The sequence below is a fragment of the Micromesistius poutassou genome, assembly GCF_964030765.1.
Source record: "Micromesistius poutassou genome assembly, chromosome: 3".
Classification (NCBI taxonomy): domain Eukaryota; kingdom Metazoa; phylum Chordata; class Actinopteri; order Gadiformes; family Gadidae; genus Micromesistius; species Micromesistius poutassou.
The window spans coordinates 17,656,209-17,795,906 of NC_140273.1; the positions used below are offsets into that span (position 1 = coordinate 17,656,209).

General features: G+C 46.8%; 16 protein-coding genes across 20 annotated transcripts in view; 7 read left to right on the top strand and 9 right to left on the bottom strand.

The window, feature by feature from the left end:
• The window catches only part of sos1 (son of sevenless homolog 1), a gene marked incomplete at its 3' end in the record, with an annotated part of 15,257 nt that extends 9,451 nt beyond the window's left edge, over window positions 1-5,806 (top strand). The window contains 14 exon segments of the mRNA XM_084465997.1: window positions 1-200; window positions 439-637; window positions 759-862; window positions 1,051-1,294; window positions 1,503-1,622; window positions 1,766-1,928; window positions 2,146-2,263; window positions 2,802-2,974; window positions 3,604-3,720; window positions 3,971-4,247; window positions 4,404-4,525; window positions 5,015-5,129; window positions 5,132-5,212; window positions 5,766-5,806. The exon segment at window positions 1-200 is cut by the window's left edge and continues 462 nt beyond it. Of these exon segments, the coding sequence (XP_084322123.1) occupies window positions 1-200; window positions 439-637; window positions 759-862; window positions 1,051-1,294; window positions 1,503-1,622; window positions 1,766-1,928; window positions 2,146-2,263; window positions 2,802-2,974; window positions 3,604-3,720; window positions 3,971-4,247; window positions 4,404-4,525; window positions 5,015-5,129; window positions 5,132-5,212; window positions 5,766-5,806 (2,074 nt within the window).
• A 1,617-nt stretch (window positions 5,807-7,423) lies between these two features.
• Window positions 7,424-8,638, bottom strand: gemin6 (gem (nuclear organelle) associated protein 6). The gene is made up of 2 exons (XM_084465453.1): window positions 8,409-8,638; window positions 7,424-8,292 (listed from the first exon to the last, which is right to left on the bottom strand). The coding sequence occupies exons 1-2, from the start codon at window positions 8,543-8,545 to the stop codon at window positions 7,788-7,790; spliced, it is 642 nt and encodes a 213-aa protein (XP_084321579.1). The 5' UTR covers window positions 8,546-8,638; the 3' UTR covers window positions 7,424-7,787.
• Window positions 8,639-10,698: 2,060 nt separating this feature from the next.
• LOC311341091 (atlastin-2) lies at window positions 10,699-17,761 on the top strand (the record flags this gene model as incomplete). The annotated part of the gene is made up of 14 exons (XM_084465998.1): window positions 10,699-10,744; window positions 12,490-12,746; window positions 13,085-13,219; window positions 13,571-13,675; window positions 13,811-13,861; window positions 13,980-14,036; window positions 15,035-15,127; window positions 15,322-15,460; window positions 15,823-15,950; window positions 16,243-16,299; window positions 16,721-16,792; window positions 16,956-17,387; window positions 17,502-17,516; window positions 17,654-17,761. The coding sequence occupies 14 exons, from the start codon at window positions 10,699-10,701 to the stop codon at window positions 17,759-17,761; spliced, it is 1,695 nt and encodes a 564-aa protein (XP_084322124.1).
• An 876-nt stretch (window positions 17,762-18,637) lies between these two features.
• Window positions 18,638-23,165, bottom strand: eif4a3 (eukaryotic translation initiation factor 4A3). Its single transcript, XM_084465452.1, has 12 exons — window positions 22,887-23,165; window positions 22,354-22,426; window positions 22,173-22,239; window positions 21,879-21,941; window positions 21,601-21,733; window positions 21,434-21,514; window positions 21,211-21,352; window positions 20,617-20,755; window positions 20,394-20,509; window positions 20,072-20,179; window positions 19,208-19,335; window positions 18,638-18,763 (listed from the first exon to the last, which is right to left on the bottom strand). The coding sequence occupies exons 1-12, from the start codon at window positions 23,038-23,040 to the stop codon at window positions 18,747-18,749; spliced, it is 1,221 nt and encodes a 406-aa protein (XP_084321578.1). The 5' UTR covers window positions 23,041-23,165; the 3' UTR covers window positions 18,638-18,746.
• Window positions 23,166-24,096: 931 nt separating this feature from the next.
• Window positions 24,097-30,522, bottom strand: srfa (serum response factor a). Of its 3 annotated transcripts, none has more exons than XM_084465448.1 (8): window positions 29,755-30,522; window positions 28,837-29,106; window positions 27,964-28,189; window positions 26,076-26,237; window positions 25,460-25,561; window positions 25,147-25,311; window positions 24,477-24,547; window positions 24,097-24,347 (listed from the first exon to the last, which is right to left on the bottom strand). In XM_084465448.1, exons 1-8 carry the CDS (start codon window positions 30,145-30,147, stop codon window positions 24,255-24,257), a joined length of 1,482 nt encoding a protein of 493 aa, XP_084321574.1. In that variant the 5' UTR covers window positions 30,148-30,522; the 3' UTR covers window positions 24,097-24,254. The 3 variants fall into 3 exon arrangements, with proteins under 3 accessions (XP_084321574.1, XP_084321573.1, XP_084321575.1); XM_084465447.1 differs by having other exon boundaries at window positions 26,076-26,240; XM_084465449.1 differs by lacking the exon at window positions 26,076-26,237.
• Window positions 30,523-32,490: 1,968 nt separating this feature from the next.
• On the top strand, window positions 32,491-34,790 carry LOC311340597 (reticulon-3-like; the record flags this gene model as incomplete). The annotated part of the gene is made up of 8 exons (XM_084465455.1): window positions 32,491-32,566; window positions 33,279-33,429; window positions 33,649-33,705; window positions 33,900-34,038; window positions 34,176-34,245; window positions 34,343-34,389; window positions 34,600-34,658; window positions 34,742-34,790. 8 exons carry the CDS (start codon window positions 32,491-32,493, stop codon window positions 34,788-34,790), a joined length of 648 nt encoding a protein of 215 aa, XP_084321581.1.
• A 502-nt stretch (window positions 34,791-35,292) lies between these two features.
• On the top strand, window positions 35,293-38,251 carry LOC311340598 (protein EOLA1). Its single transcript, XM_084465456.1, has 2 exons — window positions 35,293-35,647; window positions 37,839-38,251. Exons 1-2 carry the CDS (start codon window positions 35,392-35,394, stop codon window positions 38,063-38,065), a joined length of 483 nt encoding a protein of 160 aa, XP_084321582.1. The 5' UTR covers window positions 35,293-35,391; the 3' UTR covers window positions 38,066-38,251.
• Window positions 38,252-39,140: 889 nt separating this feature from the next.
• Window positions 39,141-48,209, bottom strand: alg13 (ALG13 UDP-N-acetylglucosaminyltransferase subunit; the record flags this gene model as incomplete). Its single annotated transcript, XM_084465443.1, has 25 exons — window positions 39,141-39,421; window positions 39,583-39,699; window positions 40,092-40,215; window positions 40,299-40,339; window positions 40,746-40,865; window positions 41,184-41,289; window positions 41,388-41,456; window positions 41,651-41,706; window positions 41,834-41,869; window positions 42,088-42,247; window positions 42,588-42,729; window positions 42,809-42,916; window positions 43,145-43,403; window positions 43,527-43,606; window positions 43,799-43,899; window positions 44,145-44,209; window positions 44,395-44,512; window positions 45,182-45,251; window positions 45,454-45,619; window positions 45,702-45,783; window positions 45,854-45,926; window positions 46,284-46,330; window positions 47,016-47,066; window positions 47,235-47,318; window positions 48,090-48,209. The coding sequence occupies 25 exons, from the start codon at window positions 48,207-48,209 to the stop codon at window positions 39,141-39,143; spliced, it is 2,676 nt and encodes an 891-aa protein (XP_084321569.1).
• An 860-nt stretch (window positions 48,210-49,069) lies between these two features.
• On the top strand, window positions 49,070-58,862 carry aars2 (alanyl-tRNA synthetase 2, mitochondrial (putative)). Its single transcript, XM_084465442.1, has 22 exons — window positions 49,070-49,367; window positions 49,849-50,037; window positions 50,507-50,652; window positions 50,765-50,956; window positions 51,168-51,312; window positions 51,699-51,844; window positions 52,038-52,146; window positions 52,235-52,273; window positions 52,426-52,546; window positions 53,449-53,576; window positions 53,871-54,009; window positions 54,150-54,319; window positions 54,483-54,596; window positions 55,092-55,232; window positions 55,316-55,453; window positions 55,610-55,713; window positions 56,154-56,262; window positions 57,030-57,173; window positions 57,586-57,696; window positions 58,000-58,083; window positions 58,271-58,384; window positions 58,611-58,862. Exons 1-22 carry the CDS (start codon window positions 49,170-49,172, stop codon window positions 58,785-58,787), a joined length of 2,958 nt encoding a protein of 985 aa, XP_084321568.1. The 5' UTR covers window positions 49,070-49,169; the 3' UTR covers window positions 58,788-58,862.
• Window positions 58,863-59,243: 381 nt separating this feature from the next.
• On the bottom strand, window positions 59,244-70,883 carry LOC311340589 (calpain-2 catalytic subunit-like). The gene is made up of 21 exons (XM_084465446.1): window positions 70,589-70,883; window positions 69,763-69,832; window positions 69,131-69,252; window positions 68,326-68,459; window positions 67,706-67,874; window positions 66,687-66,770; window positions 66,519-66,604; window positions 65,723-65,797; window positions 65,025-65,185; window positions 64,308-64,477; window positions 64,149-64,160; window positions 63,117-63,328; window positions 62,968-63,004; window positions 62,608-62,673; window positions 62,460-62,517; window positions 61,890-61,954; window positions 61,503-61,571; window positions 60,466-60,544; window positions 60,217-60,333; window positions 59,559-59,617; window positions 59,244-59,372 (listed from the first exon to the last, which is right to left on the bottom strand). The coding sequence occupies exons 1-21, from the start codon at window positions 70,823-70,825 to the stop codon at window positions 59,349-59,351; spliced, it is 2,106 nt and encodes a 701-aa protein (XP_084321572.1). The 5' UTR covers window positions 70,826-70,883; the 3' UTR covers window positions 59,244-59,348.
• A 2,441-nt stretch (window positions 70,884-73,324) lies between these two features.
• Window positions 73,325-88,717, top strand: LOC311340588 (calpain-2 catalytic subunit-like). Its single transcript, XM_084465445.1, has 21 exons — window positions 73,325-73,597; window positions 74,993-75,062; window positions 76,107-76,225; window positions 76,359-76,492; window positions 76,830-76,998; window positions 77,445-77,528; window positions 77,798-77,883; window positions 78,032-78,097; window positions 79,547-79,707; window positions 80,085-80,254; window positions 82,297-82,308; window positions 82,499-82,710; window positions 83,543-83,579; window positions 83,808-83,873; window positions 84,046-84,103; window positions 84,198-84,262; window positions 84,766-84,834; window positions 87,473-87,551; window positions 87,720-87,836; window positions 87,927-87,985; window positions 88,490-88,717. Exons 1-21 carry the CDS (start codon window positions 73,361-73,363, stop codon window positions 88,511-88,513), a joined length of 2,094 nt encoding a protein of 697 aa, XP_084321571.1. The 5' UTR covers window positions 73,325-73,360; the 3' UTR covers window positions 88,514-88,717.
• A 7,712-nt stretch (window positions 88,718-96,429) lies between these two features.
• Window positions 96,430-97,251, bottom strand: mrps28 (mitochondrial ribosomal protein S28). The gene has a single exon (XM_084465454.1). The coding sequence runs from the start codon at window positions 97,158-97,160 to the stop codon at window positions 96,549-96,551; it is 612 nt and encodes a 203-aa protein (XP_084321580.1). The 5' UTR covers window positions 97,161-97,251; the 3' UTR covers window positions 96,430-96,548.
• A 349-nt stretch (window positions 97,252-97,600) lies between these two features.
• sde2 (SDE2 telomere maintenance homolog (S. pombe)) lies at window positions 97,601-100,567 on the top strand. 2 transcript variants are annotated; one of them, XM_084465450.1, is made up of 8 exons: window positions 97,601-97,721; window positions 98,096-98,213; window positions 98,338-98,449; window positions 98,555-98,724; window positions 99,068-99,173; window positions 99,592-99,675; window positions 99,819-100,161; window positions 100,244-100,567. In XM_084465450.1, exons 1-8 carry the CDS (start codon window positions 97,611-97,613, stop codon window positions 100,460-100,462), a joined length of 1,263 nt encoding a protein of 420 aa, XP_084321576.1. In that variant the 5' UTR covers window positions 97,601-97,610; the 3' UTR covers window positions 100,463-100,567. The 2 variants fall into 2 exon arrangements, with proteins under 2 accessions (XP_084321576.1, XP_084321577.1); XM_084465451.1 differs by having other exon boundaries at window positions 100,247-100,567.
• Window positions 100,568-100,712: 145 nt separating this feature from the next.
• Window positions 100,713-108,760, bottom strand: mtif2 (mitochondrial translational initiation factor 2). The gene is made up of 14 exons (XM_084465444.1): window positions 108,683-108,760; window positions 108,116-108,325; window positions 107,341-107,458; window positions 106,765-106,936; window positions 105,835-105,992; window positions 105,442-105,618; window positions 104,857-104,996; window positions 104,178-104,302; window positions 103,759-103,963; window positions 103,314-103,566; window positions 102,383-102,523; window positions 101,965-102,129; window positions 101,503-101,643; window positions 100,713-101,012 (listed from the first exon to the last, which is right to left on the bottom strand). The coding sequence occupies exons 2-14, from the start codon at window positions 108,269-108,271 to the stop codon at window positions 100,843-100,845; spliced, it is 2,121 nt and encodes a 706-aa protein (XP_084321570.1). The 5' UTR covers window positions 108,272-108,325; window positions 108,683-108,760; the 3' UTR covers window positions 100,713-100,842.
• Window positions 108,761-111,331: 2,571 nt separating this feature from the next.
• eml6 (EMAP like 6) lies at window positions 111,332-134,797 on the bottom strand (the record flags this gene model as incomplete). The annotated part of the gene is made up of 41 exons (XM_084465999.1): window positions 111,332-111,475; window positions 111,576-111,729; window positions 112,044-112,147; window positions 112,893-113,055; window positions 113,674-113,846; window positions 114,144-114,332; window positions 114,639-114,753; window positions 114,903-115,060; window positions 115,443-115,651; window positions 117,512-117,685; window positions 118,237-118,257; window positions 118,665-118,763; window positions 119,008-119,137; window positions 119,337-119,415; window positions 119,715-119,841; window positions 120,309-120,510; window positions 120,730-120,897; window positions 121,338-121,426; window positions 121,556-121,687; window positions 122,258-122,410; window positions 122,528-122,669; window positions 124,826-124,953; window positions 125,151-125,262; window positions 125,626-125,831; window positions 126,109-126,209; window positions 126,703-126,796; window positions 126,962-127,067; window positions 127,217-127,403; window positions 127,926-128,026; window positions 128,260-128,366; window positions 128,864-129,031; window positions 129,550-129,759; window positions 130,377-130,633; window positions 130,977-131,114; window positions 131,549-131,750; window positions 132,740-132,875; window positions 133,082-133,267; window positions 133,441-133,509; window positions 133,795-133,893; window positions 134,295-134,454; window positions 134,601-134,797. 41 exons carry the CDS (start codon window positions 134,795-134,797, stop codon window positions 111,332-111,334), a joined length of 5,889 nt encoding a protein of 1,962 aa, XP_084322125.1.
• A 2,473-nt stretch (window positions 134,798-137,270) lies between these two features.
• sptbn1 (spectrin, beta, non-erythrocytic 1) overlaps window positions 137,271-139,698 on the bottom strand; it is a 29,772-nt gene continuing 27,344 nt past the window's right edge. For both annotated transcript variants that reach the window (XM_084465440.1, XM_084465441.1), the window contains 6 exons: window positions 139,326-139,420; window positions 139,078-139,132; window positions 138,765-138,979; window positions 138,402-138,575; window positions 138,157-138,199; window positions 137,271-137,881 (listed from right to left, as the gene is read on the bottom strand). In XM_084465440.1, coding sequence (XP_084321566.1) covers window positions 137,666-137,881; window positions 138,157-138,199; window positions 138,402-138,575; window positions 138,765-138,979; window positions 139,078-139,132; window positions 139,326-139,420 — 798 coding nt within the window. In that variant the 3' untranslated portion in view covers window positions 137,271-137,665. The remainder of the gene's footprint in view (window positions 137,882-138,156; window positions 138,200-138,401; window positions 138,576-138,764; window positions 138,980-139,077; window positions 139,133-139,325; window positions 139,421-139,698) is intronic.

Below are 139,698 nucleotides of genomic sequence, written 5' to 3' on the forward strand. Positions count from 1 at the left end.
GCTGGACTCGGCCATGCTGCAGGAGGAGAAGGAGGAGCAGATGAGGCTGCCCCGGGCCGAGACCTATCGCTTCGCCGAGCCCGACTCGGAGGAGAACGTGGTGTTTGAGGAGAACGTCCAGTCCAAGTCCGGGATCCCCATCATCAAGGCTGGGACCGTCCTCAAACTCATCGAGAGGCTCACCTTCCACATGTATGCAGGTAAGAACCTACCATGTCTTATATACAGGTTAGAGCATACCATGTCTCATATAGAGGTTAAACATACCATGTCTTATAAACAGGTTACCATGTCTTATATACAGGTTAGAACCTACCATGTCTTATAAACAGGTTAGAACCTACCTACCCACCTAGGTCTCCAACACTAACCAGAAGGTGTCTTACCAGAAGGTCTCTAACCAGAAGGTCTCTAACCAGAAGTGTCTTCTCTTCTCAGATCCAAACTTCGTGAGAACCTTTCTGACCACCTACCGCTCCTTCTGCCGGCCCCAGCAGCTCCTCGGCCTGCTCATTGAAAGGTTTGAGATCCCGGAGCAGCGGCCAGCGGACGGGGATGAGTCCGGGAGCGGGGAGCCACTGCTCAGCGCGGAGCTCAAACGCTTCAGGAAGGAGTTTGTTCAGCCAGTCCAGCTCAGGTCAGTACCGCCCCCTGCTGCTCAGGTTACACCAAGCACTCCACACTGCTGGTAACCTACAGCACCACACTGTGTTCAAATGAACACACACGCACACACTGACGGTGTGTGTGGTTCTCAGGGTTCTGAACGTGTGTCGCCACTGGGTGGAACATCACTTCTACGACTTTGAGAGAGATGCTGAACTTCTCAGGAGACTGGAGGACTTCATCGCTTTGGTCAGAGGTACCAGACACCTGCCTGTCGTTACCTAAGCAACAGACACATGACGTAACCCTAGCAACAGCCACCTGTCATCACCCTTAACAACAGAGACCTGCCTTAACCCCTAGCAACAGACACCTGCCGTAACCCCTAGCAACAGACACTTGGGGTGTAGCCTATCACCAGGGTTGTGTGTTTGTGCTCTACAGGTAAGCCCATGAAGAAGTGGGTGGAGTCCATTAGTAAGATCATCCTGAGGAAGAAACAGGCCAGTGGTCCCAGCCTGAACCCCCCCCTGCAGAGCTCCGGCCCCAACATCACCTTCCAGAACTCCCCTCCACCTGTAGAGTGGCACATCTGCAGGCCGGGACAGAGTGAGCACTTTGACCTTCTGACCCTTCACCCCATCGAGATAGCCCGCCAACTCACCCTGCTGGAGTCAGAGCTGTTCAGGTAGCGCACGCACGCACACGCACACACGCACACACACACACACACACACACACACACACACACACACACACACACACACACACACACACACACACACACACACACACACACACACACACACACACACACACACACACACACACACACACACACACACACAGGGCGGTGCAGACGTAGTAGCTGAGCAGGGTGGGTGTTATCTGTGCAGGGCGGTGCAGCCTTCAGAGCTGGTGGGCAGCGTCTGGACCAAGGAAGACAAAGAGCTCAACTCTCCCAACCTGCTGACGATGATCAGACACACGACCAACCTCACACTGTGGTTTGAGAAGTAAGATACTACATATATACTTAATATGGAGGATCTAGATCTAGATCTATAGTGCATGTCCTCTGTGTCCAGGTGTCTGGTGGAGACACAGAGCACCTCGAGGATCTAGATCTAGATCTATAGTGCATGTCCTCTGTGTCCAGGTGTATGGTGGAGACAGAGAACCTGGAGGAGCGTGTGGCGGTGGTGGGGAGGATCATTGAGGTCCTGCAGGTGTTTCAGGAGCTCAACAACTTCAACGGCGTTCTGGAAATCGTCAGTGCTATGAACTCCTCTCCAGTGTACCGCCTTGACCACACCTTTGAGGTAACCCTCAACCCTTAAGGACCTGTGTCTGTACTGTCTAACCCCTACCTGCTCCTTAATGACCTGTGTCTGTACTGTCTAACCCCTACCTGCTCCTTGATGACCTGTGTCTGTACTGTCTAACCCCTACCTGCTCCTTAATGACCTGTGTCTGTACTGTCTAACCCCTACCTGCTCCTTGATGTGCCCTTTGACCTGCCCTTCCCTCCTCCTCCAGCTGATCTCTGGTCGTCAGCGGAGGATCCTGGAGGAAGCCCATGAGCTGAGCGAGGACCACTACAGGAAGTACCTGGCCAAGCTGCGCTCCATCAACCCGCCATGTGTCCCCTTCTTCGGTAGTTTCTATAGAAAGCTCTACATATAGATGGCTACAGTATATACTGTATATTTAGTATACAGTACATACTGTATATTTAGTATACAGTACACGTGAACACTCCAAAAATAAACAAGATAACACTTTTTGCCAGGATTCATTTGTTCTTATTAGCGGTTTATTTGTTTTCATCGTGTGACAAGACGACCGTCACACATTGAAAACAATATCCCGAGTTTGAGATCTCAATCATGGGATATTGCCCAATATCCCGTGATAGCAAACCAATCAAATTGCGCCATCTTAGGAGGTTCACGTGTAGCATATTCTAACTATATTTATATGTAGTTATACTTTATATAGCCATGTATATACTGTATATCTACATAGATACATACATCTCATGTAGATGAACCGTATCTCATGTAGATGTACAGTATATCTCGGAGATGAACAGTAGATGTGAATGAAGATGTACAGTATATCTCATGGAGATGAACAGTATATCTCATGGAGACGTACAGTATATCTCATGGATATATATTATGGGCTGGCAGGGATCTACCTGACTAATATCCTGAAGACGGAGGAGGGAAACCCGGACTTCCTGAGGAGAGCGGGGAAGGAGCTGATCAACTTCAGCAAGCGGCGGAAGGTGGCAGAGATCACCGGGGAGATCCAGCAGTACCAGAACCAGCCCTATTGCCTCAGGGGGGAGCCCGACATCCGGGTCAGTAACTTACACACAACTAGTAGGGCTGTAGTCAACCCAAGAAAATCCTGCTCGACTGATATTTGACATACTCTTCGACCGACGGGGCAAAGAAATCTGGACCAACCAATCACTGGCCAGTAGGTGTCAGCCCTAACAACTAGAGTCCCTGTAGAGTAGACTCACCACTAGTACAACAGGACCTCCAGGTGATGTCACCTGTAGAGTAGACTAACTCACCACTAGTACAACAGGACCTCCAGGTGATGTAACCTGTAGAGTAGACTAACTCACCACTAGTACAACAGGACCTCCAGGTGATGTCACCTGTAGAGTAGACTAACTCACAACTTATGAGTTAGGGGTTATGGTTGTTAGGGGTTATGTGGGTTGGGGTTATGAGTTAGGGTTAGTGAAGGTTATAGTTGGGCTTATGGTAAGGGGTATGGTTAGGTGGGTTCTGAGTTAGGTAGGTTATGAGATGTGGGTAGGGGGGGTTACGGTAAGGTTGGTTACGGTTCGGGTTATGATTGGCAGTTACGGTTAGGTTGGTTATTGGTAGGGTTATGAGTTCAGGCTATGGTTGGGTGAGTTAGGGTTATGAGTTAATGCTATGGTTAGGTGACTGAAACATCCTCTTTTCTCAGCGGTTCTTTGAGAACCTGAATCCGATGGAGGATCGGGCGGAGAAGGAGTTTGCCGACTATCTGTTCAACAAGTCTCTGGAAATAGAGCCACGCAACGTCAAGTCTCTGCCCCGCTTTGTAAGGATCAATACACATCAGTATCAATACACATGATCAGTATCAATACACATGATCATTATCAATACACATGATCAGTATCAATACACATGATTACCTATAGTATCAATACACATGATCAGTATCAATACACATGATCAGTATCAATACACATGATTACCTATAGTATCAATACACATTATGACCCATAGTGTTAAACCCACACCCTCCCCCAACCCTGACTCCTCCCCCTGCTGGGCTCCGCCCCCAGGCCCGGCGCTATAGCTGTCCTCTGAAGTCCCCGGGGGTCCGTCCGTCGGCCGTGCGTCCGGCTGCACCCCGCCACCCCACGCCGCTGCAGAACGAGCCCCGCAAGATCAGCTACAGCCGCATCCCCGACAGCGAGGCGGAGGGCGGAGCCTGCTCCACCCCCAACTCCCCCCGCACCCCCCTCACCCCCCCGCCCACCCCCTCCACCTGCAGCACCGCCGACACCACCTGCAGCGTCTTCGACCCGCCACTGGGACCGGGCAGCCCACTGCACTCCAGTGAGATAGACCTCGTCCTCCTCCACCTCTTGCTACTCCTCCTCTCCACTCCGTCTTCCTCCTCCACCATCTCCTCCTCCTCAGACCATCTCTTCCTCCTCCACCATCTCCTCCTCCTCCACCTCTAACATCCACTCCTTCTCCACCTCCTCCTAGGGTCCTCCTCCATCTCCTCCTTGATGGTCTTCAGCCGCTGGTCTGAGGACCTCCCCCTCCCACCGCCTGTCCCCCCCCGGCGCCGGCCAGACTCCGCCCCCACGGAGCCCGCCCCCTCGAAGGTCTGTTTCCTGTTTGGACCCAAAGTTAGCCAGACGCTGGCTCACCTGCAGAACATCTCCACCTAACTTGTCTGTCTGACCACCTGTCTGTCTGTCTGTCTAAACATCTGTCTGTCTGTCTGACCGCCTGTCTGCCTGTCCACCTGTCTGTCTGTCTGACCACCTGTCTCTCTGTCTGAACGCCAGTCTGACCATCTGTACGACCCCCTGTCTGTCTGTCTGACCGCCTGTCATCTGTTTAGTTTGTCTGTCTGACCACCTGTCGATCTGTCTGAAGACCTGTCTGTCTGACCACCTGTCTGTCTACCAAAGAATCTGGTTCTGTACCAGAATCTGTTGATGGAAAGACACCCTTGAGACGATGAGTACCTGTCTCTAACTCTATGTGTGTGTGTGTGTGTGTGTGTGTGTGTGTGTGTGTGTGTGTGTGTGTGTGTGTGTGTGTGTGTGTGTGTGTGTGTGTGTGTGTGTGTGTGTGTGTGTCTCCAGGTGATGTCCTCCCCCCCCGCCGTCCCCCCCCGCCAGCCAACCAGCTGTCAGCTCTACTCCCCCCTCCTCCCCCCCAGGGAGCCATTCACCTCACCCCTACACCTCCTCCCTCCCCCCCGGGCCACGCCCGCTGCCCCCAGACCTTCTTCCCCCCCTCCTCCTCCTCCCCACTCACTCCCCTCCCTCCCCCCTCCCCCTGTCCCTCCCTCTGCTCCCGGAAGCACCTCCCCTCTCCCCCCCTCCCCGAGGGAGAGCTCCTCCCCCTGGGCCCCCCCGTCCCCCCCCGGCTCACCGCCCCCGATGGAGGCGGGGCGCCCAAACTGCCCCCCAAAACCTACAAGAGGGAGGGCCAGGACACGCCCCTGAGCCCTCCTAGAGAGAGAGAGAGAGAGAGAGAGAGAGAGAGAGAGAGAGAGAGAGAGAGAGAGAGAGAGAGAGAGAGAGAGAGAGAGAGAGAGAGAGAGAGAGAGAGAGAGAGAGAGAGAGAGAGAGAGAGAGAGAGAGAGAGAGAGAGAGAGAGAGAGAGAGAGAGAGAGAGAGAGAGAGAGAGAGAGACTCTCTTTTACTGGCCAGGCTGGACTTGTGCCAACACTAACCACACAACTTAAGGACTGACCAATCACAGAACAGAACTGCTGGTCATATGACCTTAAACCCCGAGAACAACCGCCTTCTGGGTTGCCTGTCTGTGTGTGTGTGTGTGTGTCATGTCAGACTGAGGGGTTGTGTGTACCGGTGGCCTTCCACCCAGCCCCCAGTAGAACTGGGACCCGGGTCCGGATGTTTGAGTGATACTGAAAGGCTGGGCCAGTTGACACAGTACTAACCCACACACACATATACACTAATATACAAACACAAAAACATATACACTAATACACACACACACACACACACACACACACACACACAGGGATGGGAATCCTAACCGTTCCTAACAATCCTAACAGTTTACTGCATGGTAGCTGAGAGGCTATCAGAGAGGTTGGTTTACTGGCGGAGCTCCCGCACGTTGTCAGCTTTCACAACGACCGCCAGGAGCTAGGACCACAAAGAGTGGAATATAGAACAGCAGAGTGCTACCGAGGGGGTGCACTTGGCAAGAATCACACAAATCCATAGCAGCTTATGCAGTTTGACCATCATTTCTTTAAGTTAGAAAGATATTGTATATTCAACAGATATTTATACTCTGTATTAGCGATGTGGCTAAGAGAGCTAACATCGAGATGGTCGGTCTGAGTCCGTGATTCTAAAGCTGTACAGCTGCCCACGAGACTGTCTGCAGCAGCACTCTGTAGAGCCGTTTGGTCAACAGGCCGAGTACCAAGTACCCTGCTCTGCACGTAATGAGTTATGTTTCAAGATGTCCCCAATGCAGACAATATTAATATGGCTACAAATCAAAACAATAGAATTGTATATATTCCCATCCCTACACACACCCACACAAAGAGGTACTTGAGGAATTGATTGTTGAGTAATTGCTGATTGTTTCTGTCGAGCCAACTTGTAAAGATGTCTTTAAACAAGGGAATCAAGACTTTGGACCCAACTTATAAAGATGTCTTAAAACGAGGGAATAAAGACTTTGGACCCACCTTGTGAAGATGTCTTTAAACCAGGGAGTGAAGACTGGAGATCAGGCTTACACACTCAACTTTATACTCCAACTGGACACTTTTATTCCAAGGGATGTTTTACCTTAAGGGTGGCGTTTACTGTGAAGGGCATACTGCCCAAATGTAAATGAGGAGCACTCTGATGTTACAGCCGTGTACTTTTTGACACATGGACAAATACCTGCTGAGTACTGTAGATCTGCAAGGGACTTTCCCTTGGGATATAAATGATAACTGGCTCTACAGCAGTGGTTCACAAGGTCATCTATATGAGTTCACAGTCAGTGGTCTACCAGATGAACCATATCAGTGGTCTTCCAGGTCAACTATATCAGTTTGCGTCATAAGGTCAGCTATATTAGTATTTGTTTTTTTTTAAACCAGGACAGCTGTCAGTTGACCAGGTCCTCTTTAGCAGGTAGGTTGCATCAGTGAGCTACCTGGTCATCTGTAGCAGGTCCCCTATATATAGTTTACCAGGTCCCCTATATCAGTTCATCTCGTCATCTGTAGCATATCATCAGTCCTCTATATCAGTGATCTACCAACTAAACTATAACCGTAGTCACCTGTTCACTTTAGCAAGTCACCTTCATCAGTAGTTTACCAGGTCAGCTAAAGCAGGTCTGCTAATTTCTGTCAGAGGTCAAAGTACACCTGCTGGTTGTACGTCTGATTCTGCAGCCTCATGGCTGCTTTACTGGCCTCTTGTGTTGTGACTTTACAAAAGGTTATCAGCCATACACGGTGCAACCAAGATTTATGAAAATACTGCTGAAAGTAAACCTAAAACAGGATTTAATTATATTTTAAATACAAATAACCAAAGATATGGACTATAATGTTTAGTCAAGGGTAACCACATCCTATTGATAGGATGTTGATTAACTGTTCACTCTTCAAACTACTGAATGATCACAGCTGTGCAAAAGGATTATTGGACAAACAATAACAGAAAAATTAAACAAATTCAATGAATGCGCAGGCAGTATCATAGCAGTAAGTCACGTCCCAGATCACCATCACTTTCACTGATGTCAGTTAAGCAAAATACAACACAACCAAATCCATCAGTTAAACAATCCAAACTGTTGGTAGACAGACTAGTTTACCCGCTCCTTAACCAGCTAGATCAACTTTTCAGTATTAACTCAGAATCCAGCAGCCGGTTGGTCACATGACTGCTGTCCATCAGCAGCTAGTTGGTCACATGACTGCTGTCCATCAGCAGCCGGTTGATCACATGACTGCTGTCCATCAGCAGCCGGTTGGTCACATGACTGCTGTCCAGCTGGTGTGGGCATGCGGGCCAGGAGGCCCTGGATACGGGCCAGGACCATCTGGTTGCTGCTGAAGCAGTCCTGCTCCGCGTACGGCGGTCTCACCGTCAGAACGCCGGCTACCAGCAGATCCTCCCCGACCTCCTCCACCGGCACCCGGTTCTGCTGGAGCCAGCCTCTCAGCTCCTCCCTCCTCCTCTTCACCTCCTCCACGCCCCCACGCGTCTCCGGCTCCTCCGATCTGAACAGAGAGGAGAGCCGCATCGCCGTCTCCTCATCGGCCTCCCCCACCACCTCCACCTGCTCCACCGCATGCCCCATCACCACGGAGACGCTGCAGCCGCCCGCCGCCTCTCCCAGCTGAACCAGCACCACGCTGTCGGCGGAACACAGGTTACACACAAACACACACTTTCCCTCGACCATGATATTAAAGTTCAACTTTATTATCCACCAACTCGTGAATAATGAAGTTGGAGCAGGTGAGTTTACCTGGCGGTGACGGGATCCACCGTGTGTAGCCAGCCGCGGTGCTGCTGCTGGCCGTGAGCGGTCACTGTCACCTGCTTGTTGACGTAATGCTCCCAGTCCCGCGGCGCCCGCTGCCGCCACGCGCTCGTCGTGGACATGATGCCCTGTTAACTAGGGATGTGCGGTAGGAAGTGAGTTAATATACTGTAAATCGTAATCGAATAGGATGCGTTGGTGTTCAGCCACGTTTAAATAGCGTTGCTGGTGTTCCAGCAAAGTGAACCGTAGGAAACGCTTACGTTTTTAAATGGTTCCTCTTCCGCTTGAGATGTTGGTTGAATCAGAGTTGAATGTGCTGAACGGCTGCTGCCCCCTTGATATGAGGATTGCTTTTTATTATATTACTTGACATGATATAAACATTATATTGTATATTGGGTTATATATTATACAGCCATGGTTATATTATAAAGCCAGATCAAGAGACACAAGCTATGATTTATGTTTGGTCTCTTCTAAATTGTATATTATAATTTTGTATAAATAAAAAACTTTGAATATTGAATGTAATATTACCTGTATGTTTATTGTCCCACCACTACTTGATTGTATATCAAGTATAAAATATCATCCATCAATCATCTATGATTAAACACAGGCCGTCTCACCATTACAGTGATCAGAACATTCACCCCAGGGGGGTCCAGGGGGTCAGAGTGAGGAGGTGATGTGGGTCCAGGGGGGTCCAGGGGGTCAGAGTGAGGAGGTGATGTGGGTCCAGGGGGTCAGAGTGAGGAGGTGATGTGGGTCCAGGGGGTCAGAGTGAGGAGGTGATGTGGGTCCAGGGGGTCAGAGTGAGGAGGTGATGTGGGTCCAGGGGGTCAGAGTGAGGAGGTGATGTGGGTCCAGGGGTCCAGGGGTCCAGGGGTCCAGGGGGATCCAGGGTGAGTGAGGAGGGGACATTAATTAACAATTGATCAACAGTTAAGTTATCATTTACTAAAATCTTCTAGTAATAATTTACTAAAAGTGTTCATGTCAACTGATGTTCTTGTTAACAAAGGTATTCATGTAGACACTATTTAATAGGGTTAGGGTAAACCATAACCCTTTACCTTAATCATATGCTAATACTATATAATGATGCTTAGTACTGCATTAACTAACATATTTTAATTCTCTATTAATGTACTCTTATTTTAAAGTGTTTCCGGGATTAGTATAGGATACAGTACTGTATGATAGTGTTCTTTATATATTTTGGAGCCAATCACTGAATGAATTGGATCTGTAATGATGGTTCCAGCCTTGGCGATGGGGGCCTCTAGCGGTGAATATTGGAATACCACTTTACTTTCGGCAGATGATCTTCAGTATAGATAACGGTGTAAGCTTACAGTTTACTTTCCACATATCATATATTATCCTTTAGCAGCTGGACCCACCTGGGCCCTATAGTTTCTGTGTTTGGGTGGATGGGGGTGGTTAGTGGGTGGGTGTAGCTAGAATTGTCTGTGTGTGTGTGTGTGTGTGTGTGTGTGTGTGTGTGTGTGTGTGTGTGTGTGTGTGTGTGTGTGTGTGTGTGTGTGTGTGTGTGTAGGTAGGTAGTGTGTATATTCTATTCTATAGTCTAACGTCTTTCTCGTTTTTGTTTAACTTCCAGGATTCTTATGATTTATATAATATTTAGGCCTATGCGACAAATAATATGAATGATATCATCTTTAGGCCAACGTGATCAATAACATGAAAGATATAATAATTTGGGCCAAGTGATCAATAACATGTTCTTCTTGAAGCTCAGGAACAATATAGCCTACGTCTACAACTCAACTTAATAAATTGTAGGCCTACTAATACTAGCCTAATTCTAATTCTAATAATATTGCCGTTGTTAAACAAAGCATTTTAATTAACATTTCCTAAATTCAACATTTAGGATAGGCATATTCGGAGTTTGCACATATATCAGTGAACGGATATAACATTTGCTGAATACAGAGAATCGCCACTACATTAACTCAATAATGATAATGACGGTGATAATAATGAAAAAGATGATTATGAAACCTGACAGCGTGTAGTAAAAACACAGTATTAATTAGGTATGATAGTAAAAACAGATATAAAATAAATATGGTCCAAAATAATTAGGAGAACACGACGCTGTCACATTCAATACAATAATAACACAATAGTGTTCTCATAAGACCCATCATAACACAAGTAACACCTATCGATTGTAATCAAGCCCTCCTCAACCCGGGGAGGCAGGGGGCGCCGTGACGTCACGGCTGTTATGACGGTCAAGATGGCGCACGAGAGCAGGTTGAAGCGGAGGAGCATCTTTCTAAAAGGTTCACCTTTCGATTTTATTTTATTTATCTGATGATATACTGAAGTATGACCATGTACTCCATATTTTATAGGAGGTTTATACTGCTGTTATAATGTTGTATTACAGCGCACCAAACCCCTCCATCTCTACTCTAAACACCTTCGCTTTTTCACCATTCACATACTATCAAGGTTATTGATGATCTAGCATTGTGTGTTCTCTGTGTACTCTTTACTGGTCCTCCAAATGTTAGCGTTGAATCCATCGAGACGAGCATCACTTGCCGCTAGCCGTGCGTGTGGTTAGGGATGGGGGTCGCTAGCATTAGCCACTTCCCTTCACTAAAAATGAATAAAACACCCATTATACTGAAAACACACATTAAACTACAACACACATGAACGGGTATCACACATGAAACTACAACACACATCCAACTACAGCACTCAACTACAGTAACACACATTAAACTCCAACACTCATTAAATTATTCACATTTATATACAACATGCATTAAACTACAACACATATTAAACTACAACACATTCAACTACAGCACACATTCAACTACAACACACATTCAATTATTCACATTCAACTCGGAACGCATTAAAATACAACAGACATTAAACTACAACATACATTGAACTACAACATACAATCAACTACAACACACATGTCCAACAGCTGATGTTTAGTATTTCATTTCAGAATGAATGTTTAGAACCTTTCTAGGTATTCTGGACCTGAACGCATCTTGTTGAACCTAAAATGTCCCTGCTGGCAACAGACACTAGAGGAGGGAGAGAGAGAGAGAGAGAGAGAGAGAGAGAGAGAGAGAGAGAGAGAGAGAGAGAGAGAGAGAGAGAGAGAGAGAGAGAGAGAGAGAGAGAGAGAGAGAGAGAGAGAGAGAGAGAGAGAGAGAGAGAGAGAGAGAGAGAGAGAGAGAGAGAGAGAGAGAGAGAGAGAGAGAGAGAGAGAGAGAGAGAGAGAGAGAGAGAGAGAGAAAACAGCAGCATGATCTAGGGCTGACCCGTGTTTATGGTCAGAATCTCCTCCTGACTGTCGTTAAGTAGCAGTGCTAACTTGACAGGAACCCAGTAGTTCATTAGCATAGTTTCAGATAGGACTGTACCCAGTCGTTTAATGAGGTTATGATAATGAGGTTATGGTAATATGATGCAACGTTTGTATTCATGAGGTTGTATTAATGAGGTTATGACAAGGAGGTTATTTTCAAGAGGTTATGGTAATGAGATTGTATTTATGAGGTCATGATAAGGTTATGGCAATATGATAATGAGGTTGTATTATTTAGGTTATGACAATGAGCTTACGATTATTTGATGATGAGGTTGTATTAGCGATGCTATGATGACAAGGTTATGGCAATAGGATAATGAGGTTGTATTATTTAGGTTATGACAGTGAGGTTATGATTATATGATAATGAGGTTGTATTAACGATGCTATGATAACAAGGTTATGTAAGGTCGTAGTAATATGATCACATATTCAATATGTCATGATAATGTATTGTGATAATACGATAATGAGGTGTATTCATGAGGTTAGTGCAATGATGCTGTTGTAGTATGATAATGAGGTTGCATACAGGATGTTACGGTTGTATGATAATGAGGTTGTATTCATGAGGTTAAGATAATGAGGTTAGGTAATGATGTTATGGTAACGGTATAATGAGGCTGACGTAAGGAGGTTCAATGCTGAAGAGGAGTTCCAGAAGCCTGTGTTATCTCCCAGGTGACCGCGCTCTCTCCTCTGACATGAGACGGGAGGAGAAGGAGGTGCCAAAGGAGGTGGGTGCTGTGGGTCCGGTCCACATCGTGGTCGCCCATGAGGACGACCAGGGGTTCTCCCTCGACGAGGAGGCCCTGGAGAGACTGCTCCTGCGGGAGGAAGTGGTTGACCTCAACGTGGTGGTGGTGTCGGTGGCGGGAGCCTTCCGCAAGGGAAAGTCGTTCCTGCTCGACTTCCTGCTGCGCTACATGTACAACCAGGTGAGGGTCACCTGTACAACCAGGGGAAGTTAACCCATACATCCAGGTGAGGTTCACCCGTATAACCAGGTGAGGGTCACCTGGAAACCAGGTGAGGTTCACCTTTACAACCAGGTGAGGTTTACCTGTACAACCAGGTGAGGTTCACCTTTACAACCAGGTGAGGTTCACCCGGAAACCAGGTGAGACTGGGCTTCATCTATGATGCCTTAATGCATTGGCATTAAGGCATCATGGATTGGCTGCCGTGGTGGTGCTGGGAGTTGTCTCAGGGCTGACCTGCTGCTGTGGTGGTGGTGGTGGTGGGAGCTGTCTAAGGGTTGTCTGTGGTGTTGAAGTCCTCCAGCTCGTGGATGGGGGACGCAGAGGAGCCCCTGACCGGCTTCACGTGGCGGGGAGGCTGCGAGAGAGAGACCACCGGCATCCAGGCCTGGGGCCAGCTGTTCCTGGTGGACCAACCCGACGGTAGCAAGGTGGGCGAGGTTAGGGCTACGGTCAGCGTTAGTGTTAGGGCTAAGGTGGTAGTAAGTTAGGGTATGGGTGAGGGCTTAGGTGGCAGGAAGGTAGGGCTAAGGGTAGTAGTAAGGGTTAGGGGTGGTAGTATGGGTTATGGTTAGAGGTGGAAGTGAGGGTTGGGGTTAGTTAGGACCATCTTAGATCTTATATAACCTTAGGTAAGGTTAATTATAGTAGGAAGGGTTAGGGTTAGGAGTAGATGTGAGGGTTGGGGTTAGTGAGGAAATTTTTTCTTAGATCTAAGATAACCCCTAACCTAAGGTAAGGGTTAGGTTAAGGGTAGCTGTAAAGGGTCTTTGTTTGTGCAGGTTGCGGTGGTGCTGATGGACACCCAGGGGGCGTTTGACAGCCAGTCCACGGTTCGAGACTGTGCTACTCTGTTCGCCCTGAGCACCATGGTGAGCTCTATCCAGGTGGGTCCCCGGCCTCGCTCAGTCCATCAGGCCCCAGTGTGGTCTCGTCCACCTCAACACTACACTAGATTGTAATGAGAAGATTTAAGATAACATTCAGCCTCTCATTTGATTCCAAATATATTCTCCTGCTAGGTCTACAACCTTTCTCAGAACGTCCAAGAAGATGACCTACAACATCTCCAGGTATCCAACAATCTGCTCATCTCTATTGCCCAGTCACTCAGTCACTGGTTCACTCACTGATTCACTCACTCACCCCTTCACCAGGATGTAATTGTGTTCCTGGGTTCTTTCCTCTCAGCTCTTCACAGAATATGGGCGCCTCGCCATGGAGCAGACTAACGAGAAACCTTTTCAGGTAAAATCAAAGTTTAATTTTTTTTAAGTTTTACATTTAATATATAGTTTTAAGTTCAACCATGGAACAGACCTGAAGTGGATGTTAACAAATTGATGTTGGCAACAATCTGGCTACATTTGATCTTCTACTGACGTTGTTTTGTCACAACATTAGACATCAGAACCTGGAGTTGAACCATATTGCTGTGTGGCTGACGTTAAGATATGTTAACAGCCTGATATTAGGGTGTGTAACAGGCTGATATTAGGATGTGTGACAGGCTGACATTAGGATGTGTAACAGGCTGACATTAGGATGTGTAACAGGCTGACGTTAGGATGTGTGACAGGCTGACATTAGGATGTGTAACAGGCTGACATTAGGATGTGTGACAGGCTGCTGTTAGGATGTGTAACAGGCTGCTGTTAGGATGTGTGACAGGCTGACATTAGGATGTGTAACAGGTTGACATTAGGATGTGTGACAGGCTGCTGTTAGGATGTGTAACAGGCTGCTGTTAGGATGTGTGACAGGCTGACATTAGGATGTGTAACAGGCTGCTGTTAGGATGTGTAACAGGCTGACATTAGGATGTGTAACAGGCTGACATTAGGATGTGTGACAGGCTGCTGTTAGGATGTGTAACAGGCTGCTGTTAGGATGTGTGACAGGCTGACATTAGGATGTGTAACAGACTGCTGTTAGGATGTGTAACAGGCTGACATTAGGATGTGTAACAGGCTGCTGTTAGGATGTGTAACAGGCTGACATTAGGATGTGCAACAGGCTGACATTAGGATGTGTAACAGGCTGCTGTTAGGATGTGTAACAGGCTGACATTAGGATGTGTGACAGGCTGCTGTTAGGATGTGTAACAGGCTGACATTAGGATGTGTAACAGGCTGCTGTTAGGATGTGTAACAGGCTGACATTAGGATGTGTGACAGGCTGACATTAGGATGTGTGACAGGCTGCTGTTAGGATGTGTAACAGGCTGACATTAGGATGTGCAACAGAGGCTGATGTTTCTGGTCCGAGACTGGAGCTACCCCTACGAGCATCCCTACGGCCTGGAGGGCGGACACAGCTTCTTGGAGAAAAGACTTCAGGTACGGCTACAGCTGCTCCTCCTCACCTCCCACCCAGCTCCTCCAAGCCTTTCCATCTCCTCCACCCCTCCACTGTGTATTAACGTGTGTGTGTGTGTGTGTGTGTGTGTGTGTGTGTGTGTGTGTGTGTGTGTGTGTGTGTGTGTGTGTGTGTGTGTGTGTGTGTGTGTGTGTGTGTGTGTGTGTGTGTGTAGGTGACGCAGCAGCAACATGAGGAGCTACAGACAGTGAGGAGACACATCCACTCATGTTTCTCCTCCATTAGCTGCTTCCTGCTGCCCCACCCAGGCCTCCGGGTGGCCACCAACCCCGCCTTCGATGGAAGACTGACAGGTGATCCATCTCCCTTCTATTACTACTATATCACCGCTCTATCACAGCTCTAAACATACTCGTTCTATCATCGTTCTATCACCGTTCTATCACTCATATTGCATCTATCACTACTCTATCACCCTTTATCATTGCTCTATCAGCCTCTTTCACCCTTTATCAAAAAATAAATAAATTGTTTATCAGTAGATATTGGCCACTTTTTATCTCTAAGTATTGATCGGTGTGTCACATTAGTTTGTTACTTGTTAGTTATAGATATTGATCCGTTTGTCATCTAGATTGTGATCAGCTTGTTATTTATATATATAATTGATCAGTTTGTTATCTATATATATTGACCATTTTGTTGTTCACTCTAGATATTGACGAGGACTTTAAGAGGGAGCTGTTCTGTCTCGTTCCAACGCTCCTGGCTCCAGAGAACCTGGTAGTGAAGGAGATCGGAGGAGCCAAGCTCACATGTCGAGACCTGCTGCACTACTTTAAAGTAAATATCCACCTGTCCAGACCTGCTATAGTAGTTGATAGAGGAGTTAGTAATCAAGGGGTTGGTATTTCATAAAGGGGTTAGTAGTTGATAGAGGGGTTAGTTATCAGGGGGTTATTATTTGATGCAGGTTATTTATGAAGGGGTTAGTAGTTGATATAGGGGATAGTTATCAAGGGCTTAGTAGTAGATAGAGGGGTTAGTTATCAAGGGCTTAGTAGTTAATGGTCTACTTTTCAAGGGGTAAATAGTTTATAGAGGTTTTTTTTTTATAATTGTTTTCCTGCTCCAGGCGTACATGAAAATCTACCAGGGGGAGGAGCTTCCTCATCCCAAGTCTATGTTACAGGTAAACCAAGTCTACATCCCTAATCCCTGTTACAGGTAAACTACGCACACATCCCTAAAGCATGTTACAGGTAAGCCACGGCCACATCCCTAGTCTGTTACAGTTTAGCCACGCCCACACCTCTGGTACATGTTACAGATAAGCCACGCCCACATACTTAGTCCATGTGCCATAGTTTCCACGCCCACATCCCTAGTCCATGCTACAGAATAAGCCACGCCCACACCGCTTGTCCATGTTACAGGTTAGCCACGCCCCTAGTGATTGGCTAATACATTTGTGTTTTGGGTGCACAGTATACATTTTCAGTCTGTGTCACATGCCCACTTCTCTCTCTCTCATTCTCTCTTTCTCTGTTACGATAAAGTTACTTCCTGTTTACCTGGTGTCATGATTGTTTTATTTACTTGTGTAACCCTAGGCAACAGCTGAGGCCAATAACCTGGCTGCTGTAGCCGGCGCTAGAGCCGTCTACACCAAGAGTATGGAGCAGGTACGATATATATAATGGATGTATACTATACTAGATATATACTATAGTATATATACTTAAGTGTGTATATATATATATATATATATATCTCATATTTGTAATGTATATAGAGTTCTAGATGGATATGTTGTGTGAGTGGTAAAGAGAGTGTGCCGCCCCCTAGCTGTGTGGAGGAAACACGCCCTACATGGCCCCGCTGGAGCTGTCCCGTCGTCACCACACCCTGCGGCTGGAGGCCGTCAGACACTTTCGCTCGGTCAAGAAGATGGGAGGGGAGGAGCTGTGCCGGCGCTACCAGGAGCAGCTGGAGGCGGAGCTCGATCTGTCCCACGCCAGCTACTCCAAACTCAACGACGGGAAGAACATCTTCCAGGCGGTTCGGACGCCCGCCACCCTGCTAGGCCTCGTGTTCCTGTGCTACGCCGCGGCCCTGTTCACGGGGCTCCTGGGGGCCCGCTGGCTGGCTTCCGTGTGTCACCTGCTGATGGGCGTGGCCCTGGTCGCCCTCCTCACCTGGCTGTACACGCGCTACTCTGGGGAGCTCCGCCCCCTGGGTAACGTCATTGACCGGGTGGCGGCGGCGCTGTGGGAGCAGGTAGCTACGGCAGCCGGAGCGTACACGTCTACGACTCTGACACTTTATTCGTACACTTCTATGACTCTTTATTCAACATTTCCTCTGTTTAATCTCTGATCTCTCTCTTCACAGAAGACTCCCCACCAGGTGAGCCCCAGTGCCCCATGGGTAGTTTACCTCTAATCTGTCCCAGTATAACCTCTCTCATCGGTCCTAGTATAAGGTCTCATGTGTGGCTGCTGTGTACCAGTATCAAACGTCTCCTCTATGTCCCGTTCTTCCAGGTGTTTTCAAAACTCTCCGAGGCGCTCAGAAGCCGAGGTCGGCTGGGCCGCTGGCTGCCGGGTCGGCGCCTGCGTCTGGCCTCCAACAACAACCTGAAGAAGAACTAGTGCCACCATGTTGGCTTCTCTGCCCGGAGGCGGCAGACCTATTGGCTCCTCCTGACGGCCATGTTGAGGACTCTGAGAAGAAGGCGGGAGACTCATTCAAACACACTTTGGTGTTTTATTTATTTAAATTATTGGAAATGTGAACAGACCCACACAGATTGTTTTGCTTCTATTGTCTCATCACAATACGATGCCTCTACCTGGGTAACATAGCCACGCTCAGGGTTAGCTCCTCGCTGGACTCTGGGTAAGCCGGTCGCTAGGTGCTGGTTTCACCTGATATCGATTAGGGCGCTGGTTAGCCTAGGGCCAGCCCAGTGGAGTTAGCATGGCATCTGTCTTAGCGTGGTACCCTTTCAAGCACCGGTTAGCTTAGCGCTGCCTTGGTGGAAGCAGGTGCTCCTAGCATTGAAGACACTCGTTTTACACTCTTCACATCACTTTGTATACATGGGGCATGTATGAAATATACATAAATAAGATATACATATATAAATACATTTTCTAGACCTTTTTGGTAGCTGGATTAACAGTATAGTTATACGGTATATATAGTGTGTATTTGTACATAGTATATCACTGTATGTAACGGCAGCCTGTGGTGACTTGTGGATATGAAATAAAGCATTTTGTAAAAAAAAAATGCTTCCTTACAATGCTTTTGCATTTATAGTTGTCTATAGAGTAGCACTTAACATGCTGTTATGTGCATCTCTTAAATCTGAGCATAGTACCAACTAGTTTTATTTAGAATACAAAAACCTAGAGATGTCTTAAGTGTATTTGATTCACTAACAAAACGTAGGGAGTTCAATCTCCAAGATTATCAAGAAGTGAATTTAGAAATTACATTGAGAGTACTTGTGGGAGACAACATGTCGATGACGGACCTTTATTTACAAAAAAACAACTCAACAAGGGAAAACTTTCCTCAACTACTGGTTAAAAAAAAGTACAGGAAACCAAGATGACCGCAGCCAGGAACTCAGATCAGGTCAGCAACTGGAGGAAGAAGAGGAGACGTTAGTCAACTACACTAGAACTAACTATTCCAAACATACTGTTCATGGGCATCTCATCTATCTGGGTAGAGTAGTACTAACTAGTCCTCACTAGTACCAACATACCGTTCATGGGCATCTCGTCTATCTGGGTAGAGTAGTACTAACTAGTCCCAACATACTGTTCATGGGCATCTCATCTATCTGGGTAGAGTAGTACTAACTAGTCCTCACTAGTACCAACATACTGTTCATGGGCATCTCATCTATCTGGGTAGAGTAGTACTAACTAGTCCTCACTAGTACCAACATACCGTTCATGGGCATCTCGTCTATCTGGGTAGAGTAGTACTAACTAGTCCTCACTAGTACCAACATACCGTTATGGGCATCTCGTCTATCTGGGTAGAGTAATACTAACTAGTCCTCACTAGTACCAACATACCGTTCATGGGCATCTCGTCTATCTGGGTAGAGTAGTACTGCTCGATGTCTCTCAGGATGCGGATGTCGTCGTTCTTCACAAAGTTGATAGCCACACCTTTACGGCCGTAACGACCTGATCGACCAATCCTGAGCAAGAACACAGAAAACATCATCACCTATTTACATACATACATACATGTCAAATGTTCAAAAGGGATTAGGAAAAAAAGAGCAGGAAGCAGGTGGCTAAGAAAGAATTTTGCTAAAGATCCACCCTTATTATGTTCTGTCACTGAGATGATTCAGGTTTGTCCTTCACCTAACGTAATTTGTCTTTACATTGCCCTGACTCATGATAAAAGGTAGGCTAGACTTAAAGCTAGGGTACATCCGATGCATTTCTTGCTATATTTGTTAAAATGTACATCCTGACAGCAATCAATAAGCTAGCAATGTAGAACATTGTTAACGTGATTCCTTCTTTATTACATACAGCCAGTAACAATAGCAAACATCGCCAACATGATCCCTTCTTTATTACATACAGCCAGTAACAATGGTGGCTATCACTTACGTGATCCGTTCTTTATTACATACAGCCAGTAACAATGGTGGCTATCGCTAACGTGATTCCTTCTTTGTTACATACAGCCAGTAACAATGCTGGCTATCGCTAACGTTTTCCCTAGTATATTACCTACACAGCCAGTAACAATGCCGAATTGGATACAAACTTACATACCAACTCTCCTACGGACTGCAACAACTAACTAACTTACCAACTCAACATTTAACCCACTCAGATCTATACAAGGAATGAAGAACTTTATAGACTTATTGGTTTATTTAGGTGACCAAGAGAGGACACATAATGAATATTTACCTGTGGATGTAGAGCTCTCTGTTGTTTGGCAGGTCGTAGTTGATAATCAGAGACACCTGAGGAACATCTAATCCACGAGCCCACACATCTGTAGAGATCAGCACACGACTACACAAACATAGACACACACACACACACAAACATTTAAAAAAATCAGTAGAGGCAAATCATTTCAGCTAGAGACACAGTTGGAGAGAGACAGCTAGAGAGAGACAGCTAGGGAAAGACAGTTGGAGAGACAGACAGCTGGAAGGACAGCTGGAAGGACAGCTAGAGAGAGAGCGAGAGAGACAGCTGGATAGAGAGCGAGAGAGAAAGGTACCTGGCTCCAGATCTGAACTCCTTCATGATGGACTCTCTCTCCTTCTGAGGCATGTCTCCGTGCATCGATGACACAGTGAAGTTAGCTTCTCTCATCTTCTCAGTCAGCCAGTCCACCTGCACAAATACACAGACTGTCATACGTGGACCTTCTCCTGGTGTTACACAAGAAGACTGTGTGTACCTTTCTCTTTCCGTTACAGAAGAGGACTGTGTGTGTGTACCTTTCGCTTGGTGTTGCAGAAGATGACGGCCTGTGTGATGGTGAGGGTGTCGTAGAGGTCACACAGAGTATCAAACTTCCACTCCTCCCTCTCCACGGCAACGAAGAACTGCTTGATCCCCTCAAGAGTCAACTCATCACTAGAGGAAAGAAACAAGATTAGTACCTATTCAAACAACTCATCACTAGACCCAAGAAAAGTAACAGCATTACTATCCACACACAGTACTATAGTAAATAGTAATATATACACAACATAAAGATATCTATAGATTATATAAACCGTGGAGTACTAAACATACAGACATAACAGGAGTACTATACACACACAACCTATACATTACGTTACATTTTGAGTCCTGAAAGTTTTGGCGAACCCTCCATGAGGAACCTTAATTTCCTGACATACCTGATGAACAACCAAACATGCGATATGCAGGTAGCCACGAATGGTGTTCAGACCCGTCTATATCTTATAGTAGGATGCGTCATATTGGCATCCCTAACTAGTACCTACAGCGTAACAAGGCTTTGGTGCCTCCCTAACTCCAGCCTAGCTCCAGCCGGCTGCTATGTGTCCTTAACTAGTACCTACCGCTTCACCAGGATGCGGATGGGGTCGGTCATGAACTTGTTGGTCATCTCCAGGATCTCGTGGGGAAGCGTGGCGCTGATCAAACACACCTGGGTGGCGGGAGGCAGGTAGCGGTACACATCGTAGATCTGCTCCTTGAAACCTAGAGCACACACATGCACACATGTAAGTAAGCCCTCTCATTTCCTGTCCCGGGGGCCTTGTACAGGAGGAAGATCTGCACCTTTATTCAGCATCTCGTCTGCCTCATCCAGAACCAGCATCTTGATCGCCCTTGTCCGCAAACTCCGCCTCCGGATCATGTCTGTAGGAAGAATGACATCATCAACAACCTACGCCTCCAGATCCCTTCTGTAGGAGGAATGACTTCAACAAGAGAGCAGGACGTACCGAAGACCCGTCCCGGCGTCCCTGCGACCACGTGCTGGCCGTAGTCCAGCTTCCTGATGTCTTCTCCGACATTGGTTCCTCCAATGCACGCGTGACACTGGACATTCATGTAGTCTCCCAGAGCCAGCAGCACCTGACACATACCAGAATGAGCCGTGTGTGAGTGCACACACGTGTGTGTGTGTGTGTGTGTGTGTGTGTGTGTGTGTGTGTGTGTGTGTGTGTGTGTGTGTGTGTGTGTGTGTGTGTGTGTGTGCGCGTGCAGTGTGTCCGCCTACCTTCTGGATCTGACCGGCCAGCTCTCTGGTCGGGGCAAGGATCAGCGCCTGGGTCTCCCGGACCTGCAGACACACAAACCACCATCGTCATGACAACAGCCATACATACCACAAAAACCTATGAGTACTATACAAACAGACATTACAACGGCAGTGCTATACAAACATGTAACCCACAAACCTAGGAGTAGGATACATAGCAGTACTATATACACAAGTCATCTATACAATACATAAAGAGTACACTACATACAGACATGACTATATACAAATGTGTTTTATAGCAGTAGGTACCTGAATGTCCAGACACTGCAGAACAGACACACAGAACGTTGCAGTCTTTCCAGTTCCAGACTGAGACCTGCAGAGAGAACCAGTCATGTTCAGAACACAAGAGAGAAGAGACTAAATTCATCTATTAAACCTCAACCAACCAGCCAGTCTAAAACTGGTCTTTAAACACAGCCAGACTCACTGAGCGATGACGTCTCTTCCTTTAATGATCTGTTTGATGGCTCTCTGCTGGATCGCAGACGGCTTCTCGAAACCTGAAACACAAAATTTAAACCATACATGTTAAACCAACACACCGTTATAAACCATACATTGACCAATAAACAACAGTTTAAACCGTACAGATCCAATAAACATTTTAAACTTATATACAACATTATAACCGGTATCCTTATTAAACCAATACACAACATTTTAAACGAAGGTAACGAACCAGCAAGGCTACTGGAGGCCAGCGGCGCGGTGGTACTTTAGCTAGCATGGGCTGACTAGCATCTTAGCTAACGTTGATGTGTACTGAACATAACAATCAGGAAAAACAAACTAGTTTCATTCGTTAAAATACGTATGTACGTTTATAAGAGAAATGCTTTACAACCGCAATCTTTAACAGAGGGTTAGATATGTGGTAGTAAAATAAGTATCATTCAAATATTTGCCGCCGTCCAACGGGCGCAGTGTGGCGGCCTAGCCGGCACCGGATCCCCGGCCTACCGTATGCGTAGACACCGCGGAGGAGGTCCTCCCGCAGGCCCATGGTGTCGAAGGTGGGGGTGACGTCCACCTCCTCGCTGGTCTCGAACTCGATCTTCGTCATGTCTTCCTCCTTCAGCAGGCGCCTTTTGGACGCGACTGGAGCGACGGCCATGGTTTCTTCTATAATGTTTTATCGAACTACGGAATAAATTCAACAACTTGACTGGTCTTTGTGTACTAAACTTTAAGGATCTCGTCCGCGGAGTGGGGCGGAAGCAGAGTAGAGGAAAGACCGCCGCGTGTGTCGCGTACATGACGTCACACGACGCTATCTAGGTCTAGGACATTCAACATCGTCCCCATCAGGCGAGAGAAGGAACCGCATGCCAATTTCCTTGTATACTTCCAGATCAGCAATCACTCAATTAAATGAGTCTTGTCAACAGCATCAGCTTAATAAATGTAAACTAATGTAACTAGTGATGCCATTAAACAGACGCATTGTTCTAACCACTGCTGAGTGTAAATATACAAACAAAGCCTCCGACCGGGTACAGTGCTCCACCCTGGTGTGTAGGGTGGAGCAGCGGCCTCCGACCGGGTCCAGTGCTCCACCCTGGTGTGTAGGGTGGAGTAGCGGCCTCCGACCGGGTCCAGTGCTCCTGGCTCTTCAAGGATGCTGGATTTAAAGCAGGATACGCTGCTTCGCCAGCATTCCTTCGGGTTCCGGTAGCACCTCTGCACCTGCTGCCCAGACCAGTCCTGCTGCTGGAGGGTCCCACTCCGAGCGGAGGTGTGTAATCTTCATGAGATGGACTGGACTGACACCGTAGATATCCTTGTACCCATGGAAACTGATCTGGTTTAACCTTAGTTGAACTGGCCCTGGTCTAACTTTGGTGGACTGGTACTCTAATCTGGTCTAACTGTAGTTGAACGGTCCCGTAATCTGGTACAAAGTTTAGTACAACTGAACTCTCCTAGTCACAGGTTTTCATCAGTGGATTATAGGTTCCATCACCATTGTGTTAGCTCATTCTAGATAGGTAGTGGCTTGACAGACATTTATTAACAGGAGAATCTTCGAGATTGCCCCTTTAACAGTGCCCTAGTCTGGTCTTACTATATCCATTCATATATTAATAAATAATAAGCGCTTTACATAGTGTGTGTGTTACATCAGGATTCATGAATGAAGCGTCTTGTAAAACATAATTTTTTGATTATTATTTTACATCTATTAAGAAAAACATATACAGGCAGTGGACTACAAAAATAATACATTCATGTGAACAACACACACAGTCTCAAACACACACAGGCGCTCAACACTCGCACAGTCTTGAAGAATGTTCTCCAATGGCCTAGAGAACATACAGGGTGGTGTCAGTCCTCCTTGGTGTGGGGTGTGACTTCCATGTTGACAACCTGCAGCTCAGTCAAGTTGCTGCTCCCGCCTGGCTGCTGGCCAATCACCATCTAGGAGGAGGGAGGGGGCGGAGTCAGCCTTGTATGTATGTATGTATGTATGTATGTATGTATGTATGTATGTATGTATGTATGTATATATATATATTTATTTATTTATTTATGTTAGTGTGTACTTACAGAGTGCAGCTGAACAGCTGATACTGGGATCTGAGTGACAGGAGGCAGTGAGGTCAGAAACACCTGTTGACCTGAAACACATCATCATGGTCGTTATGGGAATGAAATGTGAAAGTGGTTGTCATGGTGATGAGATTAAATAGTGCAGCGTACACATAGCTGTTATTTTGGCGGACCACCAGGTATATTTAACGGCTACCAAAGTATATTTTGCAACCCATTTTAGCATTTTTATATCAGTCCGAGAGAAATACCCCATCCATGTACAGTCAGTTTAATTATTATATACAGTCTATGTTAAGTCAGTTTAAGTTTAACCTGAATTATACACCGTTTATTTTTTACACCCACATTGGAGCTCCACTGGGATGCATTGCTTAACCTGCTTGCTACTGTTGGTTGTAGAGCCTGCAGGATGCACTTCTAAACAGCGATTTTATTCCATTAGGACTACTTAATTTCGGAACAATATGGACCAAAGCACCGTCTCCTGGGTAGGTATACATCGCTAGACATACTAGTCTTTAGTTCCCCGTCACATGTCTGTCATTCAGAGCGTGAATATCTGTTGAATATCTAATAAACCCCCCCCCCACAAGAACACCTCTGTGGGAGAAAACTGGAGAGACTCATGCTAGTCTTGAAACCAGATGCGTGGTTGTCATGGTACCTTGTTCGTGGTTGGGGGCCGAGCCGCTCTGAGAGAAGGTGTTGAGCAGTGTCAAACCAGCGTCCGTCAGGGAGGAAGTGGGCGTGGCGTACATGACTGTGTGACCTCCTGGATACATCATGTGACTCGCCACCGTGGAGGGGAGCGAAGAGGTCACGATAGTGGCTGAGAGAAAGAAAGAATTAAGATCACTCACTCTAATTGGGGTGAAAGATCCAATAGTTAATTTTGTTAAGGTTGTGTTGCTGCAGAACCCTGGCAGTGTTGCTTCCAGGCTGCAGTTGCTCGAGGGTGTGCAGGCCTTAAGGGTTACCTGTGGAGGCGGTGCAGTGAAGCTCAGAGCTCTGATTGGTGGTCAAGTGCTGACCGCCAGGCTGCACCTGGATGGCCTGCAGCTGCTGGGACATTCCCCCTCCTGATCGATGGGTAGAGGAAGAGAATCACCAGATACACATCAGACAATGTATTGATACGAGGAGAAGCAGGTGGTTGCTAGGGTAACAACGTGGTCGCTACGGTGCCCACATGGTTTCTAGGGTTGTTAGGGTAAGCCAGATTGTTGCTAGGGTAAGCCAGGTGGTTGCTAGGGTAACCACAAGGTGGTTGTTATGGTAAGCCAGATGGTTGCTAGGGTAAGCAGGGGTGGTTGCTAGGGTAACCACAAGGTGGTTGTTGTGGTGCCAAGGTAAGCCAGGGTGGTGTTAAGGTAAGCAGGGGTGGTGCTAAGGTAAGCAGGGGTGGTGCTAAGGTAAGCAGGGGTGGTGCTAAGGTAAGCAGGGGTGGTGCTAAGGTAAGCCAGGATGCTGCCAAGCTGATTGCTAGGATAATCATAGGATGGTTGCTAGGGGGATGCTGGGAAAGAATGTTGAAAGTTGACCAAGACAGACAGGATAGACAGGTAGAGACACAGAGAGACAGGCAGTGCTGACCGGTTAGTGAGACAGGCAGACGGAGCAGTGTGGCTGGCTGAGAAGAACCAGTGCTAGTGGGGCCGGTGCCTAGGGGTCCCTGCAAAGCCAGCTGCTGGCCCTGCAGCTGTCCCTGGAGCTGGCTGAGCGGGATGGTGTGGGTCCCATGGGGGAGAGAGGTGCCTGCTGGGGGAGGAGGAGCAGATACATCAGCCTAAAACACTACTGATGGTAAAGGCCCTTCTATACCCGGATGCTAAAGGCCACTAGGGCAGGATGATAGGGCCAAAATCCAACTCACCATACCTTTCAATATCACTTGATATAATTAGTATAGTGGTCAATTAATGCGTTAACATTAGCATGTGCATATAGCCCATTACAGGCACAGTACCCAGAATGTGTAAGCTCTGAACAGTCAGCCGTTGAAAATGACTTTACTTCATGACAGCTGAAACCTGCCCATCGCCCAGCGCAGATTGAAAACGTATCTTTCCAAACTGCATCTTGACCCATGGATACAAAACTACAAACAACTCTAATCTAAAATTTAGCACTTCAGGCAGTTTTCTCATTGGATGGGTTTTATGCACTTGCATGATACTAGCAATGCTGTGGACCAAAACATCAGCTAAATGAATGTGATGCAACAGGTTGGATGTGTTCATCAGTATTAGTAAGCATCACTCTCCGACACACATAACATCGCAAAAACAGCCCCACACAACTGGTCGTCCAGATTCCCAGACTAGTTACTAAGCAAACACAGCTAGTCCAGATTCCCAGACTAGATATTAAAGGGGTAGTTGGGAGGATTCAGTGGCATAAAGCTGTTATTATAGTAAGCAATTATAATTGCTCAAATGAAAAGTCTTCTCTAGAATAGCTGTCCATTCGAGGCTACTGTTGTAACATGTCAACTATGTAGGTATAAAGGGCTTTTATTAAAAAGATGAGACATTAAAGGGATAGTTCAGGATTTTGGACATCGGGTCTCATTTCCAAGTGAGCCAGTGTGTTATTTATCATTGGAGACCGTTTTCAACACTTTTCATTCAGTCCTTCTAGTTGCAGAAATCGCTGATGCTAGGCTAGCGCAGGAGACCTAAACCCTAACCCAATAAAAACTGTTTTACCCACTCCCGAGGCAAACCAATTATAATGCCTGACTATCAATGTAAATGTCTGTGTTGATAGAATAGTGTTAGAAATAAACTTACCCTTGCATCACATTGCATTTAATTTATAATCCCTGTAGTTGGAAGGAAGCTACGGCAGCGGCGGACTGATATTACCTGGAGTGCGCTTTTCTGTTTACCTTCTGCTGTAGTGAATTGGTTGCTACACCGGAGCAAAGTGAAATTCCGCCGCTGCTGAGAAAGTAGTCCCCCAAAATGTAATGTGATCATTGCGATACAAGGATAGTTTTATTTCTAATATTATTCTATCAACACAGACATTTACATCGATAGTCGGCATTATAATTGGTTTGCATCGGGTGTACTTTGGAGTGGGTAAAACTGTTTTTATTATCAGGCTAGCAGTTACCCTCGACTTGCGCTAGCCTAGCACCAGCGATTTCTGCAACTAGAAGGACTGAATGAAAAGTGTTGAAAACGGTCTCCAATGATAAATAACACACTGGCTCACTTGGAAATGAGACCCGATGTCCAAAATCCTGAACTATCCCTTTAAGACATCTCTAGGTATAGTTTACTGGTCTTCATCAAGTCACCTCTATCTTGAGTTTACTTATCTCTATATATACTGTATTTACTGTATACAGTACTTAATCAAGTCCTGTCCGGTACAATGTGCATCAGGCCATGTAGTTCAATGGTGAAGAGCCATGAAAGAAAACACAAGTGCTGAGAAGACATGCCGTGTCGGAGGCAGAGCTTGGACCTACCAGACATGAGGGTGAAGCCCCCAGGTAGCATCACGCTGGTGGAGGTCTTGAGAAGCGTGCCGTTGGTGGTGGAGGAGGAGGAGGTGCAGCCCTGCCAGTGAGTAGGGATGCTGGACTGCACCTGAAGAACTCCTCCCGATGAAGAGCCAGAGGAGGAGACGGACGTGGGTAGGGAGGAGACGGTACTCTGCAGACCGGCTATGGTGAAGGCTGGCTTGACCATCTCCTAAACACAACCACACAGGAGCTACTGTATTACTACCAAAGTATTGGTGGTACTACATGGTACTAGGCTAGTACAGTGGGACTAGCCTAGCACCATGGGACTAGCCTAGCACCTTGGTGCTACTGTACCACCATTCTGTTAGTGTGTACATGGCAGTGCATCACAATTAATTGCACATTCATTTAAATAACTTTTTTTTAAATCAAGTCACACACAAAAAAAAGTGTATACAAAAGGAATTCTGTACACTTTTTTTACAAACCATCACAACTTTTTGGACAAGTGTTGCGAATTAGCACGTGTGCTAAAACACTCAAACAATGCATCTGGTTTGTCCAATGTAATTGCTATGTCCACATCAAATAAACATTAATAATCACAATTACATTAATAATCAAAACTCAGCATTAGCGCTCAAACGAATCATGGTCATGCCGTTGAGGGTGCTAGCATTTTATGTGTCCAAGTGCCGTCTGACATGATGTCATGTGACGGGTGGCCAGGTTGTCAAACTGAATTGATAATCTTAATAGCAATAACTCACGGATCACAATATGGGGCAAATAAATGGTCATTTTTTTCCAAATATCCTAGTGACCTCATCAACTAGTACCTGGGATAAGATCAAAACAACCCCAGCTGGTTACCTTGGTGACCTCTGTGCAGCCTTCAGCCTCAGACACCTGGTACGTTAGGTCCGTCTCCTCGAAGCCGGTGGCGCTCATCCGCTGGTCGGAGGAGGGGTCGGAGCGTGGCGGGGAGTCGGGGGAGTTGAGGCAGGTCTGGATCAGGGCCTTACCCGTCTCGCTGGTGATCATGGGCTGCAGCTTCCTGGTGGCAAAGGTGTACACGTGGCCCGTCTCACTGGCCACCAGCAGCAACACCTGGGTTCCTGTTAACGTAGACAGCTCATAGGCCTAGAGGGCAGGAAGCACACACAGATGGACCAATCAGGGCCAGCTGATTATTACTCCAGGTGAGATGACATCAGTCCAGGTGACATGACATTACTCCAGTGTCGTAGCATTCCAGTAACAGCAAAACTCCAGTAACAGCAAAACTCCAGTAACAGCAATACTCCAGTAACAGCAATACTCCAGTAACAGCAATACTCCAGTAACAGCAATACCCCAGTAACAGCAATACCCCAGTAACAACAGTACTCCAGTAACAGCAATACTCCAGTAACAGCAATACTCCAGTAACAGCAATACTCCAGTAACAGCAATACTCCAGTAACAGTACTCCAGTAACAACAATACGCCAGGTTAAATAGCATTACTCGAGTAAGATAACAGTCATTCGACAGATCATTACTGCTGGAAAAATAACAACTCTAGTAACAAAACATTTCTCGATTTGACGTAACATCAACTTTACTCCACATCATCCATGATGTTCTACGGCAGTGTTGTGGTCGCATCAGAAAGGTCTACAGAGGATTTGCATGCCCCATTATAGAATGTATTTTAAAACTAACATTCAGCGAGTAGTCAGCAATACATTCTTCAGAAACAGGCTATTTTAACAGAGCCCTGTTGTGTGTAGTTGAAACACATACTCACTTTCTTCATAATACCAGTCTTCCTTTTGCTAAAAGTTGTGTACCGTCTGAGTTTGTTGTCTATGAATTCCATTTTAATTTTGACACGTCCGCGGGTCTTCTTGCCCGGCTTTGCCCCAGCGACTCCGGGGGCGACCCCAACGTAAGCCCCGGTCAGTACCCCGGAGCTTTGCGCTGAGTGTCCCAGCTCTCGCTCCGACCGCTCCCGCTTTACCCCTCTCCGCTCCCCGCCAGAGCCCTGGGTCTCCTCCTCGTCCCCGGAGTCGGAGTCCTGTTCCGAGCCGCTGTAGACCAGGTCGGGGTACTCGGTGTTCATCGGTGCGCTGGGTGAGGGGGTCACCTGGAGGCTGTTGGCTCCAGTCCCGGGTCGCCCTCCTCCGGCTCTTGTTCCCATTCCGTTCTCGTCTCCTCCAGGCCTTCGGAGCCCAAATCCGCTTCTAAAAAACCCAATCTCCCAACCTCTAAACTGCTAGTTATCCGAGCTAGTTAACCAGTAACACTAGCGCTTGTTAGGTACGTTTGCTAGCTGAACGTTAACTAGCTGAATGCTACGCTACCTAGCATTAGCCGCCGAGCTAGTGGATTGACAGCATTTACTTTAGCATATCTTCCGATCTTCTGAAGACATCGATGCTTTAACAACCGGCGGATGAACAAATCTGAATGCAATAATATTAATATTTATAACAAGATTGATGTAAATAATAATAACGTTATTTACGCAAAGTTATAAAGTTGAGTTCTCACGGACCAATGAGGGCCCAGCCCCCCCTGCTCTCCAAATAAGGAAATGACGAACAGCGCTCACTCGTATCAATGCGCCGTCACATATAGTACCAAACTACTTCATATCCAAAAACGCATATAACGCTACTGATATTATGCCATTTTAATGCAACGTATTTACTGGTGAAGATGTCAGTATATCAAGTTAAAAATACGACGAATCCCGAACAAATCCGCGCATATAACAAAAGGAAAGCTGGTTACAGCCACAAGAAGAACTACTTTCCGCCATATAAAGAAACACGTTGCCTTTTATGGCAGCGGCGCTCCTTATTTGGGCAATCATTTGTTTTAGGCGACCGGACTTCAGGGTCCAGAAAACACGCACACATACACAGACACATACTCAGACACACACGCGCGCGCGCGCGCACACACACACACACACACACACACACACACACACACACACACACACACACACACACACACACACAAACACACAAGATGTACTTGCTGCATAATGCTCTCAGAACTGTATGGCACAACATTAAACATGTTTTTGTAGTATTTTACATTTTTATACTAGTTTTTGATAGAACAGCTCTTAACACCACAAGGTTGCGACAAAGCCCTATGGCCATATATATATATATTATCAGATGCTACAGACAAAGGGCCTAATCTGTGAATCTAGTGTATACATGGCGCCATACATCCTATACAGAGGAGGTGCAGATACACACAGACCTCCAGGTGATACACAGACCTCCAGGTGATATTGATACACAGACCTCCAGGTGATACACAGACCTCCAGGTGATATTGATACACAGACCTCCAGGTGATACACAGACCTCTAGGTGATATTGATACACAGACCTCCAGGTGATACACAGACCTCCAGGTGATATTGATACACAGACCTCCAGGTGATACACAGACCTACAGGTCATACACAGACTTGCAGGTGATACACAGACCTCGAGGTGATACACAGACCTGCAGGTGATACACAGACCTGCAGCTGATATTGATACACAGACCTCTCCAGACCTGCCTTGAAATAACCCGTTCACAAACAATATGCAGCATAAAACATACTTTTTACTTTATCAATATTTATTGAAATCTCTTTTGATTTATTAAATGATTATTCATCACTACGACACCACCCTCCGTTGGCAACCATGGTGCCAGTGAGGTTACTATGGTGACGTTATGGTTACTATGGCGACTGTGTCAGCGGATCCAGGTGTTTGTGGACTTCGCAGCTTGTGGTCATCTCCATCACCTCCACCAAGACACCGCCGCCCATATGTCCCTTAAAGCAACACACTTTACCCTTCTGTTTTCTTGCCGTCTGTCTGCATGTGTCGGATCTCTAATTACCTGAATTAACGGCGGGTCACGTGTACGAATATCTTCTGTAGGTTCTCCAGTGGTCCAGCAGGTGGCGTCATCCACTATAACGACTAAACATACAATCGAGTGTGTTATCTTTTATGTCGTTTTCGAAGAACAATTTATTTTAACATTTATAGTTGGACAATTAATAATTGTTTAATTCTTCTTATTATTGTTATTTTAAGGTTGTTTGTCAGCAACCAACATTTTATTGTCAGGTTGTTTTAGTCTTTGTCTTAAAGTAAACCATTTACAATAGGACATTGTTTTTACATTTAACTCCACATGCCCTGCCCATTCCCCGCCCCCGAGTTACAGCACAGCCAAACCCCTCCAACCATCCTCCCAGATCTCTACAGAGATCCTCCAGACACCTCCAGACATCTCCAGACACCTCCAGACACCTCCAGACATCTCCAGACACCTCCAGACACCTCCAGACATCTCCAGACATCTCTAGACATCTCCAGACATCTCCAGACATCTCCAGACATCTCCCAACGTTTCCAGACAACTCCAGACGTCTCCTGACATCTCCAAACCGATCCAGGTGGATCCAGACCGATCCAGGTGGATCCAGACGGATCCAGACATCTCCAGAAGAATGGCTGACTCTACTGCTCTGTCCACTTCTTCATCTTCATCCAACTCGTCTTCCCTAAAGGGTTTCATGTCCTCAGGTAGGAACGTCTGCACACCAGGCAGCATCAGAGCTACTAAATAGCCCTGTAGGACTTCAGCGTTAACCCTGTAGGACTATATTAGTTATCCCTGTGGGACTATATTAGTTAACCCTATAGGACTATATTAGTCAACCCTGTATGACTATATGGGTTAACCCTATAGGACTGTATTGTTAACCCTGTAGGACTATATTAGTTAACCCTATATGACTTTAGGTGTTAACCCTAGGACTGTGGTTAGTTAGCTAGGTTGTTTAATTTAGGATCTAAAGTGATTCATGATCAACTGCAATGTTTCAAGTGTGTTTCTTTATAAAGAACCTTTGTCTTTAAAACAAATGTGCTCAGCTGACCAACAGATTAGGACCACCTGATTGGTCCAACAGATTAGGATCATCTGACCTGACTTAGATGTACATTTCAAGCCACATTTGTGTGCGTGCATGGGTGCGTGCGCGTGTGCATGGGCACTCGCGTGCATGGGTGCATGTGTGCGTGCATGTGCATGTGTGCGTGGGTGCGTGTGTGAGTGTGTGTGGTGCGTGTGTGTTTGTGTGTGCAGTACAATAATCCTTGACATGATCAAGATCACTGTTTAGACTGTAGCACAGTCTGAAATATATTAACTTGATAGAACTATTGTATTATTAATAATATTCTCTCTTTACCTAGAGCTGCTATATTGTATTATTAATATGATTCTCTTCAGCCCTAGAGCTGATATATTGGCGAGAGACGATGAAGTCAGCGGCTGGGTTTGGCCTATCCCTGCTGGTCCTGGTTTCCTTGGCAACACTGTCAGTCATCAGCGTGGTATCATACCTGATACTGGCTCTGCTATGTGTCACCATCACCTTCAGGTGGGAACAGAGACCACACCTACCTGTAGAGTAGACTAACTCACCACTAGTACAACAGGACCTCCAGGTGATGTTACCTGTAGAGTAGACTAACTCACCACTAGTACAACAGGACCTCCAGGTGATGTTACCTGTAGAGTAGACTAACTCAGAACAACAGACCCTTCAGGTGATGATATTACATCATTGATTTATCATATATATTTGGTTTATCTCCAGAGTCTATAAGTCTGTGGTCCAAGCTGTTCGGAAATCAGACGATGGACACCCTTTCAAGTAACACACACACACGCACACACTTACACACACACACACACACACACACACATATACACAGGCACACAGACACACACACACATATACACAGGCACACACACAACCACACACACATATATATGCACACACTCACACAGCCTAACACAATGGCTATGACATCATACCCAAAGTGTCTTCCTCCCTGCGGTGAGCAGGTCTCTGCTGGACAGGGACGTGTCTGTAACTCCAGAGACCAGCAGGTGGGCTGCAGACAAGGTCCTGGTCCACCTGAACCGCCTGCTGGTCCACACCAGAAGACTGATACTGGTGGAGGACCTGGTAGACTCACTCAAGGTGTCCACACACACACACACACACACACACATATATATATATATATATATACACACACACACATGCACCCAAACAGACACGCATATATACAGACACAAACACACACATATACATACTCCTGTATGTGTGAATTGCAGCTTGCTGGGGGCATGTGGTTAATGACGTATATCGGGGCAATCTTCAACGGAATCACAATCCTCATCCTCGGTAAGTGGCACTGTGCATCTTCATCATCTTCATCGTCATCATCAGCATCATCATCATCTTGTTGGTTACTGACTAGTGATGTCATCTTGCTCTCCAGCTGACATAATTTGCTTCACTTCACCACTGGTTTACCAGAAGTACAAGGTACCACCTTCACCACCTTCACAATGCATTACAGCCTCACGACACCATGGCAACCAAGATCACCATGGATGGAAACATATAACAATGGATTATGATATTTGACCTTGCTTACTGTGTGTCTCTGTGTGTGTGTGTGTGTGTGTGTGTGTGTGTGTGTGTGTGTGTGTGTGTGTGTGTGTGTGTGTGTGTGTGTGTGTGTGTGTGTTCCAGACCCAGATTGACCGGCGTGTAGAGCTAGCACGGTCCAAACTCAAGGAGACCGTGGACAGGTGAGATGTTAGACAGGAGAGGTGTAAGACAGGTGAGATGATGGAAGCTCTTCACAGCCTGTCTTTCTGTTGTGTTTCTCAAGGCTACAGGATATGTTACCTGGATCTATCAAACGAACGAAAGCAGCCTGACCAGCCTTCTGCAGAGTGGACTTCCTCTCTCCTATACTTGAGATATGAAGCAGTAAATATTAAAGATGATGTTCAATATCTCAGTGGTTGTGAAGTTTATTTTTGCATATTCCAGATTACCAAAGGTCAGCCTGCATGCTGAAGGTCAAAACCATCAAAGAAGGGAGCCACACAATTACCTTTTGCTGAACTGTCAAACCCCTTCCTGCTCCTTATGGACCTGTCTCTGTACTGTCTAACCCCTGCCTGTTTAGTCCAAAACACTGAAGATGTCTCAGCCTATTATTTAGTCCAGAACACTGAAGATGTCTCAGTCTATTACACTGTCCAGATCACTGGGAAGAGAATTGCTTAGTCCAGTGGTTGTTTTCATGTTTAGTAGTGTAGTTGTGTAGGAGGTCGACTCCGTGTTCACCAACAGAGGGCGACACAGCGGACGAATTGTAATAATTACAGCAGCAGAAGAAAACGCCATACAACACAATGCTGCAGGCAGCTCAGCTGCTGGTCGACAGCCGGGTGATGAAATCTACAAGAAGTAATATTACAATTATATACTGTCCGAATATAAACCTTATATACAGATAGTATTACCAAGGGGATGTCTGTAGAGTTTCCCTGTTTGTCGTTCCGCCAGCCGTATGCAGGGCTAGTTCTAAACGGAGTGAAGACTGTGGAGACACGCTGGAGACCAGTGCTGTCCGAGCTTGAGAGCCAGACCCTGGCGATCCACATCGCGCAGCGGGACTGGGAGGGGGACGACTGGGCCACGGTGCTGACCTCGCTTGGGAGGAGCGGAGCTCAGATAGACGCTCTCCTGGAGTCCGGAGAGAGGTTCGGCCGAGGCGTGGTGGCAGGTAAAACTTTTGTTTTGTTGTAAAACTATTAAAAAAAATTATTCTAACTTCTAACTAGTGAAAACCTTATATAACTCTTCTAACTAGACTTTTAACAATTTATAACTTCTTACTAGTAGATGACAACGTTATTACTCCAACACAAACAATTTAAAGGATAGCCCGGTACAGGGCCGGCGCTAGCCATTTGGGTGCCCTAAGCACAAATGCATTGTGGTGCCCCCCCGAAAATCATCAATCAAATCAAAAATCAATTCAGTAATTGTCAGTACGTTTCTCTTTATTTCCAAAACAACTTCTCAACAGTTTTGCAAAATGTAATGTGCAAATAAAGAGAAATCAAAATCTTGATAAAAGACTACACTCATTTTGCATTTACAATAGCAGCAAACATTAACATAAGTCCTGAACTAGTAGTTGATGGTTGTTGGTGGGTTGCTGGGTGCTGTTGCAGAGTCTGCAGAGATTGGTGGTTGATGATGTGTGCTTGAACTGCTGATGGATGGTTGATCATCTAAATCTTCCTCCTGGTCTTGAGGAACTCCTTGCACATATCTAAGCATTGACCCTGCATTCAGAAATACAAGAAAAAATACTCAGGGATTGTACACTGAAATACAGTTTTGCACCTTGATTCAAAAACAATATTACATATTAATTACAGGTTTATGTAAGCCAATGTGTAAATCACTGATGCATGACAACATTTAAAACTATTATGATTGATGGCTCACAATATTAAAAAAAATCTACATAATTTGAAAACTATGAATGTGAAGGGAGGGGATCTACATAACTAAGATTTCTTTATTTTCTTTCAAATTGTAGTTTCACCTGCAGATGTTGCCCTGCAGATGCAAGGTTTCTCAGAATTCATGTTACCAGGAGCCATTCTCCATTCATCAACTCATTACTTTAAAGTATCATCTGTAGCATTACTTTTTCCACTACAGTACACAATTGCATACTCGTTGGTTCACAGTACACATGCATAACGTCATAACGTAGGCTACATAACAAACGCCACATAAACGTCCTGAAATGCAGTAGACCTATATAAGTATACTTGGCTGACGACTTCTGATGGCTAAAATAATATAGGAGCTAACGTTAGTTTGTTGACGTTAACGGTAACGTTAACATTACCTGGCATGAGCATAGACATTCATACAAGGACTAAATTACAGAATTAGCCAACATTGTCTTACCTGCCATCGACGTGCGTGCATCATCTCGCTGTCTCTTGATGCCTTTTCGAGGCCATGTCCAAACACAGGTGTCTGCCAAACTTGAGAATGATCTAATCGAACATACCACTGGGATGTGGGGGAGGGGGGCACCAAGGGGAGAGAGAGAGGGCCGCACAGGAGACGCATCTTTTTCTCGAGCAAATGTTACTTTTGTATTGCTATTAACACGTTTTACACATGTTCATTTTAAATATATCGTGTTATGATTATTATTATGATGATTTTTTACGAGACCGATTTTTTTGGTGCCCCCCCAGACACTTGGTGCCCTACGCGCAGTGCGTGTTCTGCGTGTGCGGAGCGCCGGTGCTGGCCCGGTAGCTTTCTTCCACTTTTAAAACATCTCAAAGTCCGGCCTTCACTGTCAGACTGCCGTCTGCCGTCATCCCTTCTGGATCACTGCAACTCAGCTGCCTGGATCAGCTCCAGGACGTGCAGCACTCAGCTGCCCGTGCCGAGCCCTGGACCAACTATAAAGTAATCCTCACCTACAGAACCCCCCCCCCATGCCCCATCAGAGCACCTTCACCCCCGTCCCGGAAACTGTGGTCCTCAGACACGGGTCTGTGCTCCACCCCCCCCCCACACCAACCTGCAGCCTTCTGGGCCCCCACCCTCTGGAACTGTCTCCCGGCAAAGATCTGCAACGCTGTGTCTTTGGACCCTTTAAAGAACCAGTGAAACTCACCGAGCCCTCACCCGTTCACCGGGCCCTCTGGCCTCCAGCCCATTTCTTCCATCCTCTGCTTTCTCCCCTCTGTATTTGTCTTCATATCTTGTTTTGTCTGCTATGTGGCAAGCGTCTTGGGTCCCTTGTAAAGAGTGATTTTAATCTATTACAACTAGAGTTAACATTATATGGCCAGTGCCATCACTGTCCAACCCCATCTTGTAGCTACCAGCCCCTGCTTCTTGGTCATTGGTTGTTTTCTGACTGACAGGTCTGGTGGAAGTAGGTGTGACCTGGCAATGCCCCACTGTCTTGCAAGAGGAGGACCTGCAGGAGTTGGAAAAAGCGGCTCTTCTGATTGGTCTACAAGAAAAATACCTGACCCGTCTGTCAAACCCTCATTGGTTGGTGGAGCCACTGCTCTGCCATGGCAACAAGGATATCTGGACTGTAGAGATACCGACACACCTACTGCCTAACCCCTACCCTACTGTCTAACCCCTAGCACTTAACCCTACCCGACTGTCTTACCCTTATTGCCTAACCCTACCTACTGTCCAACTGCTACTACCCAACCCCAAATTACATCTGAACCCACAAATATTGTATGACATGTAATGTTTATGATCATAATGTATTAAAGTATTTCATCTAATGTGAACTACAGGCACATTTAAACATGTCAATAAACCATGTGATGCCCACACTTCAGTTGGGGTAAGCATGCTACGAGTTAGCATGAGGAGGACTCCTGTTAGAATGAATTAGCAAGCTAGAGGAAGTGAGAAAGAAGAAGTGAGGTAGCAGAGTTAGCTGTGCCTCTTTATTCAGCCCAAACAGGTGCTATTGAACAAATGGAACAGAAAGAGAACCACGTAGAATAATCTGATGACACCGTATTTGTGCAGACACCTGATTCACAGCAGATTCAGCCATGAGCCCATCAGGTGTGTCTTAACCAGGTCTAATAGACCAACCCAACAGATAATTGTGCCAACACTATATAGTGTTACGTTTGATTGTAACACAATACAGTGCTATGGATAATCCTAACATAATACAGTGCTATACGTAGTGCTATGTATAATGCTGACATTATACAGTGCTACGCATAATGCTAACAGTGCTATTTGTAATAACAGACAGTGCTATGCATAATACCATCAACAGTGCTCATCTTACGGCTTTAGTGTGTACTCTGTACGAAACAAGCCGACCCCAACCTAAAGTAAATCTTCTACAACGTTCCGTTTCACAATTTTCTGTTCCAGTAAAAGGTTTTTATATGTAGTTTGGGAGAGATAGATGTCAGTGTTATGTAGTTTGGGTGCATTACATGTCGTGTTGTATGTAGTTTGGGGGAGTCAGATGTCGTGTTGTCATGTAGTTTGGGGGAGTTAGATGTCGTGTTGTAATTAGTTTGGGTGAGTCAGACGTCATGTAGTTTGGGTGAGTCAGACGTCATGTAGTTTGGGTGAGTCAGACGTCATGTAGTTTGGGTGAGTCAGACGTCATTTAGTTTGGGTGAGTCAGACGTCATGTAGTTTGGGTGAGTCAGACGTCATGAGGGGTGTTAGATGTGTGGTATGTATTGCTGGTGTGGGGGGCTGGTGACGTAGCCCACCAGGTGGGAGGCACTAGGGGCAGCACAGTAGAGGCGTGGCCCAGGAGCCCAGCTGATTGGATACTGGTGGTAGGATGGGTGGGGCGTGGGGGGGACAGAAACATAGGATGGGGGTGTGGCCTCGTAGGGGAGGGGGAGGAGGGGGGGCGGGTTATGGTCTTGGTAGAGGAGGGGTGGAGCTGGAGTCACAGGGCTCAGCGGAGTGGAGCCATCAAGAGATACGGTGGGGCCTTGAGAGAAAGATGAACAGTTAGACGTCTGTGGGGTGTCCAGTTTGTAGTTTAATGCACTGTAGTTTGGAGCTCTGCCCATAGTTTGTAGTTTATTGTTGTGTAGTTTGTAGTTGTGTAATGTGTGTAGTAGTTATAGTGTCTAGTTGTAGTGTACAGACCGCTGTGTTGGTCTGCCTGAGTGTCTCCGGTGTTCCTCGTGGATTCAGGATAGGGAGCAGTCGGCTGCGTCCCAGCTGACTGGACCCCTGCTGGGACAGAACCAGAACAATCACACTCTTGATGGTTATGGGTTAGCAGGACCTCCAAACTAGTCCCAATCATCCACTCAACACTATCAGATCAACTAGAGTACAGATGACCCAGACTAGAGACTAAGGCTCTGTCCCAATTCCCTTCCCCTAGATTTGAGCCCTAACCCTAGATTTTGCGCATTTCCGCGAAGGGGTAGGGTGTCCCAATACTTAATGGAGCAAGGGGGGAGTGCTGCTTTTCCCCTAAAATCAACCCTTGAATGCTAGCCAGCTCGGGAGCTGACTTGCAGCTAAAGGCACTCAAAGCAAGTGTTAAGGGGAGAGAAATGGGACTGGGCCTAAGTTCAGAAGAGATGAACCAGACTAGAGATGACCCAGACTAGAGATAGCACATCCGCCAGAAGGAGTGCCCTTACCATGCATGGGGCGTGGCTCCTGGTTGTGGGCGTGGCTAAGGTAGTGTGGGGGGTATGTCTGGTAGTGGTAGGTGGTGTCCGGGGGGGGCGTGTAGGCCTGCTGCCAGCAGCTCTGATGGTACCACTGCAGGACGTGATATCACAGTGATGCCAGTGCACATGAACCAATCAGAATGCTCCATAGTGGGGAATAAGCTGCCTGCTTACCTGAACTCCCAGGTTAAAGTAGTACTGCAACACTCTGCAGTCTGCAAAGAGGGGACATGTCTTACAGTTCACGCACAACATGGAAGCTATAGCAATCAGGGCTTCTTTTAAAGGTCCCATGACATGCCACCAGGTGTGGTGTGATTAGCCGTTACAAGCCGTTTTGAAAATCTGTCTGTTATGACATCACAGGTGGGCGTGTCCACCAAGATGTGTGATGGATAGATGAGCTACATTTGCTACGGTCCACTGGGTAGGCTGGTAGACTGATCTATCCAGCACATCTAGGTGGACACGCCCACCTCTGATTTTTAAAACGCCTTGTGATTAAAGCTAATCACACCACACCTGGTGGCATGTCATGGGACCGTTAAAGCTTCAGTTCAGGATGACAGTGAGTGAGTAGGTCAAAAGAGTAGATGAATACAGTAGGTCAAGTTCACTGACCTCTGGGTAAGTCGTTGCCGTTGGGGTCGTAGGAGTAGGGGGGCGGAGCCAACAGAGGGCTCAGTGGCTCTCCCAGCTCGTTGACCAACCACTGAGATGCAGCCGGGATCGCCATGGCAACTACAAACAAAACCTGTAGTAGTCACCTGTGTGTTTTGCCTGCGTGTGTGTGTGTGTGTGTGTGTTGCCTGTGTATGCGTTTGTGTCCCATGTGTGTGTGTGTTACCTGTGTGTGCTACCTCTGGTCCTGTTTCCTTTGTGTGTGTCACCCGTGTGTGTCACCTGTGTGGGTGTGTGTCACACGTGTGTCCTACGTGTGTATTACCTGTGTGTATCCTATGTGTGTTTTCCCTGTGTGTGTATCCTATGTGTGTTTTCCCTGTGTGTGTTACCTGTGTGTCCTATGTGTGTGTTACCTGTGTGTCCTATGTGTGTTACCTGTGTGTGTGTGTCCCTGGGAAGGCAGGTGAGAAGCTGGAGACGTGTGAGAGGAGGATGAGGAGGAGGATGATGAAGGAGAGGAGATGACAGCTGATTTAACCACCTGTGGATGGTTAAAGAACCCGTCGATCTGTGTAGTTAGTGTACCTGCTGGTGAGGTGTAGTTAGTGAACCTGGTGGGTGAAGGTGTAGTTGTTTTACCTGGTGGGTGAAGGTGTAGTTGGTGAGTGTGTCTGGTGGAGAGTCTGCGTGGTTTCCTTCCTGGAGACTCTGAAGAACACATGGGTGCATTATAGGGTTAGGGCTAGGTGACCAACACATGGCTGTATTATAGGGTTAGGGCTAGGTGACCAACACATGGCTGTATTATAGGGTTAGGGGCTAGGTAAAGAACACAACGAGAGTTTGGAGACTGGTGTTGAGTGATGTGCAGACTGGGGTCATGTGTCATGCAACATATTTACCATGTTAGGAGTAGACTCTGTACCTGTGTAGACCCCTGGACTCTGGAAACCAGACTCTGAAGAAACAAACACACATTAGCCTGGCTAACACTGTTCAACAATAGCATGCAAACACACTGTCTGACAATGGCATGCCAACACGGTTTAACATTAGTCATGTTAGCACCAGTGATCAGTACTCGCCTTGAGCTGCATACAGATACTCTTCAGTATACTCTGCTGGACAGACAGAGACACCAAGTTAAGCAGGACTATAATACTTGGTACTGTGGCAGACTGCAGTGCTGCCTGCAGGTGATGGGTATGGGAAGTGGTGGGGTTAACTTGAAAGTGGGGTTAGGGTGAATGTTGTGTTAGGGTGGAGGTGGCGTTAGGGTGGAGGTGGTGTTAGGGTGGAGGTGGTGTTAGGGATAAAGGTGGGTTTAGGGTGGCCTCACCCTGGTCCTCCACGGTGCTAGTGTCTTCCTGGTCATCCTCTGAAGAAGTCCCATGATGCTTAGTGGGAGGAGGGGCAGGCATCGGTCCCCGCTGGGCCCAGTAGGGGGAGGAGGAGGGGGGGTTGGGAGTGCCCATCATAGGGGGAGGAGCCGTCTGCCCCTATAGACAGACAGATAGGCAGGCAGACAGTTCATATTATCTAGAGCGATAAGGCAACTCTGAAATGTACCAAAAGAACGTCCCTCTCTGCCTGAGCTGAGAAGGTTTGACAGGCAGCATTGAGTTCACTCACTAACAGCTAACCATGGATAAGCCATTACTAGCTAATTACACTCAATGATGAGTCCTACCGACAGCCCCTCTAATAATTAAGCTTTACTTTGGATATTGCATATTAATAAGGCAACTACAGATGGAGAGAAAGCTAGAGAGATCCAGCTATAGAGCTACAGACAGAGACACAGCTAGAGAGCTGGACAGTCCAAGGGGAGAGACAGACCGGCAGGGGGGGGAACATGTCCTCTGATCCGGTCTCCAGCTGGTAGTAGGTGATGGTTCCGTCCTGCTCCTCCTCTCCCTCAGGGAACCCAAACTGTCCATCCTTGTTGATGGACGACATCATCTGACTACGCCGGCTACGCCTGCACACACACACACCCACACCACGTTATTCAGTGCTTGTGTTATTATGGACTTTAAACATGTGGGAGACACACTCACCGGGAGCGGAAGGCATAGTTGTCGTAACCATGGTAATAGCGCCTTCCTGGGTGGTAGTAGGCCAGCTGTGGACCTATCAGGTGACGGTTCAAAAATCGCGTGGAGCTTCTGACCAGAAGATAGACCGAGAGAAAGCAAGACAGACAGACAGACAGACAGACACAGAGAGAGAGAGACAGACACGCAGAGAGCAAGACGGAGACGGACAACGATGGGAGACACACAGACCGTGAGAGAGACAATCAGAACGGTGCATGGTGTGTGTTAACGGTTCCCATGGGACGTCATCATGAGGATCACGTGACATCACGATCACGGCGTCATGAGGGTGTGGACCTGGGCGCTCCGTAGCGGGGAGGTCTGGCCGTGTGAGGGGCGTAGGGGTCATAGGTCATGCCCCCTGGAGATGATGAAGGGGGGTGTAGCCCTGGGCGGGGGGGTGCAGAGGGTTGGAAGCGGGGGGGGACGGTGGTCTGGGAGGTGGGCCGCCCCCCGTATGATGAGGTCACCACCAGTAGCTCCGCCCCCTTCCCACCACCACGAGACTTCCTGAAGTAGCGGTGACGATGATGTCGCTGCGTGCGGCTTTCCCCGTCTAGAGACAGACAGAAAGAGAGAAAGACAGGTAGTCAGTTAGCGAGACAGACAGGGAATCAGACAGACGGGTAGAGATAGACAGTACATTATGTTGTATGTCTATAGTATGGTACTGTAGTACCTAGGTCTCCTTTACGGGTGGTAACGTTCCAGGCAGGAACGGGGTTGACTGGCTTCAGGTTGGCCAGTGGCACCAGGTGTCTATAAACACACACACACACACACACACACACACACACACACACACACACACACACACACACACACACACACACACACACACACACACACACACACACACACACACACACACACACACACACACAGAATTGTTATATTACATTATATATATTAAATGGCACAAGACTCTCATGTAGTAACAATGTATTGTACTTCTCTCCCAGCTCCTCGATGAAGACCGTCACTGCAGAGGAGTGAGTTCCTACTTCCTGGATGAAGGCATTGTAGTATTTCCCCTTGAGCTCCAGACGCACCTAAAACACACACATATCAATATATACTTCCCCTGCATTAACGCTGGCGTGAGATGTTCACTCCATTATGGCCATCACACACACACACACACACACACACACACACACACACACACACACACACACACACACACACACACACACACACACACACACACACACACACACACACACACACACACACACACACACAGTTGAATTACCTCACCCAGTTAATATTCAAATACGGTGGGAGAGCCTCTCACCTGACATTTGTCACCCAGGAAGTATTGTCTCCCTGCAAACACCATGTAGTCCGTCTTCTGCATCTCTAGACCAATCAAACTTATGGTTTACATTATACACTAGAAACACACCCAATACCTTAATGTTATACAACATTCCACACTGGGAAGATGCATCTACTACTCTAATGTAGTATTACATTATACACCGGAAACATACATCTAATACCCTATTCAACTCATACCCCAGACATCATACTTAAGGTGGTACCTTTGCGGGTGTCGTGCCAGACATCAAACTCCAGGTTTCTGTAGAGCTCAGCGTCCAGAGACTTGAGAACTTTATAGGGCAGAGCCAGCCTGCCTCCTGGGCCGGCTGGCTCTGTAGCCTACAACCCAATAAGATAGGAGTATTATCGTCATGGGAACACCAGCACAGTGATACACATACTATTGAACACTCACACGTTATTCAATGCTATGCTTGTTATGCTATGCTTGTTTTGCTAATAGGCTGCATTCAAACCAGCGTTTGGAAGCTCAGATAAATTCGCCATTTGAAAATTGTTGTGAGATTGCAATGCAAAGACACGTTTCCTGTCTATAAACAGCCGCGAGCGATTGTACGAGAGATGAAGTCAACTGAGCTGAAGCCACCTTCGGTGGTGGTGCAGGCTACATCAGTCTAGATTGACTGGCGATAGTCTCCCCGGACGACCACCATTATGAAGCAGAGGTTGCTCCAGCCTACAGGCACTTCAGGCCATTGCAGCACCCATCACAACCCTACGCGTCCCTGGAAGGAGGAATCCTCCACTGTGCCTGCCCTCTCAAGGGCTCTTCCATGACCATTAAGGAGGATTTCCTTGCTCTTTGGGGGGCTACAGTATGTCATGAAGTATGACATACTGAGGTATACTCATACCATTGATTCACACATCTCTCTTGTGGCCGTCCAGGTCACACTCTACTAGGTGTTCTGTCTTTACATCTTGTTTTACACATGAGATGCAAACGGACATACACACAGCCTTCACTTCTTGAGTAAATTGACTCACCTTGCAGTCTTCTGGTGGTCTGGTCTTGTCTTCTGTAGGTCCTCCAGATCCCCCCAGGTCCCAGTCCTCCCTGCAGCAAATCAAAGCACCGTTCTCAATGCATGTTGCAGAATGGACGGTACTACAGTACTGCAGTAGGGACAGTCCTACAGTAGTACTGCAGTAGGAGACCGTAGAACTGCAGTAGTACTACAGTAATATGTGAAAGTACTACAGTAGAAAATTACAGCGCCACAGTAGTACTGCAGTAGGAGACAGTCCTACAGTAGTACCTGTGAGGTGGATCCTCTGGCGTGTCGTAGCCCAGGTCTCCGTCGCTGCAGGCTGAAGGGCTGTTTCTATAGCGCCGACCTCCAACCCGGAAGGCATCCAGCGCCTGGCACAGATCAGCTTCCTCCACCCCCAACACACGCGTGTAGAGGAGCTCATACAGCATGGCTACACACACACACATACATTATACACACACACACACACACACACACACAATACTCACAAACACACAGAGTGAGTGACTTACACTGGCAGAGAGCAGCGATGGCGGGGTACTGTCGAGGATAAACAATGTCATAGTGACCGTTGTTGGAGCAACACAGAATCACCTAGGGAACAAGCAGGAAGTCAGGCTCACACAGGAAGTCAGTGTCTCCTTCAATATGTCCCGCATCCTACCTTGTCAACAAAGTCCTCTTCGGTGATCACCGTCGCTGCTTTCCCCGGAAATCGATAAATCAGGAAACAGCGCCTACACACACACACACACACACACACACACACACACACACACACTTAAACCACTCCTCCTGCTCTTGGTTAGACCTGTGGTCTTCTACTGTATGGGGAAATCTGAGCACCACCTGGTTCACCTCCCGCCTATCTACCAGCCTGTGGTCCAACACCAAACGGTCCTCACCAGAACGGTCACCGGATGGACCCCAGGGTACAAGGAGGCACTAAAATCACTGCTTTGAGAACACAGAGTAGTGGGGGTCCTTATGCAGGGACATAGATGGGCTACCGGACTGGGAGGTGTTCTGCGGCTCCTTTAGAGGGGACACAGGGGCTACCGGACTGGGAGGTGTTCTGCTGATGGGGTTCTTACCTGTACAGCAGAGACAGAGCCTTGATCTCCACCTGGCCGGCCGTTTCCTGGACAAACAAGGTTTACAATAAACACCACATCACTACCACTAACATGAGGTTTACAATAAACATCACATCACTACCACTAACATGAGGTTCACAATAAACATCACATCACTACCACTAACATGAGGTTCACAATAAACATCACATCACTACCACTAACATGAGGTTCACAATAAACATCACATCACTACCACTAACATGAGGTTCACAATAAACATCACATCACTACCACTAACATGAGGTTTACAATAAACATCACATCACTACCACTAACATGAGGTTACAATAAACACCACATCACTACCACTAACATGAGGTTCACAATAAACACCACATCACTACCACTAACATAAGGTTACAATAAACACCATATCACTCACTACCCCAAACATAAGGTTTACAATAAACATCACATCACTACCACTAACATAAGGTTACAATAAACACCACATCACTACCACTAACATGAGGTTACAATAAACACCACATCACTAACACTAACTCAGGTATACAATAAACACATCACCACCACTAACATTATGTTTACAATAAAACATCACCAACACTAACAGAAGGTTTACAATAACAAAATATCACTACCACAACCTTGTTTACAATAAACACCCCACCACCACAAACATCATGTGTAACATCTTAGATATAATATGTCATGATAGAAGTATACCTTTGGGTCTTCCAAGCGTTCCAAGTATTTCTCAAATGAACCTTGGACAAACTGAGAGAAAGAGGGAGCTTAATTTACCAGAAATGTTATTCAACCAGAATGTTTAGTTAAGGAAGGATGAATTAAGGAAGGATTAATTAGCCAGAAGGTTGAATTAACCAGAAGGATTAATTCACCAGAAGGCTAATGAAGGAAGGCAGACCCAGGTCCCTGTCTCACCGGCTCAAAGTTGCATCTGTTGGCTCTCATAAAGTTGGCACACTCCCGACGGATCTTCTGGTGGTGGTGCTGGGAGCAGTACAGCTACGACACAACACACTTAAATATATCAACAACCAAAACAACGCACTTGGCTTAAACCCAAAACACTTCGCTATAACCCGTAGACTAGACAACACCATACTTGTTGGCTGTTATGGGCAGCTCCCAGTAGAACCAGTAGCAGACTAGGATTTTACTGGAAAGCACCCAGTAGAACCAGTAACAGACTGCAGTTGTAATGGGCATCTCCCAGTAGTAACAGTCGCAGACTATGGTTTCACTGGGCAGCTCCCAGTAGTAACAGTAGCAGACTGGTTTTACTAGGAAGCTCCAAGTAGAACCAGTAGCAGACTGCGGTTGTAGTGCGCAGCTCCCAGAATATGCAGTAGCAGACTGTGGTTGTAAAGAGTAGCTCCCAGTAAAACTTGTAGCAAAATGTGATTGTACTGGGCAACTCCCTGTAGAACCAGTAGAAGACAAATTGGGCGTGTGACGTCATGATTCCAATTAGCATATCCATCTAACCTGGCGGCTAGCCAGCAGTCAGTGCACCGCTAAACGTTTAAACAAATTAAAAAACACAATAACGGGACAGTATTCATATCGATGCGTTACACAGACGGTCGCAATGACCTAAAACACGGGCAAAACAACGTACAACAAGTAGGCTGCACAAAACGAATTTCATAAAATGAATTTCAATTAAAACAATTGACTGACAAAAACACTCGAGTAGCCTAGTTTTAATGCATTATAATGAAATGTAAATTGTGTGAAAACGTTAACATTTGTAGCCAAGTTAATTAGCATTACCTGCTCGGAGACCGCGCGGAACAGACAGGACGCGTCTCGCGCCAGCATCTTGCGGTACAAGCCGAGGCTGGCCAGATACTCATCCATGTTCACAAAGTACTTCTTCAAACCCTTCTGCATCCTTCAATACGTACTCCTTAGTACTTACTACTACTACTACTCACTTATTATAAGCTATATAACAAAATTCACTATCTATATTTTTCTCCGCGATAGACTAGTTAACTAACGGGTAAAGTTCAAACTGTCCAATCGAGACCGTGAGGCGGCACCAGGTGCCTCTAATCTGCTCTGATGACACCGCGTCTCATTGGGTGGAAAGACGCCTGTTTACGTTTTAACGGAGGATGACACCTGTTTCTAAAGACACTTTCGACTAGTGAATGTGACTTAGTGACTTAGTGAATCTATAAATCTCAGTTGAGTGGCTTGATTTCCTACAATATTCATGTTTTGTTATGTTCTTAGTTTTTGGGTCCATCTTCTGGGCCTGCCTGGGTCTGACTCATGTACGAAGTATAAAACCAAATTCAGTTTATGTAATATGTGTCTATATAAATTATGACTATAGGCATATAGGCATAGGCCTATATATATATATATATATATATGTGTGTGTGTGTGTGTGTGTGTGTGTGTGTGTGTGTGTGTGTGTGTGTGTGTGTGTGTGTATATACATTCTATATTTTATATCAATATTTTATTTTTTAAAGTGTATATATGTGTTGTAGACTGTGAATGTGCACTGTACAAGGTTAATACTGTTCATAACGCTATCGATAGCTCCACAGACCGACCACAAAACCTGAGGAGGAAAGAGGTTGAGATGAAAGATGAGGTACCATCATATGTGTGTAATAATAGACGTTGGCCTGTAGAGGGAAGCACCAACCGGGCGACTCATGTGGAGGACGCCCTGGGCTTCTGAAGAAGAAGAAGCACCATGGCGTAAACATGCCCGGTGTCACATTAAACAGTAAAAAGTAAATAACCTGAACTAAATCTTACCAGGACATGACAGACTGTCCGTACAGCTGAAATCCCCGCTGCTGTTTATCTGCTTCATCGGGGGACAGAAACATGAATGTTTTAGTGCGTATGAAAGGTCTGGGAGGACATCTAAGGAGGTCATACTCCTCCAAGTTCTCCTCTAAAAATGTTCGCCAGACATTTATAGAGTTTTTTGAACAGAAACACCAACATCTGTATGTCCCCTCGTCCCCTGTCCGACCGCGGGGAGACCCCAGCCTCCTGTTCGTTAACGCCGGGATGAACCAGGTGAGCTTGTCATACCTGTCGATCGAGCCTGGTGCTTCCATCCTGCTTGGACGGACAGTGTTGTAATACATAGAATGAATGGAGAAGTAAAGCGTTAAGTGATAGTTGAAATCAAAACAAGTAATTTGAGACTGTCTGACACGATTAGTTGATAAATCGAGTTGTCCAATACAATTTTGATAATCCATAATAATTGGTTAGGTAATTTATGAAGTACTAATACAAAACATTTGCTGCCCAATGATTCAAATATTTGGTTCATGGGTTATTAATAAATTAATACCAATACTTTTTCTTGGCTGCTTGTCAAATAAAGTAAGCACGATTAAGACATCACTTTAACTTGTGATGGGCATTTGGTATTATTTATGACATTGTATTGACAAATATTTAAATATTTTGATCTGAAAAAAAAAAAGATGTACAAAATATTTTGTGGGTGCAACTTGCATCCCTGTTGTAATCTGACTGTGCTGTTTAGTTCAAGCCTATACTGCTGGGGACTGTGGACCCCCGCAGTGAGATGTCCGGCTACCGGCGGGTGGTCAACAGTCAGAAGTGTGTCCGTGCCGGCGGGAAGCACAACGACCTGGACGACGTGGGGCGGGACATCTACCACCACACCTTCTTCGAGATGATGGGGAGCTGGTCCTTCGGCGACTACTTCAAGGTGTGACCCTAGCTAACAAACTATAATGCACGTTGGTCATAGAGGGCAGCACCAACCGGGATACTGGAGCAGAGGCCGCCGTCCTGGGCTTCTGAAGAAGAAGCACCATGGAGTAAACATGCCCAGTTAAGAAACTAAAATAAGTAGATAACGTGGACTAAATTTTACCAGGACATGACAGACGTTCCGTACAGCTGAAATCCCGGCTGCTGTTTATCTGCTAGCTAACAAACTACGCTCTCCCTAGAGTTAGGTCTATTAGTATGGAGTTCCTTATGTATTACTTGGGAGATCTCCTCATGTAATAGTTTGGAGATCTCATGTGTGAAGTGGGAGATCTCATCATGTATGAGTAGTGGGGCCTTCAAGGAGAAAGGCTGGCAGCACTGCTACGGAAAAGCCTTTGAAACGCTCTGACCGCTCAACGTAACCCTCCACATCTAGAAGTGATGTCACATCCTGTGTGCAGGAGGAAGCATGTGCTATGGCCTGGAGTCTGCTCACCGAGCATTATGGGATGTCTCCAGACCGCCTCTATGTCTCCTACTTCTCTGGAGACACAGCGAGTGGACTCCCTGCGGACGAAGAGACACGACACATCTGGCTGGACATTGGGTTAGTATAGAACATATTGTATAACAAAGACCAGGTCATTAATAATATATTCTATATTATATATATGTAACATGACGTGTACATTAGGTATAGTAATGTTGTGTGTGTGCAGGGTGCCCCAGGATCGCGTTCTACCGTTCGGTCTGCAGGAGAACTTCTGGGAGATGGGCGACACGGGCCCCTGCGGCCCCTGCTCGGAGATCCACTACGACCACCTCGGGGGCCGAGACGCCAGCCATCTGGTCAACACAGACAGCCCTGAGGTGGTGGAGCTCTGGAACCTGGTGTTCATGCAGTACAACAGGTAGAACCATGTAGAATCTGGTCTTCATGCTGGTAGAACTAGAACACACAGAATGGATAACTCTAGGGAAGCATCTTATCATTCAAAAGACAACGTGAACTAAAAGTACAAATGGTTAAAGAATACAGACCCAGAGCAGACAAACGTGTTTGTGAAGGCGTCCATGAGAGTATATTGAGTCCATGTTGTGGTGATGGTCTCCTTGTGGCAGGGAGGTGGACGGCAGCTTGCGGCCCCTCCCCCAGCAAAGTGTGGACACTGGCCTGGGTCTGGAGCGCCTGCTGGCCGTGCTGCAGGACAAGCGCTCCAACTACGACACCGACCTCTTCAGCCCCCTGCTGGACCACATCCACCAGGTCAGACATCCCCGGTTACCATGGTGACCACATCATCCACCAGCTCAGACATCCCCGGTTACCATGGTGACCACATCATCCACCAGCTCAGACATCCCCTGTTACCATGGTGACCTCATCATCCACCAGCTCAGAGGCTGAGATGGTGGATGCCTCAACTACAAGGCTACTTTAGTTTCCGAACACTACTCTGCACTCAACTTAACTCATGGAGGTATGCCCTGATGGTGCTCTGATGGTTCTCTGCTAAAGGAGGAACACCTGCTGAGATAGTGTGTGTGTGTGTGTGTGTGTGTGTGTGTGTGTGTGTGTGTGTGTGTGTGTGTGTGTGTGTGTGTGTGTGTGTGTGTGTGTGTGTGTGTGTGTGTGTGTGTGTGTGTGGCCAGGTGTCGCGCTGCGGGCCGTACGGAGGCCGCGTGGCCGCGGGGTTGGAGGGCCGCGTGGACATGGCGTACCGTGTGGTCGCCGACCACGTCCGCACCCTCGCCGTGTGCATCGCCGACGGAGTCTCCCCCGGCATGTCGGGACCCGAGTGAGTCCCTCCTCCAGCTAATGTTTACACTGAAGACTCAAAGCCTGGTTTACTGAAGAGACGGCTTCAAGTGTGTGTGTGTGTGTGTGTGTGTGTGTGTGTGTGTGTGTGTGTGTGTGTGTGTGTGTGTGTGTGTGTGTGTGTGTGTGTGTGTGTGTGTGTGTGTGTGTGTGTGTGTGTGTGTGTGTGTCAGGCTTGTTTTGAGGAGGATTCTGAGGCGAGCGGTCCGGTTCTCCACCGAGGTCCTTCAGGCCCCCCAGGGAGCACTGGGGGGCCTGGTGCCCACCGTGGTCCAGGTGCTGGTGAGTCTGCCTGTCAGTCTGTCAGCCTCTCTGTCTGCCTGCCGCCTGTCTGTCACTCATTCCTGATTTGGTGGTTATGTGTTGTCAGGGTGAAGCCTACCCAGAGCTTCACAGACACCAGGAACAGGTAACGAACTACAATTATATACAGTATACAATATATTCACATACATAATATATTGTGTGTATACATATATATATATATATATATATACACTCACATAAAAACCGTATGGCTGTACAGTCTACGATATGACAGTAGGTGTAATGTGGTCCTAGATCGTGTCGATCATTGATGATAATGAGGACCAGTTCCTGAGCTCTCTGCAGCAGGGAGTCAGGATCATCAACAAGACTGCACCATTACCTAGCAACCACAACAGCCAACCCCTGTTTCCAGGTGAGATATCAAACCGTTCCCTAGCAGTCACCCATGTCATCCAGACCTAGACAGTATTAATATAACCAGGCATCCAGACCTAGACAGTATTAATAGAACCAGTCATCCAGACCTAGACAGTATTAATAGAACCAGTCATCCAGACCTAGACAGTATTAATAGAACCAGTCATCCAGACCTAGACAGTATTAATAGAACCAGTCATCCAGACCTAGACAGTATTAATAGAACCAGTCATCCAGACCTAGACAGTATTAATAGAACCAGTCATCCAGACCTAGACAGGATAAAGAGAACCAGTCATCCAGACCTAGACAGTATTAATAGAACCAGTCATCCAGACCTAGACAGTATTAATAGAACCAGTCATCCAGACCTAGACAGGATAAAGAGAACCAGTCATCCAGACCTAGACAGGATTAATATAACCAGGCATCCAGACCTAGACAGTATTAATAGAACCAGTCATCCAGACCTAGACAGTATTAATAGAACCAGTCATCCAGACCTAGACAGTATTAATAGAACCAGTCATCCAGACCTAGACAGTATTAATAGAACCAGTCATCCAGACCTAGACAGTATTAATAGAACCAGTCATCCAGACCTAGACAGTATTAATAGAACCAGTCATCCAGACCTAGACAGGATAAAGAGAACCAGTCATCCAGACCTAGACAGTATTAATAGAACCAGTCATCCAGACCTAGACAGTATTAATAGAACCAGTCATCCAGACCTAGACAGGATAAAGAGAACCAGTCATCCAGACCTAGACAGGATTAATATAACCAGGCATCCAGACCTAGACAGTATTAATAGAACCAGTCATCCAGACCTAGACAGTATTAATAGAACCAGTCATCTAGAGCCAGGCAGCTCTAACCTCCCTTTGATGGCAGCCCCGGTGGCCTGGTCTCTGCATAGGAACTTGGGCTTCCCCCTGGACCTGCTGCAGCTCATCCTGGAGGAGAGGGGACTGCAGGTGGACCAGGTTCTGCTGGACCAGCTGCTGGCCAGGAACCAGAAGGTGATTTTTCTAATACAATCAACTGACCCACCTCTTCATAATAGTGTCTCTGTGACTTGATTGATCAAAGTCGAGCCCGATTCATCATGCCCAGCCCCCCTCCACAGCCCCTTTTTCGTCTGATCGTCGAATCATATAGGGTATATTTCTATATATTGAAAATAGTCATTGGCTTATCGTGGTTTCCCAGACGACTAAATGTCTTTCTATCAAATATTCAAAATCGTTCAAGATTCAAGGTCACCCCTACTTTATATAAAGGATCATGGCTGGTCTCTCTCTCTCTCTCTCTAGCGTGGCTCAGAACCAGCCGTGGCATCAGAGAGTGAGACCCATCTGGATGTCCACACCCTGGCGTCTCTCAAGCAGCAGGGAATCGAACACACGGACCAGGGCCCAAAGTACCAGTACAACCTGCACAACGGCAGATATGGTACCAGATTACCAGAGTACCATTATTCAACCAGTCCACCTAGTACCAGAACCATAGTTCTGAACCATTATTCAACCAGTCCACCTAGTACCAGAGCCATAGTACTGAACCATTGTTCAACCAGACCTCTGTGTTGTTAGTTTTCCCAGAATGCACTGCGGCGGTGACGGCGCTGTTCATTGGTCAGCAGCAGGTGTCAGAGGTGGCGGCTGGGCAGCGCTGCCTGGTCCTATTGGACCGGACCAGTTTCTACGCCGAGCAGGGTGGACAGTCACATGACCAGGGCTACCTCTCCAGGCACGACTCACCGGTCAGTACAGCCCACCGTAACCCCAGCAACGGTAACCTAGCAAACTAGCCGCAACCTAGCATGTTATACACTATAGTGACTGCGATGTGAGCTGTGATACACTATAGCCGCTGTGATGTGTGAGCTGTTATACACTGTTTTCTGATTGGCCATCTCTCCACAGGATGTGCTGTACCCGGTAGAGGAAGTGGCCGTGGCCGGAGGTTATGTTCTCCACCTGGTTCCTGCTGCATACGCACTGAAGGTTGGAGACCTGCTCCACCTCCACCTGGACCAGGTAGGAGAGGTTTACACTACAGTATAAATAACCTTCCAATTTATAGATGGATGCCAACACCACCCTAGAACTACAAGTTACATTACCCTAGAGCTACAAGTTACAGCACCCTAGAAGTACAAGTAACACCACCCTAGAAGTACAAGTTACAGTACCCTAGGAGTACAAGTAACACCGCCCTATTACTACAAGTTACCCCACCCTAGAACGACAAGTTGCACAACCGTAGTGGTGCTCAGGGAACTCTGCAACACACAGGTCTCTGCGCTAGCCAGCCAAGGTATACCAATCTAGAACTACAAGTTACACCACCCTATGAATACAAGTAACACCGCGCTATAACTACAAGTTACACCACCCTAAGAACGACAAGATACATGACCTAGAACTACAAGTTGCACTACTCAAGGACCTAAATTTCCACAATCCTTTAGCTAGAAGTGTCACCAAGCTATAGCTACGAGTTCCATTCCAACCCCCTCTGCCCTGCTCCAGGCCCAGAGGCTGTCCTGCATGGCCAAGCACACGGCCACCCACCTCCTCAGCTGGGCCCTGCGCTCCGTCCTGGGGCCCAACACGCAGCAGAGGGGCTCCCACGTGGGCCCCAAGCGCCTGCGCTTCGACTTCAGCATCAAGGTGAAGTGAGGAGCCCAAAACATGCCGGGCGGACCCACAGCAGGCTGGGAGGGCTGGCTGACGCAGAGACCTGTGTGTTGCAGGGTTCCCTGAGCACCACTCAGCTGCAAGAGGTGCAGCAGCTGGTGGAGGAGGTTATTGCAGCCGACCAGGAGGTCTTTTCTCAGGAGGTTCCTCTGAGGAACGCCAGGAGCATCCCTGGCCTCCGGACCGTGGATGAGGTTGGAGTTCAACTAGCTACTATGTCTCGATGTGATGGGGTGTGATCTGTGAAGGGGGGCTGTCTGTGTGTGAGGGTGTGTGGTCTGTGTCTGAGGGGGGGGTGGTCTATGTGAGGGTGTTTTGTGTGATTAAGGAGCTGTGGTCTGCGTATCCAGGTGTATCCAGACCCAGTGCGGGTGGTGTCGGTGGGGGTGCCGGTCGCAGAGCTTCTTGACGGCCACACAGATGGACACCACTCTGTGGAGCTATGCTGTGGAACGTGAGTATCCTCACCACAATAACTGAGCCGATGATGGAGAGAATACTAGTCATTGCTCACCAGCTTCCGCAAAAGACTCAAAACTCACCTGTTCAGAGTTCACCTAGACTCTGCATAGCCATTCAGTCCCCCCGCCCTCTATTGTCTGTTGTACGTCCTGACACTTAATGAACACACTTAATGTACGCACTTAATGTACGTTGTATTTATTCATAGTACTTAATTGTGTAGCATCTGCAGTAGCTAGCTATCACTGCTGTATACGGGGAATGGGTTAGCCTAGCAATTGTTAGTACTTAGTTCTATGAACATCTTTACTGTACCGACAGTGATATATTGTTTCACTTCTTATGACAAATATACTTATTGTAAGTCGCTTTGGATAAAGGTGTCTGCTAAATTCCCTAAATGTAAATGTCATTGATTGTGACCTTCTCCAGACACATGCTGCGGACTGGGGCGATCGAGGACCTGGTGGTGGTCTCAGAGCGCCAGATGATAAAGGGCGTCAGTAGAGTCGTGGCACTTACTGGGGACCAGGCCAAACAGGTACCTTACCTTTTAAGAAACATAAAGCGGTACTGTCCCTTTTTATAAGAAAGAAACGCAGGTAATGTCAATTTAACAAGCCACAGGTCCTGTGCCTTTAAGGAACTAAACAGATATACTGTAACTTTAAAAGCCAAACAAGTACTGAACCTTTGGGCCCAGAGCACACCACCTATTAGGTCTGGGAGGGCCTGGTTGTTATTGTTATGGATGGGAACAAAGAGTACTTTACTTGCTGCCTTTCCGTTGCTGAGTGCCTCCATTTGTTATGCCGTGAGCGCCTCACGTTTGGCACAGCGCCTGGAAGCCCGAGTTGAGATGAATGAAGCGAGCAACTGCCTGGTTGTTAGGAGGAATGTGTTCTTTGGTTGTTAGGAGGAACGTGTTCTTTGGTTGTTAGGAGGAACATGTTCTTTGGTTGTTAGGAGGAACATGTTCTTTGGTTGTTAGGAGGAACGTGTTCTTTGGTTGTTAGGAGGAACATGTTCTTTGGTTGTTAGGAGGAACGTGTTCTTTGGTTGTTAGGAGGAACATGTTCTTTGGTTGTTAGGAGGTACGTGTTCTTTGGTTGTTAGGAGGAACGTGTTCTTTGGTTGTTAGGAGGTACATGTGCTTTGGTTGTTAGGATGTATGGTTGCACGTCAACAGAAACAGCAGTTGAATCATTTATATTCAAATGTAGCGTGTGTTGAGGCGTGTGTAGCGTCATAAAAACACATTCAGCGTTCTGATTGGGTACTTCCTGTTTTACTTCCTGTGTTCTCCAGGCCCGGGACGCTGGCCAGGGCCTGGCTCAGGCTGTGGCGTCTCTCGTCACCAGGACGGCCTCCTCCTCCTCCTCCTCCTCCTCCTCCTCCCCCCGTCGCAATGACGCCCAGCGCCTCGCCAAGGAGGTCGGACTACTGACCGATGTACGACTTCACTTCCTATCTAGCCCTACCTGTCTAACACTACCTATCTAGCCCCTACCTGTTCAGCCCTACCTCTCCAGCCCTACCTGTCTAACCAATACATGTCGGTCTAACCACTACCTGTCTTTCTAGCCCTACCTGATTAACCCATACCCGTCTAACCCCTACCTGTCCAGCTCTACCTGTCTGTCTAATCCCTACCTCTCTAACTACACTACCTGTCGGTCTCAACACTACCTGTTTGTCTAACCACTATCTAACTCAACCTGTCTCACTCCTACCTGTCCAAACATTCATGTTTAACCCTATTTCCCTAGTCCTACCTGATTAACCCGTACCTGTCTAACCTCTACCTGTCAAGCCCTACCCGAATCACCCATACCTGTCTATCCACTACCTGTCTATCCCCCAGGCTGTGGACTCCACCCCTGTCCCCCAGTGGCAGAGGAGGGAACTGCAGGCTCAACTCCGCAGCCTCCAGAGAAGCACCAACACGGCCCTCAGGAAGGTGGAGAGCCAAGAGGTGAGTTTCCCGGTGGAGCTCCACACTGGGCCTCCTGGTGGAGCTCCACACAGGGCCTCCTGGTGGAGCTCCTCACTGGGCCTCTTGATGGAGCTCCACACTGGGCCTCCTGGTGGAGCTCCACACTGGGCCTCCTGGTGGAGCTCCACACAGGGCCTCCTGGTGGAGCTCCACTGTGGGCCTCCTGGTGGAGCTCCACTGTGGGCCTCCTGGTGGAGCTCCACACTGGGCCTCCTGGTGGAGTGGTGATGGAGGGTAAGGTGATGGAGGTGTTGGTGGTTTTAAGTGTTGCTTGTTGTCCAGGCAGCAGTGCGGGCCGAGGAGCTGCTGAAGCAGAAAGGGGAGCAGATGGTGCTGGTGGAGCGTGTAGAGGCGGACAGTCTGTCTGTAAGTAGCATCACTCCACTCACACCTATGAAGGGGCAGCAGGTCAGGTAGTCTATGTAAATAGTAGTAGTACTAGTACGAGTATATTATGTGTGTTGCAGGTGCTGATAAGGAGCTTCGTTAGTCTATGTAGGCAGTAGTAGTACTAGTAGTACTAGGAGTATATACTATATTATGTGTGCTGTAGGTGCTGATGAAGACGGTGAACCAGGTGAGCTCCAGGCGTCCTGACAGTCTGGTCATGCTGCTGTCCCACCAGCAGAGCTCTGGGAAGGTCCTGTGTGCCTGTCAGGTTCCCAAGGTGAGGAACCACGTGATCCATGTATCATCATCATTTATCATAAAAATACATCATACTAGATCAGGGACCCTTCAGTATAATGTCATCTATAAATACAATATCATGAACCCTTTTGTATAATATTATTTATAAATACTACATCAATAACCCTTCAGTTTAATATCTAAATATTTTACGATGTGTCGATTGTGTTTAGCATCTCTTGAAAAGGCTTTTATTGTGACAGGGCTGCGTGGCGGTGCCAGCGTGTGATTGGGCCGCGGCCGTGTGCTCACACCTTGGGGGGTCCTCCGGGGGATCTCAGCTGGTCGCCAAGGGAATGGGAACCGGCAGTGACATCACAGAGGTGCTGAGGTGGGCGGAGGAGTACGCACACCGCAGGACTCCACCCAAAGACTCTTAACGAAGCTCCAACTAAGCACACTTCCACCTGAAGACTCTTTAACACAGCTCCACCTGAACATACCTCCACCTGAAGACTCTTTAACACAGCTCCACCTGAACATACCTCCACCTGAAGACTCTTTAACACAGCTCCACCTGAACATACCTCCACCTGAAGACTCTTGACACACCTCCACCTAAAACCCACCTCAACAGAGCTAGTAAAGTACAAGCAGTCCTCTGGGGGTTATTTGGGGTTATGGGCACATTGAGATCATTGAGTACTGTGTTTACTCCACCATCCAGGTTACCATTTATTGTTGTAATTTTTTAAAATAAAAACACGTTCCTGTGTTGACAGCATGGTTTTTAATTGTAACAGATCCAGATCAAGTGTGACACCTTGGTTTACAAAATTAAATTCCAATCTATATGATTCCATATCCAACCACTTCTAACTAAAGTTATGTATATATTAGTTCATATGTCTAAGTATGTCTGGTTATACAGGGGGCTATGCTTCTGAGAAAGACCTGCATAGACAGCAGGTGAGTGTTGGCCACTAGGGGGCAGCATCGCGTCAGACCAGGGTCAGGTTCAGCCACTGGAGAGAGGAGCCCAACTCACATTACTTACAGACATAGGGAGATAAAGTATAAGACTCCAATAGTATTATAGTATGATATAGACAGTGAGATATAGTATTAGACTGAGATATAGAGAGAGTGAGACAGACAGAGGGATTGATAGATTGATCAATTGATATAGTAATGGATATAATCTGATGTACCTCTATAATGTTTAGTTCCACAGTTCCCGTCCCGTCCTTGTCAATGGAGTTGAACGTTTCTGTGGGGAAAGGAAGTTCAATCATGAGGATGCATGTCCCTTAATTACATAGCGGCTATCTTGGATCTAAGCGCTAGCTGCTGTTTCATTGCTGGTTCCATTGGTCTGAACCCTCAGGGGCTGAGGGAGTCATTGATGATGCTCACTCCAGAGGTGATTATCACCCACAATGCATTGCTGTTATACATTTGGTGCAAGAAAATCCACCCATGGTTGGCTGACAGTTACTGTATGTGCGTAAAACTCTGGTTTGCTTACCACCGATGGGAGGATCCATTTAGCAAAGTGAGAAACTCACCTTGCTAAATGGATCCACCCATCGCAACCAGACCTTTTGCAAGCCGCCTATACACAACTGTGACAACATGTATTCTCATTTGTCAAAAAGTCAAATTCCTATAGCTCTTATTATGAAGTATTTCTGAGGATAAAGGTGGTCCGTGGTCCATGATGGGGCTGTGTACCAGGGCGGGTCCTAAATCCCTCGCCCACCTCCCCTCTGGTGGCCTCTGTGGTTACGCACACGGTTATGCAACATAGGGCTGAGGGACTACTGTCGAAGCCTCGGCCTGGACTGGTTTCACCGAGGCGATACGTACTGAACATGCTCTCCAGGCGAACCAGGCAGCACACAAAGTTATCAAAGTCCACGGTGAGGTCCGAATCGCTGTAGCGAGCCACCAGGATCTGGTGCAGAGGGTTGTCCAGACGGTAGCCTGCCGGGACACACATGGAGACACGGATCATCAGGTCAGACTAAGGGATCGCTGCTGTATCCTAGCCCAGGTTTAAAGATACTGATCCATCCCTTGTGAAACACAGAATGGACAGACAGATGTGGTTCTTACCTGCTTCTTCCACCGCCATTCTCATCTCCGTGGAGCTCATGCAGCCAGACTTATCCACGTCCTTCTCCCGGTAGATGTTCTACAATACACCACAACTAGTTAACATCTAGTATCGACCTCCTCCTGGTAGATATTCTACACTACACCACAACTAGTGAACACCTGGTTAGCATCTAGTATCCATGTCCTTGTCCTGGCGTTAACACCTAGTTAACGCCAAAACTGGTAAACATCTAGCAAAGTTGAAGGACAAAACTAGTGTGGGTGATCAAGCGCTCGTAACGTCTCTCCTGGCTTCACTAAACTTCAATAACAATATCGTTTGGTATGTATCGGGTCTTACAACCCATTCAGCCTCCATTAGCAGATGCTTTTATCATTAGACCATAGACCATGCACAAGGTCTATACAAATACGAAGACACTCAAGATTTACTTTGACATTAGCACCCAAGCCAATGTCCATCCTCAACAATCAATACACTTCCCCATACCATTAACCACCCTCTAATGCACTATTTAGCTTTTATCCAGGGGAATTCAGATCTGTATCATTAAGGAGCTGGTAGGAACTGGGTTTGATACAGGTCATTAAGGAGCAGGTAGGGGTTAGACATAATGGCATCTAGAGGTGTATGCTATGCACGCAGCCACATAGCATACATTTTCAGCTGTGGTACACATTGGACAAAACTTAACAAAGTCCACAAATGCGAAACGACTGGTTTGTGTGTATTAAATAAATTATAAAAAAATGTGAACTATCAGTGTGGATATCATTTTAAAATAGCAAATACTTGTGGATGGGGTACACGCAATGTGAATAGTCTACTTTGGGTTACAAATAAAAAGGTCCAGATCAGGGGGCATCTCGTGCCAGGATTCCTACAGATTGGACATTGGGCATGGAACCCAGACTACATCAGCTTGGAGTCATACAGCAGAAATATGAGACCATCCTGACATCTCCTCTCGGTAAAATCCAGTCAAAAACAACACCCCAACACATCCTGGTAATACATACCAGCAGATACTCACCAGGAGGTTCTCAATCTTGGTCCACAGAATCTTGAACTCCACCAGACCCAGGCGACCGCTGCCGTCTTTCTGCAGAAACATCTAGGAAACCAACGCCGAGAAAACTACCTGCTGACCTGATGACTAGACCTACTAGCTAGTAACAAGCCCAGTTAACCAGTAACCTGACCTATTAACTAAACCATCTAGCTAGTAACTAGCCCAGTTAGCCAGTGACCTGACCTAGTAAATAAACACACTAGCGAGTAACTAGCCCAGTTAACCAGTAACCTGACCTGCTAACTAAACCATCTAGCTAGTAACTAGCCCAGTTACCCAGTGACCTGACCTTGTAACAAAACGTCCTAACAGATAGAGATAAGATTGTAGGTAGTTGGTGAAGGATACGTCTAGAAGGTTGACCATGTTACGACAGGTATCCAGACTAAAGCCGCTGGTCTTGATGTCTGAACCTGGAACAACAAACAGGTCATTATGAAACAGGTAGGGGTTAGACAGTACAGAGACGGGTCATAAAGGAGCAGGTAGGGGTTAGACAGTACAGAGACGGGTCATAAAGGAGCAGGTAGGGGTTAGACAGTACAGAGACGGGTCATAAAGGAGCAGGTAGGGGTTAGACAGTACAGAGACGGGTCATAAAGGAGCAGGTAGGGGTTAGACGGTACAGAGACGGGTCATAAAGGAGCAGGTAGGGGTTAGACAGTACAGAGACGGGTCATAAAGGAGCAGGTAGGGGTTAGACGGTACAGAGACAGGTCATAAAGGAGCAGGTAGGGGTTAGACGGTACAGAGACAGGTCATAAAGGAGCAGGTAGGGGTTAGACGGTACAGAGACAGGTCATAAAGGAGCAGGTAGGGGTTAGACAGTACAGAGACGGGTCATAAAGGAGCAGGTAGGGGTTAGACGGTACAGAGACTTTACTGATGGGTTAGGGTTAGTAAACAGAGTTAACTTGCGTTTGGTCACCACTCTGTTGAGGATTTTCTTCAGCTCAAAGGCGGAGATCTCGCTGTCCTAGACAAGAGGAGACCCAAGGTCACATACCGTACCATCATACCGTGTTTGTGTATGTCTATGTGGTTGTGTGTGTGTGTGTGCACTCACCTCTCCTGCCAGCTGTCCAAACAGAGATCTGAAGCGATCTCCAACATCATCTTCATCAATGTCCACCTGGATTAACAGATCATTCTTTATCGTCATCACTCTACATTTGAGGCTAACCACCAGGTGTGTTGTGATGTTGAAAGGGGTTGATGTTTGTCAAAGCCGATGACAGAAGGCTGGGAGCCCCATTGACTCCTCCTTTGAACCAGGAGTTCTCAAACGCCTTCATGCTTTGTTTAAATACTACTACCACCATCTCCATAAGCATCAGTGCACAAAATAATCTAGATTGAGGAATATCATAATTACTTATAACTAATAACATCTTCTCATCTGCACGGTAGTGAGACACCCACCCACCTGTTCCACGTTACATTCCACCGGGTCGTCCAGCTCTCTGCAGGAGAAACACACAGACTTTAAGCTCCTCTCCGCTTCATCAACAATGTCAAACAGGAGACTTACGAACACTTTGTCTAACGAGGTCTAACTTGAAGTTCAACACCTACTGGAAGTCGACCTGCTTCTCAGAGAAGACCCGCACGCAGAAGTCTCCGTTCTTGTTGGGTTCGAAGGTGGAGGGGAGGATCAGGTACTCCCCGGGGGGCAGCAGGAAGCGGCTGCACACCTCCCGCAGGTTGATGAAGGTCTCGGAGCGCGCCGCCGCCGCGTGACGCAGGAAGAAGTTCTTGTTCAGGTGGATGTTCCTCTGGCCGGAGAACTGGAGAGGAAAGTTATCCATCACCCATAGCCTTGTAGAACCACACGATGACAGCTCATAAGCCTTAGTATTGACCTGCGCTGTAGCCCGGAGGCTGGAGCCTGGGCGCTACTCCACAGAGTTTAGAGCCTGGAGGCTAGAGACTACATCCTGGAATTTAGAGCCTGGAGGCTAGAGCCTGGAGTTAAGAGCCTGGAGGCTAGAGACTACGTCCTGGATTTTAGAGCCTGGAGGCTAGAGCTTTGGGGCTACTTCCTGGAGCTTATAGCCTGGAGGCTAGAGCCTGGAGTTTAGAGCCCGGAGGCTAGAGCCTTGGAGCTAGAGCCTGAGGGCTACAGCAGGGAGTTGGAGTTTATAGCCTGGGGTTTGGAGCCTAGCTGCAAGAGGCTGGACGCCAGTGCACTGCCTCTTTCTGCCGGCCGTATGTTTTGCATGGGATCTGCTCATTGCATTTGGTTTGCTTCACCTCTCCCTACCTGATATGTTTGACTTGTAAAGCAGCCAGTCCTGTTGTCTACACAGAGCTCAACAATGTTCTCACCCTCTAGCCAGTCATGTGTGGTCTACACCGAGCTACCATCTACTCCACCCTCTTGTGTTTGAGTATAAAGAAGTCAGTCACCGGTCTCTGTGATAAGCACAAAGACAGATAAATGTAAGGTAATCTATTCAAATGGATTCAACTGATCCATCTAACCCAATCCCTAGGGTAGGTTTAATGTTGTCGTGCCTGTAACCAGCCAATCTGATTCATCTAAAAGTCAAGTGTTCCAAAGTCGATCCAACCAATCGGAGGCCAGGAAAGACGGGTGTCACATACCTCCTCAGGAACCTGGAAGACACAACAGGATACAAGATATCAGAGAACATCCTTGACCACCCGGACTTCAGAGGACTGCTGGACCTCGTAGTACTGTAGTTAGTTTATAACATGTTTACTGTGATACAGACAGCTTCCTGCATTAACCATCATGTATACCTCGTATATGGCGAAGCCCATGGTGTGCATGTCTTCTCCAACCTTCCTCATCTTCCTACGGTTCTTCTGGATCAGCCCAACCACCATACTGCAGCCCTCCTCTCCGTCCTCTGGGTCGTCATCCTCCTCATCCAGCTTGATCACAAACTGGGGGTTTGTCCAGAAGGTGTCTGTAACCCACAATAAACAAGATCAGAACTGAGGACCTGGTGTCTGGGATTCCAGAGCTTAACTGAGGTGCTGTGTCCAGCTTAATGTGGCTTAATGTATGGACCGGTATAGAAGCCTGGTATACTAGGTATGGACAGGTATAGACACCAGGTGAACTAGGCAATATATGGACAGGTATAGCAGCCAGGTGTATTAGGTTATATATGGACAGGTATAGAAGCCACGTGTACTAGGTTATATATGGACAGGTATACACGCCAGGTGTACTAGGTTATATATGGACAGGTTTAGAGCCAGGTGTACTAGGTTATATATGGACAGGTTTAGAGCCAGGTGTACTAGGTTATATATGGACAGGTTTAGAGCCAGGTGTACTAGGTATGGACAGGTATAGAAGCAAGGTGTAGAAACCGGGTGTAGATGGCAGGTGTAGAAGGCAAGTGTGGTAGGCAGGTGTAAAAGGCAGCTGTAGAAGACAGGTGTAGAAGGTGGGTGTGGTGGTCAGGTGTAGAAGACAGGTGTAGAAGGCAGGTGAAAGAGGCTTACGGGGGTAGTTGCGGCAGCCTCCAGCAGTGGATCCTCTTCTCCAGTTGCCGTTGTACATGGACAGAGCCCACTTGGTGATGGAGTCATCTGAGAGCGCGTCTGGAGTGAGGTTACAGATCTCCAGCCTTGAGTAGTGGCGCAGGAAGTCTGTGAAGGACATCCTGCAGGACGGACAGCGAGGTAAGGGGACAAATCAGCGGCTTTTGACCCAACATTGTTTTTAGTGATTTCCGTGGGGTTTCATCACATTCTAGTAGAAGGATGTGACTGCAGCAGGGGGTTAGGGAGCAGCTACACCGTGTTCTTTGATGAGAAAAATAGAATGATTTAACGGTTTGAAAAAACTTAGCCTAAACATAAAATATAAAGATGGACAAAAGAAAAAATGCACAAATATGCAAAAAAAACTGACTTTCTCTTGTTTCTATAATCGTAGCACTTTAAAGCAGAAAAAAATGCTGAATTTTTATGCCCTTTAATGATCTTTCACTTTTGGGGTATTGTTGATGCCCTCACTGAAAGGGGCTTCAACAATGGACAAAAAACCAAAGCTAAAAAAACTGCAAAAAAAACAACGTTAAATATTCATTCCTAGATCGCATACTGTGTGCAGCGCTTTTCACAAAGGCTATCATCTGGCAGTTGTTAGCATATCCAGTCGCGTAGTGCACACGTGTAGTGACCATAATGCATCTTACCAGAATTCGCCGTCCTCGGCGCGATGACTCAGTCGTTCGCGGTCGTCATCGTTGATCTGACGCCATTGCATGGAACTGGCATCACAAGACACAGAAAACGCCATCAGCTTCCATCATGCCATAACCTTACGCTGTTCAAGATCCTCTCAGGCTCTGCTTAGGGTCAGGGCCCAGGGGTTAAAGGTTATTAGGGTCACGGATAAGGGTCAGGGTCAGGGGTTAAGGGTTAGGGTACTGACTTGTCGCTCCAGGCCCCAGTCCACTCCACCTGACCCCAGGGGTCAGGGGTTAAGGGTCAGGGTCAGGGGTTAAGGGTTAGGGTACTGACTTGTCGCTCCAGGCCCCAGTCCACTCCACCTGACCCCAGGGGTCAGGGGTTAAGGGTCGGGGTCAGGGGTTAAGGGTTAGGGTCAGGGGTTAAGGGTCAGGGGTTAAGGGTCAGGGGTTAAGGGTCAGGTGTTAAGGGTTAGGGTCAGGTACTGACCCGTCGCTCCAGGCCCCGGTCCACTCCACCTGACCCCAGGGGTCAGGGGTTAGGGTCAGGGGTTAAGGTTTAAGGGTTAGGGTCAAGGGTTAGGGTACTGACTTGTCACTCCAGGCCCCGGTCCACTCCACCTGACCCCAGGGGTCAGGGGTTAGGGTCAGGGGTTAAGGTTTAAGGGTTAGGGTCAGGGGTAGGGGTTAGGGTACTGACTTGTCACTCCAGGCCCCGGTCCACTCCACCTGACCCCAGGGGTCAGGGGTTAGGGTCAGGGGTTAAGGTTTAAGGGTTAGGGTCAGGGGTTAGGGTACTGACTTGTCACTCCAGGCCCCGGTCCACTCCACCTGACCCCAGGGGTTCCTGATCCGGACCAGCTTCTCCATGTCACCACGGTACTCCACCTGAGGCCAATCAAAACACAGCTCTCATCAACCTGATCGTCCCTGTCTCTCTGCCTTGTAATAACAGGAAGTACCCGCTCACCTGCTCCGCCCCCGTCAGAGAGTAGGCGTGGCCTTTCACCAGCTTCTGGGATGTCACAGCCTCAGAGTCAGATGAGCTGGTAATCTAAACGAGTCAAAACAATTACAGGTTACTCCACCGCCTGGGCAATAAAACAATAAATTATTGTATCCTGATAGACTTTTGATCAATATCAATACAAAACATGTTCAATATATATCGATAAGAGACTGGACCACCGAATCTAGCAGCTGGGTTTGTTACACAAACACGGTTCAATACTTATTTCCAATAATTTAGTGTTTTTCATTGTTGTATCGACATTGGAGTGTTTATCAATGAAGAACAGTGGAAGGTCATATTAACTGTTAAACAGAAGTGTTTAAATCCAGCACGGTTATTCCTAGTCTTTTTAGGTCATTCAAAGCGCTCGTTCGAAGCAAGAGAGAGAAAAGAGAGAAAAAGAAAAGAGATCTGACGAGTATTTTTTTTTTGGCCGTGACATTTGTTGCGTGTGCGTGACAGCGTGAGATTGATGCTGAAAGCGTGAGTGTCACGCCAGATGCATGAGAGTTGGCAACCCTGCAGCAGAGGTGAGTTATATTAGCCAGTAGAGGAAAGTTCTATTAGCCAGTGGAGGGTAGTTATATCAACCAGTAAAGTTTAGCTAATCGGTAGACGGGTTAGTATACTGGATATATTAACGAGTAGGCTAGTTATATGAACCGTTAGGTTAGTTATATTAACCGGTATAATTTAGTTCACCAGTAGACACATTAGTTATATTAGTACTAACCAGTGTCATTGAGTTAACCAGTAGATATGGTTAGTATAACTAAACATTGGAGTTAGTTCTATTAACCAGTAAGTTAGTCACATTAACCAGTGACTTAAGTTATATGAACCAGTATCGTTGAGTTAACCAGTAGATAGGTTAAACATACTAACCATTGTCGTTAGCTCTATTAACCAGTAAGTTAGTCACATTAACCAGTCGCTAAGTTATATGAACCAGTGGGACGGTTCTCCTCCAGACTCACGTCGATGGAGCAGCCCATGAGGGAGCCCCTGCGCAGGGCCTTCTGGATGATGTGGAAGAGGTTGGGGCTGGGCCTGAGCAGCTCATGGACCTCGGCGATGCCCCCGGTAAAGTCCTCAAAGCCCTCTGTGGTGGAGCCCCCGGAGAGGGCCTCATAGCAGCCATTCACCCTGCACACACACACACACACACACACACACACACACACACACACGGTTATGTTTTTGTGTTTCCATGGAGGTGGTGTGAAGCATGACATCACGCCTCGGGCTTTTTACGCCTCGGGTAAAAAGATCAAACCTATCCTATCACATAGCTAGATAGAGATAGCCATATAGATAGATAGAGATAGCCACAACATGGGATATACTGTAGAGGGAAGTGGTTCTGAACTGAGGGCAGCAGGCTGCCACCCAGACCGGAGGGACCGGTGGGACCTGTTCTACCGGCTGAGATAATAGGGGGAGGAGACGCGCACCGACAGACAGCCAGGCCGTAGCGTGATAAGGAGAGAGACACAGACAAGCAGGCAGGAACAGACACAGACAGAAACAGACAAGCAGGCAGGAACAGACAGATATACAAGCAGGCAGTAAGTAACAGACAGACAGACACCCTTACTTGGCGTAGGCCTTCTCCAACAGAGCGCTCCAGAACTCCCGCCCCTCAGCAGAATGGACGAATAGCAACTCTCCATCTTTGACTGGCAGGCGGTCGTCAATGACAACATCCACCCACTCCCCGTACTGCCAGAACTATGGAGATACACAGGGCTTTGGGTTAAGTGTGTTCCTAGTGTGTTCCAAGTGTATTCCATTGTAATATTCCTGGTATTCTAAGTGCATACCTAGTATTGTTAGTGTATTCCTAGTGCATTCCTTAATTAATATTTCTGGTAGTCTTAGTGTATTCTTAGGTTATTCCTACCCCAGAAATATTCCCAGTATTCTAAGTGTAATCCTATTGTTGCTACTGAATTCCTACAGCAGTATTCCTAGTGTTCCTAGTATATTCCTACAATTGTATTCATAGTGTTTTAAGTGTATTCCTACATTTATATTCCTAGTGTTCTTTGTATATTTCAAGTGTATTCCTACAGTAATGTATTCCTACTAGTGTAATCCTAGAGTTGCTACTGTATTCCTACAGCCCTATTCATAGTGTTATTAGTGTATTCCTTGTGTTACTAGTGTTATCCTAGTGTTCCCAAGTGTATTCCTATTGTCACTAGTATGTTTCTAATGTTCCTATCATGTTCCTTGTGTAATATTCCTAGTGTTCTTATTCTGTTCCTAGTGTAATATTCCTAGTGTTCTTATTCTGTTCCTAGTGTAATATTCCTAGTGTTCCTCATCTGTTCCCAGTGGAATATAGTTCCCTAGTGTTCCCAGTTTGTTCCTCCTATGATATATTCCCTGGGTTCTACCTGGAAGTGGAATATTCCGGCGTATTCTCCGTCCTCGAAGCTCTGCCCGTGAGGAACGACCCTCGCCAGAACCTCCGTGTTCAGCGTCAGCGAGGCGATGGCGGCCAGCAACCAGCAGTCACCTGGTACCAACGGCATGGTACACACATACTAGTACTATGGTACATTGGTACTACGGTAACACTCCTAGACCACACCAGTGCTACTGTACAACAGCAACATTTTTGTTGTTTCTCTTTCTCCTGACAAATATTAATTGTTGTAATTAATTATAATTGCTTTGTAATTGTGCGTGTGGTAGTACTAGTTTGTCCCACACACACAAAACCGGAACACAAGGGACACCAGCTCAAAGCCCCACTTATAAGGGGTGTTGTGTGTTCTATGACTGCGGAGGGTGTGGCATGTGTGTACCTAGTGATTTCATGTATACACCGTGTGTGTCTATTCATCAAAAGTGTGTGTGTGTGTGTGTGTGTGTATATATCAAGTGTGTGTGCATGTGTTTATCAGTTGTGTGTGTGTGTGTATATCAAGTGTGCGTGTGTGCGTGCGTGCGTGCGTGCGTGCGTGCGTGCGTGTGTGTGTGTGCGCGTGCACGCGCGCGCGTGCATGCGTGCATGCGTGTGTACCTAGTGCTCCTTGACAGATGTCTGTCCTGGTCGCTCCCTCTGCAATGAACTGAGGAGAGGAGGTCAGCTCCTAGACACGGGAAACAAGAAGTACATCACACACCAGGCAGAAACTAGATCACACACCAGGCAGAAACTACATCACACGCCAGGCAGAAACTACATCACACACCAGGCGGGAAGTAAATCACCCCAGGCGGGAAGTACATCACACACCAGGCAGAAACTACATCCCACACCAGGCGGGAAGTAAATAACACACCAGACAGGAAGTAAATCACCCCAGGCGGGAATTACATCACACACCAGGCAGAAAGTACATCCCACACCAGGCAGATATACTTGCCTGGTGTGGGAATAGGAAAATAGGTGTTGCACAAAAACACACGCAAACACACAGCTTACACCACATACACACACAAAGACCTTACACACAAGGACACACCTAACAATTAAAAACCACACAGTACGATAACTAGAACAACAGACCCGTAGACACGCACACGCACTAAACACCCAAGGACACACCTAACAGGTGATACTGCTGCTTCATCATATCAGACATCATCAAATAGAATAAGTCCCAGAACTTGATTCGCTCTATACAGACATTGTTTACACACACACACACACACACACACACACACACACACACACACACACACACACACACAATTTATATATATATATATATATATATATATACACACACACACACACATAAACGTTTAGGTCCATCCTTCCAGTCAAAGGGTGGAGAAACCCGTTTAACTCGCAACATAATATAGACTTGGATATCAATAATAATTAATATTAGCATGTTTACCGTGGGTCTCTTCCAGGTAACACCTCGGACTTTGGGTGATCTTGGTCCCAGATCTTTGAAGCCCAGAGCGGAGTAGGTGGCAGGGAAGGTCTCGTCCTCGAACAGCCTGCCGTAACCCAACCACTCTTCCCGCAGAGTGTCATAGTCCTGGCCCAGGTACCGGACCGCCTTGCTGATGGACCCGATTCCGGACTTCAGATCGCGCTTGTGCTGCAGGGTCGCCGCGATGCCCGACATGTTGAGTTCTTGTGGTCTATGGATATCCTAACCTATTCCGTCTCTTGAATTCTGCTCTGACTCCCTAGCTCTCTTGCAGCTACCTCTCCTCACTCCAACTGATGGAAGGTGTGGCAGCGTTCCACTTCTGGTTTGAATGACTCGTCTGTTTGTCGACGTCTAAACTCTTCCTAACGAACCTGTAGAGTCCCACAAGCCGCACAACCACACTGTAGGCTGGTTGGGTATCAAGTAGCAGCGGCGGCAGCGTTAGAGCGAAACCCCATTTTAGTTTTTCCATAAACACTTCTACGAGAGTTTTCTACATGAAAAAAAAACGCGATATTATTCCCACGAAATAATATCAAACTTTTTATTAATGACAATAAAAAAACACGTGAATCCGAGGATCTGATTGGATGAAATCTAGGATGAGTTGACTACGTGACAGGCGGGCCCCAGGTGTCAGTTAACAGCCAGACACACCCACTGGAAACTAACAAATGAACATAAACAATACATACACCCCACACACACACACACACACACACACACACACACACACACACACACACACACACACACACACATACACACACACACACACACACACACACACACACACACACACACACACACACACACACACCACACAATAAATAAATAATATACATATACATACACACACACACACACACACACACACGATAAATAATAGACACACACACACACACACACACTAAATAAATAATACACACACACACACACACACACACACACACATACACAATAAAAAATATTACACACACATACATAGTAGTAGTAGACAAGTATGTACTACTACTACTACATGCACACAAAATATTGATATATTCTTTATTTATAATATAACTCTAGATGTTAAAGCTGTGGTAGGCCTACCTGGTGGAGAGCCAGTTACATGTGTAATATAACCAGATGTTAATAATGTGGCCTACCTGGTGGAGAGCCAGTTACATGTGTAATATAACCAGATGTTAATAATGTGGCCTACCTGGTGGAGAGCCAGTTACATGTGTAATATAACCAGTTGTTAATAATGTGGTAGGCCTAACTGGTGGAGATTACAGGTCTGTGTATGTATGTACCTGTATGCACGTATGTGTGCCCACTGTGCCCCTGTGTATGTATGTGCGTGTGTGTGCATGTGTGCATGTGTATATATCTGCATGTACATTTGTGCGTGTTTATGTATCTCTGTGTGTATGTGTATGTATGTGCGTGTGTGGGCATGTTTATGTTTGTGTGTGTGCATGTGTGCGCATGTGTGTGTCTACATGCGAGTGTGCGCATGCATGTGCGTACGTGTATGTGTGTGTGTGTGTGTGTGTGTGTGTGTGTGTGTGTGTGTGTGTGTGTGTGTGCGTGCGTATCTTTGTGCGTGTGTGTGCATGTGTGCGTGTGTGTTGTTTTCCCCAGCTCGTTTAAGAGCACAACCAAGAAGACAGTTAAATGTCAGTAACATTTACTTAATAAATCAAAGTTTAACCAACTGAAAACAATAAAACAGTAATCAGTAGTGTAGTGTGGTGTTTGAGTGATATGCAACTAAATGTAAAGCTAAGCTAAGAGTAAGCAACAAAAGCTAAAGGAACAGAACAAAACCCGCAAACAAAAACCCAGTTGGGTGCCAGGCATGGAGTGTGTGCGTGTGCGTGTGCGTGTGCGTGTGCGTGTGCGTGTGCGTGTGTGTGTGCGTGTGTGTGTGTGTGTGTGTGTAGGCTGGCTGTAACAGCACCGAGGTGGTTGACGAACCAGAAGTTAGTGATGGAGGGAGTGGAGCTTTCGCGGCTTCGCGCCTGTGAAGACAGACGAGCGGCTGTGCGTGTAAATTATTAATGATCTGGATATGTGGCGTAGTGGTGGTTATGACCCAGGTTAACCACCAGGGGGAGGTCGTTATCCAGTAAGATACATAAATATAGATATGTTCTGTACCTTTGTGCTATCCAGCAGTCTATATAAATATTGTAATCAGTAGCTCTTCTCTGTCCAGTAAGATCTATATAAATATAGATTGTGATCTATATCTATTCTATCCAGTAAAATCTATATAAATATAGTTGTAACCTGTTGCTATGTTATATCGAGTAAGATCTATATACATATAGGTTGTGATCTGTAGCTGTTATATCCAGTAAGATCTATATAAATATAGATTGTCATCTGTAACTGTGTTCTATCCGGTAAGATCTATTGAAATATAGATTGTGATCTGTAGCTCTGTTCTATCCAGTAAGATGTCATATTGATTGTGATCTCTAGCTGCTCTATCCAGTAAGATCTATATAGATCCTTATTGTGACCATTTGGTTCTTTGATGATAATAGTGATCATGAAGATCCTCTATAATGATGTGTGTCCATCCAATAGGATCTACTTCATAACTATAACTAAAACAGACTGGGATGCAGAGCTCCGCCCGTGGGGCGGAGATTTCGAGAGAAACTTTTCCACAACTCTCGGTTCTCAAATCTCAACATTTCTGGTGAGAGCAGGAAGCGTTTCTCTCTCATCATGGCTGGTGTGGCTTCTACTCTGGCCAAGAAGAGGGCCCTGGCTGCGGGCTTCGGGACCAACGCCAACGCGGTGAAGTACCTGAACCAGGACTTCCATTCGCTGCGGGCGCAGAGTCAGAGCCAAGGGGCGCTGTTCTGCGACCCCACCTTCGCTGCCGCGCCCGAGTCTCTAGGCTTCAAAGACCTCGGTCGGAACTCCCCTAAGACCCGCGGTGTGATCTGGAAGAGACCCACGGTATGTTACTTAAGAACTTACTGACAAACGAGGCAGACTTCCGATAGGCCTCATACTTAAATCAGAAACGAAACTTTAGTTCTTTAACAGCTCGTTTAAGTTACTCTTGTTTGCGACACGCCCCTCCAACTATAGGCCGCTCCACCAGCAAGCCCTCTGCCTCCAGCTCTCGCCCTTACACTTCTGTCGATGTGAGGGTGGGTGTGTTGACGGATGGATGTGATGGAGGGTGTGGCGGGTAGATGTGATTGGTGGTTGTGGTGACGGGTGGATGTGACGGGTGGATGTGAGAGAGGGTGTGACGGGTGGATGTGAGGGAGGGTGTGACGGGTGGATGTGATTGGTGGGTGTGACGGGTGGATGTGAAGGAAGGTGCCATGTCTGATCCTTACGACTGCTGACAACAACAAATTAGTCAAGCACCCATCTAATAACGAAGTTAAAATAATGTAACAACTAGGTTAGTATTACAACTCATCAACTTTAGGAGGTAGTAGGCCTATAGTGAGGTATATGTAATCAGCTATTTGAATATGTCAAATATGTAAACTGTTCTTCGATGTGTTCTTCCATTTGTTGAAATTAGTCTGAATAAAAGAACAAAACAACCAGAATATGTTTTTATTTATTTATTTATTGTATTAATAAAGGTCTTATACTGTTATCGTTGTCTTTTTTATATCTTCTATATTAATAAGACGATGGGTGGACTGGAGGTTGTTATAGTAACATGTTGAACTTGAGCTGGAGGTTGTCATGGTAACATGTGGTTGTACAAGAGCTGGAGGTTGTTATAGTAACATGTTGTTGAACAGGGGCTGGAGGGTGTCATGGTAACATGTTGTACAAGAGCTGGAGGTTGTTATGGTAACATGTTGTACAAGAGCTGGAGGTTGTTATAGTAACATGTTGTTGAACAGGAGCTGGAGGTTGTCATGGTAACATGTTGTTGTACAAGAGCTGGAGGTGGTCATAGTGACATGTTGAAAAGGAGCTGGAGGTTGTCATGGCAACATGTTGTTGTACAGGAGCTAAGGGTTGTCATGTTAACGTGTTGAAAAAGAGCTGGAGGTTGTCATAGTAACATGTTGAACAGGAGCTAGAGGATGTCATAATACAATGTTGTTATTAAACAGTAGTTGGAGGTTGTCATAGTAACATGTTGAACAGGAGCTAGAGGATGTCATAGTAACGTGTTGTTGTTAAACAGGAGCTGGAGGTTGTCATAGTAACATGTTGTACAGGAGCTGGAGGTTGTCATGGTAACATGTTGTTGTACAGGAGCTGCAGGTTGTCATGGTAACATGTTGTTGTACAGGAGCTGCAGGTTGTCATGGTAACATGTTGTGGTACAGGAACTGGAGGTTGTCATGGTAACATGTTGTTGTGGTACAGGAACTGGTGTCCAGCCCAGAGTTTATCATTGGAGGAGCGACCAGGACGGACATCTGCCAGGGAGGGCTTGGTGAGTAGAGGACCCTCCTCATACCGTTAGGATCTGGTCTAGGTCCTGGTCTATGACATCAGGTCAGGTCCTAGACCGGGAATTATCCAAGGTCCTACAACGCAGGTCTTAGACCAGGTACCATACCAGGTTGTAGACAAGGTGCTAGACTAGACCAGGTCTTAGACCAGGTCCAAGACCTGACAAGGCACCAGACCAGGTCCTAAGCCAGACATGGTTCTAGACCAGTTCCTACACTAGACCAGGTCGTAGACCCTGGTATTACACCTTATCCAATACCTATTCTGGGATGTGACTATCTGCAACACCTCAGATACAGAGCAGGGTTTAGGAGTCCTCTCAGAGCAGGGTTTATGAGTCCTCTCAGAGCAGGGTTTAGGAGTCCTCTCAGAGCAGGGTTTAGGAGTCCTCTCAGAGCAGGGTTTAGGAGTCCTCTCAGAGCAGGGTTTATGAGTCGCCTGAAGGAGGTAGTTGCATGTGTGACTGAGCCCTGGGCGAGTCTGTTTCTGTACTGCCGCCACTGATATGGGCAGTGTTTACTCAAGAAGAGTTAGTTGGGGACAGAATCTGACGCACACACACCCTCTCACACACACACACACTCAGGATTTGTCAGAATAGCAGGAAGTTCTAGGTTCTCTTGCAGTTATGACTCATAAACACACTAGGAACAAACCACAAGAAAAAGCTATCTCTTTCTCTCTCTTGTTTCTTTCTTTCCTTCATTCTTTCTTTCTTTCATTCTTCCTTTTTTCATTCTTTCTTACTTTCTTACTTAATCTCTCTGTCCTCTGTTCAAAATGTTTAATGCTTATTTCATTACTGGAGAGGAGTGGAGAGGGGAGAGGAGGGGGTAGCTTACAGGAGAGGAGGTGTGTGTATATAAAGGTGTCTGTGTAGCCCAGTTTGTGAATAAAACTGTGTGTGTTTGTGTGCGTGTCCGCATGTGTGTGTCTGTGTGTGTGTGTGTGTGTGTGTGTGTGTGTGTGTGTGTGTGTGTGTGTGTGTGTGTGTGTGTGTGTGTGTGTGTGTGTCTGTGTCCAGGTGACTGCTGGCTGCTGGCTGCCATCGCCTCCCTGACGCTCAACGAGGATGTGATGGCCCGCGTAGTTCCGTCCGACCAGGACTTCGGCGACCAGTACGCTGGGATATTCCACTTCCAGGTAAACTGTCTGCTACTGGTTCTACTGGGATCTGCCCAGTACAACCACCGTCTGCTACTGGTTCTACATGGGGCTGCCCAGTCCTAGTGATGATGGTACCAGCTCAGGATCTCTTGTGGTTCTCTCTCTACAGTTCTGGCAGTACGGGGAGTGGGTGGACGTTGTCATTGACGACCGCCTGCCAGTCAAAGATGGAGAGTTGCTATTCGTCCATTCTGCTGAGGGGCGGGAGTTCTGGAGCGCTCTGTTGGAGAAGGCCTATGCCAAGTAAGGTGTCGGTCTGCCTACCACCCTGTCTGTCTGTCCTCCTACCTCCCGGTCTGTGTGTCTGTCTGTTGGTCTGCCTACCTGCCTGGCTGTCTCCCTGCCTCCCTGTCTCCCAGTCTGTCTGTCTGCCTCCCTGTCTCCCAGTCTGTCTGTCTGCCTCCCTGTCTCCCAGTCTGTCTGTCTGCCTCCCTGTCTCCCAGTCTGTCTGTCTGCCTCCCTGTCTCCCAGTCTGTCTCCCTGCCTCCCTGTCTCCCAGTCTGTCTGCCTGCCTCCCTGTCTTTCTGCAGTGTGAGTCTCTGCCCGCTGGTCCAGGCTAAGGTCCTGTGTGTCCCCGCAGGGTATGTGGCTGCTATGAGGCCCTCTCCGGGGGCTCCACCACGGAGGGCTTTGAGGACTTTACCGGGGGCATCGCCGAGAACTTTGACCTCAGGAATGCCCCCCCCAACATGTTCCAGATCGTCAAGAAGGCCCTGGAGGCTGGATCACTGCTGGGCTGCTCCATCGACGTAAGGCATCACTACCTAGATATAGATGGATGTAGAAGCTACACATAGATCAATAAGTCTAGTACCACATCACACTACATAACTATGTAGTAGCTTCTAGATCCACCTAGAAGCTACACTTAGATCTATACATCTAAAAGACTACTACTACATCACACTACCTAGATATAGATGGATCTAAAAGCTACACTTAGATCTATAGATCTAGAAGACTAGTACCACATCACACTACATATTTATAGGTTGATCTAAGCACTATACATAGATCTATATAGATCTATACATCTAGAAGACAGACTATGGATCTAGACACTACACATAGATCTATATATCTAGAAGACTAGTACTACATCCCACCTTACTAACAGAGTACCACAGTACTAGATCCCTAGTATACATAACAGTACATAGTATGAGTAAAGTAATATATTTCATGTGTTCACCAGATCACCAGTGCATCTGACTCTGAGGCCGTGACGCGCCAGAAGCTGGTCAAAGGTCATGCCTACTCCCTGACCGGTGCTGTGGAGGTGAGATCTCCCATCCCCTGGGTTACCATGGATACAGCAGGTCACTGTAGAGAGGAGAGGGGTCATCTAAGCTCCTCCACACTTAGCTGGTTTCAATGTGGAGAACAGCACTGGACAGCAGTCTCAACTAGCAGTCCATGGTCAGGACTGTAAAGACTATACGGACTATAAGGACTGTAAGAACTATAAGGACTGTCAGGCCTGTGTTTTCCCAGGTGTGTGTTCTGGTCAGGACAGGTGTGTGTGTGTGTGTGTGTGTGTGTTCCCAGGTGGGTTACCGCGGTCGGCGGGAGAAGCTGATCCGGGTCAGGAACCCCTGGGGTCAGGTGGAGTGGACCGGGGCCTGGAGCGACGGGTCAGTACCTCACAATAACCTTTAACCCATGACCCCTAACCCTGACCCCCTAGAGTTCATAACAAGGTATTCTAACCAATGGCAGCCTGCAGTGATTCTGATTGGTGGATGATTCATTAGTACTAACAATGACTGCATCTGAATCCAGGTCATCAGAGTGGAACTCTGTCGAGGGAGATTGTCCCAACGCCAATGCAGAGGACGGAGAATTCTGGTGAGTCATGAAGATGAAATATACAAGAGTCATGGAGGTTAAATATATAAGAGTCATGGAGGTTAAAGGAGACATATTATGGTGTTTTCCCAACAAGTAAACATATATATATATAGTATATGAGTTCCAGAAAACATGTTTTTGAAGCTGTTTGCTGGAAATAGCTTTTAGGAAAAAACATCTTGCCTACCGCCAGTCCCTTCAGAATGTGCTGTTTCTGGTGTCTGTAGCTTTCATGCAAATGAGCTGCTGCCCATTGACCAATGAGCTGTCAGAGTGAACCACAACATGCAGAAGAAGTGATTGTTGCCATTTGCGGCAACAATCAACAACAATTTTATTCTATATAATAAAATATAATATAATAATAATAATAAGCGGAGGTCCCGGACTGCTGCCGGAGCTCTGGCGGCAGTCCGGCAGCTCTGCCGGACTCCCTGCCAGGCAGTCACTTATATTTTTGTATGGAATCTCCCTGCTTCTGAAATGTGCGAACATCGCCACTCAGCGCTCGTCCGCTGGTACACAAAATCGTATCTATTCTCTGATTGGAGGGGGATGGGGAAGTGGGTGGTAATATTCAAATGTGCCCCCCTCCTACGTAGGAGGGGGACGCCGAAACTGACTCGCTCGTTTGGTAACTGTAGGCAGGGTACGTTCAGAAATGCATATCGCACTCAAAAAAGCATGTACAGACTTATTTTAATGTTTGTATGCGTGTGGCAGCACCAGAGACCCAAAACATCACCCCAAATCCCAGGAAAAGTGTTGTTTTCATAATATGTCCCTTTTAAATATATGAGTCATGGAGGTTAAATATATAAGAGTCATGTAATAATGTAATAATTCTAAAGTGATTTCGAAATGGGGATTTCATAAGGGTTCCAAAGCTACTTCTAAAGTTATTTCTAAAGTGAGTAATACAGAATTGTCTAATGGGTTTTCTAAATAGATTCCTAAAGTGAGTTCTAAAGTGAGATCTATAAGGATTTCTAAAGTGATTTTTAAAGTGATTTCTAGTGTGATGATTAAATGGAGTTCTAGTATTATTACTTAAGAGTTCTAAAGTGTGTTCTAGTGTGCTTACTAAAGTGAGTTCTAGAGTGAGTTCTACTGTTATTACTGAAGCGAGTAGCACCAAGTTCTAAAGTGAGTTCTAGTGTGATTACAAAAGTGAGTTCTAGTGTGATTACTGAAGCAAGTTCTAGTGTGATTACTGAAGGGAGTTCTAGTGTGATTACTAAGGTCAGTTCTAGTGTGATTACTGAAGCGAGTACTAAAGTGAGTTCTAGTGTGATTACTGAAGGGAGTTCTAGTGTGATTACTAAGGTCAGTTCTAGTGTGATTACTGAAGGGAGTTCTATGTGAGTTGTTAAGTGAGCTCTAAAGGGATTTCCAAAGAGATTTCTAATTGTTTTTTGTCATGTGAACCACTGCCCTGCATTCCAGGATGTCCTTCACTGAGTTCATGAGACACTACTCTCGTATCGAGATCTGCACCCTGACACCAGACACCATCCTGGACGACTCTATCAAACACTGGAGCGTCGGGAAGTTCGACGGAACCTGGAGGAGAGGGTCCACAGCAGGGGGTTGCCGCAACAACCCCTGTAAGATTACTGCAATACTACCACAGTACTACTCATAATAATACTACAATACCACCTAACACTGGTACTACAACTACCAACAACCTTTGTAAGCCGACTAGAATACTTCTACAGTACTACTAATAATGTAATACTATTGCTACACCATTGTTACAACCTTGATACTCACAATACTACAATACAATACTACATACTTACATAACTACTATGGCTCCTAAAACTACAAACTAGGCTACACTACTACTGGGTCGTACTGAACCACTTGACTGAGATGAGTGCTCAGACCATGGGGACTGACATGATGTTGATGGTTACCATTGTGACTGAGATGATGCTGGTGGTTACCAGGGTGACTGAGATGATGTTGTGGCTTCCAGACACCTTCTGGATGAACCCCCAGTTTGTGATCAAGCTGGATGAGGAGGATGACGACCCGGAGGACGGAGAGGACGGCTGCAGTGTGGTTCTGGGGCTGATCCAGAAGAACCGTAGGAAGATGAGGAAGGCTGGAGAAGACATGCACACCATAGGCTTTGCCATATATGAGGTAAATATAGATATATATATTTAGTACACAGTAAACTCAGTACACAGTAAACGTTGTCTATATATGCATATGTATATGTATTTTATACTGGATACTAATTACGGTACATTGAGATACATCAAGGCTTTTCAAACTCCAAACCTTGAATTGTTCATTTAGTTTTAAGGCAAAGGAACGCACTCCTCATGTCTTTGAGGAAGTGTCTTTAATCTTTGAAATATATATATATATATATGTATATATATATATATATATATATATCAGTGGAGGTTGAGTGAGGAGAGGGAGGAAGATCCTCCTTAACATTGTTAAAGAATAAAGAAGAATAAAAAGTGTAGATTGCCCAGACTACTGTAATGAATTAATGTCCTTAAATATGACTACTTTAATACCTTTGTATATGTAATGTTCGTTTCCCTGGGTAAAGGGATATTAGCACCCCCTATCGCCTATTGAATATTACTTCGGGGAGGACGTTCCTCCCTCAGCCTCCATTGACTCCCATTCATTTCTTCTGCCGGTGAATAACATGGGGGTCAATGGGAGAGAGGAGGAAAGTCCTCCTCTGAGTGGGTGGGACTAGCTAAGGGATCTGAATCGCGTCAACATCTATTCACGAATACACTCGAGCCCTGGCTGCGCTATGAAACAATAAGCAGGAGCCCTCACTGCGCTATGAACCAATAAGCAGGAGCCCTGGCTGTGGAGCAGTCCGGAGGGAGGGTTTATCCCCTCAAGTCTCTAGGCTACGAGAACCAACGAACCCGCTCGCCTCGTTTCCACCGAGCGGTGTGGTTTGGTTCGCTTATATTGGTGTTTCCACCGCCAAATGTTCGCCGAAATAAACGTGCTGAGTCTACCTATTCTTTGGTACTCCACCATTGGGTTACCAAGCCGTCTGAAAGGGTGGTGAAAACGTGGAGTTACACACGCCGTTATTCTGAAATCACTTTAAAAATATCCCGTTTGGGACACCATTAGGTCACTGATATCTGCAACACAAACAGCGAGGAGGATTGACAAGACATGCTGCCCACCAGCTTTCAAAGTAAAATGTTGCCACTGGTGGATTCGTATCAATTTTATTCACATAATTATCCCTCCCTGCTATTTTGTAGTTCACCAAATCACCCTGAAACAACTTGATTCTCACATACTTATGCCACCATATGCCACTAACAGTGCAAGCAGGCCAATGCCAACCAGCCGCCACATATATATATATATATATATATATATATATATATATATATATATATAGATGAACGCACTCCTTATGTTTTTGAGGAAGTAACTGCCCAGCCAGCTCTCAGCCAAAGGTTCAAAGTTGTTTTTTCAATATCTGCCACATGCCATCAGCATTGTTGTGTTGATCTTTGTGTTGAGCGTTATCTATATTGATTCAGGTCCAAAACACAAGAAGAGAATCATGTGATAAGATGATCTCGTTTATATAATACAATGTCTGTTACAAAGACCAATGCTAGCTACTAAGGTTAACCACTTCAGCCTAGAGGTGTCTCAACTATGGGTCGGGACCCACAATGGGTTGCGATACACAGAGTGTTCTGTGTTCAGAGTGTTCTGTGTTTAGAGTGTTCAGAGTGATCAGAGTGTTCTGTGTTTAGAGTGTTCAGAGTGATCAGAGTGATCAGAGTGTTCTGTGTTTAGAGTGTTCAGAGTATTCAGAGTGTTCAGAGTGTTCAGAGTGTTCTGTGTTTAGAGTGTTCAGAGTGATCAGAGTGTTCAGTGTTCAGAGTGCTCAGAGTTTTGTGTGTTCAGAGTGTTGTGCTCAGATTGTCCAGAGTGCTCAGAGTGTTCAGAGTGTTCAGAGTGTTCAGAGTGTTCAGAGTGTTCAGAGTGTTCAGAGTGTATAGAGTGTTCAGAGTGTTCAGAGTGTATAGAGTGCTCAGAGTGTTCAGAGTGCTCAGATTGTTCAGAGGGTGAGTGTTATATGCTAACTGCTTTTCAAATGTTAGCTTTTGCTTGTTGTGTGGTTTACTGTCTTCATCCTGAATCTTGTTGTTTGTTCTTCTCCACAGCTCCCCGAACAGGTGAGAACGTTCTCCCAGAACACAACGCAAGTTGAAGGTCAAGTCTGACACAACTCCTATAAAACATTCCAACCAGGAAACCTAGTACTTCAGAAGTGCTCTACCAGGTCACCAGTGGTACTACTAGCAGGACTCATACTAACAGTTGGTGTGTGTGTGTGTGTGTGTGTGTGTGTGTGTTTTCCTCCAGTTCCACGGGCAGAGGGAGGTGCACCTTGATAAGAACTTCTTCCTGGCCCACGCCCAGAAGGCCCGCTCCGAGACCTTCATCAACCTGCGTGAGGTCAGCACGCGCTTCAAGCTGCCCCCCGGGGAGTACCTGGTGGTGCCCTCCACCTACGAACCCCACCTCAACGGAGACTTCTGCATCCGCGTCTTCTCAGAGAAACAGTCCCAGACAATGTAAGGTCTTGGGCTTGCACAGGCCTTATAGAGCTCTACAGAGCGATTATTAGGCTTACACAGGGCTTATAACGCTCTACAGAGGGCTTATAAGGGGTTTATAAGGGTAGCACAGGGCTTATAAAGGTTTTATAAGGTTTACACAGGGCTTATAAAGGTTTTACAAAGGGTTTATAAATGGTTATAAATGGTTTATTAATGGTGTATTAAAAGGGTTTATAAAGGGGTTATAAATGTTTAAAGGTCCCATGGCATGAAAATTTCACTTTATGAGGTTTTCTAACATTAAGTTGAGTTCCCCTAGCCTCCCTATGGTCCCCCAGTAGCTAAAAATTGCGTTAGGTGTAAACCAGCGTTCAGCGCGCAGCGGGGCTCCGACGGACAATGGGACTGGCTCGTAGTGGCTATAACTCTGCACCAAGGCAGAATTTCTTGAACGTCTTCAAGTACTGTATTAGGGGCCGACTAACACCTATTTTAAAGCATCCATAAAATAGCATGCCATGGGACCTTTAAAAGGGTTATAAGGGTTTATAAAAGTGTATTAAGGTTTATAAGGGTTATTAAAGGTTTATAAGGGTTCATAAATTTGTCAGTATGATTATGCAATGATTGTGTAGCTTTGGTTGTGTTTATTTGTGTGTAGGTGTGTTTGTGTGTGTGGTTGTGTAAATGTGTGTCAGTGTGTTTGTGACTTTGTGTGTCTATGTATGGTTGTTTCCATGAGGGTCTAGGTATGGTTGTGCCTATGTGTGTGTAGGTGTGGTTGTGTGGCGTTGGGCTTTCACTTTACCCTTTGATATGACTGTGTGTGTGTGTTTATGTCTCTCAGACCGTGTGATGATCCTGTCAAAGCTGATCTTGAAGATGTAAGTACCATTACACAACAACTCCACACAACTACACTACACAACCACTAACTACTCTAGAGTGGTTCTAGATGTTGCTCTGCATGTTGCTCTAGATGCTCTAGATGTTACTCTATTTGTTCTAGATGTTCTAGATGCTGTTCTGGACATTGTTCTCAATGTTGCTCTTAATGTTGTTGTATATTTTGTTTTGGATGTTTTAGTTCTTAATGCCGTTCCTCTTTGTAGGAGGAGGTTTCTGACGAGGATGTGGATGCTGGTTTCAGAGGTCTTTTCACCAAGCTGGCTGGAGATGTAAGTTTCTCTAGAATATGACACTGTCCTAGAAGATAAGAGACCTGTACCAGTTAATTGCTGAACTCTTGAACTTTTGGTTTTAATTGTTTAAAAAACTGAGGGACAACTTAGCCTTGAATTCCATGTTTTTGATCCATCGTTCAATCACACAACTTTTGGTGTTATTTAGGATATGGAAATCTCTGCAGTGAAGTTGAGAACCATTTTGAATAAGATTGTTTCCAAACGTAAGTGTTCATGCTATCCTTATTTGAATTTAAATGTTTCTCTTAATATTATAATAACATAATAGAGTTTAACTGCTTTTATTTTTATTTACAGGAACCGACATAAAAACTGATGGCTTCAGCTGCGAAACCTGCAGGGTCATGGTCAACCTAATGGACGTATCCTTCTTGCTAACGCTAACCGTTACCCGAATCCTGAACCTAAGCCTAAGCCTAACATAACCCTAACCCTGAACATAACCCTAACTCTGACCCTCACCCTAACCCTAACCCTGACCCCGACTCTAACCCTGAACAAAACCCTGACCCTAACCATGACCCTGAACACAACCCTATCAGTAGTACTATGATGTGGTATTATATATCAGTAGTACTGTGTTGTGGTATTATATATCAGTAGTACTGTGTTGTGGTATTATATATCAGTAGTAATGTGTTGTGGTATTATATATCAGTAGTATTCGGTTGTAGTATTATATATCAGTAGTACTGTGTTGTGGTATTATATATCAGTAGTACTGTGTTGTGGTATTATATATCAGTAGTACTGTGTTGTAGTATTATATATCAGTAGTACTGTGTTGTGGTATTATATATCAGTAGTACTGTGTTGTAGTATTATATATCAGTAGTACTGTGTTGTGGTATTAACTCCAGACCAGGAAAGTGGAAACGGAAAGCTGGGTCTTGGAGAGTTTGCAACTCTGTGGAAAAAAGTCCAGAAATATCTGGTAAGTCAAAACCCAGAATATATATATATGATGTAGGGTATGATAAGATGTAGGGTAAAGAAGTAGGGTTATCTGTAGATTAGGACTGTTATGGCTATCTGTAGATTAGTACTGCCTGGTAGGTTATCTGTATAGATTAGTACTTTCTGGTAGGGTTATCTGTATAGATTAGTACTGTCTGGTAGGGTTATCTTTGTAGATTAGTTCTGTCTGGTAGGTTATCTGTATAGATTAGTACTGTCTGGTAGGTTGTCTGTATATATTAGTACTGCCTGGTAGGTTATCTGTATAGATTAGTACTGTCCGGTAGGGTTATCTGTATTTATTAGGTGCCAAGCACAAAGTGCGAGGCATCTTATTGTAATCGTTAGTTTTATTATTCGGCCACGCTTTTTATGAAACTTACTGCAGCTGTAGAGGTTGACCCAAGATTAACAGACAGCAAATATTACACTGATTGGCCCAAAGGTGGCGCTATACCAACTGTCCAAAAATATCTCGTAACCGGTTTGACCTACACTCATGAAACTTTGTTCACACATATCCTCATGCTGAACAAATATGCCTCAAGAACCTATGACTTCCGGGTTCCAGATTTGCCGCCATCTTGAATTTAGTTAAAAACAGTAAATTCTCTAAGGATCCCAGGTTTTTTGACTTAACCCATATCATCCATATCATCCATCCATCACCCATATCATCTATGGCCCAATGTCGTCAATCTGACATAAAGATTTAGCCTAGTCCTAACTAGACCTTCGTACTCATTTCATTCATACCAATGGTCTAGAACTGCTATAGAGACAAAAGATTGCTCACTTGAAGGCGGGTGCTGTTGAAGTTTAAAACCTATTGGCTCTGCCCAGTGCCACTCCGGATCTGCCTTAACCAATCGCTAACGTTTGGTCGTGATGTATTTCATGCTTAGCAAACTCCTTCACCACTAACGGAGCCAGCTAAAAAATTTAACTTTTCCTGAATCCCGTGGGAAGAAGCGCCACAACATCTTCACCACCAACAAAACTAAGCAAAGCCTGTCCCTGCTCCGGCTTTAATTTATCGATATTCAGCAGAGTTTCCACAACAGACTGAATAGCTTCGTTAGTATCTTTCTCCATGGTCTTCCTGCTGCTTCCTGGTATTCGTTTGACTACAACTGAAACTCGCGCACGACCTGTACGTCACTGTTCTCAGGCCGCGCCTCCTGTTCGCTGATTGGAGGGACAAACTTGAGGGAAAATAAATCGTTCGAACATACAGCACTCCCAGACCGAAGTACTGAAGTGAAATGAAAATTGAGCGGAAGTACGGAGGCGGGCGGAACCAGGCTAATAAAGATTAGTCTGTACAATCAATTGTAAAGCACCCATGAGCCATTGACTTCTAAAAGGGGTGTAGTTTAAACCGCGAAAAGAGTTAAATGCTCATATCAACATCAAGTTGGACTCCTATGATCTTGACTCCAATACAAAAGTTGTTCATAATCAAATTATGAACAAGTTAAAGTCAACATATTTTCAAATAGGGCGTGGCATCGAAATGGGCGTGGCCTGTCACTAAAATCGCCACAGTTCATAGACGCAATGTTTTATTTGAGCGGGACCGACTTGAGATTTGAGTTGATTTGAGTTGATTTGAGTTGAAACCAAGTTTCAACTGCTCAAGTGAAATGAAGTTGATTGACAAAACAACATGGCCGCCAGAGGCTAAAAATCGTCCAAATTGAACTAAACTTAAGTTAACCGGGTTAACTTAACCCAATCATCATCAAACTTGGGATAGTCAAAGGCTCATGGGTCAAGATTAAACTCTCCAAATTGTATCTAAATCGGCCTAAAGGTGGCGCTATAGCAACAGTCCAAAAATGCTAACTTTGAACAAGCATATCTCGTAAATGTTTAGTTTGTTCGCCCACGGTCATGAAAGTTTGTTCGCCCATCACCAGATCCAAGCTGAGGCTATTCCAGCGTTGTCAACTCTTTATGGTCTGCGTGTTATGATATATTAGTCCAGGAAAGGCCGCCGAGACAGGATCGCTTTTAACTCACTTTATTTGGTTAAGGTTATTGGTCTATTGTCTATCGTCTATGAAACAAAAGGAGAGGGATCGTATATAACACGCGTGGAGCGTCTCTAAGCTTTACATCTAATCGATACGCCGCCCAAGAGATTCTGATTCTAAAATGGCGGAGTCCGAGTTAAATAGGCAGGTAGAGGTGGGCGTGTTCTGTGGCTTTAAAAGCCCGCTCCCTTCATCTATGACGCAAGTCTTACAGCTTATGTTATGTTTACTCAGTATTGTGGCTATGGGAGAATATTATGGCTGAAATATGTTACATGCGTCACAGTCTTAATTGTCAACTCTTTATGGTCTGCGTCACAGTCTTAATGGTTAGGGTTAGGGTTAAGTTTAGGTTAGGGTTAGGGTTAGTCTGTCAGGTCTGTGGGTTAGGGTTAGTCTGTCAGGTCTGTGGGTTAGGGTTAGGGTTAGTCTGTCAGGTCTGTCAGGGTCTTCATGGTCTGCGTCACGGTCTTAATGGTTAGGGTTAGGGTTAGGTTTGATGGTTTATTGGTCGGCTTATGCTTGGCACCGTTAAATGCTGCTCGCAGCTTTAATTACTATTTTCTCTGTCTGCAGACGATCTACAAGAAGAATGACACTGATAACTCAGGGACGATGAGCACCCCAGAGATGCGTATCGCTCTAAAAGATGCAGGTGAGCTCAACATAGACACCATGTCATGACTTTGAGTGGTTGAGATGTTATGTTGTCCCTGACATGTTGAACATCTTCCGTAACATAAAGTGTGTGTTAGTCCCCCGTTAGTTCCCTATTAACATAAAGTGTGTGTGTGTGTGTGTGTGTGTGTGTGTGTGTTTTCAGGTTTCACCCTGAACAACCCCATCTACCAGATGCTGGTGTGCCGCTACGCTGAGCCGGACATGACGATGGACTTTGATAACTTTGTGGCATGTTTGATGCGCCTGGAGATGATGTTTAGTAAGTCTGCTCTGTGAGCCCCAAACAACACTTTGATAGTACTAGTAGTATTTGTATATTTTGTTCTAACTGAGGTTCCGTGACCCTCAGGGATCTTCAACAAGATGGATCCAGAAGACAGCGGTTCTGTGGAGGTCACCCTCGAACAGGTGAGGCCTGTTCTCCTACCACAACCTCCAAGAACCTTTTAAAACCTACTAGTGCCTTTAGAACCCCTGGAACACCACATTATCTCCTAGAACCTAATGGAATCTGCTAGAGCTTTCTCAAACCTCGTAGAACAGTATAGAGCCTCCTACAACATTTAGAACCCTCTAGAATCTTTAGAACATATGAAAACCTCCTAGAACTGACTAGAACCTCTTAGAACATAATGGAACGAGCGTAGTCGAGCGTCTTTGGACCTTTCCGGACCTACTAACACCTCCATGGTTCTGTGCTGGGGTTCGGGAGTCTGTGGATGACACAACAAGAAAATTTAATTCATGTTGTCAATGACAGCAAAACTATACTAATTTCTCCCTCTTGCTCTCTCGCTGTGTATGTGTGTGTTTGTGTATATGTGTGTGTTTGTGTTATGTGTGTGTGTGTGTGTGTGTGTGTGTGTGTGTGTGTGTGTGTGTGTGTGTGTGTGCCTCCCTCCTCTCCTGCAGTGGTTGAACATTGCCATGATCTAAGGGAGGCGTTCCAACATTCCAAGTATTACTCCAGCTTTACTGTCGTCGTGTTTACAAACCAAAGGTTTCATTTATTTTGTTGTTTGTGATGCTGCATGTCCATTATTTTATCTATGTCAGGAATATTAACCGGCGGATTCACTTCATGTGACCTAATAACACATAATAAACACAATAGATAATTAAAAACATAATAAGACATTACCTAAATGTCTACTGTGTTTTTTCTCGATGCACCTTTTGCCATCAATGATCATTATTTATGTGTGTGCATGCGTGTGAGTGTGCGATGTTTCACTACGTCATGACGTCATGTGTGAGAGCATCTTGATGCTCTGGTGTCCACCCCACCCGGTTCATCTCCACTCCAATGGGTTCATCTCTACCTGGTTCATCTGCATCCAGTTCAACATCACCCGGTTCGTCTGCAGCCCACCTGGTTCATTTACACCCGGTTAATCGGATTAGCATACTGTGTGAGCTAGATAGTCTCGCGTTAAGAGAACAACGAGACTTGTAGAAAGGTGTTCAGTGTCAAATGTTTTCCTCAATTGTGTATGTACCTTATGTCATGCTCACTAAAATAGATATAAACAAACAGATGTTTTATAGTATTTTGCTGCCAATACAGTAAATGTTGGATCTTCCCAAATATCTTTAGCATTAATTCTGAATTTGGGTGTCATCATTAAGATTTAACAATAATTTGAACAGGACTGTTCAGAATATGTTCAGAGTATATTTTAAAGGACAGAAGGCGTGTTAACGGTATACCCACCGAAACGTGCCTGATGCGAACGTAGCCTTCAGCTGCTAAACTCCAGCGCCATGGACCAGTTGATTCATTCTTAGATAACACTATTAAAAGTTCATTAACTATTGCATCTTTAAAGTTTGTTAACTCTTTAATAACAAAACGTTTAAGCTGTGTCGCGAATAAGAAGATTAATATCACAACGAGAGGATTTTGATAAACACATAATGCTATATGGGATCTTGCGTTGTGTTTCATGAATTATTACAGACGAGAAATCCCAGTTCACTTGGTTTTAATGTTCTTTTTCCACGTATATTCAGCAACACTCTTGCTGAATTTTCTTGGAAGTTCAAATGGAATGCCACCCACAATTTAAAATACAGCATAATTATGTGACGGACACACAGCTCAGTAACTGACTATTGAAGCGGGAGCGTGCCTATGTTCCCAGAGCCCTATGTTCCCACAGCCCTATATTCCCACAGCCCTATGTTCCCACATTTCTAAGAGGTTTATTTTAAATTAGGCCCTATGTTCCCACAGCCCTATGTTTCCACATTTCACTGGCAAATAAGAAAAATCGTAGAAATGTGGGGCCTAATTTTCAAAATTGTCAGTGAAAAAAAAGTCCTTTGAAATGTGGGAACATAGAGCTGTGGGACCATTGGGCTGTGGGAACATAGGGCTGAACCCATTGAAGAATAGCCTACAATGTCCATAGAACAGAGAGTGTAACTTCAATTGCACAATACGTATGTGTCTATGTCTACACCTCGGGTACATTGACATTGGCGAATTGATAAACTTGTGAACAAAATGTTATTTTTTATTTTTTTTATTTCTGAACATAATATGCACTCTGTAAATAACATGATCTACCTCTTGCTTAGGCACGTTAGATTGGAACCGCGCCGTACGTGCGTCATTCTGTAAACAAAGGAACTTGCGTAAATGTTTTAAAGTGACATGACACCAATATACACTTAGACATATCTGGGACACTAGCTATACAGCCAACTTGTTGAGGCATTGTGGAAGGTAGTTTAGAATAATTAGGATGTTGCCTATCCTATACGAGGACAAAGTTCAACTACTCTTGAGTCCTAGCAGTCGGAATGTGCCCAGAGCAGAGACTATTATCCAGCAAATCTTGGCTGGGCCCACGGCCTGGGTCTGGTGTGGGCGGTTTTTCATTATGTTGTAAACGGCTGGGGACTGTTTCATGTCCACAGATGTTGTTCAGGTTGAAAACAGTTTATTTTTCTCAGCTTCGCTCAATGACCTAACTCAGCACCAGAGCACTTTATCTGAGATTCCTCCTACCTGTTCCTATCGCTCTGAACTCCTACCTGTCGGGCCCCTAACCTGTCTGACCCCCTAACTGTTTGTGTGCCAGGATGTTTGGGGGAGTGTCAGCTCGTATACAGAGAGACGGCCAGCATGCTGAGGGTTTGGTTTCTCATCCATTTAACCTCTAGTAACACTAACCTGTAGTTACAATTATCTGTAGTAACAGTAACCCACAGGTAACACTAACTAACCAGGAGTAACACAAACAAATCTGTAGTTATACTAACTAACCTGTAGTTAAACTAATTAACCTGTAGTTACAATAACTAACCTGTAATCACACTAACTTCTTGCACTTACACTAACTAAACAGTAGTTACATTTACCTGCCAGTACACTAACTGACACACAGTACACTAACACTAGCATAACTAACCTGTAGTTAACCTAACTAAACTAAGCTCTATCTAATTGATTGGCAGGGCTAAAAAAAAAAAAGTCAAGACCTTAAAGAAGGTCAGATTGAGATTCATACCATTCGCACTCCATCATGAGGACATGCTATGATGAGAATAGCAAGTCTAATGGAGTTTGAGGAATATTTCAAAATCAAAAGAGGTCAAATTTAGGCAAAAAAAAACAACAGAGCTTAATGGCTTAATGACATAAATCAAAATGTGAAAATGTATCCTTTATTCAGTCATTAGAGGAATATAACAGGACATTCCTCTAGCACTAGGTGAGTCTGTCTATCTGCTTGTCTGTCTGTCAGTCTGTCTGCCTTTCAACACAGCAGACAGGATTCTCCTGGGAGATTCCATTACAGATTCCATACCATTACAATTAGCATGAAATAAGTAAACTATTGTCTGGCTGGAATATTGTTATTTTCAAGCAGTAATGTATAAGTGTGTGTGTGGAAATGTGTGTTAGAGAGGTTTGTTTGTGCGTAGAAGTGTGTGTGGTAGGGAAGTAGAACAGTGAGAGAGGGTGTGTGTGTTTGTGTGGGTGTGTGTCTGCCTGTGTGTAGATGGTTTGTTCCGTCGGAGGGGGGGGGGGGGGGGGGGGGGGGGGGGGTAGAGGACGCCTCCCCCCTCAGGGAGTGTGGTGGAATGTTCCAGTTTACTCCCCCCTGATTGGATGAAGCTAGACTGCACTCAGACGACGTTCTACTGCTTATTATTATTATTATCATCATACTTTTATTACAAACAGACCTTCCCTTTAACTCACTTCAACACAAAATCAACTGACCCGCACTTAAACCATCAGAATTATTATCATCGTACCTTATTACTCATTTGGCTGAGTTAACAGTCTACAGGTCAACAGATTTCAGGGTTAACAGATTAAAGGGTTTTGTACAGATTTTGTTCTCCTGTATTTGCATGTATGGACCGCTGCTCTGGAATGTCCTGATGACTCAACAAGAAATTACCCGAATGGCTGACTGACTGACTTTTCCTGGCTAGCAGACTGACTGACTGTTGATCTGGCTGGGTGTTGATCTGACGGTCTGGCTGTTGATCTGGCTGGGTGTGTCAGGGAAGCCTGTATGAGTCAGAGCATGATTCTGTGGCTCCCAAACCGCTGGTATGCGTTTGTTTAAACAGGGAGGAGGCTCCTGGGGGAGGCTCCAGGGAATGGAATTCACCCGCACGGTTTTGACATGTTATCAAACGTTGTTCAAACGTTGTGCCAAAGCGTATTTGGCACCTAACTCCCTTCAAATACACACATAACTAACTAACATAACTAGAAACAATAATTTTTTAAGTATTTTTTTTAATTATTTTTTTATCGCGCACAAACAGTTGTGCGCGATAGATCCCGGGCTCCCCCTGGTGGAAGCTTTAGGAACACAGATGGTTCGAGCAACTTGTGTTTGGGAGAGGACAAGGTAGGTCTAAATAAATGCAGTTCAAACAATGAACTGGCCAACCAGTTCATTATTTGGGCGCTAACAACAACTTAAACATTGGACCATTATATTATACTCATGATATTGTGCATGATATTGTATATTGTGTATAGCAAGAAGCACCAGCAGAGCTGCTTCAAGGTGCACATATTTATACAAGGTTAGCCTTGCTTCTCTATCCTGGCATCGCCAGACGAATTGAAAAGTGCAATTAGTCTGGAACCTCTCCGTTAAGTTCCGATTTCCAACGGGCATCCCCAACGGGCATCCCCAACGGGCGTAGACCAAAATGCCTCTGGACAGGATTGGATAGGCCTACAACCAATCATAGCAACGAAACGGGGGACGGCGCTCTGAGCGTCGAGCGACTAAAAAACACATTTAGTCTAGTCGCAATTTCTTGAACCCAGAAATGTTGAGTACCCTAGTTTTATTGCAGAAATGTCATCTATAGGCCTAATGGATGGAATTTAACTTGGTTGCTAAAAGTTGCACTTTGAGCAATTTGCATAATTAGCATAATAAGCCAATAAAGTCAAGACACCACAGGTGAATAGTGTAAAAAAATTAAAATAATAGATATCACCATGAAACTTTCTCAGTTGATTACTTATGTCAATATGAGGAAAAAATGTATTGCACGTTTTTTGTATTTTAATGTTTAAATATGCAAATGAGGCCATAGCTCATCAAATATGCGCTCATTTGCATACAGACAAAATCAGATCGTTTGATAAAGTCATGCTCAAAATATTTTTTCCAAGGGTAAACACGTATACTTGGGGGTCTGAGTTGGTGAAAACCTTTAAGGAACCTGGTCAGGAGGCAGTGTTGGCCTTTGGACGGACGGATTAAGAAATTAAGTGCCCCATGCAAAAATAACTATAGTATAACAGCATGCACACACACAAACCCACAAGAAACAAGAACTATATACAATATGCAAAATAACTATCTCCAGCATGCACACATACACAAATGCACAATAACTATATACAACATGCAAAATAACTATATACAGCATGTACATACATACAAACCCACAAGAACTACAGCAAAAGACAAAACTTTATACAGCATGCACACAGACACACACAATAACTATATACAAAAACTGCAAACAGCATGCGCACACACACACACACACACACACACGCACGCTGTAAAATAACTATATAGAGTATGCAAACGCACACACACATATATTTAACAACAACCACACAATCCCACTCAATAGCCTTCACCATCTTCATCATTTCTTTCCTCATTCCCTTCAGTCTCATCATCTTGGTCTTTATTTGAATGGGTTGCAGCAGCGGACCTCACCCCCTTCACACTTGCAGTAGTCAGTGCAACTGAGACTTGCAGCATGGCAGCTGCAGTTTCCTTTGCTGCAGGCCTTCAATGTGCTGCAGCTACAGCTGGTGACATCAAGTAGATTTACTGGAGCCACTACCTGGATGGCAAGAGCGGGCATGACAGCCCCTTCATTAGCAACCTTCCATCCAAACTTTGTGATGTCTCTGGCCTCTGCAGGAGGCTCTCTCTGACCTGCAGCCTTCCACAACATGACCTGAAGATGAGCACGCAGTATGTGCAGCATCAGGTTGGCATCAGTTGGAGGAAGCTTTTTAAGTTTAGGAGGCTTTTTGCTGCGACTGTAGATCTGGTAGCGAGTGTTATTCATTCATTTATTTATCCATATGTAGTTTATAGTTCAACTCCAGATGGAAATGTCGATGTTAGAGGTATTGTCATTCACAGTGGGAGAGTAAAGTGATCAAGTGGAGAGTACAAAAGTGACCGTGAAATTCAGTGTCTGGACTAAATAGGTTAATGAAAAGTAAAAGCTAAATATCTAATACCATAGCCTGATCAATAAAACAATAACTTGTATCGTATCGTAAAATCGTATTGAGACTGGACCACCGAATCTAGCAATGGTCTAATGTGTCAATACTGCCTCCTTACCGCAGGTTCCTTAAAGGTTTTCACCAACTCAGTCCCCATTGGAAAAATTATTTTAATTAAATTATTTTGAGCCTTGGTTTATCACACGATCGGATTTTGTGTGTATGCAAATTACAGCATATTTAATGAGATATGGCCTCATTTGCATATGTAAACATTAAAATACAAAAAACATGCAATACATTTTTTTCTCATCTTAACATAAATAATCAACTGAGAAAGTTTCATGGTGATATCTATTTTTTTTTTTTTTTTACCCTATTCACCTGTGGTGTCTTGACTTTAATGGCTTATTATGCTAATTATGCAATCAAGTTAAACTCCATCCACTAGGTCTAGATTACATTTCTGCAATAAAACTTTAGGGTTACTCAACATTTCTGGGTTTACTATTGGGCCTATGGGGATTACGACTAGACTAATTCCTTCTCAACAGAAGCTTTAGGGGGATTCTGTTGTTCTTTGAGTTAAAATATACCGTTCAGTTCGTTTAATACTGTCTTAAACTGGTAGGCCTACTCAACCCACCGTTTCACATCAGCGGCGGACATTCTCTAGCTGCCTCCAGCAATCACTCGGTCCGTGTAACGCTTATCAGTTCAATTTTCAATTTCAAAACATAAAAATTAAAATATAAAAAACAAAAAAACATAAAATTGTAGTATTGAGTTCAATTTCCTAATATTCTGTTTTTTGTTCGTCGAGTAAATACGGAAATAAGATTTAATAACATTTAATTTGATAAGTAATTTTTTTTATTTCGCCAATAAGGTTGAAAGAAAATTAGAAAAAAATAGAAAATCGGAAAGGTTCTGTTTCTGAATGCGTCTCTCGGCTGCCGGGAATAATGGTGGTGATTAATGGGCCATAGTGATTACAATGAATATATCGTGGACATCAGTAACACTTGCAATATTAATTCGGCAATTAAGTGTCATAGTTCGTGTAGTTCGTGCTGGCTGCCCCTTACCTGCTTATAGTGAGTAGCCTAGACGTGTATGGGGTAAGGACAATTGTGATGCGCGCGCGCACACACACACACACACACACACACACACACACACACACACACACACACACACACACACACACACACACACACACACACACACACACACACACACACACACACACACACACACACACACAGGCAAATTAGTGTCTAACTAAATGAATCAAGGTTAATGATGCAGCTGGTCTCTATAACAATCCAATGTTACATGTTCCTGATGTAACCTCGTGTCTCTTCACTCTTACATGTATCTTATGTCACTTCAATAGTCTTCTCTATCTAAATTTACACTAAATGTAGGCTACTTTATGTCTCTTCTCACTGATCACATTACATGCTGAATTCTGATTGGCTAATTCCATCTGATTGGTTGTGTCTACCGCTCTCCAGTGGCTCTACATCAGTGTAAAAAACAGTTATCCACAATGTGTGGATAACAGTGTGTGGATAACTGTCTAGGGAGTGTGTGATCCAACTATTACGGAATGGATGAAAGATATAAATACTGCACATGGTGTCTGACACAGACCGATAGAACTAATATATTCATTACTATCAACTAGAGTAGACCATTGGAACGACGTTGAAAAAAAAATCAATTTATTTAACTAAGCAGCCAGTAATTACTATTTTAATCCTGCATGAATACATTTGGAACTGTTTAGGAGCTACTGATATTATAGTATTAAACTGTCATAAACTAATATATTAAATAATGGAGACATTTGGAAATAGTGTTTGTAGTAGCTGCCAATATATTATTATTTGACTATGTAATAAACCTGTGCATTTCATCAGGAAAACTTTGATATAGTTTACATAACTACGAATAAAGCGAACTAACATAGTAACTTCTTTTGAGTTATTAATGAAGTGTGTGAACGCACGACATGCTCCATCCATGTCCATAAGCCGGATAAATAATGTAGGCCTTCTTTGTCTGAGGCAATCAAAACAAACAGAAGTAACATACAAAATACTTTAATGTCCCAACATCCACTACTGGTTTTAGACCTCCAATGCACAGAATCTCAGCTGATTAGAAGTCCACCACCACGACCCTCAGAACCATCTCGGCTACAGTTTATTTGGACTTGGTCTCCTTCCCGTCCATCAGACCCAACAGAACAGCGTCGGCCTCCAGCAGCGTGGTGTCAGTCGCGGCCCCTAAGAACCGGGATGTGAGCTCCAGGTCCTGCAGCCTCAGGCGGACTCTGGACCCCCGCAGGTACCGCTCCGGGTCTTGCGATGGGCGCTTGCACACGCAGTGGAACTTGGCCCCGAAGTCAATGTACAGGTCGTCCTTCACGACATGGAAGATTCTGCCCACAACGACCTTGTCCTTGGCTGGACCCATCTGGATGAGCGGAGAATGCCGGAGCATCGAGGCGAAGGAAGACTCATCTCTGGTCCAGCTGGTCCTGCTGGTGCCGGGTTGGTCTCTCTGCTGGAGGTCCGTGTGTTGCTCAAACGCCGCGGCGAAACCGCTTTTTGGTTTACTGGCAGCTGGTTCATCGATCTTTTCTCCGTCCGACCCATCCGGCTGGCCGGTGCTGTAGCAGGTGTTTTGGGTAGGTTGCGGGACTCTGGGCCTTAACCATGTTAAATGTGTCGTTAAAATAGTTTTATTCCGCACGGATCTCACAACCTTACACAAGGTCGCCATGTTGATGTATCCCACAATGCAGAGCGACATCGTCCTGACGCTCAGTCCTCTGGAGCCTCCTGGTGGTGGTGGCTGGCACCGCGCAATACTTACAGGAATTAAAATGCAACGAATCAACTAGCTCGTATCTTAAAATAACTTGGACATGTTTTGTTTTGATATTGGAATTTTTTTGAATGGTTATCTCCTTTGTTTGTATTGGATACAGTTTACTTCATATTAATATCAGTTTTTAGTTTAAATTGTATACAGTCTGTAATTTATATTTTATACAGTAGTTTGGACGTGGAGAAGAAAAGGAAGAAGAGGTGGAAGAATAAAAATCTGAAATCGTCGATCTTCCAGCAGAGAAGAAGAGGCGGTCCTCCAGCAGAGAAGAAGAGGCGGTCCTCCAGCAGAGAAGAAGAAAGAGGCGGTACTCCAGTAGCACAGAAGAAGAATCTGTTCTCCAGTAGAGCAGAAGAAGAAGAAAGCAACAACATGGAGCTGTTTGTTTCTAGCTCCGTTCTCAGATTCTCTAATGTTCCTCTTGTTTCTCTACCTGTTGGCTCGAGGGTCGGAGACCTGGTCCAGGACGTCCTGACTGATCATGTAAGCATAATGTTCTGCTGATTGTCGTACTGAAGACGAGGACATGCGTCCAGCTGAGCTTTGTGTCGCTGTTTAGCTTAGCACACCGCGACCAAAGTCTCAAAAAGACACTTAAAATACGAGCAGTCGTCTTTTTCGATATGTGGTTGTTTGTTTTCGTGTAGATACACGGCTAGTCAGGTGGTTGTTATTGAAGCGATATTTAACGTAACTTCTGGAAACTGACCGTTCAGTCTTCATTGAAATGTGTTTTTCGATGTGACGCGAGGGGATCGATGTGGGAAGTGTTAGTATATGGGTGGTTGATGGTGCAGGGTGTTACCCAGTCGAGGGGGAAACTCTTCTGGATTAATAAAGTGTACCTTGTATTTCAGGGTCTTCCCTCTGAGGACTTCTACGTCACGACCAACGGGCGTGTGTCCGGGCCGGCGGAGCTGCTCCTGCAGGGCTCGGTCTACCACCTGGAGCCCAGGCTATGTGGAGGGAAAGGAGGTGAGGCACTCGCACAAACCCACACCGGGGTGTGTGACTGTTTGTATGGGATGTGTGACTGTGTATGGTATATGACTGTTTGTGTGTGGAATGTGGGACTTCATGGGATGTGACTGTGGTGCAGGGTTCGGCTCGATGCTCCGTGCTCTGGGAGCTCAGATCGAGAAGACGACGAACCGCGAGGCGTGCAGAGACCTGAGCGGGCGCCGCCTCCGAGACGTCAACCACGAGAAAGAGTAAGACGCCTGTTGTCATGGCAGTGCTTGGAGAACCAGAGCTTCTAGTCTTTATCAGATTCCCACCAGAGTGAAGCATGACGGCCTGAGGGGTTTCTCCATCAGGATGGCGGAGTGGCTGAAGAAGCAGGCGGAGCTAGAGGGGGAGAAGGACCAGCGACGGGTGGAGCGACTGCAGAGGAAGCTGGTGGAGCCCAAACACCACTTCACTGACCCGGACTACCAGCAGCAGTGCCACGACCTGTCGGAGCGCCTGGAGGACTCGGTGCTGAAGGGTGGGTGAACCGGACCTGGCCCTACACAGCTGAGTCCAGGGGATTTAGAAATCGCCACGGCTTCATACAAGACTGGAAGGACCATCCTTTCTCTTCCTCGTCCTATGAATATATTTGTTATTGCGTTGTTTCTGCTATTTGAAGCTAAACCCAGGACCCTAAAGCTAAACCCTAGACCCTAAAGCTAGACACGTCGCTTAACCGTGGACCCTAAAGCTAATCTCACACCCTGGACCCTAAAGCTAAACCCGAGACCCTAAAGGTACCCTAACCCCTAGTTGTCTGTGTAGTGGATGTGGCCTGGGTAGTGGGCATGGTCTTAGCTCTACTGCTGGTGTTTCAGGCATGCAGGCCTCCTCCTCTGGGGTGGTTAGTGCGGAGGCGGGACCTAGTACTAAACGGACCAAGCAGCATCCAGATTCAATACCCAAGAAGAAGAAACGCTTCTGGTAAGTCAACCAAATTCTTTTCATGTTTGGTTTAGCGTAGACATGGCTTAGGCTGAACAGTTACGGCCAGGATAGAGACGGTTTAGGTACTATGTTAGAGATTGTTAGTTGCGGTACTTCGTTAGGAATTGTTAGTTAAGGAGGTACCAGGTTGGAGGGGTTTAGGTACTATGTTAGTTTTGTTGTAGAAGGGGGGTAGTTAGTGGGTTCTAGGTTAGAGATGGTTAGTTTAGGTATGAGGTGATTAGTTTAGGTTTTACAGGTGGTAGAAGTGGACGAAGATATAGCTAGTAATAGAGATAGTGGGTTTAGTAACAGATATAGCTGGTACTAGCTGTATGTATATAGATAGTGGAAGTAGTAGATATAGACAAAGATGTAGCTGGTACTAGATGTATCTGGACTCTGATGTTCTCAGGAGTGGGGTTGGAGATCTAGACCTGCTCGACAGTGAGGAAGAGGATGAAGAAGAGGAGCGACCCGGTCCGTCTCACCAGACCAGGTACAGTCATGACAATCTGTAGTCCACCTGGTCTCATCCCGGTCCTCCTGTGAGACGGCTCCCCCTCCATGAGGTCCTTGTGTCGGACCCACATGGCCGCGTGGGTCTTCTAACGTGGACTCGTGTCTCTAAACCTTCCTCAGATCCAAGGAAGACGTGCCTTCCAGTAGTAGTCCTGCCAGACCCTCTGCAGAACCGGTCTCTACTGGCTCAGACAAACTGAAACCTGAACCGGTTTCTACCGGCTCAGACCAACCGGAACCGGAACCTGAACCAATGTCTACTGGTTCAGACCAACCTGAACTGGTCTCTACCAGCTCAGATCAACCGGAACCTGAACCGGTCTCCACCGGCTCAGACCAACCCGAACCTCAACCCATGACCCAGACAAACCAAGACCCCCAGCCGAATGAGCCCCAGCCGAATGAGCCCCAGCCGAATGAGCCCCAGCCGACTGAGCCCCAGCCGACGCAGTCCGCACCACAGGTCAGATCCGGGGTCCTCTTTAGCAGTAACTCATCTGACTGGTTGTGATGGGGTTGGTCTGATGGTGGTTCTGCCGCCCCAGCAGGTGCACACGCCCTTGGATCTGGACGCTGCCGGCTCCCCAGAGGACCTGGAGGCTGCGGGTCTGGACCAGCTGAAGGAGGAGCTCCGGACCCGCGGGCTGAAGTGCGGGGGGACCCTGAAGGAGCGTGCGAGCCGCCTGTACTCTGTGAGGGGTCTTACACCGGAGCAGATCGACCCCCTGCTGCGGGCCAAGACCAGCGCTAAAGGCAAGAAGTGATGCTTCTCAGCCATGCCTACTTTTTTTTTAAATGAGTCCCAATGTTCTTCAATTGACTTTATTTCAGTGTACATTTTATATTTACATTAAACGCTGCCCCAGCCATCTCAGTTTCCTTTCTTAAGCCAGACAGAGCGAGGAGACTTTCTCCAGTAACTAGAACCAGAACCAGATTGTCACTGCTTTCTCTCAACTGTCGGTTGTTCTGAATTGACAACGCACGGGCCGTCCATAACCTGGGTCTAGAGAAGCCCGGGTCCCACCGGATGAGCTGGGGTCTAGAATCCCGGGTATCACCGGATGAGCTGGGGATCCTGAAGCCCGGGTCCGGCCGGATAGGCTGGGGTTCTTGAAGCCTGGGTTTACGGATGGGCTGGGGTCTAGAAGCCCGGGTCCCAGGCGATAACCTGGGCTTGGCTGACCTCCTCGTAGCAGACGATGACGTCACCAGGGCTGAACTCCAGGGCGGTGTCGAGGGAGAGGCCGCACTCCACCCCCGTCCCCACCTTCTGCACGTCGTCCTTGTGGTGCTTCAATGCCGTCAGAGAGCCTGGTGGTGTAGTTACAAGACATTATATTAATACAGCCTCAGAACCTGCTAGAATTGTAATATAAATATGGGGTGTGTTAATATTATTACATGATTAATATATGGTAATCCTGTATTCATAACCATGTTAGTGATATTAGGTATTCACAGTATCTGTGGATACCTATTGTTATTCTAGGGTTAGGTATTTTTTTATTTGGGAGCCCCCAGATCTTTCAAGTTTCTCCAGCATTGGCATCCAACTAGTTTGGTGCGAGGTCTTCCATAGGCAGTGCTATTAGTCGTGTTTAAAGTTAAACGATCAGCCTTGATGCATTAAAAAAAGGCATCTACTATTAAACCTGTGTTTCTGTGTATCTGCTTTTGGGATAAAAAAAAAAAAGACCTGCCCCTGTCGGAGGCCTAGTTGAGACTAGGAGTGATGACTGCCCCCTGTGAATCATGTTCTAGTGTGCTGTTTATTATAACACCTCTATACATGAGTCCTCACCCTCCCATAGCGTTTCCTGGTCCCTCAGCAGACGGAACTTCATGCGTCGGTCCAGCAGCCCGCTGCGGACCCGACAGCCGGCCACTAGAACCTTCTTCTTGCCCACACTGACCTGGAACACGGCCAGAACCGCAGCCTCTCCTGGGGACACAGCGTGGGCCGGGGCTCCCATTAGTGCACATTAGCCACATGGGAGGAATGGCTCAAGTGAGGCAAATACAGCCTCAGGATCAGGAGGAAGCACATCATGCAGTGATGTGAGGGAGGTCTCTAGTGAGGCAGATAGAGCTATAAGTGGTGAGAAGAAGGTCTCTAGTGAGGCAGAGCGATAAGTGATGTGAGGGAGGTCTCTAGTGAAAAACTGAACTTTGCTAGCATAACGTGTGAAGTGTAGCCTGTGTACCTAGCATGTGCAGCATAGCGTAGGGTGTGTAATTAGTGTATGTAGCATAGCATAGCTACCGAGGACATTGTGCGACAGCAGGGCCGGCAGCGTGCTGCTCAGCTCCGTCTTCAGGCCGTCTATCAGTTTGTAGATGATGTTGTGGAGGTGGATCTGGACGCCCTTCTTCTCCGCCAGGCGCAGGATGGACTTACTGGCCGACACGTTGAAGCCATAGATGGAGCCTGGGGGTGGAGGAGTTAGTGCTCCGTATCAGGAGCCGTGTGAGCTCCACCAGCAGCAGTGTTTTAGAGAACACAGTTCTCAGTGCTCCAGATATTAACGAGGCACGACAGAACTCGGGTCGCTTCTCAAAGTGTGTCTGCCAACACAATGTACGTCAAACATCAAACCAGTACATGTCACCATGGCAACATGTAACCCACATCCTCTAGTGAGGACTACATCCGTACATACTTGTGGACGGCTTGCCTCTACCTGAGAAGGTCTCTGCTAGGTTCACGTCGTTCTCTGAGATTTCTCCGACGCCGAAGTGGACCAGCTCCATCTGACACTGGTCGTGGGCGTCGTAGCTCTCCAGCAGGCTCAGGATGGCCTCCACCGAGCCGTCCACGTCCCCTGAGGTCAGGGGTGAAAGGTCGTCAAGATCAGTAACAACTCGGACCAGATTAATGCTTAACCTAAATACGACATCCTCGCCACCAAATGATAATATGTTCAATGTCATTCCATCTAGGGTACCAGAGGGTTTTAGAAGGCCATAGGACACTAGATGTTTAGGAGGCCATAGGACACTAGATGTTTAGGAGGCCCTAGGACACTAGATGTTTAGGAGGCCCTAGGACACTAGATGTTTAGGAGGCCCTAGGACACTAGATGTTTAGGAGGCCCTAGGGGACCAGGTGGTTAGGTACCAGGTGTTTGGGGTACCAGGTGGTTAGGGGACCAGGTGGTTAGGTACCAGGTGGTTAGGGGACCAGGTGGTTAGGTACCAGGTGGTTAGGGGACCAGGTGGTTAGGTACCAGGTGGTTGGGTACCAGGTGGTTAGGGGACCAGGTGGTTAGGTACCAGGTGGTAAGGTACCAGGTGGTTAGGTACCAGGTGGTTAGGTACCAGGTGGTTAGGGGACCAGGTGGTGAGGTATCAGGTGGTTAGGGGACCAGGTGGTGAGGTACCAGGTGGTCAGGGGACCAGGTGGTTAGGGGACCAGGTGGTGAGGTACCAGGTGGTCAGGGGACCAGGTGGTTAGGGGACCAGGTGGTGAGGTATCAGGTGGTTAGGGGACCAGGTGGTTAGGTACCAGGTGGTCAGGGGACCAGGTGGTTAGGGGACCAGGTGGTTAGGTACCAGGTAGTTAGGGTACCAGGTGGTTGGGTACCAGGTGGTTAGGGGACCAGGTGGGCCTACCTTTGATGATGAGGGGCAGGCAGTGCTGGTTCTTCTCGGTCTTCTCGCTGGGCCTCATGGCGGCCTGCTGCCGGTTGGCGCGGTACAGCGCCGCCTTCCTCTGGCGCCAGCTGAGGTGGGCGTGGCTCTGCCGCTGCTCCTGGTAGCGCTCCTGGTGCTCCTGCTGCCGCTCCTGGATGACCTTGTGCTCCTCCTTCAGCTGGGCCTGCTCCTCCTCGTAGCTCCTCCACTCCACCACCTCCCGCGCCCGTTGCTGACGAATCAACCGTGATTGGTTCGTTTGGTTAAAAGGAGCATGAGGAGGTGCTCAGGAGGAGAACCCTGGAGAGCCTTCAGAGAAACGACGACTGGACGGGAAGCTGGTATAACCAGGTTACCATAACCAGGTTACCATAACCAGGTTAGCATACCCAAGCTAGCATAACCAAGTTCAGTGACCTCTCACCTCAGACTCCACCTCCAGTAGCTCCTCCCCCGCGGAGGGGAGGTCCTTCCAGCCAACCACCTGCACCGCCCGGCTAGGCCCCGCCTCCTCCAGCGCCTGGTTCTGCTCGTCAAAGAGGAAGCGCACCTTGGCCCAGCTCCGCCCCGCCACCAGAACACACCCCCTCCTCAGAGTGCCCTGCTGCACGATGACAGACGCCACCGCACTGCACACACACACACACACACACACACACACACACACACACACACACACACACACACACACACACACACACACACACACACACACACACACACACACACACACACACACACACACACACACACACTGATCGTGAACACTCATGTGTGTATATATGCTACACACACACACAGACAGTGGTATAGTGTAGTTGTGCGGTTGCCATGGTCACCCACCCCTTCCCCCGGTCGGTTCTGCTCTCGATGACCACGCCCTCCACCAGGCCGCTGGGGTCCGCCTTCAGCTCCAGAACCTCTGCCAGCGCCACCGTAGCTTCAGCTAGCAGCATCAGGTTATCACCCTGTCACAACACACTCACCCTGTCACCAGACACTCACCCTGTCACAACGCACTCACCCTGTCACAACACACTCACCATGTCACCACATGACACTCACCCTGTCACAACGCACTCACCCTGTCACAACGCACTCACCCTGTCACAACACACTCACCCTGTCACAACACACTCACCATGTCACCACATGACACTCACCCTGTCACCACACACTCACCATGTCACCACATGACACTCACCCTGTCACAACACACTCACCATGTCACCACACACTCACCATGTCACCACATGACACTCACCCTGTCACAACACACTCACCATGTCACCACATCCACACTCCTCTCAACACACTCACTGTCTCAAGACACTCACCCTATCACGAAACACCATGTCACGACATGACCCACTCACCCTGTCACGACATGACCCACTCACCATGTCACGAGAAGCTAGTACAACAAATGGAGGAGCTAGTCTGACAGTGGGAGGGTCTAGTGCAAAAGTGGGAGGAGCCCGTACAACAGTGGGAGGGGCTTTGTTTCCATGGCGCTGCTGACCTTCAGGGCGGAGACGGGGATGACCTGGACGTCTCCTCCGTGCTCCTCCCCCACCACGCCGTGCTCCAGCAGCTCCCGCGCCACGCGGCCCGGCTCCGCCTGCGGCTTGTCACACTTATTCACCGCCACGATGACCGGGACTGGCACACGTTACAAACATGTTAGACACACACGTTACAGACACATGTTACATACACACGTTACAAACATGTTAGACACACACGTTACAGACACATGTTACATACACACATTACAAACATACATTACAAACATGTTAGACACACACGTTACAGACACATGTTACATACACACATTACAAACATACATTACAAACATGTTAGACACACACATTACAGACACATGTTACATAGTAACACATTACAAACATGTTACATACACACGTTACAGACACATGTTACAAACACACATTACAAACATGTTACAAAAGACCGTTGCAAGCACAAGTTCCAGACACACGTTACAAACATGATACAGACAAATGTTAACACAGGTTACAAACAAGTTACAGACACACGTAACACACCGTGCGTTCTTAACATGTCCAACACACTAGTGTGTATGTACCTCGGGCATTCTTGGCGTGTTGGATGGATTCCACCGTTTGGTTCATCACACCGTCATCGGCGGCGACCACAAGGATGATGATGTCGGTGGCGTTGGCTCCCCGGGCCCTCATGGAGGTGAAGGCAGCGTGACCGGGCGTGTCCAGGAAGGTGATCTGCTCACCTGTCGGGAGCGCCACTACACACACACACACACACACACACACACACACACACACACACACACACACACACACACACACACACACACACACACACACACACACACACACACACACACACACACACACACACACAGTTAGTTAGAAGTAGTTACCTAGGAAGGCCCCTATGTGCTGAGTGATGTCTCAGCCTCCAGGTTAGTTAGTACTAGTTAGTACTAGTTAGTAGTTACCTAGGAAGGCCCCTATGTGCTGCGTGATGCCCCCGGCCTCCTGCTCCACCAGCTGACTCCTCCTCAGAGCGTCCAGCAGGCTCGTCTTCCCGTGGTCCACGTGGCCCATGATGGTCACCACGGGGGGGCGCGCCCGCAGACTGCCTGGGTCCAGCACCCTGCACACAGAGAGGTACAACACCTAGAACATGACCCAGCACCCTGCAGACAGAGAGGTACAACACCTAGAACATGACCCAGCACCCTGCACACAGAGAGGTACAACACCTAGAACATGACCCAGCACCCTGCACACAGAGAGGTACAACACCTAGAACATGACCCAGCACCCTGCAGACAGAGAGGTACAACACCTAGAACATGACCCAGCACCCTGCACACAGAGAGGTACAACACCTAGAACATGACCCAGCACCCTGCACACAGAGAGGTACAACACCTAGAACATGACCCAGCACCCTGCACACAGAGAGGTACAACACCTAGAACATGACCCAGCACCCTGCAGACAGAGAGGTACAACACCTAGAACATGACCCAGCACCCTGCACACAGAGAGGTACAACACCTAGAACATGACCCAGCACCCTGCACACAGAGAGGTACAACACCTAGAACATGACCCAGCACCCTGCACACAGAGAGGTACAACATCTAGAACATGACCCAGCACCCTGCAGACAGAGAGGTACAACACCTAGAACATGACCCAGCACCCTGCAGACAGAGAGGTACAACATCTAGAACATGACCCAGCACCCTGCAGACAGAGAGGTACAACATCTAGAACATGACCCAGCACCCTGCAGACAGAGAGGTACAACATCTAGAACATGACCCAGCACCCTGCACACATAGAGATACATCACCTAGAGATACATATGAAACTGATACAAAACCCTTCTCTGTGCGTTGCCATGGTAACCATACCTCCGCTTGGCGTCCCTGTTTTCCCGCTCTTTCTCCTGGGCCAGGCGCGCCCAGCGGTACTTCATCCCTGAGCGCGTCACCACCTCCTTGATCCAGCGCTCCTCCAGCACCTCCTCCTCCTCCAGAGACTGCAGCTCCGCAGGCGTGTTGAGGAGCGCCTCAAACACATGATCTACACACACACACACACACACACACACACAATAACATATAAACAAACACACACACATTATAAAAGATACACCCACACACAATAAAATATATATACACACACACACACAAACATCATAAAATATATACCCCCCCCCCCCCCACACACACACACACACATTACCAAATATATATCTACACACACACACACACACACACACACACACACACACATAATTAAGGTCATTATTAAGGTCAGAGGTCAGGTGGTCTAGAGGTCATTTGGTTGTACGTCAGCTGGCCTGGCGGTCAGAGGTCAGGTGGTCTAGAGGTCATTTGGTTGTACGTCAGCTGGCCTGGAGGTCAGAGGTCAGGTGGTCTAGAGGTCATTTGTACATCAGCTGGCCTGGAGGTCAGAGGTCTTACCAGGATCTTTGTTCATGGCCCGAGCGAGTTCCGCTACGGTCATCCTCTTCCTGATCTCCACTTCCTGTTTGTCAGCATTGACCTTGACCTTCTGATGACCCTTCTTCTGACCCTTCACCTGGAAGCACATGACCTTAGTAAGATGACCCTGGAGCCCCTCGTCATGGCTCTCCTGCTGTGTCTTATGTTTACATGAATCATTTAAACCCATGTCAGTATTAGTTTAGTAATCATGTGTTTTTAACCTTGTTTACATGAATCATTTAAACCCATGTCAGTAATAGTTTAATAAACATGTGTTATTATCCTTATGTTTACATGAATGATTTCAACCCATGTTAGTATAAGTTTAATAATCATGTGTTATTATTATTATGTTTACATGAATAATTTCAAATCATGTTAGTATTAGTTTAATAATCCTGTGTTATTTTCCTAATGTTCACATGAATCATTTCACAGTCATATCACAGTACTATGAATTGATAACATGTAGTATGTTGGCAGTTCATATTGCAGCAGGTGTGTGGGAGCATGTTATTAAGGATAGGTAGGTTAATGCCATGTTATTGTTAATGTAATGTTGCCTGCACACTCGCACATGCACAAACACACACGCAGGCACACACACATGGACAAACATGCACACACCCTACCGTGCACGTGCACACACACACACACACACACACACACACACACACACACACACACACACACACACACACACACACACACACACACACATGCAAGCACATGCACACAGTGTGTGATCTACCTGTTTGGCAGCGAGCTGTCTGACTGGCTGGCGAAGGAGAGGAGGTGAGATGAGAGGAGGAGAGAGGAGAGGAGGAGAGAGGAGAGGAGGGAACAGGAGCCGTGCCAGTAGGGAGGAGGGGCTCAGGAGCCGGGTGCTCCTCACTACCCCCCACATACCTGCACTCACACACTCACACACCTGAACTCACTCGCGCACACACACACACACCTGAAATCACACACACAACATCAATTAAACACAACACTAGCCTGGACAAATATACAGATATATAGCAGAACCAGAGTACGAATCAGAAGCCTTCATCTTGTGTCATCAGTATTATAATTCACAAAAACAGGACGAGTGTCATCAGCAGGGTGAACCCACGGCCCACATGCCCGTGTAGAGGCCCTGGTGGACCGGGTTCATGTGGTTCATGTTCTGGTTGTTACACATGATAATACTTGTAACTAGCTACAAGAAGGCTGCAGTGAATCTAGAGAGGAATCTCAAACGCTCTTACAAACATTGACATTAAGCACGGTTGTGTGAAACCACTCATCCAAGTCATGTTTAATATCTCACCTTCAATCAAATGTATTTATTTCTCTTCATTTCGAGTCAAAACAGTTGGATGAATAAACTTGTGACAGGGCGCCGCCATGACACTTTCTTGCTCTAACACAGCATGAGTACAGGGGACCTCTAGCGACCCCTCGTGGCCATTACAAATGTCGTTTTCTCCTAGCGGACAGGAGGGGAACTTTAGTTCGGCACCAACCCGTCACTTATTTATTATTTAAGGCCCTTTGATTAATTGTATACACTACTGACTGTAGTTAATTTAATTCAGGTTTTTATGCTGTTCTTGGAGACAATTGGTTAAATAAATTTAACCATGTTAAAAAAGTAACATTTCTTGAAAGGATTTGTGATCTAGTGTATAGAAAAAATTGAAGATATAACAAAAAGCTATCTGGATGTAGAGGCAGATCGAGAGGGGCAGACCGAGAAACACCTGGTGAAGTACCACAGAACAGGAGTTGAGGAAAGAAGGGCTGTCGTGGCAACATCTGGAGCAGAGGGCCCAAGACCGGAGAGGATGGAAGAGCTTCGTCGACAGCCTATGTTCCTATGGGAACTTAAAGGCCTAAATAAATAATATGTGGATGTGACATTTGATGTTGAAAACCCAAAAGGTGAACAGATGACTTCAACATATTTAAAAACTTTTTTATTGGACTGGTTGATTGAGGTCAGCATGTCCAAACCATAAATTAATTATCTTCCACAGGCACAACACAACAACAACAACAACAACACATTTGACCACACCACGGTACCATGCCTGCTTCCTCTCTGTAAACATGGACACACAGAACTGGCTGGTTCTGGCCGCAGCTGCCTGTTCAACACAGCTCAGGAGGAGTGAGGAACTTTTATTGTGTAGGAACCCAAACCTCCTTCAGGAGTTTAGTGACATCAGCCTGTTAGAAGGTGGGCATAGCTTACCCTTAACATCTGACCCTTCACCCCTGACCCTTTAGCCCTAACCTGTGACCTTTAACCCTTAAACTCCTCGAGTCCAGGTTCCTCCAGGCTGGTTGAGGGCAGAGCTCCTCCGGAGGCCAGCAGCAGCAGAACAATATTAAAATAGAGAACATGAACCTACGTTTACATATTTACACAACCTAGCAACCTGGTAACCTAGCGATGCCTGGACGGATTCAGACTCTGTGCTGCTGTAGTTGTGGAGGAGGCTGAGGACAGTTCAAGAGTGTGGTTTGATTCCCTCCCTTGCCAAAGGGTGTATCAGCAGCTTGTTAAGGTGATACACCACTGAAGCCCCTCCCCTTGTGTCCTAGCACCACAGCAGAGCTTCTGTCTTCTGATTGGTTTGACAGGAGCTCCTGGAAGGCACGTCGCCATGTCAACCAAACATGCATCCATCCTGTACAGTCTCTCCTCCCTGGTCTTCGCGTCCTTTATGTTGGATCAATTTGGACTTTTCTATACAAAGATCAATAATTCATGGTGGCTTGTTCACATTTAAGACCTTAGGGACCAAGAGAGTATTGATCCAACGTTGTGACATAAGGCAGCGAGAGGTCAGAGCTGATCACCCAGCTCTGCTTTAGAAAACATCCAGGATATCTAGATCTAGAACTAGATACATGATCTAGATATAGAACTAGATAGATGATCTAGATCTAGAACATTTAAATATATATACATTATCTAGATACATTATATATATATATATATATATATAACTAGAATTATATACATTATCTATATCTAGAACTAGATCCATGATCTCGATCTTTATCATCTAGAACTAGATATATTACCTATATCTAGAACTGGATCCATGATCATATCAACAACTAGATACATGATCTATATCCAGATATATAACTAGATAAATGATCTAGATCTATACAAGATACATGATCATATCTAGATCTATAACTAGATACATGATCATATCTAGAACTATAACTAGATACCTGAAGTGATCTAGAACTAGATATGATCAGATCTAGATCTAGATCCATGATCTTGATCTAGCACTAGATCCATGATCTAGATCTAGATCCATGATAATATCTACATCTAGAACTATACAGGCAGATATTTAGGTTCTAATACATCATCTCACCCTTCCATACTCAACACAACTACCTGACGACAACAACACATATAGTAATAATAATAATAGCATTTCATCATTATAGAATAATATTATGGTCTGTAGAGAGTTTGGCCATTGGCGCTGTCGTCAGTGTTGCCACGGTGACCAGACAGAGCCGCTGCCGTCTATTGGCTGAGATGCTTGGGTCAGAGGTCAGGCAGCGACCAATACCCACAATCCTCATCTGCACCTTCACTGGCACCTCCACACAAATAAACTGGAACACACGCACACACAAAATATTAGTTTTTTATGTGTTAATATATTATTAATAATATATAATATATAATATTACCGGTATTATCTTTAAAGAGAATATTTATATATATGTATATATATATACACATACATACATACATACATACATATATACATATACACACACACACACACACACACACACACACATATATATGTATATTTATATATATATATAACATAGTAACTATATACTTTATTTACTTTATTACTTTATTAATTATACTATAAAAGCCTAGATGCTCTATTAGGAGCTGAGAAGCTTGCTAATTGGATTCTCGTCAGCACTCAGCAGCTCCTGATAGGATGAGAGTGTGGACCCACCTACAGTCCCGCCCTCCAGCGCTGACCACATACTTGTCATCAGCAGAGAAACGCACATTAGTCACATGGGCTGAGTGTCCGAAATAACGCTTGTGTTTCACCTGGAGAGGAGAGAGGAGAGTGGAGATGTTTGAATCATTTCTGGGGTGGTCTAGAACTTAAAAACTACAGAGTTTTTATTCAGGTTTTTGAAGTTCTCACAAATTTCTCGGGACAGGGGAAGTCGAAGAGTTTGATGAGTCCGAAGTCGTCACCAGTCACCAGATTGAGACCAGCGTGGGAAACACTGACGCAGTTCACATCCGCCTTCTCAGCATTCCTTGGCCAGATACCCAGAACCTCGTCTCCCAGGACGCTGAGAGACAAACAAAACAACAAAACAACATTAAAACAACAACCAAAATATAAACCTCCAGACCAACAAACCACCAGACCTCCAAACCTCCAAACCTCCAAACCAACCATCAAATAACAACCACCTGAACAGACTAAAGGTGACATATTACACCACCAGGTGTGAGTGGGATTAGCCGTTCATTCAGCACACATCTAGGTGGATACGCCCACTTGTGATGTCAGAAGAGGCAGATTTTCAAAATGGCTTATAACGGCTATTCCCACTCACACCTGGTGGTATAATATCTCACCTTAACAGCTAGGTGATCCTACCTGGTCCAGGTGGCCCAGGTGATCCTTTCTACCACCGCAGGCTCCGTTTCCATTTTCCCAGAAGGCACCTGGTGCACCTGCCGTGTGTAGGTACTGCTGGACACCTGCAGGAACACACATGAGTACAAATGTGTGTTCGATTAACAGACGGTGTGAGGATATGTGTTTATATTGACAGACAGTGTGAGGATGTGTGTTTATATTGACAGACTGTGAGGATGTGTGTTTATATTGACAGACTGTGAGGATATGTGTTTATATTGACAGACTGTGAGGATGTGTGTTTATATTGACAGACTGTGAGGATGTGTTTATATTGACAGACAGTGAGGATGTGTGTTTATAATGACAGACTGTGTGAGGAAGGATGTGTTTATATTGACAGACTGTGAGGATGTGTGTTTATATTGACAGACTGTGAGGATGTGTGTTTATATTAACAGACTGTGAGGATGTGTGTTTATATTGACAGACAGTGTGAGGATGTGTGTTTATATTGACAGACAGTGTGAGGATGTGTGTTTATATTTACAGACGGTGTGAGGATGTGTGTTTATATTGACAGACTGTGAGGATGTGTGTTTATATTGACAGACTGTGTGAGGATGTGTGTTTATATTGACAGACTGTGAGGATGTGTGTTTATATTAACAGACTGTGAGGATGTGTGTTTATATTGACAGACTGTGAGGATGTGTGTTTATATTGACAGACTGTGAGGATGTGTGTTTATATTGACAGACTGTGAGGATATGTGTTTATATTGACAGACAGTGTGAGGATGTGTGTTTATATTGACAGACTGTGAGGATGTGGGTTCTGGTGATACTTGTGTAAAAGTGTGGCTACCTGGATGTGTTTGCTGTCGGCAGAGAAGTCCATCTGGAGGATGAAGCCGGGTATGTCCTTGCAGTATCCGATGCGGTTGAGTGACGGGCCAAGAGTCAGGTCGTAGAAGTCCACAGAGCTCTCCATCGAGCCCACCGCCAGCAGACGGTTGTCTGGGCTGAACCTGAGAGGAACCAACACACCTATCAGAACCTGAGAGGAACCAACACACCTATCAGAACCAACACACCTATCAGAACCAACACACCTATCAGAACCTGAGAGGAACCAACACACCTATCAGAACCAACACACCTATCAGAACCTGAGAGGAACCAACACACCTATCAGTTAGTTAGTGTTGGGTTAGTTAGTGGGGTTTAGTTAGTGTTGGGTTAGTTAGTGGGGTTTAGTTAGTGTTGGGTGAGTTAGTGTTGGGTTAGTTAGTGGGGTTTAGTTAGTGTTGGATTAGTTAGTGGGGTTTAGTTAGTGTTGGGTTAGTTAGTGTTGGGTTAGTTAGTGGGGGTTAGTTAGTGTATGTCCTGGATGCTGGCTCTGCGGTCCCTCTTTAAGGTGAGTTAGTGTTGGGTTAGTTAGTGTTGGGTTAGTGTTGGGTTAGTTAGTGGGAGTGAGTTAGTGTTGGGTTAGTTAGTGTTGGGTTAGTTAGTGCTGGGTTAGTTAGTGTTGGGTTAGTACCGTATGTCCTGGATGCTGGCGCTGCGGTCCCTCTTTAGGGTGAGTTAGTGTTGGGTTAGTGTTGGGTTAGTGTTGGGTTAGTGTTGGGTTAGTGTTGGGTTAGTACCGTATGTCCTGGATGCTGGCGCTGCGGTCCCTCTTCTTGCCCCAGACGCTGAGGGAGGCGACCATCAGGATGATGAACTCTCCGTTCTCCAGGCCGATGGACACCATCTCCCCGTTGGGACTGTAGCAGCAGCACTTGGCCGGGTGGCCCAGGCTCACCTTGTTGAGCAGCTTCTACATGATCCATAATCAATTCATAATCAATACACAGTCAATGCATCCATCAATACATAATCAATACATATATTAACACATATATCATCCATAATCAATACATAATGAAGACATTCATCTAACTATCAATACATAAATGATTATATCAATAAATAGATCAAAATATCTATCATACTCAATCCATAAATGAATACATCCATCAATACATCTCTCATCAGGTCTTCAATACATCTCTCATCAGGTCATCAATACATATCTCAGGTCATCAATACATCCCATAATAGTTGGCCCTCCTACCCGGTCCGCCAGGTCCCAGAGGCGGATGGTTCCGTCGTCGCTGGCTGACAGGAAGACGTCCTTGTAAGGGTGTGTGCTGAGGCCCCAGATGGCTCCCTGAGTGTGGCCGTTGATCATGGTGTTGGACGCCGCGTTCTTCTCCCCCACCTCGATGATCTCCCCGTCCTTAGTACCCACCAGGATCTTCCCCTGGGGAGGCAGAGAGACAGGCAGAGAGACAGGCAGAGAGACAGGCAGAGAGATGAGTGAGAGGACTGATAGTAGGGATAAAGTAGTGATGGAGGAGTGATAGAGTGGAGATAGAGGGAGATAGAGGCGTGATAGAGTGGTGATAGAGGAGTGATAGTGAAGTGATATCGGGGTGATTGAGAAGTGACAGAGGAGTGATGTAGTGACAGGGGGGGTGATTGATAGAGGGGTGATAGAGGAGTGATGTAGGGTGATAGAGGGGGATCAGAGGAGTGATAGGGACTGAGAGGAGGCGTGAGTGTCTACCTTTCCTCTGCAGACCGAGCGGACGTTCTCCACCGGCTGCCCGGTCTCCAGCTGGAAGGCTCTGCAGCGCTTCATCTCCTGGTCCCACAGCTTCACCGCTCCGCCCTCCTTGGTCCTGAGAAACAAAACAAATCATCGCACACATTCTACAAAGGAAAAAGCCCTAACACACACCACACACACACACACACACACACACGCAGGAAACCATGCAGCACAATGCAGTGACACCATAAAGAGGTGTAGGAGGGTGGAGGTACTGACGGTCTCTCCTTGCCCCCGGTGACGATGAGGCCGTCGCGCAGGGTGGTGTACATGGTGAAGACGGGGCCGCTGTGGGCCTTGGCCACCACCCTCACCAGGAAGTGCTCCCGCCACACGTACACGTCTCCGTTGATAGCGCCGCTGAACGTCAGGTTGTTCTGAGGACGGAAGAGGAGGAGCAGTGTCAGCCTGCTTACCTGACCCCTGACCCCTTGACCTCTGACCTCTGAACCTGAGCCAGGAGGAGGACAGGACGCATGCAGTCAACGAGCCAACCAATAGATTTGCACTACAGATGAAAAAAGTCCATGTTTTCTCTTTGCTAATACAAAGAGACGTATGTAAAGATGACACTCCCTGCTATCTACACAGTGCTAATACACAGAGATAACACGTATGTAATGATAACACTACGTGCCTGCTACATAGTGCTAATACAAAGAGATAACACGTATGTAATGATAACACTACGTGCCTGCTACATAGTGCTGGTCAAGACCACCCTGATCTAGAGCCCGGGCAGGGCCAGCTTGTACTCACCGCGCCAAAGGCCACCGACAGCATGGTCTGGACACGCCCCTCCTCCACAGAGCCAATCACACCCTTCTTGTACATAAGGGAGCCGCCCACCAGAGTCCAGAACTTGATGTGTTTGATGCCGACCGACACGAACTGAGTGTCTGAGTCTGGTCTGAACTCCACCACAAAGATCCGCTCACTGTGGCTCCCCCTGCTGGTCACCTTGGTACCTGACCCAACAGGACGTATGTTACCGTTGTGAGTTTGGGCGTGTAACAGGTGTGTATTACATGTATGTGTTACAGGTATGTATGTGTTACAGGTGTTTATTAAAGGGGTGTAATACAGGTGTATATTACAGGTGTGTGTTACAGGTTTATATTACAGTTGTGTAATACAGCTGTGTATTACAGGTGTGTATGTCAGTGGAGGCTTCTCCAGTGAGGAGAGGAGGGAGGTAGTTCCTCTTTAACATTGTTGAGAATAAAAAATGTAGATTTCCCAGACTACTGTAATGAATTAATGCCCTTAAATATGACTATTTTAATGCCTTTGTATATGTAATGTTCGTTTCCCTGGGTAAAGGGACATTAGCACCCCCTATCGCCTATTGAATATTACTTCGGGGACTTCGTTCCTCCCTCAGCCTCCATTCACTCCCATTCATTTCTCTGGCACTACTGGCGGCCGGTGGATAACATGGGGTTCAATGGGAGAGAGGAGGAAAGTCCTCCTCTGAGTGGGTGGGACTAGCTAAGGGATCTGAATCGTGCCAACTTCTATTCACGAATAGGCTGGAGCCTTGGCTGCGCTATGAACCAATAAGAAGGAGTCCTGGCTGCGCTATGAACCAATAAGCAGGAGCCCTGGCTGCGCTATGAACCAATAAGCAGGAGCCCTGGCTGTGGAGCAGCTCGGAGGGAGGGTTTATCCCCTCAAGTCTCTACGCTACGAGAACCAACAAAGCCGCTCAGTCGTATGCCTCGTTTCATGCCGTTATTCTGAAATCACTTAAAAAATATCCCGTTTGGTATGACCAGGTCACTGATATCTTTGCAACACAAACAGCGAGGAGGATTAACTTGATCTATAAATGAAGTCCCTCAATCTTAATTGGCTTAACACCATGACCAACATTATGAAACATCCATTAACATCCACATTTGCCTCAAACAATGTTAGGCTTACAGCCCATGTAAACAGTTGTGAAATGATGTTCTTGTTGTTCTTTTAAATGTTTGTTACTCTGACTGTTCTGTTTGATGTTGTGGAAAGGATGTTAGTGAATGATTCAGAGCATGATGCATTTTAAATGGCATCACTTTTGGTCTTGTGTCTTCATTTTTCTTAAAACAATTGTAGCTGAAAATAAACAGCCAAATTACAACCAATAGTTTAAATCATTGAGGGCAAAAATGGGCCCAATGATAGGCCCAGATTTTTTTATTTAGTTTTACAAATCAAGAGTAGGCCTGATTTGACTAATTGGTTTACATCCTTTCCTTCTGCCCTTGTAGTCCAATACATGCTGCCCACCAGCTTTCAAAGTACAATGCTGCCACTGGTGGATTTGTATCAATTGTATTCACATAATTATCCCTCCCTGCTATTTTGTAGTTCACGAAAACACCCTGAAACAACTTGAGTCTCACATACTTATGCCACCATACGCCACTAACAGTGCAAGCAAGCCAATGGCAACCAAGCACGCAGTCCTTCCTCCCTCACTTTAAAAACCACCAGCCGCCACTGGTGTATGTATATATTACAGGTGTGTCTGTGTATGTGTGTATGCATGTATGATTGTGTGTTTGTTACAGGTCTATGTGTGTTACAGGTGTGTGTTACAGGTTGATTTATAGGTGTGTGATACAGGGGTGATTAACAGGTGTGTGTTACAGGGTGATTTACAGGTGTGTGTTACAGGTGTGTGTTACAGGGTGATTTACAGGTGTGTGATTCAGGGGTGATTTACAGGTGTGTGTGTGTGTGTGTTACAGGGTGATTTACAGGTGTGTGATTCAGGGGTGATTAACAGGTGTGTGTTACAGGGTGATTTACAGGTATGTGTGTGTAGTATTAGTTGGTACCTTCTTGCCACCTCCAGACGGTGATGGTATGTTCTGGCTCCACCCCCACAGAGAGCAGTAGTTTCCCCGTGGCGCTGAAGTTGACGTAGCTCACGCCTTTACCATGGCAACAGCGCAGGATGGACAGGGTCTGCTTGGTTCTCGCGTCCCACACGTGGATGGACGGAGCTAGCCCTGGGAGGAGACAAGACACCATGGCAACCAGGAACCATGGCAACCAGGAAACATGGCAACCTGCCCTGGACTGGTTGGAAAAGGTTCTGGATCCAAAGGGAGTGGGAGGGGAACATGAGGAAGAGGAGAAATTGAGGAGAACGAGGAGGTGGTGAAAATAAGGAGAAAGAGGAGGAGGAGGAGGAGTAGGAGGAGGAGAGTTTCTGGTGTTCTACTGGACCTGATCTACTCTGTTTGGTTCTGTTCCCAAGGATACAGACTCTCACTCTTGATACAGATAAATATGGTGACTACACTCTGAGGGAGACTTGGTTTGATCTGATCATAGGTAACCATGGAAACCATGCTGATTCCTGACAATCCTAACCACCAACATCAGCCTCTACAGGCCGAAGGTAAACCACCACACTCTGATGAAGTAATCTGATGATATAATCGGATAGTCAGGCAAATGGAAGGGGGCATGTTCCTTTATCTGATAGGTAGTCAGATGGAAGGGGGCGTGGTCTTCAATCTGATAGGTAGTCTGATGGAAAGGGGCGTGGTCTTACCTGGCAGATCGCTCAGGTCACCTGGAGATGAGGCAGCGGCGTCACATGACATGAGCAGTGAGAGAAATATACATGTAGTGGTTTAACATGCATGTGATACGCATGGAGAAGAGTGGACTAGGCAAATCAACAAACGTGAATTAAAGCATGAATGAAGAAGCAGTGAAGGGTTGAGATGTCGGAAATGGACTCATTGAAATGTTTGTAGCACATACAGATCACTTTCTAGCATGAACTGATCTGTTTCTAGCATATACAGATCACTTTCTAGCCTGAACAGATCAGTTTCTAGCCCGTTCAGATTAGTCTCTAGCCCGTTCAGATTAGTCTCTAGCCCGTTCAGATCAGTTTCTAGCAGGTAGAGATCTGTTTCTAGCCTGAACAGATCCGTGGGAGTGGGTTCAGAGAGGCGGAGGGTAGGGGCGTACCGATCTGTCCCGTGGCGATGACGTTCTGGTACTTGGGGTGCTGGTTGATGGTCAGACACAGGATGTCATCAGTGTGCTCCAGGTAGAAGCTCTGGACCCCTGTTGGGAAGAGAGGAGGGCTGGTGAGGAGGGTCCAGAGGAGGGCTGGTGAGGAGGTCTGATGAAGAGGGTAGGGAAGCGTGGAGGTACTTAACGGTGGGGCAGTGGGGGTGGAGGTACTTAACGGTGGGGCAGTGGGGGTGGAGGTACTTAACGGTGGGGCAGTGGGGGTGGAGGTACTTAACGGTGGGGCAGTGGGGGTGGAGGTACTTAACAGTGGGGCAGTGGGGGTGGAGGTACTGACCAGAGGAGAGGTTCTGGACGATGACGGTGGCGGCGGTGTGGAAGATGATGTCAGCCCCGTCGTTGAGGTAGTGAAGGTTGTTCCGGCAGTCAAAGCCCCTGTAGCCGAACACATGCTCCAGCACCAGCTCCTACACACACACACACACACACAAACACACACAGACACACAGACACACATACACACACATACACATACACACACACACACGCATGCACGTGCGCGCGAAACCAGGCGGTTAGTTCAGACTAATCCAGGCGGTTAGTTCAAACTAAACCAGACGGTCAGTTCAAACTAAAGCAGGCGGTTAGCTGCTAGTTGAAACTCACCTCCACCACTTTCTTCTTCTTTGTCACGTTGTTCTTCAGAAGCTTTTCTGGAAGTGGAGCTGCCCGGCTGACAGGGGGTCTACACACACACACACACACACACAACCCACCCCCCCCCCCCCCACACACACACACACACACACACACACACACACACACACAACCCCCCCCCCCCCCCACACACACACACACACACACACAACCCACCCCCCCCACACACACACACACACACACACAAAAGGTTGGTTATGAAGTTAGGAAGTTATCAGAAGAAGCGAGTAGGAAGGGAAGAATGAAGGAAGGAATTAAGAAGGGAAGGAAGGAAGGAGGGGAGATGGAGTTAGGAGGGGTGGAAGCCGGAAGCAGGAAGCAGGGTACCTGTCGTCCAGAGGAACATCTCTGTGCTGCAGGTGGGGTTTGGTTCCCGTCATGTTCCTTATGCTAGCGGAGAAGATCTTGGTGACGTAATCCAGGGACTTCTCCTGAGCTACGTCACTGTCGTAGCCTAGAGAGATCATAACACTACGTCACTGTCGTAGCCTAGAGAGAACATAACACTACGTCACTGTCGTAGCCTAGAGAGAACATAACACTACGTCACTGTCGTAGCCTAGAGAGAACATAACACTACGTCACTGTCGTAGCCTAGAGAGAACATAACACTACGTCACTGTCGTAGCCTAGAGAGAACATAACACTACGTCACTGTCGTAGTCTAGAGAGAACATAACACTACGTCACTGTCGTAGTCTAGAGACAACACAAAGCTAATATTATTATAATTAACTAGGATGTATTGCAGACCTAGCCAACAGAGGACATATTAATGCTTATGCCACTAGCTGGGCTGGGCTGCAGACCTAGCCTAGAGAGGACATATGAATGCTAATGCTACTAGCTGGGATGTGTTGTAGACCTAGCCTAGAGAGGACATATGAATGCTAATGCTACTAGCGGGGCTGGGCTGCAGACCTCCGTCCTCCTCTGGGTCGTCGTCGGACTCCTCGCTGTCCACAGCCTTGCTCTCCTTGTGGCCCGGCGCCTCCAGGGACCAGATCATCAGGGCTGTGTCGGCTCCGCCCACTGACAGCAGCAGGGCGTCGTCATTGGTCCACCGCACGTTGGTCACGTTGGCGCTGTGGCCCACGTACTTTTTAAACTTAGCAAACTGCCCCTGAGGTTAGAGGTCAAAGAGGGAGAGTTATAAGTCTAAATCTTAACGAGCAGGGGCCTAAAATGTTTGAACTCACGGCTAACTAAAAGGTGTTACCCATCCTAGAGCGCTAGTTAAGGTGTTACCCACCCTAGAGTACTGGTTAAAGGTGTTATCCAACCTGGAGCGCTAGTTTAAGGTGTTACCCAACCTAGAGCGCTAGTTAAAGGTGTTACCCACCCTAGAGGGGTAGCTGAAGAGCTTGATGAAGCCGAAGTCGTCCCCAGTAGCCAGCAGCTGGTGGTCTTTAGTGAGGCAGGAAGCGTTGACCAGGCTGAGCGCGGGCCAGATGCCCTCGCAGGTCGGACCCAAGACACTGGTCCAGGAGGCCCAGTCCACCTTCTCAAACTATAGACATATATATACAATAAGGTAGGGCGATCAACACAACGCAGGTACTGGCCTGTTAGACGGGCGCTGGCTGCTAGACGTTCACTTTCAATCAGACGAGTGGTGCAGAAGAGGAGTACCTTGTGGTTGGATGTCAACCAGCAATGTGGTTATTTATGTTATTTAATATTTTAATTGAAGTTTTGGCTCAACTTATTTGTCCCAATGACGCATTGATCAACTTAGTGTGTGCAAAACCTCTTAAATAAATTCCTATCAGTAATGAAGGAGAAGTATATGCTAATTTGTTTAACAGAGAGGATGTCGGTAGCAGCGGAACCGCAGAAGCGGGAAGATTGGTATTGGTAAAAGCGTGCGTGCATGTGTGCGTGTACCTCAGAAGTGTGTGTGTGTGTGTGTGTGTGTGTGTGCGTGCGCTTGCGTGCGTGCGTGTGTACCTCTGCAGTGTTGATGTTTTGTTTCCGACCCCGCGGTGCCTCAAAGAACAGCTGCTCCTTGGCTCCCGAGTTCACCTGCAGAAGTTTCCCTGGAGGACACCGTATACAACCTGTGACCTCACGCCGACCCGGTCGGATACAGTTCTGTTTCTAGAGATATCAAACTAGTGTATAGGCGTGACCTCATGGCCAACACGGCCTGTGATTGGTCGCCTCACCTCTGGTGTCCCAGTCGATGTGCGTGATGAAGCCGGAGGCGCCCTTACAGATGCCCACCCTCTTGCTGCTCAGCACGTTGTAGATGTCCACGAACGAGTCGTGGGACGCCACCGCCAGGTACTTCCCCGAGTCTGGACACAGGGGGAGGACACTTAGTCTGTGCACTCAGTCCTGCACTCAGTCACGCACTTAGTCCTCCACTTAGTCCTGCACTTAGTCGTGCACTTAGTCCTGCACTTAGTCCTACACAAAGGCCCTGTCTCAATACCTCCCCTAACCCTAGATTTTTGCCCTAACCCTAGATTTTGCGCATTCTTGTGTAGGGGTAGGGTGTCCCATTACTGTAGGGAGCAAGGGGGAGTGCTATTTTGCCCTTTATAATCAACCCTCAAAACGTAGTGAGGTCCGATGCAGGCTTAAAACTAAGTGGAAGATTTACTGTTGAGGGCACTCCAAACCAAGTGGAAGTTTTAAGGGGGGAGAAATGGGACAGGGACTTAGTCCTGCACTTAGTCCTGCACTTAGTCCTGCACTCAGTCCCGCACTTAGTCCTACACTTAGTCCTGTACTTAGTCCTGCACTCAGTCCCGCACTTAGCTGTATAGTTAGTCTCACACAGTTAGTTATATACTTAGTCACACACTTAGTTATATCCTTCAACCAGGAAGTGTTTGAAGGATAGTGCATCAGACCGGAAGTACCTTGGGAGAAGCGGATGTCCGAGATGAGCTCCTTGCGGTGGTGGAAGGTGACCAGGTCCTCCAGCGTGTCCGCATTCACCACCAGGAAGCTGCCGTCATTCAGCCCCACGGCGAGGGCCTTCCCGTCAGGGGAGAACGCACAGCAGCGGCTCCCTGGGGGAGGGAGGGAGAGAGGGTGAGAGAGAGACACAGAGAGAGAGAAACAGAGAAGTAATATGAGTGAATACTAAGATGCTAGGCTGAGGAAGATAAGGTGGAGGAGGGTTCTACCTTTCTTGAGTTTCCGCACGGCAACCATGCGGTGATTGGCTGACAGCTCCCAGATCCGCAGCGTTTTGTCGTCACTCACCGTAGCAACCACAGGGAGGAGGGGGTGAGCTGCGAGCCCCCACACCTCGCCCTCCATGTGACCCTGAAGAAAGCAAACACACCCCACTTCAGATCTCTGGAAATGTCTCTTGACTCACTTTCAATAAAACAAACATATCCTGTCTTTAGATCTCTTTAAATGTTTATCTTTTTTATCGTTTATCTAAGATAATCTTTACCACCCTCCTATCTGAATCAGTAGTCACAGGCCTACCTGAACCAGTAGGGTCATAGGCCTACCTGAACCAGTAGGGTCATAGGCCTAACTGAACCAGTAGGGTCATAGGCCTACCTGAACCAGTAGGGTCATAGGCCTACCTGAACCAGTAGGGTCATAGGTCTAACTGAACCAGTAGGGTCATAGGCCTACCTGAACCAGTAGGGTCATAGGCCTACCTGAACCAGTAGGGTCATAGGCCTACCTGAACCAGTAGGGTCATAGGCCTACCTGAACCAGTAGGGTCACAGGCCTAACTGAACCAGTAGGGTCATAGGCCTACCTGAACCAGTAGGGTCACAGGCCTAACTGAACCAGTAGGGTAATTTACCTTTTACATTTACATTTAGGGCATTTAGCAGACGCTTTTATCCAAAGCGACTTACAATAAGTACATTTGTCATAAGAAGTCAAACAATATATCACCGTCGTTACAGTAAAGATGTTCATAGAACCAAGTGCAAGTACTAACAATCGCTAGGCTAACCCCATGCAACGGACAAATAAGGGACTGAATGGCTATGTAGAGTCTAGATGAACTCTGAACAGGTGGGTTTTGAGTCGTTTGCGGAAGCTGGTGAGCGACTCTGCGGTCCTGACATCAGCAGGGAGCTCGTTCCACCACTGTGGTCCCAAGATAGAGAAGAGTTGTGATTTAGCTGATCGACATTTGGTTGCTCTTAGTGATGGCGGTACCAGACGTCCAGCTGATGTAGTTGAGCGGAGGGATCGAGCTGGGGTGTGTGGTTTGACCAAGGCTTGGAGGTAGGCAGGGGCAGTTCCATCGACTGCCTTGTATGCCAGTCCCATCATCTTGAATCTGATGCAGGCTACTACAGGGAGCCAGTGGAGGTGGTGGAAGAGGGGAGTCACATGGGAGAATTTAGGTAGGTTGAATACGAGGCGCGCTGCCGTGTTCTGGATACGCTGCAAAGGTTTAATAGCAGAGACCGGGAGTCCAGCTAGGAGCGAGTTGCAGTAGTCCAGGCGGGAGATGACCAGCGCTTGGACTAGAAGCTGAGCTGCTTCCCTTGTGAGGAAGGGCCGTATCCTGCGGATGTTGTAAAGTGCAAATCTGCAGGATCAGGCCACTGCGGTGATGTTGGCGGTGCAACATAACTGGTTGTCTAGTACCACACCAAGGTTTCTGGCAGTTGGAGACGGAGATACAGTGATGTTCTCGACAGTGACCAGTAAGTGTGGGCAATCTTTCCCCGGTATTAGGAGGAGCTCAGTCTTGTTAAGGTTAAGCCTCAGGTGATGGGCGGTCGTCCAAGTGCTGACGTCTGCCAGACATTCAGATATGCGCGTTGCAATCAGGGCTTTGTCAAAGGAGGGGAATGAGAGTAATAGCTGAGTGTCGTCGGCATAGCAGTGATATGAAAAACCGAGTGATGTAATTACAGAGCCTAGAGATCTGGTATAGAGGGAGAACAGAAGGGGCCCCAGTACAGAGCCTTGAGGGACACCAGTGTCAAGTGTGCAAGGTTTGGACAAGGAGCCATTCCATGTGACCTGATAGGTGCGATTCGACAGGTAAGATGTGAACCAGGATAGGGCCGATTCAGCAATGCCAAGTTTGGCGAGAGTGGCAAGGAGGATCTAGTGGTTCACCGTGTCAAATGCTGCGGACAGGTCGAGGAGAATGAGAAGCGATGAGAGGGACGAGGCTCTGGCAGCACGGTCATAGGCCTAACTGAACCAGTAGGGTCATAGGCCTAACTGAACCAGTATGGTCATAGGCCTACCTGAACCAGTAGGGTCAAAGGCCTAACTGAACCAGTATGGTTATAGACCTACCTGAACCAGTAGGGTCATAGGCCTACCTGAACCAGTAGGGTCAAAAGCCTAACTGAACCAGTAGGGTCAAAGGCCTAACTGAACCAGTATGGTTATAGACCTACCTGAACCAGTAGGGTCATAGGCCTACCTGAACCAGTAGGGTCAAAAGCCTAACTGAACCAGTATGGTTATAGACCTACCTGAACCAGTAGGGTCATGGGTCCACTCTTGTCTATCTCCAGGATCTCTCCGTTTTTGGTGCCCACCAGGATGTGTCCGTGGCCCAGAGAGATAGCTCTGATGGAGGGGTTGTCCTCCAGCAGCAGGCCTACCACACACACATTATACACATGTCACCCTACAGCAGCAGGCCTACCACACACACACACACACATTATACACATGTCATCCTCCAGCAGCAGGCCTACTACACACACACACACACACACACACACACACACATTATACACATTATACACATGACGTGTGTGTGTGTGTGTGTGTGTGTGTGTGTGTGAGGCCTACCTTTAGAGGAAGGTGACAGGGCCGCCCTCTTGATGGCGTAGCTCTTCAGACATCTGTCAAACATGTCGTCCCACAGCTCCACGACTCCGTCACGACCCCCGGTCACGAAGCCCTGCACACAACCGTCATCACAATCACGCCAGCACTACAGTGATGCTGGTCACCGTAGTGACCGGGGTCAGCTACAGTGATACTGGTCACCATGGAGACCGGGGTAAACTAGAGTGATGCTGGTCACCATGGACACCGGGGTAAACTAGAGTGATGGTGGTCACTATAGTGACCAGGGTCAGCTACAGTGTTGCCTATCACCGTGGAGACTGGGGTGAGCTACAGTAATGCTGGTCTCCGTGGCGACTGGGGTGAGCTATCATGATGCCTATCACTGTGGAGATCGGGGTGAGCTACACTGATGCTGGTCACCGTGGAGACCGGGGTGAACTAGAGTGATGCTGGTCACCGTGGAGACGGGTACCTTGTCCAGGGAGCACATGGCAAAGACGGGTCCGTCATGGGCCTTGATGGTCTTCACCAGGCTGGTGTCGCGCCAGATGTACACGTCTCCACTGGTGGCGCCGGAAAACACCAGGTCCTCCGAGCGGCCATAACACGCCGACATCATCGTCTCCTGCTTCCCGCCCTGGCTCCCCAGGATGCCCCGGCGGAACGTAAGACCCCCCCCTGACACACACACACACACACACACACACAGGAGGAGGTGAGGTGGAGGAGGGGAGGTGCAGAAGATGTAGAGAGGGGAGGTGAAGGAGGGGAGGTGGAGGAGATGAGAGAGGGGAGGTGGAGGAGGGGAGGTGCAGAAGATGTAGAGAGGGGAGGTGAAGGAGGGGAGGTGGAGGAGGGGAGGTGCAGAAGATATAGAGAGGGGAGGTGAAGGAGGGGAGGTGGAGGAGATGAGAGAGGGGAGGTGGAGGAGGTTGGGGGGGTGGAGGAGGGCTACCTGAGTGCTGCCAGAACTTGATGTGTTTCATGCCCACAGTGAGGAGTTTATCCATGCGGAACGGGTTGCTCTTCACAACAAAGATCTTGTCCTTGTGTCCCCTGCAGACAAGAGCCTTGTTACTGCCTTATTACTATATCTATACTCTACTGTTACTACTACATCTACACTCTGCTGTTACTACTACATCTGTTACTGCTACATCTACACTCTGCTGTTACTACTACATCTACACTCTGCTGTTACTGCTACATCTACACTCTGCTGTTACTGCTACATCTACACTCTGCTGTTACTACTACATCTGTTACTACTACATCTACACTCTGCTGTTACTACTACATCTGTTACTACTACATCTACACTCTGCTGTTACTACTACATCTGTTACTACTACATCTACAATCTGCTGTTACTACTACATCTGTTACTACTACATCTACACTCTGCTGTTACTACTACATCTGTTACTACTACAGCCACACTCTGCTGTTACTACTACATCTACACTCTGCTGTTACTACTACATCTGTTACTACTACATCTACACTCTGCCGTAACTACTTTCCTATTCTAAATGTTGGGGCATGGTACCTGGCTTTGGCCAAACGTTCTCCTTTCTTCCAGTCCCAGACCACGATGGAGTGGTCTTCATCGATGCCCACCGACACCAAAGTCTTCCCATCCACTGAACAGTAGGAAGTAGTCGTTACATAGACAGGAAGGAGTCAGTACATAGATTTGAAGTTGTCACCACACAGACAGGAAGTAGTCATCAACACATCCAGGTAGAGAATGTGTTTGTGTGTGTCTGTGTGAGCGTGTGTGTGTGTGTGTGTGTGTGCTTGTGTACCTGTGAACTCCAGGGCACACACTCCTCTGCTGTGATGTCCCTTCAGCAGAGAGAGACACTTCAGAGTCTGGATGTCCCACACATGGATGGCTGGGTCCCGTCCCACCTGACACACACAAATACACACATGCACACATATACTTTAGAAACACTTGGACACACATGTGCTGTGATTGTGATTGTGTGTGTGTGATTGTGTGTGTGTGTGTGTGTGTGTGTGTGTGTGTGTGTGTGCGCGCGCGTGCGTGTGTATACCTGTCCTGTAGCAGCGTAGTCTTTGAGGGGGTGCACGGTGAGGCTGATGATGTCATCATCGTGTGCCAAGTAGAAGCGCTGGCTGTGCAGCTGGCGGTTGTAGACCACGCCCACCGCGGCCACGTGGTACACCACCTCCCCACCCTGGCTGTACCACAGGTTGTTCCTGCAGTCACAGCCTCGATACCTGCACCACCAGAACCACAAGAACCATCAGTCACAGCCCAGTACCAGAACCACAAGAACCATCAGTCACAGCCTAGTACCAGAACCACCAGAACCACAAGAACCATCAGTCACAGCCCAGTACCAGAACCACCAGAACCACAAGAACCATCAGTCACAGCCCAGTACCAGAACCACCAGAACCACAAGAACCATCAGTCACAGCCCAGTACCAGAACCACCAGAACCACAAGAACCATCAGTCACAGCCCAGTACCAGAACCACCAGAACCACAAGAACCATCAGTCACAGCCCAGTACCAGAACCACCACAACCACAAGAACCATCAGTCACAGCCTAGTACCAGAACCACCAGAACCACAATAACCATCAGTCACAGCCCAGTACCAGAACCACCAGAACCACAAGAACCATCAGTCACAGCCCAGTACCAGAACCACCAGAACCACATCCATCAGACAGGCGAGAGAGAGACAGAGAGAGACAGAGAGAGAGACAAAGCGTCTGGCTGCCAGGGCTTACCCGTGTACGAACTGCAGCCGTAGCCCCGCCTCCGGAGCTTTCTGGCGTTTCAGGGAGCCAATCAGCTTCTTCCGGAGCTGAGGGAGATCTTCCTTGTACACCTAGAGAGACAGGAAGAGAGCTGGTTTAAGGTGGAGGTAAAGCTGGAGGAGGAGGTGGAGGGGAGGGTGGAGGTGGAGTTTAAGTAGAGGAGGAGGAGGAGCTGCAGTGAGGTTGGAGGAGGAGGAAGAGGCGGAGGAGGGGGAGGTGAAGGATGAAGGTAGTGTAGGTGGAGGTGTCGGGTTCCAGGGCTGGAGTGTTAGCCCCAGTAGCAGCTGGCCGTATCCATGGTTACCTGACGGTCGTAGTTGGTCTGAGCTTCCTGTTCGATGTCTGAGTCAAGTTCTGGAACGTCGGAAACATCAGAGTCCGACTCTCCGCTGTTAGAGTCAGCGTATCCCTCTGGAGACGCAACACACACGGACAGGGGCTATAACACATTTATGGTTGTGCGTATGCACATGTGTGCGTGCGTGTGAGTGTGTGTGTGTTTGTATGTGTGTATTTGTATGAATGAATGAATGAATGAATGCCTTTTATTGTCACTATACATAGTACAATGAGATTGAAAGCATCTCCTTCCCAGTGCATACACATGTAGAATATGAAAATACAAATCTAATAACGTACAAAAAGTAATAAATAATAAATAATAAAAAATTAACAGGAGATTAACGAGAGATAAATAAGTAAACGTGTGCGTCCGCAAGTGCGAGAATGTGTGAGCTGATGTTTGTGGGTGTGTGGGTGTCAGTCTGTGTGTGTGATTGTGTGTGTCTGTATGTGTGTATTTGTGTGTGTGCGTGTGTGTGTGTGTGTGTGTGTGTGTGTGTGTGTGTGTGTGTGTGCATGCTTGCGTGCGTGCGTGCGTGTGTGTGTGCGTGCGTGCGTGCGTGTACCCTGCAGCAGGGGCTCCAGCACCCCGTTCATCACCCCCTCAGGAAGGAACCGCCACTGGAACACGGCGTGGTCCGCCCCCCCGGTGCTCACCACCCACTGCAGGTCGCTGGACCACCGCACGTTGGTCACGTGGGCAGAGTGGCCGATGTACTTCTTGAACTTAGCAGCTGGAGACGTTTCAGCTCATTATCATCATCGTTTTTATCACAAGATCATTGTCATCATAGCTATTATCACTAGCTCATTATCATCAGAGTTATTATCATTCAGCTCGTCAACATCGCTATCATGCAACTCATTATCATCATAGTTATTATCAGTCAGCTCATCAACATCGCTATCATGGATCTCATTATCATCATGGTTATTATCATCCAGCTCAATATCATCATAGTTATTATCACTATCTCATTATCATCATAGTTATTATTACTAGCTCATTATCACTAGCTCATTATCATCGTAGTTATTATCACTAGCTCATTATCAACAGTTATTACATGCAGCTCATTATCAACATAGTTATCATCCAGCTCATTATCATATTTATTATCATTAGTTCATTACCATCATAGATATCATTCAGCTCATTATATTCACAGTTATTATCATTCAGCGTGTTACTATCAAAGGTTATTTTTAAAAAGCTTGTTATCATACGGCTCATTATCATACGGTGTCTGACCTTTCTTCAGGCAGGGGAAGCGGAACAGTTTGACCAGCCCCAGGTCGTCCCCGGTAACCAGCACGGCGCTGCTGAAGTTAGCGTCCACAGAGTTCACCTCGCTGGAGCTTGAGTATTTAGGCCAGATCCCGTTCACCTCTGCTCCTATCACTCCGGTCCAGGTCATCCAGTGGATCCCCTTCGCCTCCTCCTTGGACAGCAGCTTCCCTGCTGGGAGACATTAAGCCACACAAGGTCATAAACCAGGTCGGGAACCAACACCTAAACCAGGTCCTAAACCTGGTCAGACCACACAGGGTCCTAAACCAGGTCCTGAACCAACACCCGAACCAGGTCCTAAACCTGGTCAGACCACACAGGGTCCTAAACCAGGTCCTGAACCAACACCTAAACCAGGTCCTAAACCTGGTCAGACCACACAGGGTCCTAAACCAGGTCCTGAACCAACACCTGAACCAGGTCCTAAACCTGGTCAGACCACACAGGGTCCTAAACCAGGTCCTGAACCAACACCTAAACCAGGTCTTAAACCTGGTCAGACAACACAGGGTCCTAAACCAGGTCCTACACCAAGTCCTAAACTAGGTCCTAAACCAGATCAAACCACATCGGGTCCTAAACCAGGTCCTAAACCAGATCCAAACACAGAGCCTAAACTAGTCCTACATTATTGTCCTATAGTCCTATATTAATACATATATATATATATATACATTTTAACCTGGCATGGTAGAACAACAGTTCCCTGGCATGGAGGCGGTTACCACGGTTACCTGGCATCATGCGGTACAACACTTCCCTGTCACGGAGGCGGTTACCACGGTTACCTGGCATGCGGTAGAAGAGGCGCTCGCCAGCTCCGTCGTTGGACTGCAGGAAGCGGCTGTCCACGGACCAGTCCAGGTGGGTGATGAAGGAGGAGGAGCGACTGCACTCGCCCACCTTCTTGTAGCGCTGGCCCACGGCGTACAGGTCCACCGGGCCGTCGTTGGAGCCCACCGCCAGGTAGGAGCCGTCCGGGGAGAACTTCAGCTCGTGGATGGCCTCCTTCCGGTCCTTAATGTGCACCACCTCTGTCATGTCTCTGCAGGGGTCATCAGAGGTCAACTGGGTCATTTCCTTGGAAACGCAGTAAGGACAGGTCACGTCCAGCTTCGTTCTGGTGGTGCGTTTCTCATAGTGTCATGTGGTTCTTACCGGACCCGCAGGAAGATGAAGGATTCGTCCTGCACCATAATCATAGTATAATGTGTAGAATTATGTGGTTCTGGTAGCTTAAGGCTGGGTTCTCGTGGTTCTGGTAGCTTAAGGCTGGGTTCTCTTTTAGCGGATAGTGTAAGTCTTGGTTCTCTTGGTTCTGTTAGTGTAAAGATGGGTTCTCCTGGTTCTGGTAGCCTAAGGCTTGTTTCTCTTGGTTCTGGTCTTACCGGACCCGCAGGACAGTGAAGGAGCCGTCCTTCATGCCGAGGGCCAGCTGGGAGCCGTCGTTGTTGAAGGCCACGCTTCGGACCGCCTCCTCCATGTTGCAGCGAGCGAGCAGCGTGTGGTCCGACAGACTCCACAGCCTGCAGGGAGAAGCATGGTGAGACCCCTAGCCCTACACCTGACCTCTACCCCTGACCTCCTGACCTCTACCCCGGAACTCCTGACCTCTAAACCTGGCCTCCTGACCTCTAAACCTGGCCCACCCTACACAGAGTGTAGCTGTGATAAACGGAAGTGTAACTGTGATAAAACCCAGAGTGTAGCTGTGATGAAGGGCAGAGTGTAGCTGTGATAAAGGGCAGAGTGTAACTGTGATGAAGGGCAGAGTGTAGCTGTGATGAAGGGCAGAGTGTAGCTGTGATGAAGGGCAGAGTGTAGCTGTGATAAAGGGCAGAGTGTAGCTGTGATGAAGGGCAGAGTGTAGCTGTGATGAAGGGCAGAGTGTAGCTGTGATGAAGGGCAGTCTAAAGCAGACCTCTTCCTAGTAACCAGTAAAGGGGGAGGGTCTTCTTACCGGACCGAGCGATCGTCACTGCCCGTCACTGCCACTGCCTGTTTGGGGTGGAGGTCAAGCGCCCAGAGCTCTCCGTCACTGTGTCCCTGCATCAGCAGGACTGGCTTGTCCCGCTCCCGCACCATCACCTCAAAGATCTCACTGTCCTGGGTCCCCGCCAGCACCCGGTCCGCCCGCCAGCACACGCTGCGGATGGACAGACCTGCGGACGCATGGACCAGATAGCAGTGGAGCGCACAGTACAACACTGGAGATAACAGTACAACACTGGAGATAACAGTAGAGCTAGCACTGGAGATAACAGTACAACACTGGAGATAACAGTAGAGCTAGCACTGGAGCTAACAGTACAACACTAGAGCTAACAGCAAAGATAGCACTGGAGCAAACAGTACAACACTAGAGCTAACACTGGAGCTAACAGCACAACTTAAGTGAAGAGTAGAGACAGCACTGAAGTTAACAGTACAACACTAGAGCTAACAGTAGAGACCGAACAGAGACGATATGACCTTATAAACCTTTATAGCCCTGCTCACTAAGTTGGTGCTGGCTTTATGTTTATATTTAACAATTATTCACGGAGCCTGAGGTGAATAATTGTTTTAGTATATAATACACATGAACACTCCAAAAATAAACAAGATAACACTTTTTGCCGGGATTAATTTGTTTGTTTTTTAAGTTTTTTTATGTGTTTTTTGTTTTTTAGCGTGACGATGCGATGAAAACAATATCCCGTTTGAAATCTCAATCTCAGGATATTGCGCAATATCCCGAAATCGCTCAATTTAAGCCACCCGTTTTATAATGTGATATATACTGTATATGATCTTATTTACCTTTACCTATTGTTGATCAGCCTCCCTCAGGTCTATCTTGGTGATGGGTTTATGTTTATATATATATTATATATTATACATGACATGTTATATATGATATATATATACGACCTTATAAACCTTTATAGCCCTGCTCACTATCTTGGTGCTGGCTTTATGTTTATATTATATATTATACATGACATGTTATATATGATATACTGTGATATATACTGTATATGATCTTATATACCTTTATTGTTGATCAGCCTCCCTCAGGTCTACCTTGGTGATGGCTTTATGTTTATATATATATTATGTATTATATATTATACATGACATGTTATATATGATATATGATCTTATATACCTTTATAGCCCTGCTCAGCCTCCCTCAGGTCTATCTTGGTGATTGGTTTGAAGTCCAGGTCCCAGAGTCGGACACACCCGTCTCTCCCTCCTGTGGCAAAGCCCTCCTCACACACATGCATGCTGAAGATCCCTGCCTACACACACACACACACACACACACATACACACACACGCACCCACACACAAACACACACAAATGCACATTGAAATGTTTCCATATACTCCTGGAAGCCACACTATCAATTTTGTATATATATATATTTCTGTGTATATATGTGTATATCTTTTCATATATGTATGTATGTTTATATATTGATGGTATATGTGTGTATATAAGTACCCCGTGAGCAGCCTGGACGGTGCGCGTCAGGTTGAGGCCCTTCCACACGTACACATCTCCATTCAGCGCTCCGGAGAAGGTGAGCTCCTCCTTGGCCGTGGCCAGACACAGGATGGTCTGCAGGTCTCCCGTCTTCCCGAACATCCCCCGCTTGGGCGTCAGAGCGTTCCCACACAGGGTCCAGAACTACAGGGAGGGACCAGCACCCAGAGTCAGGACTTAACCCACACAGGGTCCAGAACCACGGGGACCAGCACCCAGAGTCAGGACTTAACCCACACAGGGTCCAGAACCACGGGGACCAGCACCCAGAGTCAGGACTTAACGTGCGTTGGCTGAGGGGCGTGGTTGGCACTAACCTTGATATGTTTCACTCCACAGGTGACCAGTCTGCTGGTCTGGTAGGGATCCCAGGAGATATCGAAGATCTGTAACACAGAACCCAACACACAGAACCAGTTCGCACCAGTTAAAACCTTTGAAACCAATTAGAACCAGTAAAACAGGTTTTTATGATTATAAGCATTTATAATGTTTCAACCTTTAAAACCAGTTAGAATCAGTTAGAACCATTAGAACCAGTAAAACCAGTAAGAACTATTATAACCACACATATAACCAGTTAGAACAGGTGAGGACACTCAGGATAAACTCCAGAACCTTTCGGCAAGGCATTACAAGTACTCATGTCATGCAGTAGTGGAGGTGGTTACCCGGTCTGAGTGTCCGGTGGCGGTGGCCAGGACCCGTCCTCTTCTCCAGTCCCAGACACACAGCGTGTTCTTGGCATCCAGACCCACCGACGCCAGCCGCTGCACACACACAGAACACTGACCAATCAGAACCCAGACCAACACACACTGACCAATCAGAACCCAGACCATCACACACTGACCAATCAAAAACCAGACCAACACACTCTGATCAATCACAAACTAGACCAACACACTTTTGACGAATCAGAACCCAGACCAACACACCCTGACCAATCACAAACCAGACCAACACACTAACCAATCACAAACCAGACAAACACACTCTGACCAATCACCATCCAGACCAACACACAACCTGACCCATCAGAACCCAGACCATTACAGACATCATTCCTATGATGCACTTCGAACACAGCACACACTTGTAAGCATCCAATGACACCCAGTGGTCTCACGGGGTGCACAGTGGGCTGTGGCCTGGCAGTCATATGACAGACCTGTCCGTCGGAGTCGAAGGCGAGGCCCGCCACGCCGTGCGTGTGCACGTCTCGCAGGATGGAGACGGTCTGCATGGAGTAGCTGTCCCAGATGCAGATGTAGGGGTCCTTACCCACCTGGCCCGTGGCCACCTGCACCTTGTCTGGATGGATGGCGAGACTGGACACACACACACACACACACACACACACACACACACACACACACACACACACACACACACTTACATCTGACCCCGACATAAAACAACCCAGTCCAGAGTAACCTCTCCAAAGCACCGGTTGGTCCGTTGTAGTGAAGCTCACCTGATGATGTCATCGTTGTGACCAAGGTAGAACTTCTGCGTGTGCTCGCGGCTGTTGTAGACCACGCCCACCCCGGCCACGAAGTACACGAGCTCCTTCCCCGCCGTGTAATACAGGTTGTTCCGGCACTGGTGTCCACGGTACCCGTGCACCCACTCCAGCCTCAGCTGACACCGTGGGGCCGTCTTGTCGCTCATAGCGACGACCACCCACCAAAACCCACCTAGCAGTCACCACCACCACCTCCACAACACACCACCCAGAGAGCAGAGGGACCACCACCTCCACAACACAGCACCCAGGGAGCAAAGCGGCTCATGTGGACCACAGACTGACTGCTGCGGTCTGTCAGAGCTGACTAGCAATCAGTGTTCATGTTGTCATCCAACAGGCGACCAGGCCGAGGCAAATCTGGCTTTGGTTTACCGTGTTGGTAATGTACCAAGACTAGTTCATGTGAATAGGGCTGGGTTTAGGTTCCGAATAGCACTCGGCTTTTCAAACGGCACATTTTAATCCCAGATGGTCGAGCGTTAGTCCTTCATGGACTACAGGGCTTCGCTAAGATAGCTGACAACAAGATCTTTGATGTCCTCATTGTCGTCGATCGTCAAGTCGTTGATTTACTTCCAGCATTCCAGGTGAAATCAGGAGACTCCAACGCCGATCTATCTCTGCATCTCTATATCTCTGTATTGATGTATTCTGTATCTATGTCAATCTGCATCCACAAACCAAACTCCGGGCGTATTTTGGGCTCATTCTGTTAAATTGTAATGGGCGGCGCTGGACGCAATATAGGCGATAAGAGCAAAAAAGATTCACAGACGTCAAGAAAAAAGGCAGATGGTAGGAGATACATGGTAAAAAAAGGGGAGAAAAGATTTAACGTCCGTTTCTCCTCCCGGATAATATCTTCCTGCCAAGCTGCTCATCTGGTCGGAGCGTAAACTCTTCCAGAATCCCGGATCCACTTCGCTCCCTGCGCTACGCAGCCTTCGTGGTTAACGCCGCGCTTTGCAATGCATGCCGGGATTTGTACTTTTTTCTTACTGTGTGACCGTGGGATTGTCTGGAATTGAGTACATAAAAAAACGACAAGTCCCAGAGGCGTACGCTCTCCATGGTGCTGAAACACGACTAGCTTGATACAACTGAAAGAGCGAACTGGAAACGTCTTCAGATAAGAGATAAAAACGACAATATTAAGGATACTGAGTGTGAGTGTCTTATATTACGTCAAATATCCACCCTAGAACAGGAGATTAACGTCATTTAGCAGGGCAAAAATTCCCCGCTGGAATGTTTCTTTACTTAATGTTGTGTGTTGTATTGATTATGCATCTTCCCAGCCATATTCTTGTCAAATAGGTTATATTAATTAATGAAGGAATTTAAATAAATCATGCTTGTTTTGTCTGTGAATTGTCCCAAATGGTTTCATATCTTACTTCCCACTACTAACAGACACACACAACACAGTATAAACGTTTCAAAGCTTTTAATGACATCGCACATATTTAAATGAGATAGAGGTGGTGATAGATAGTAGATAGATAGATAGATAGTCAAAGTCTACAGGTGCAATTTAATACATGAGGAAGCTAGCTTTAACTTCTGAATATATTTGGCTCAAAATACCAAGACGTTGCAGTTTTCTTCATTCCTATGGAGTGGTGTTGATTGTGCAGTTAAAATGTCAGTATGGTTCAGTACACTAGAGCAGGACAGCACTATGTAGATATACAGAGCAGAAAACACCCCATCACGCCAGGCTTCAGGCAAGCAGTGGGAGGATGCAGTTATCAGTCTCCCGTCGAACATCCATCCTTCAATGTCTATTATTATACAGCGCTTGCTTTTACAATCTGTACTACAATATGAAACATTACCAACGTAAAAATTAAGTGTGGAGGTAAAAATCAAATATAGCAAATGAGACTTTCCTTCCTGGTCTAGACAGGGAGAGTTAGAGAAACATCCTTCATTTAGTTTGTGTAGTTTGAGCTACTTAAGCCTAGCTTAGCATGCAGGGAAATCAGCTTAAATCATCCTTCCAGTATCACCCCTTCCCTTCACGCTATTGGCTGTTCATATCAACCAATCAGGGGTGGCTGTTGAGTGCAGACAACCAATCAAATCTCACTATGGGTCCAGTTTCCTTCAGGAGGAGAGGAATGTGTCTTACAACAAATTATAGAATATATATAAAAAAAACACAAAACATCTTTATATTGTGACTTCCTGGTGAAGATGAATCATAATAATAAGGAATATAAAACTGCAGTGAAATCAGAAGGTAGAAAAAGGTCCCACAACTCATCCAACGGGAGTCTGTCCTGAAGACCTGGCCACCAGACCCCTACAGAAACCCCTACCCACCAATACCTGGTACACCAGACCCCTTACAGAGACCCCTACCCACCAATACCTGGTACACCAGACCCCTACAGAAACCCCTAGCCACCCAGTCCTGTTCCACCAGACCCCTTACAGAGACCCATAACTTTCAGACCTGGTCCACCAGACCCCCTACAGAGACCTTTCAGGTCTGAAAGGTAGGGACCTTTCAGACCTGGTCCACTAGAACCCCTACAGAGACCCCTACCCACCCAGATCTGGTCCATCAGACCCCCTACAGAGACCCCTACCCACCCAGACCTGGTCCATCAAAACCCCTACAGAGACTTCTCCCACCCAGACCTGGTCCATCAGACTCCCTACAGAGACCCCTAGCCACCCAGACCTAGTCCACCAGACCCCCTACAGAGACCCCTACCCACCCTACAAAGCACCCAGCAGAGGGTGGTGGAACCAAAGGAAAAGGAAGGTAGAGAACGTAGAGAACATACAGATCGTAGAGGACAGAGAGTGTAGAGGATAGTGTAGAGGACAGAGAATGTAGACAGAGAGTGTAGAGGATAGAGAAAGTACAGAATATAGAGAACATAGAGGACAGAGAACGTAGAGAACGTAGAAGGCAGAGAACGTAGAGGGCAGAGAACGTAGAGGACAGAACGTAGAGAACGTCGAGGGCAGAGCGGTAGGACAGCAACAGGAGTCTACTACTTCTTCTTGCTGAACAGACTGAATCTCTTCTCCTTGTCCTTCTCCTTGTCCTTCTCACGCTTCCCTGGACTGGACTCAGTCGTCATGGTGACGGAGGCGGGCAGGGTGTGTGCCCGGACAGAGACGGGGGTGCTCTGGGTACTGCTGGGTGCCTCGGAGCGCTCGGATGACCCCGCACTCATTATGGCCTGGATCCATGAACTCATCTCCTCCTGTAGGTTACATTAACCAGATTAACTAGTGCTCATTATGGATCATCTCCTCCTGTACGGTACATTAACCAGATTAACTAGTGCTCATTATGGATCATCTCCTCCTGTACGGTACATTAACCAGATTAACTAGTGCTCATTATGGATCATCTCCTGCGAGTTGCATTAACCAGATTAACTAGTGATCACAGTACAATATGAGTAAATATCACAGTAGAAAGTGAGTAAATATTACGGTAGAATGTGAGTAACTATCACAGTAGACTGAGTCTTACTTCGTCTTTGGCTTGGAAGAGATATTCATTTCCATCAGTGAGTCTGAAACAGGAACAAACATCAATTAACTTAAAATGACCCAATAAGATTCTCCTTTGTCCTTATGAACATATCCACATTAACCAATATACTGTATATGATATAGTTATCTGAATATATATCTATACTGTAAATATCTATGCATCAATATATATTGTATATATATATTGTATATATATATATATATATATCTCGTCAGTGTTACCGAAGTTTGAAGACGTGTTTCTTCTTCTTGTATTCGGAGGCGATGTCGCAGACCGCCTCCTGCAGGCTGACTGGCACCTGGTTGTGGTAGGACGCGCCCTGGGCAGCCATCTTGCTGTCTTTATAGAACGCCAGCTCCTGACCGCTGATCACGCAGTACACGTTATGCCAGGACCTGCAGAGATAGGAAGACACCTGTTAGCCTAGCTGCAAGGTTAGCAAAGAATGCAGAGACCGTGAGCGGACCTGTTGCAGGTTTAGCCTGGTTATTAGAGAACCCAGATAATATCAACCTGGCTATATTGTATTGTATTGTTGCTAGGTTATCTGTTGTTAGCTTATTTTCTAGGTGTTGCTAGTGTACCTGTTGGAGGCCTTCTTGTTTGGCGCCTCCCATTCATGCTTGCGATGTAGGAATCCTTCCATCTGATTGGTGGAGGCCTCCTGGTTCCTGGAGGGCAAAGTAGACGATTGGCTGCCTTTAGGTCTCCTCCCGGAGGTGGGGGAGGGCGTGGGGCTAGGCTCTTTGGAACTCCTCTCTGCCACTCCGTTCACCAGACTACCAGCATCCACAGCATCCTAGAGAGAGACACACAGAGTGAGAGAGTGAGAAATATGAGCAGGGTAACAATGGTAACTAGGTTACAACTGAGGTCGTTCTAGATCAGGTTACTCACCCTGGGTGACTCCTGGTCGGAGGGCAGTCCATTCTGGGAGATCTGCTCCCCTTCCCTGGGGGGAGAGAGGGGGAGGGACATGTTAAAGCCTGTGTCAGATGTAGTGTGACAAGTGTATTGTACCAACATGTTAAGACATGGATGGTGTAACATGTAAATACATGTGTAGTGTAACACGTGCAGTGGGACATGTGTAGTTTAACATGTTAATACATGTGCAGTGTAACATTTTGGTCCAGGTGACCCACCTCTGTAGTGGTTCTTCCAGGACAGGCTCTGGAGTAGGAGGTCTCCTCAGCCTCTCCTCTTCCTCCTGCAGTCTCCTCACCTCCAACAACTCCATCTACATGCACAGAACCAACACATCAGAACCTCACCCACACCTAGCTTGTGTCCTGATCCTCCTACCAGTCAGTCTCTATCTACTGCTCCTCTTCCTGCTCCTCCTATATTAGTCTCTATCTAGTCCTCCCCCTCCTGCTCCTCCTACCGTAGTCAGTCTCTATCTAGTGCTCCTCCTCCTGCTCCTGCTATCTTAGTCTCGATCTAGTGCTGCTCCTCCTGCTCCTCCTACCGTCTCTATCTAGTGCTGCTCCTCCTGCTCCTCCTACCGTCTCTATC

Coding starts and splice junctions, on each gene's coding strand:
- LOC311340589 (XM_084465446.1), bottom strand. CDS start 70,825: ATGTCGGGCATCGCGGCGACCCTGCAGCACAAGCGCGATCTGAAGTCC. Junction 68,460..69,130: donor CCGGAATATTCCACTTCCAG/GTAGAACCCAGG, acceptor GTATCTCCATAG/TTCTGGCAGTACGGGGAGTG. Junction 62,674..62,967: donor TGGAATGTAACGTGGAACAG/GTGGGTGGGTGT, acceptor CTGTTAATCCAG/GTGGACATTGATGAAGATGA.
- eif4a3 (XM_084465452.1), bottom strand. CDS start 23,040: ATGGCCGTCGCTCCAGTCGCGTCCAAAAGGCGCCTGCTGAAGGAGGAA. Junction 21,942..22,172: donor TGCAGTGTCTGGACATTCAG/GTACCTACTGCT, acceptor GTGTGTCTGCAG/GTCCGGGAGACCCAGGCGCT. Junction 21,734..21,878: donor TGGCCGGTCAGATCCAGAAG/GTAGGCGGACAC, acceptor GGTATGTGTCAG/GTGCTGCTGGCTCTGGGAGA.
- mtif2 (XM_084465444.1), bottom strand. CDS start 108,271: ATGTGGGGGGTAGTGAGGAGCACCCGGCTCCTGAGCCCCTCCTCCCTA. Junction 105,619..105,834: donor GCACATAGGGGCCTTCCTAG/GTAACTACTAAC, acceptor GTGTGTGTGTAG/TGGCGCTCCCGACAGGTGAG. Junction 104,997..105,441: donor ACACGCCAAGAATGCCCGAG/GTACATACACAC, acceptor AACGTGTGCCAG/TCCCGGTCATCGTGGCGGTG.
- LOC311340588 (XM_084465445.1), top strand. CDS start 73,361: ATGGCTGGTGTGGCTTCTACTCTGGCCAAGAAGAGGGCCCTGGCTGCG. Junction 76,999..77,444: donor TGCTGGGCTGCTCCATCGAC/GTAAGGCATCAC, acceptor TGTGTTCACCAG/ATCACCAGTGCATCTGACTC. Junction 82,711..83,542: donor GAGAAACAGTCCCAGACAAT/GTAAGGTCTTGG, acceptor TATGTCTCTCAG/ACCGTGTGATGATCCTGTCA.
- sde2 (XM_084465450.1), top strand. CDS start 97,611: ATGGAGCTGTTTGTTTCTAGCTCCGTTCTCAGATTCTCTAATGTTCCT. Junction 99,676..99,818: donor GGTCCGTCTCACCAGACCAG/GTACAGTCATGA, acceptor AACCTTCCTCAG/ATCCAAGGAAGACGTGCCTT. Junction 100,162..100,243: donor CGACGCAGTCCGCACCACAG/GTCAGATCCGGG, acceptor CTGCCGCCCCAG/CAGGTGCACACGCCCTTGGA.
- mrps28 (XM_084465454.1), bottom strand. CDS start 97,160: ATGTCGCTCTGCATTGTGGGATACATCAACATGGCGACCTTGTGTAAG.
- LOC311340598 (XM_084465456.1), top strand. CDS start 35,392: ATGTCTGTAGAGTTTCCCTGTTTGTCGTTCCGCCAGCCGTATGCAGGG. Junction 35,648..37,838: donor CGGCCGAGGCGTGGTGGCAG/GTAAAACTTTTG, acceptor TCTGACTGACAG/GTCTGGTGGAAGTAGGTGTG.
- gemin6 (XM_084465453.1), bottom strand. CDS start 8,545: ATGTCCACGACGAGCGCGTGGCGGCAGCGGGCGCCGCGGGACTGGGAG. Junction 8,293..8,408: donor GTGGATCCCGTCACCGCCAG/GTAAACTCACCT, acceptor TTCCGCCGACAG/CGTGGTGCTGGTTCAGCTGG.
- srfa (XM_084465447.1), bottom strand. CDS start 30,147: ATGGGAACAAGAGCCGGAGGAGGGCGACCCGGGACTGGAGCCAACAGC. Junction 25,562..26,075: donor TCTGCCTGTCTCACTAACCG/GTCAGCACTGCC, acceptor CCCATCGATCAG/GAGGGGGAATGTCCCAGCAG. Junction 24,348..24,476: donor CAGCTGTTCAGCTGCACTCT/GTAAGTACACAC, acceptor CCCTCCTCCTAG/ATGGTGATTGGCCAGCAGCC.
- aars2 (XM_084465442.1), top strand. CDS start 49,170: ATGAATGTTTTAGTGCGTATGAAAGGTCTGGGAGGACATCTAAGGAGG. Junction 52,147..52,234: donor CCACCGTGGTCCAGGTGCTG/GTGAGTCTGCCT, acceptor ATGTGTTGTCAG/GGTGAAGCCTACCCAGAGCT. Junction 58,385..58,610: donor GTGCCTGTCAGGTTCCCAAG/GTGAGGAACCAC, acceptor TTATTGTGACAG/GGCTGCGTGGCGGTGCCAGC.